At 42.1% G+C, this 144,179-nt stretch overlaps 2 protein-coding genes and 1 pseudogene across 5 annotated transcripts in view; 1 reads left to right on the plus strand and 2 right to left on the minus strand.

Moving 5' to 3' along the window:
- The window catches only part of Osbpl10 (oxysterol binding protein like 10), a 224,393-nt gene extending 194,461 nt beyond the window's left edge, over nt 1–29,932 (plus strand). For 2 of the 3 annotated variants that reach the window (XM_036193290.1, XM_036193292.1), the window contains 6 exons: nt 3,246–3,395; nt 14,924–15,404; nt 21,371–21,557; nt 24,048–24,230; nt 26,617–26,770; nt 28,826–29,932. In XM_036193290.1, the coding sequence (XP_036049183.1) occupies nt 3,246–3,395; nt 14,924–15,404; nt 21,371–21,557; nt 24,048–24,230; nt 26,617–26,770; nt 28,826–28,870 (1,200 nt within the window). In that variant the 3' untranslated portion in view covers nt 28,871–29,932. The remainder of the gene's footprint in view (nt 1–3,245; nt 3,396–14,923; nt 15,405–21,370; nt 21,558–24,047; nt 24,231–26,616; nt 26,771–28,825) is intronic. The other variant, XM_036193291.1, reaches the window with a different exon arrangement.
- Nucleotides 29,933–39,030: 9,098 nt separating this feature from the next.
- Stt3b (STT3 oligosaccharyltransferase complex catalytic subunit B) lies at nt 39,031–114,663 on the minus strand. 2 transcript variants are annotated; one of them, XM_036192883.1, is made up of 16 exons: nt 113,933–114,663; nt 83,291–83,399; nt 79,678–79,965; nt 64,997–65,062; nt 62,985–63,084; nt 55,460–55,558; nt 54,475–54,621; nt 53,127–53,175; nt 51,787–51,941; nt 50,770–50,981; nt 49,029–49,216; nt 48,122–48,293; nt 47,201–47,374; nt 44,537–44,650; nt 42,113–42,325; nt 39,031–40,656 (listed from the first exon to the last, which is right to left on the minus strand). In XM_036192883.1, exons 1-16 carry the CDS (start codon nt 114,238–114,240, stop codon nt 40,576–40,578), a joined length of 2,475 nt encoding a protein of 824 aa, XP_036048776.1. In that variant the 5' UTR covers nt 114,241–114,663; the 3' UTR covers nt 39,031–40,575. The 2 variants fall into 2 exon arrangements, with proteins under 2 accessions (XP_036048776.1, XP_036048777.1); XM_036192884.1 differs by lacking the exon at nt 42,113–42,325 and having other exon boundaries at nt 39,034–40,656; nt 113,933–114,607.
- A 21,768-nt stretch (nt 114,664–136,431) lies between these two features.
- On the minus strand, nt 136,432–136,961 carry LOC118586659 (annotated as a pseudogene).
- Nucleotides 136,962–144,179: the final 7,218 nt, after the last annotated feature.

The raw sequence follows: 144,179 nt of genomic DNA on the forward strand, positions 1-144,179 counted from the left end.
GGAGGAAGGGTTTGAGCCTTTGATCTCCATGCATAGCCTGGATCTTCAAAGACTCCTTTCCCAGTGGTGCCTGTGAACTCCAAGTCCTTCATGGACACAGACAGATGATGTTCACAGGAGCTCAGTGCTCCCCTGTGTCTCCTTCATCATATGGGGGACTGAGTTCCAGCATGGGTAGAACCAACATGCCCTTTAAGACAGTCACTATCCACATTAATGAATGAAACCAGGTATAGGTGTGCGTGTGCATGTGTGTGTGTGTGTGTGTGTGTGTGTGTGTGTGTGTGTGTATGTGTGTGTGAGACAGAGTCTCTGTAGCTCAGGACAGTTTTAAACTCATAGCAATCCTCCTGTCGCAGCCTCCCAAGTATTGGAATTACAGGTGTGAGCTGTCACACCCTTCTGTTTAATTGAAAACTGGTCATGTACTTGCTGGTGGATAGATCTGTTTCTAAGCCATTCTGTTATTACCATGATGCCTCCTGGTAATGCTGCTGGTCTTTTTATTAAAGGCAAGTTCTGAGAAGCTTTGAGTGACAGCAAACAGAGGTGGCTCCTTGTTTGAGGTCAGGGCAAGTTTGTTAAGCCTCTCTGCCAGTGAGAGGATGTCAGCATGCCCCCCCCCCCCCCCGCCCCGAGTTCTGGCTCGTCCATTATCCTGCCCATTGCTGGGGAGTGGATTGAGTAGCTTCCAGCCCCACCAGGGGACTGCTATGTGGAGTTGACGAGATATTTATGTTTGCATTAATAATGCTCAGGGGGTTGGTCTCAGAGGACCTTGCAGAAGACCTTCTGGCTACTACTGGAAGTTGGGACAATCTGGGTTTGAATTTGGGGTAGATAAGAGCACAGGGCTGGGGATGGTGTGGCATCAATGACTCCCAGTCTGAGCTGTGATGTGTTTCGTTCATAGTCTGTTTTCTGAGTGTCTGGTGTCAGATGGTTCATGAACTTCACAGCCATCTTTATCCACTCCCAATTCCATAAATTTTAGTTCCTTTTCCCCAAAAGCAAGATACCCAGCGGGTCCCTTCCCCTTCTCCAGCCGCCCTGGGGACTTCGCACAAGTCAGTGCCCAGCAGAGGGAGTGTATAGCCAGTCCCCTTGACCCTGCGAGAGATACATGTCCTGGGTGACTTCCGCAGTGTCAGGTTGGAATTGCAAGCTCACAGTGAACAGAGCACCCATGGACACTGGCCTGGAACCCAGAAGAAAGAGAATGAAAACTCAGAGGTGATGGAAAGGGGTGCACTGTGAACCAATGTCAGCCTTCACTGTTCAGAGTCTACCTGCCAGAGCCTGGGTAGGAAGCCACCACATCAAACAGAGAGTAGGTGTTAGCTAGGCAAAGCTGGAGGAAATGGAATGCAGCCTTGCTCCCCAGTTGCAGGCTAGGTTCCCACCCTCCTCTCCCAACTTCCCTTTGTAAGTTCCCAGTATCTCCACTCCTGCTGCCCCCTCTTCCTGCTGCTCCCTCTGAGCATTCTTTGCTCGCATGGGATGAGTGAAGGATCCTCACTTACTTCTGAATGTTCTAGTAAAGCAACTTGCCAGAGTTGTCCTGTAACATCCATGATGAGAAGGTTGGAGAAAAAGTACATGACGGGACTTGGGCCCCAGGGGCTTTCCTGAAGCCTCCCCCTTGATTAGAGGAGGTGAAGGATCCTTTGGAGGCTATCAGTAGCAGATAATATTTAAAATTTGAAAATGGCTAGCCCAGCCTGGAAGAGGTTCCCTCTGGAGGGGGTGCTGGGGGAAGGTGGAGGTGGTGGTGGAGGGTTTGGGGGTGGGTGGAGGGGAACAGCCAGCACATACATGTGTGTTCGCCTGGATAGACGCAGCCCTTTAATCACTGATACACTGTGTGTATTAGGAGTGTATTTAGATGCAAGACACTTCCAATAAGATTAATGAACCATTGGCTTTTGCAAGGATATGAAAAAAATCTGTGTCTTTTTATGTTTAATACCTCTGAATCCTTACATCTCTCTATGAGCCTACCATATATACTGTTGTTCATGGTTGGACACAAATCTAGAATGTTTGCTTATAGTATTTAAGGAGGGTCCACAAAAATGTGGGCTGGTGAAACAGGTTGGCAGAAACCCAGGGACAGCACCTAGCAATGTTCTTGATTGTTACACACTAGAAATACTGTGCTCATCAACTTCCCCTTGTACAGTGTGTCTATTATCTTGTCCATTTTCTGTGTCATGTGAGATGTACTGAATTGGCAAATCAGCATCAAGGAGAATGGGATCAGAAGCCTGTGCCCCCTGGGCCCCCACCCCCACTCCCCATGCCCCGCATTACTGTGAAGTTTCAGAATGTTTCCTGAATTTTCATTTTTTGTCTCTTTATGCCAGTTGTAACAATTCTTTAACTTGATAGAGTGATCCTTTTTGATTTGAGTGGAAAACATTTAATTTGAGGGGGACTGAACTTTTAGTGCTAAGTGCTAAAAAATTTACGTTATACGTAAAATATACAGGGTGTGTAAGTTCAGAGGCTGTGTTTGTAGTAGCAAGATTGGGCTGGGGGTCATATGTGTGTACTGTGTGTTGGTAGAGCTGTCCAGCCTTTTGATACTGTGATAGGATGTTGTCATCTTACAAAGTTCACTCTGCAGGCCTGCAATTAAGTTATCAAACTGAGTAAATACAAAAATATTTTAAAAAATCAAGGGCCAATGAGAGGGCTCAGTGGGTAAAGGCACTTGCCTTCCAAGCCTGACCACATGAGTTCTATTCCCGTATCCTGCATGGTGGAAGGGAAAAAACTGACTCCTGAAAATTGTCTTCTGATGTCCACACTGGTACTGTGGAGTGTGCATGCACATGTACACACACACACATACACACAAATTTTTAATCACAAAAATACACTTAAAGTAATCACAATATATATAGCTATGCTTTCTGCAGGGCGGACATGCCTGATGGTTTATTAAAAAGCATTCATACTTATTGTTTGTCTATTTTTTAAACCAGGGACAGTCCTCCCATCCAGGAAGCCTAAGCCCAGATATGGGGCGTGTGATAAGGGAGGTGCAAGTGACCGTAGCATAAGACCTGACCCTCGATAGGCTCAGCCTCCGCCCGTGGCAGGATTGCTCTGTGGGGACATGGCCTGGGAGCACCCTGGCTTTGTGTGGTCACCGTTAAGTCTGTGGGTTAAACATCCAATCAGAGGGTGTTCCTGAAGTCTAAGGGACCGGCTGATGATCGTCAATGGTTTTATTTCAGCCAAACTCGGGCCCTGAACTGGTTTTGTCTGAAGAGGAACAAAGCGACAATGAAGACAAGGAAGAGACAGAGCTGGGCGCCCTGGAGGATCAGCGCAGCGTAATCCTTCACCTCATCTCACAACTGAAACTGGGCATGGACTTAACCAAGGTGGGCTGACGCTGCTGTGGTGCGTCCGTCTGTCTGTCTTCAGGCCTTGCTTTCTCTCATGGTGGCTAGGTGGGGAAGCCAGAATTGGGAAGGGCTAGCACTGGCTAACACTGTGGATAGTTTATGAATAACTGGGAAAGACCCACAGAAACCTCATACCTCACCCCCCCACACACACACCCTTCACATACAAACATGCACAGATACCACAACACACTTACCTAAGCACCTCACATACAAAGACACAAACATACACAGATACCACACACAGACATCTCACATACCATCTACACACACAGAGAAACATACATAGACACTTCACACACATACACAGATACCACACATATATCTGACATACATTAAAACACACAGATACTTCTCATACCATACACAGGTATATATGAATATATGTACTCACCACACACAGAGAGATACTTTATACCACTCCATATTCCCTTATAAGAGGGGGAGGGGATAGAGAGAGAGAGAGAGGGAGGGAGGGAGGGAGGGAGGGAGGGAGGGAGAGAGAAATGCGGGGGATTTCCTGTAGCCTGAACTGATTCAAACTTCTGTTCTTGCCAAGGCTGGCCTATGAACTCCTGACCGTCCTGCCTTCTCCACCTTGTAAGAGCTGGGATTATACATGAATGCTACCACTTCTGGCCTTTATTCTTTCTTTTTCTTTCCCTCTCTCCCTTGTGTCTACCTTTCCTTGTTTCTTGAGGTAGAACTTTGATGTCTATTATCCAGGCTGGCCTCAAATCCCAGACTCAAGCCATGCTCCTGTCTTGGCTTCCAAAGCACTGACGCTGTAGGTGTATACCACCACATCCAGCCAGGAAGATCGTTCTTTTGGGTGACTTTTCATTCAGACTAGAAAGCCTCCTTTTGGCTCTCTGGAGCTACCGTGTGCTTACTCCTTGCTCTCCAGGAACTAGGGATGAATGATAGCTTCATGGCAGTGTCCTAGAGAAGGTTAGCCTGCAGAGATCATTGTGACACCACAGCCATGGAGAGAAAACCCAGAAGGAATGGAGCCAGGAGCAAGGCCACTGTATCTGCACAGCCTTCAGGCCTTCTGAAGGCTGCCATTAGCTTTCACAGCAAGTCTGTAAGGGGTGAGTGGCCTTGCTGGTGACTGCAAACCCAGAGGTGGGTGGAGAGGGTCATGGCCCTCCAGGCACACAGAGTTCTTCCTGAGTGAATCTAGGGAGCCCAGTGTCCCAACCACTTGTGTCTTGTAGAGCGGCAGATAGCTCACCCCTCACCTCGGCAGTGGCCTCATTCTGGAGGCAGCAGGAAGGCAGCCCTGCAAGTGAACTGAACATTGCCTGGAGTCCTGGGGCATTGAAAAGTGACGGAGAGCTTACAGTTTGGTCTATGTGGGTTCCCTTGGTCATGGTGTCTCTCTGGAAAGGTCGTAAGATGGGAGGTGGCAGGCAGAGGGCTTAGCCCAGTGCTGGACACCAAACAATTGTGTTGCCATTCTTATCTTTATAAAATGCCACAGTGTGATGCTGGGCTCTGTGGTACTGGCTAAAGAACAATGAACTGAGAGATGGGACAGCCTACATGGGGTAGGGCGGCACTGAAGACCAGCCAGGGTACTGTGGATGTTCCCATGGAGGCCAGAGCAGCTCCCCAGAGAGGACGGCCTACAGAACATTTCTAGCATTGCTTGTGTACGGTGAAATCTTCACCAGTGAGTTCACCAAGACTGGGCTGGAGCCAAGAGTGGACAAGGAAGTTTGTAGGTCCAAGGAGTCTCTGAAGAGGAAGGTGACAGAGCATGTGACCCATCACTCAGAGATGACAGGGAAAAGACTGTAGCCAAAGTTTCTCTGGTCTTGCCTTGCCCACCAGTCTAGACAAATCTCTCCCACCCATTGTCCTGCAGACATTTATAAAATAATCACTCAGAGGCTTATATTAATTACAAATTGTATGGCCTATGGCTTCAGCTTCTTGCTAGCTAGTCCTTTCATCTTAAATTAATCCATTCCTATTAATCTATATGTTGCCACGTGGCTGTGGCAGTACCTGTCTGCTGGCATCTTGTTGTTCCTTTGGCAGTGACTGCATCTCTCCCTACCCATCCTTCTTCTCTCTGTATCTCTGCTTGAATTTACTGCCTGTCTGTAAGCTTTCTTGCCATAGGCCAAAACAGCTTTATTTATTATCCGATAGGAGCCACACATACTTACAGCATATAGAAAGACATCCCACAGCACTTCCCCTTTTCTGTCTAATCGAAAAGGAAGGTTTTAACTTTAATATAGTAAAATTATACATAACAAAACAGTTATCAAGCAAGAATTACAGTTACAATATCTAGTCTATTTGTATTTGGCAAAATTAAAATATCCTGTCATTTATCCTATTTTGTGAGTCTAAAGTTTTATATCTAATTTATCTTTTATCATGACTAAGGAACAAGAATAATTATCACTATCAACTCCATCAAAGATCCCAGAAGGATATAATATTACCTGAGTAAACAGGAAGTGCATGGCAAGTAACTTCCATAAATCTAGAAGTGACAGAGACATCTGGCTGCCTGGACCATCATCCAAAGTTCCTCTATAATGTTGGGGCATCCATCTTCAGCCTATAGGTCTAGAGTCTCAGGCATAGCAGGAAATTTTAAGGACTGTTCTGCCCATTGTGGCAAAGTTCATCAGTCACATCTCCCCATGTCCTATAGAATATCAGGCAGTTTCTCCCGTGAAACAGGAAGCTGAAGGACCATCTTACCTTGCAAAGATCAGTGGTCACCTTCCTATGCATCCTGCATGTCCAGTTTATACAGCATCCTGTCAAGCAGTCAAGGCAAGGGTACTTTTTTGCCCAGTAGCTAGCTAACTTTTGCTACAAAGAAAGCAAACTCCATAATGAGTTTCTTTGATGCTCATCATCCTCTTTGAAGTAACTGGTGCTGCCAGGAGCAGACTTGTGTCACTGTCCAGAAAAGTCTAAGTTCTTAAAACATTTTAAATGCCATATTCTGCAGGTCTTTGAAGTGTTTGAAGATTACCTGCCTGATTGAAATATACTTTTGTATACCTAAAAAAACTTAATTAACATGACTATAAGTTTGGTTATCATAGATGACTATTAATCTATATTTTTAAATTATATTTTATAATTTTAAATGAATTGCATAAACATAATACCTTAAACAATATTAGAAATATACGTACAGTATAACAAAATTAACCTTAAATTTGTATCAATAAACAAAAATCTATAGCAATGTAAAATACTTCAAACAAGTTGTTGCTCTTTAAAAGTAGATTCAGTAATCTACCCTTTTATCCTATCATATCTATATCCTACATTTCTGTATCATATCCCCCCTTCTTCTTTTAGAATGTGATTGACTATGACCAATAACAATTTGTAACCAACTCCTAAACAAAGACAAACATTTATAATCCATTTTTTGCGGGGAGGGGAATGTGGGCATACTCCTCTAGGTTACTTCCCGCTGATTGAGGGCAGTGTTAATCTTATGGGGATCCTGAGAAAATTAAGAATTTTAGTTAAATCTTGGCTGTAGTAGTCTGTGAGGCTGAATCATTTCATCAGTTGCTTTTAAGCTATTTTGGACGTTGGATCATCTGGACCATGGCTGTCATCAGAGACCTTTCAGGGGGTCTTAGTTGATTAAACCGTATTAGCCTGGAAGAAATCCATGGGTTCTCATCTTCTGTGGAAACAAAAGCAGAACCTCTTTTCCAAAGCAACATATCCTTAGACATAAATTTTGAAGACAAGATAACTTAAAATAACTTAACTTGGTTGCCCCTACAATCAAACATCTCTCTGTACTTAAAAATCTCCAAAATAGGGCTGAAGAGATGGCTCAGTGGTTAAGAGCCCTGGCTGTTCTTATAGAGGTCCTAAGTTCAATTCCCAGCAACCACATGGTGGCTCACAACCATCTGTAATGAAATTTGGTGCCCTCTTCTGGCATGCAGGCAGAACACTGTATACATAACAAATAAGTCTTAAAAAAAAATCTCTGGGTTGGGGATTTAGCTCAGTGGTAGAGCACTTGCCTAGTAAGCACAAGGGCCCTGGGTTTGATCCTCAGCTCAAAAAAAAAAAAAAAAAAAAAAAAAATCTCCAAAACAATATAATAATATGCAGTATCCAGATTCTTTGTGTAATTTCCATCCTTACGTGGCTTAACTTTCTTTTGTTTTTTTTTTTGGGGGGGTGAGGCTGAGGATTGAACTCAGGGCCTTGCGCTTGCTAGGCATGCACTCTACCACTGAGCTAAATCCCCAACCCTTGGCTTAACTATCATATTATTCTTACTATCTCTTTAAAGACTTTATTTTTAAAAACTATCTATAAAACTGTCTTTATATAGCTATCTATATTCCTTTTCCTCTCTCTTCCAAGCCTACGTATATTTTTACACACATTGTAAACCATTTAGAAGTTTTTTCCATCTGAATCTGTCCTATTGTGTATCTGTAATCATCTTTCGACTGGGGCTCCAAGAAGACAGATAAGCTTCCTTTTTTAATACTTTGGGGTTTTATTTATTGAGGCTGGTCTCATGTAGCACAGGCTGCCCTTGAACTTGCCGCATAGCTGAGGATGACCTTTGCCTCCAAGGCCTGAGATTATAGGTGTGTGACACCACATCTGGCTCCCATTTTGTTTTTGTTGTTTTGTTTTGTTTTGTTTTTGTAATAGGATCTTGTGTGTCCCAGCCTGGCCTTGGACTCACTGTATAGCCAAGATTAACTCTGGATTTCTGATACTCCCATTTCTACGTCCTGAGTGTGGGGATTACAGGTGTATGTTAACACTCTTGGTTCATGCAGTTTATGGGGATGGAGCCTAGGTCTTTATGTATGCTAGGCAAACACTCTACCATTGAACTACCTCCCCCGCTCAGAAAGTTGCCTTGAAATGTTTTCATGGGGTTCAGTATAAGTGTATCTGATGCCCTGGATGATTGTGCTACTCTCAACAAGGCCCACACTAAGCATCCCAAATCCCTCATTTCTCTCTTCTTTTGTAGCACATGGCTGATCCCTGTCTCTCTGCTGAGTGAGTAAGGCCTACTCAGTTCCTCCCCTAATTTCAGCCTTCTTGCTGAATGTATCTACTAGAAAATGCTTGGCTTTTTAACTAGCTTCCTATCCTTGGTGATTACAAGGATAGGACTCTGAGATGGTGCTCGAGTTAATCCCGAGGGCATGTAGGTGGCCTGGTCCCCGAGTGCAATCTAAAATCACAGTGTTTCCAAACTGTGGGTCCCGGCCTACCAGTGGGTTGTAAAACCAACTTAGTGGGTCAGACAGTCAGTCATTTCTAAGACTTGAACTATGACAGAAAATATCAGGGTATGGTAAGAGTCTTTGATGTCAGTTCTATTGTGCTGGGTCACAGTGCAAAATGTTCTCATTGTAAACCACACTTTCAAAACGGCTTGCAAACCTCAGGGCTGGAGTCATGGATGGTAGAACAGACTGAGAAATTGAAATTGCTCAGATCAAATATGGAAGGACAAAGACGCCTGACAGGAGCTGTCTGATGGCCAGTTGGCCATCCAGGAGACTCGGTGCAGGGCTGTGGTCAGCAGCTGTGAAGCTTGCGTTATTGCTTTATTAGCTCATGACTGCATTTCCAGAGGCCTAGCCTAATCCCGAAACAGCAAACATCGCCTTTACCGTTGGTTACCTGGAAGGAGAATCAAAAATTGATTTCAAACTCTTTCCATCCAACAAAATATTGTGATGAATGTCTTTTGTAATAGTCTGGGCACTGTAAGATGGGTGAAGGAATTTCCTTAAGGACATTCAACCAGCTATGTCAGGTAAGTAAAGAAACAGAGAGTGGTTGGGGAGATGACATGTGTGTGTGTGTGTGTGTGTGTGTGTGTGTGTGTGTGTGTGTGTGTGCTGTGGAGGCAGAAGTGGATCATCCCAGGGTTGCTAGCCAAGCAGCCTAGCTTTCTTGGTCAAATCTAGTGAGAGATCCTGTCTCAGAAAATAAAGTGGACAGTGCTGGAGGAATGATGCCCAAAGTTGTTGCCTGGCTTCCACATGCACACATGTGCACATCACTCATATACATATGTGCATCTGCACACACAAACATACACATACAAAAATAAATGAGGAGGGGGAGGGTTGAGGAGGGAAAAGTACTTAGCCTTTATTTTATAAAGTTCCCTGGTCCCTGGAATCCCAGAGGATTGGCGGTGGCGCCGGGCCCCTTGGCTTGTTGGGCTTGCACTAGGTGTTTTCTCCAGTCTGAACACAGAACATCATGCAGATGGCTCCCGAGGTTGTTAATGGGTCTTTGAGGAAAAAATGCAATGCCCATCTGCAGCATCTTTCACAGGAGTCTGGCGTGCTCCCTGGTGGGGGAGGGGAACGACATGCTGTTCCCTGCTGTCTCTTTCTGCTGTCCTCTGCCTTCCTGGCTGTGTGATCACTTATTTCAGATTTCTAAGGGCCGAAACTGAAGAGGAGCTACTCACTTCTAAACTGGTACAACCCTCGATGTAATGAATTGTCCTCCGAATCTCTAGTGCAGGCCCCCTTTTATTTATTTATTTTTAACTTCTCCCAAAGTAGTTCATTGTCTTAATTATGTTAATGGGAGGAAAGGCAGTCCTTATTGATGGCTCAATAAATCTGCAGCCACTGATGCCAGACCACTTGGATGCCATGAGTCTAAACAGCGGGGCCATCACTCAATCTCTGTCGGAGGCAGACAGCCCAATTAGTACTCAGCACTTCTTGGCTCCATATCTCTGGTGTCCACTCCCCAGGAAGCAGTTGATCAACTGACTTATTTATAAATGCACCCTGAGAAGGAGGAGGAGCCCCCTCCCCACAGGAAGCTGTTCGAGAGACAGAAATGAGAGCTGGCCAGAGATCTGTTGGAGTAAAAAGGTTGAGTCTTGGCTGGAAAGTTCTGGTATAGGCTTTAAGCCCTGGTGGTCGTCGTCATCTCAAATCCCATGGTACCCCAGCAGAAGATGAGAGAGGAGACAGATATTTTAGCTCAAGCCTTTGCTATTCCAGCCCCCAGCTCTGCCAAAGCCATGGTGGCAGCATTTGAAAGTGCAGGATGCAGACCCCTACTAGACATTGATCACAGCAAGTATGAGATAGGGTGTGCAAAAATGGCCACCTTCTCTGTGCCATCCCAGTTCTTAGGGAAGCCTTTTCGTCTTTAAATCTGGGCATTCTTTGAGCTACAGCAGTGGTTCTCAACCTGTGTGTCTTGACTTCCTGGTGAATGACCCTTTCACAGGGGTCACCTAAGAAAACACAGATATTTATATTATGATTCATAACAATATCAAAATTACAGTTATGCAAGTAGCAATGAGAATAATTTTATGGTTGGGGTCAGCACAACATGAGGAACTGTATAAAGAGTCACAGCATTAGGAAGGTTGAGAACCGTTGCTCAACAGTGAAGTTGTAAATACAGTGTAGTGGACTCCTATCTGGTCATCCCCTCATTGGCCCACTGTGAATGCCTACTTCTTTCCTCTGCCAACTTTGCTCCCCTCCTGCTTCCTCCTGTTTCCTTTAGGGTGATTGTAGTCAGACCTTTTTGTCAGGCTGGCCCCCCAATAATAACACGGAGACTTATTATTATTTATAAAAGCACTCTAGGAAAAAAAAAACAAAAAACAAAAAAAAAGCTCAGCCGGTAGCTTAGGCTGGTTTCTAACTAGTTTTTATAACTTAACTCATATCTTTTAATCTGTACTCCCATGCTGGCGACTTCACCTTTCTTCTTCCCAGCATCCTCTGTGTCTGGCTGTCCCACCTATACCTCCTGCCTAGCTAATGGCTATTTAGCTTTTTATTAAACCAATCAGAAAGTACTTTGGCAAAGACACATCTTCACAGTATAAAAAAAGATTATTCTACAACACACGATCATCTGTCTTTTTCCTCTTCGTGTGTGTGTGTGTGTGTGTGTGTGTGTGTGTGTGTGTGTGTGTGTTGGCTGTCTGATGAGTCATTCTGGAGTACATTGCAGGCCACCAAGAGGGTTTCCATGCATCTTTCTAACCAGTTTCTCCTAAGAGCAAAGGTATTTCTCCTGCACTCCACTCCTCTCCTTGTCTTTCTCTCCTGTTCCCCTCCCCCCACTCAGGAAGCTGAGAGAGATGAATGCTGGTCCTTAGCGTGGATTCTCTTCCATCTAGGTTCTGAGCCCGTGGGGTGGTGCTATTTGACATGCAGGGTGAACCTTCCCTTTCTGTTCAGTGTCTTTGGAAACTCCCTCAAAGACATATAGCTAGAGGCGTGTATCCTGAATGTTTCTTATCAATTCAAATTAACCATTCCAGAGCCTCCAGTGACTCCGGGGGTGGAAGAAAGGATGGGAGTGTTGGGGACATTTGCTTGGTGGTCTTACTTGCTTGTTCAGTAGGAGAGTGGCACAGACAGAGCTCAGCAGAGATCACCTGAGTCCACAGACAGCTAGTGGGAAAGGTGCCGTCCCAAGGCTGTGTATGTAGAGTGCACACCTGGCCCAGAGAGATCCCCGGACACCTGGATTCTCAGTTTAGTTGAATTATGGCTGAAAGAAAATGAGGAATCTGCCTTGATTCACACAGTTGTCATTTGATTACTATTTTCTTCTTCCTGCATTTGATTGAGGAAAGCAGAAAGTTACAAAAATGTAAATCAGCTCTTTATCGTCTAGAGACAAGTTAACATTCTGAGGCTTTGAATGGATTTACTTGGATTGTGTTCTGTGCTTCATTTTATATCTTGCTGCTTCTCTTTACATGCCTTTTAATGACAGATAAATAATATTAAGAGCTGTCTGCTAAAGTGTGCCTCCCAGTGGGGTTGGCTTTCTCTGATTTCCTCTGAAACCACGATGCTTTGAAGACACATCTGCCTGCTTTCTCTCTTCTGGACATCTTTTCTTTTGTATCCAAAGCACTTGCAGTGAGCTTTTTCGAAAGCCAGCATGCTGGGCTGGGTGGACAGCTCATCCAGAGTTCAGTTTCCAGCACCCGAGTGGCTCACTGCTGCTTAAAATGCCTGCTAAGGGATCTGAGACACCCTCTGCTGGCTTCCATAGATACCTGCACTAAATGTGCACTTATGCACACACACAATTAAACAGAACACCAAAAACAATTTCTTTAAAGGGAAGCCTGGCATGGAGTCATAGTTACAGATCTGTAAGCTCGGGTGATATTCAAGATCAGTTATTGTATAACCCGATGGCCTGCCAGCTTTGAAACCCCCATGAATCCATTTGGAAAGGAACAAAACAAGGCTGCAGTGACAGAGAGAGAGAGAGAGAGAGAGAGAGAGAGAGAGAGGGAAAAGAGAGAGAAGAGAGGAGAGGGGGGGGGAGGGGAGGGGAAAGGAGAGAGAGGAGAGAGAGGGGAGAGAGGGGAGAGAGGGGAGGGGAGAGGAGAGAGAGGAGAGAGAGGGGAGAGGAGACAGACAGACACAGAGACAGAGACAGAGGTCGATGGTAGGGTGGGGATGAGGAACGACTCCAAGCTGTTGTCTGTAACAACCTAAGGAGAGGCTCTTTATTCTCTTAGGGGACCTCAAATCAGATGAAGCCAGATTTGTGACTTCCTCACAGAAAGGAATTTCGGGATGAGCCACCACAGCGTAGATTTGAAGTTTATTAAAAGAGATTTTAATATAGATTTTAAGCTCCAGGACTAAAGGAAAGAGATGCTCTTGGGGGGAGATTAAAACATGACCAAGATCGTGGGTGTGGGCTTTTCAAAGAAGGGTCACGCCATTTCCTTTGTAAAAGTCACATAGATAGGACTTTTCGATTAAAAAAAAATTGCTATGCTTATTTATTTTGCTAATCGAGGAAGCATGTGTGCTGATAATGCATAAAATGGAGGAACAACTTTGGGGAGTTGGCTTTCACCTCCTTCCATGTGGGTCCCAGGGACTGAACTCAGGTCAACAAGCTTGGCTACAAATACCTTAACCCGCTGAGCCGTCTAACCAGCTCAACTTTGGTGCTTTTTAATTTTTTTGAAGTTATTTTCAAAGGGTTGCAGGGAATTTAATGAGTGTGGGTGTGGGTTCCAGAGAGTTGAGGCAGACTTGGCAGGATTACAAAGTTCAAGTGGAGAGCTCAGGGATACAGGGAATTATGATGGCTTCACTCTGGATAAAGTTAATAATCGTGTTCATGAGAGTCCCAGAAAATATTTGGGAGAGGAGTGAATATGCTTGGTCTGTTGGGGCCTTTAGCCTGGCTTCCTGCCTCTGTGCTGACAGCCTGCTCAGCAGCATAGCCTGTGGGGACTGTGCTCCTGAGTCTTAATTCCCACCCTCCAAGAGGCTTCAACCAGACTCTGTGGTGAGGGGCTGCTTTTCTGCCATGTCTCCATAATTTTACCTGCTCTCTCTCCTGCCTCGAGGTAATCAAGGGTGGAGAAAGCACTGCCTTGTAGCTGGTGCCTGATGAGGGGGCCCTGATGCCTGATGGGTGGCCCTGATGCCCGATGGGAAGGCTCCAATGCCTGATGAGCGGGGGCCCTGATGCCCAATGGGTGGGCTCCGATGCCTAATGAGTGGATTACTTTGCAGGGACCCTAGGGCCATGGGAGGTACCAGGCTCAGGAGACCTCTGTTTGTTTTAGGTACCTGGCTAGCAGGTTGTAGGAATCTGGGGTTTCCTTTGTCCGTCCTACTCAGGTCTCTCCTTCAGTCACAGGGTGCCCTGTGGAGCAGTTCCACAGATGGACTGAGGATGGTCCTCTTCCACTTGCTAGCAAATGGGCCCCATTCTAATATTGTGTCCACTTAGACACTCTTGCTAGCAAATGGGCCCCATTCTAATATTGTGTCCACTTAGACACTCTTGGTGGTGAGACCCTGTCTGCCTGGCCTCCTGGACCAACAGGACACGGAGGCCCTTTCTGTGGAGGCACAGAGAGTGTCCTGTAGCTGATGTGGGAAGGAGGGATAAGAAGAGCCTTTCTGGGCTCAAAAGATGGCTTTAGCAGTCGAGGTCCTTGAGCCAAGCTTGGCGATGTGAGTTAAACACGTGGTGGAAGGAATCAAGTCCAGCAAGTTGCCCTCTGGCTACCACGGGTGTCCCCCAACAGTAATAGATACAGTGTAATAATAAAATAATAGATACAATGTAATAATTTAAAAAAGCCTTGCTAGGCTGTTCTCCTTTCAGTGACGGGGATGGAACGGGGACATGTGTTAGCAGAGACTCAAGGAGTCTACAAAGGTGTGTTAGAAGAGCCCTCGCAGAGAAAGAGAGAAAGGAGAGAGAGTTTGAGTGAGCATGTGCTCTTGTATTAACTCAGATGAGCAAAGAAGAAAACCACTCAGAACAGTCCTGTGCACAGAGCCGGCCGACCACTGTCACTCCTACCCGCTTTGAGTTGTCACTGAGGCACCTGTCAAGGCCTCACTCCCAGCTTGGGTCTCTGGGGCTTACTCTGCAGTGGCTGCAGCCCCTCCTCAGACCAGGCACTCACGAGCCCTGTTGCTTTTGTGCCCTTGATGCAGGTGGTGCTCCCCACGTTCATTCTGGAAAAGCGGTCCTTGCTGGAGATGTACGCAGACTTTATGGCGCACCCCGACTTGCTGCTGGCCATCACTGCCGGGGCGACGCCAGAGGAGAGAGTCATTAGCTTTGTGGAGTATTATCTTACAGCCTTCCATGAGGGTCGCAAAGGCACCCTAGCCAAGAAGCCCTACAACCCCATTATCGGCGAGACCTTCCACTGCTCCTGGGAAGTCCCTAAGGACAGAGTCAAAGCAAAGCGGACTTCTTCCCATTCTCCCATCAGTTGTCATGAGCATCCGATGGCCGACGACCCTAGTAAAAGCTATAAACTCAGGTTTGTGGCTGAGCAGGTGTCCCATCATCCACCAGTCTCTTGCTTCTACTGTGAGTGCAAGGAGAAGAGACTGTGTGTCAACACTCACGTATGGACCAAAAGCAAGTTCATGGGCATGTCTGTGGGGGTCTCCATGATAGGTGAAGGTAAGCCATCATCATGAATTGGAGTCTTACCCAGTGCTCTTTGCATTTGAGACAAGCAATGGATGCTTTTGTGCATACGTTTATTTATAAATGGTGGTGGGAGGGTGGAGAGGGGTGGATGTCGGGCCGGCTTGGCTGATTTCTCAGTGGCACTAGCTGATGAAAGAAGGGTGGGTCACAGCTTCTGGCTCACCTGTATTGTTGCACACACTGCACTTGCACACTGCCTTCCAGAAGGTCCTTTTAGGTGGTCTGTGGATGGCCCTAAGTATGTGACCACACATGAGTGTGTGGCCCTAAATGTATTCGCCTTCCCTAGTGTTCCGGCTCCCAGACCGTGAGGATAACGGTTGCCTACTGAAAGCTGCTCAGAGAAACCCCTCAAGGCAAGTCCTTGGCTCTGCGCTGGGGATGGTGCAGTGAGTTCAAGGCTGGTTATTCACTGGTGGATGGACAGCACTTTCTCATCTTAGGGAAGAGCCGTGAACGGTTTGTTCACTGTGGGAAGAAACCCAACAAGGCCCGTTAAGTTGTGGTGTCTCATTAGTGCTTATTTTAACTCCTTTCGAGTCACAGATCCATCTGAGACTCTCCAGTTCTCATCCTCAAAAACAAGCAAAACTAAACAAAAAACCCACATAGGCCTTCAGCATGGTTTATTACTATTCAGCTTTTTAAATTTTTATAATTACATGTAATGAATTGTGTGTAATGCACATATGAAGCTCAGATGACAGACTGTCAGGAATTAGTTCTATCTACCACGTGGATCCTGGGGATTGAACTCAGGTCATCAGCCATGAGTCTTTAGGGGACCATTAAGGTCTAAACCACAACAGTCTAGTTGTGTTTTGAAGTGAGGAGGGCTGAGAGGGTGTGCCTGTGGGTGTGAGAGCAAGGGTCACTGAGGTAGATTTTCTTTTCGCTTTAAAACTTGGGAGGAGGGGTGTGTTTTCTGAGAGAGGATTTTCCTTTGTAGTATTGACTGGCCTGGTCCTCACTGTACGGCTGGCCTTGAATTTTCTGCAGTACTCAGGCCTCAGCATCTTAAGTGCTAGGATTATAAGCTTTAGCCACCACATCTGGTTCTTTCCCGAGGTGGTGGTTAAAGAACAAAAATGTGTGTGTGCGCATGTATGCATATATGCATGGCACGTGAGCATAAGGAAGTCAGAGAACCGTGTGCAGGAGTCAGCTCTCCAATCACGTAGGACCCATGAGTTGAACTCATTGTCCTGTGGTCACCAGGCACCTTTGTCTGCCCGAGCCACCTTGCTGGCCCTCGTTGAAGGTTTTGCTATGAGCAACTAGAAGGGTGTATAGCTGAGTGGAGAGAGTATGGAGGAAGAATGTAGCTCACCATTGGTTGAGTATGGTGCTCCTGTGGAGAGCTGTGCACTCTTCCAGGGGAATCCCTGGCCAAGGTAAACTTATGTCATTTAAAGTCCTCAAGGCCAAGAAGCTTTCATTATGAACCCTGGTCCCTGTTGTCCTCCCACAGGAAGAGGTATGGAGGCTTTAGCAGATCCAGAGAAGCTCCCCAGAAGGGTGTCTGTCTTAGGGTTTCTGTTGCTGCTACAGAACACCATGACCAAAAGAATGAGTTAGGGAGGAAGGGTTTATTTGGCTTACACATCAGAATCACCAAAGGAAGTCAGGACAGGAACTCAAACAGGACAGGACCCCCGGAGGCAGATGCAGGCGTAGAAGTCATGGAGGGAGCTGCTTACTGGCTTGCTTTGCCCATCTTACAGAACTCAGGACCAACAGCCCGGGGATGGCACCACCCGCCATGGCTGGGCCCTCCCCCATTGATCACTAAAGGAGAAAAATGCCTTATGGCTGGATCTCATGGAGGCATTTCCTCAGCTGAAGCTCCTTCCTCTGATGACTCTAGCTTGTGTCAAGTTGACTCACAAAACCAGCCAGGACAGTATCCATGGGAGGAGTAGGCAGCTGCAGCAGGCCAAGGTGGGCAACTCTATGAAGATAAGATATGACCGCTGGTGTCTGGGCCTGGAGGTCACTGGTGACCTGGATGGCCTTTGTCTGTGGTGCTGAGTGTAGACCTAAGGGAACTACTTCCAGCAGGATCTGGGGAGAGAGAAGAACAGCGGGTGCTATTTGTGGGCTGTGTTAGGTAGCAGCTTGTGTGAGCTCCCATGCTGGGGACTTCTTGAGTTTACAACACACTTCCAGAAAGTTCCCAGGCTCACAGATTCAGGACGTTGTGAAGGGGAGACTGAGCAAAGAAAGAATGATGCCTGGCCCAGGTACCTTCCATGGGCCTGGCCAAGGCTGCTGAGAAGATGTGCGGTTAGGCCTGTCCTCTGTCCTCTGCCATCAGTTGGGATCCTTTTCCTGAGCCTTCTCCTCAGAGGCAGGCCACAGTGTCACCCGGGCAGCACTGCTGGATCAAAGCCATAAGGCAGTCCCCACAGCTGTATGGCTGAGTGGAAAGTTCAGAGCCAGGCTCGGTAAGGCCCCGAGGAAGGTCTGAGTTTGCAGAGCTGTGTCCTTGGGTCTCTAGTTAGAACCAGGAGCAATTCCATCTACCTCCACTGGAAAACAAAAATTGGGACCAGCAAGAAGACTCAGTAGGTAGAGGCACTCACTCGGCTGAAAACCTGAGTTTAACTCCAGGACACATGGTGGGAGAAGCTCCTCCCACAATTTTCTTCTGGCTATCACACATCCACATGATAGATAGATAAATTAGGAAAAAATTAGTGTTGGGTTATTTTATTTGATTTTATTACTTATTCTAAATTCCCCACAGAATAAGTTCTTTAGCTGTTTTTGTTGTTGTTTTATTTTTAAAACAGGTTCTTTTCAAAGTCCTGTAATTCATTATTTAACCCAGGCTGGCCTTGCACTTGCAGTGATCCTCCTGCCTCTGCCTCCCAAGTTCTGGGACTAGAGGCCTGCACCATGATGCCCAGCATTATCAGCTCTTTGTAGATGAAATGCAGGTGTTTTCTAGAGAAGTCTCTGCCCCAGGTTGCTGCTCATTTCATGCAGACAGTGTTGCAGGCTTGTTTACCTCCTCATTGATAATGGTCTCTAGAAAGGCTGTCTTCTCCGTTCATCCATCCATTCATCTGACAGGTGACACTCTGGCCACCTGGAAGGGGGCTACTGTCTTCATTTCCTTCACTGTTGCTGTAGTAAAATACAAAAGCAACCATGGGAGAAAGTTTGTCACCAGTTCCAGGTGACAGTCCATCATGGCAGGAAAGTCACTGCAGGAGCTGGAGAGAACTGGTCACAGTGTGTCCCCATCGGAAGAGAGCAGTGAGACACACTGGTGCTCACCTCCCTTTCCACTTTTCGTTCAGCCCAGGGCTGCAACGGTGGCATGACCCTGTTCATATTCCGGATGGCCCTGCCCACTTCAGTTAACCCAATTGAACCCCCTCACAGGTGCACCCACAGGCCAGCCTGTCTAGACAACTCCTCCCCGAGACTCCCTTCTGAGTGATTCTACATGGGGCCGACAATGAAAACTGACCCTCAAAACCAGCGAGTAGCCATTAAACCTGCAGTGTGTACGGAGGCCTGGGAGTGACTGGAAGCTCCTTCCAGAGTCCCAGGGCCTCTTCCCTGCCAGAACTCCTCTCTGGGGATGTGGCTGGAGCTTGAGGAATCAAGGAACTTAGGACCAAGACTGACAGGACCATCCTGGTGGCTTTTTCCCCTTTTTCCTTGAGACAGGGTCAGGTTTCCCTGTGTCACCCAGGTAGCCCTGGTGTTCTCTGTCCTCAGCCTCTGGATGACAGGTGTGCTCCACCACACCTGTGATGTCTCTTTTCGACCTGCCAGCTCTTGTTTTTTGTCTTCTCAAGCTTCCCAGTTTGTGAAAGTCTTCCACAAAAGTAGGTTTTGAGACTTGTTCAGGCTAGATCCTTCTGCAAGGCCCTTGGTATCAAGAAGCCACAATAATGTGAGTGTCATGTCTAATTCCCCTAGTAAGTGTGTGCATGGGATGATGGAGCATCAGGCCATGGGTGGCAGGGGTGGGGTATCTCTCTGAGGTACAGAAGGTCAAGGTCATAGTAAGAACACGGGAGCCTGAGTTTCTTTCAGGACAGTAGTTAGTAGAGTCCAGTGCTGTAATGAGCTGGAGAAGGTGGTGTGAGGAAGCCAGTCTGTTCTGACCGTGTATGTTTTGGGTAGGATGGAGGAAGGCTGATTTACTATCTGAATTAAGTGTCCTCAATTGTATTCCTGGCCAGAGGGGGGATTAAGTACAGTAGCAGACCTCCTGTCATGCCCACGAGGCTGTGAACTCACAGAGCCGTCCTCAGCCCTCACTTGTTTCCATTTCCATGCAGGCGCTGTGAGTGAGCCTCACTCCAAGCTTGGTGGTCTAGACTGGTATGGCCCCATGGGTTCACAGAAGTGGACTCTTGGTCCATGGGCAGGAGCTCAGACCTTCATGGATTTAGCTGAGAGCCTATAGTGTATTGTGTGTACTGTAGCTCCAGGAACTGCGGGGTACGTGAATGAGAGCTGACATCACACTCTCTTCACCGTACTCCAGACCTGTGTCCCATCTACCCCGCTCCCTGCCCCCATGCACACGTTCATTCTTTCTTCTCCCTCCCTACTCCCCATCCTCGACTTCTCTCCCCTCTAGAGCTTTGTTTCAGGAGAGAAACCAGGATTGGCAGTGTCCCTTAGCATCAGTTGTCCCCTGTGTACATTGAAACCATGACCCTCACTATCTGGTGGGATGCTGTGAGGCCTTGGAGGGCACCCTACAAAGTTCTCAGGAGACTGGTGACCAGTGAGCACTCAGGGTTGTCATAGGGACTGTTGGCTGCAGTCCTCACTCTTGCTGGTTGGGGAAGCAGGTGCCTTGGGAGGGAGCATCATAAGCCACTTCTGGTCATGTATATCTAGTTAACGAATACAGAGTGGTCATCTGTGTAGGTTCATGGTACCCTTGATTATGGGTGCCCTTGACTCAATGCTGAAGGGGAACAGGGAGATATATGCAGGGCCAGGTGCTTGTTCATGAAGTTTTCCTGGTCCTGCCTGGCTCATGGTCAGGACAAATCTCTCTCACCCACCAGTCCCTGCAGCCACTCAGACCCAACCAAGTAAACACACAGACTTATATTGCTTACAAACTGTATGGCCATGGCAGGCTTCTTGCTATCTAGTTCTTCTATCTTAAATTAACCCATTTCTATTAATCTATAAGTTGCCACATGGCTCGTGGCTTACCAGTATCTTACAGGTTGGTAGTCATGGCGGTGGCTGGCAGTGTCTCCTGACTCAGCCTTCCTGTTCCCAGAATTCTCTTCTCTCCTTGTCCTGCCTATACTTCCTGCCTGGCTACTGGCCAATCAGCATTTTATTCATACAGAGCGATGTCCACAGCACTCCTCACTCCAGCAGCCCTGGAGCAAGACTGGAGCCTTTCCCTTCCTTGGTGCTCTGCTCAGCCTCCACACCTCTGCACACCACCTCTCCCCTCACACAGGCCCTTTCCTTGGTCTTGGGAATTGCGTATGTGGGTCTGTGCACCTGTTTTGTCTTATACCTAGCTCAAATGCCCCTTCCTTGAGGCACCTTCCTTTTTCTAGGTTAATTTGTCCTGATAGGGGCCTCTTTGGCACTGGCCACCTCTCCCCTACTGCCTTGATCCCAGGCATGATGGTGTCTTTGCTGTGATGAATGTCCACTCAGATGACAAAGAGCAGGTCTACTTTGCTTGTGGTGTTTTCCAGAGCTCTGCATGGTGCAGAGAGTGGAACACAGGACAATGAACAGAGAGCTCTCTTGAGGTAGGAGGCATGGCATTTGTTGCAGGATGAACACAGGGCAATGAACAGAGGGCTCTTGAGGTAGGAGGCATGGCATTTGTTGCAGGACCCTCTTGTGTCTCCCCCTGGGGTGTTCCCATCCTTCATGCTCTCTGCCTGTTCTTGCTGCTTGACTCTCCCTCTCTCCTGGAGGTGTACTTCGGCTCCTGGACCATGGGGAAGAATATGTCTTCACGCTGCCCAGTGCCTACGCCCGCTCTATCCTCACTGTCCCATGGGTGGAGCTTGGAGGGAAGGTCAACATCAATTGTGCCAAGACCGGGTACTCTGCCACCGTGACATTCCATACGAAGCCCTTCTACGGTGGAAAGGTCCACAGGTAGGAAGTGGCCAGGACTCTGGCTGTCTATCTTTTTGTGCCTGAGTCCCCTCATCCTTTTAAAAGAAATCAGATATGGTGGACATGCCTGTTATCTCAGCATTTGGAAGGCAAAAGCAGGAGAATCAGAAGTTCAAGGTCATCCTTGGGTATTTAGTGAGGCTTGCTTGAGATACATGAGATCTTGTCACTTAAAAGACATAGATTGAGTTCTAGCCAAGTATAATGCCTCTTACCTAGAAGCCCAGTCCTCTGGAGGCAGAGCAAAGAAAATCTCAAGTTCTGGTTCAGCTACACAGCAAACTCCAGGCTAGCTTGGATAACATAGTGAGGCCCTGTCTACAAAAGCGAAGGGGCTGGGAACACACCTCACTGGTAGAATGTTTGTCTGACATGCACGAAGACTTGGGTTCAATCCCCCAGCACTCTCTACCCTAAAAAAGATGGCATTTCAGTAGATGAGTCGACCATCAGGATAGTGAACAGTTCTTGTTTGAAAGGCACCTTTCCCCCGACTTCATAGGGTAGGCTTTGCCCCCCTCCTCCCCTGAGTCATCATCTATGGGCAATCTATGGTAGTGCAGGAGACACCTAGAGGAAACTGGCCTTTTAGCCCCTCACTTTATAGTGGGTGCTCTACAAGCACAAGCATTGTGGTGGTCCCCATTTCTCAGCTCCTGGAGTCCTGGACAGCCAAGCCACAGACTCTGTCTCTCCTCAGAAGCTGGGAAACCAGGTCTTGAACTAGAGGTCACCATTGGAAGAAGGACAGACGTGTTCTAACGCCCTGTCTGGAGGAAACCTGCCATCGTGCAGATCTCAGTCCCCAAGCTGCTGTTTGTTGGACTTTGCTGTAATTAGCTTGGGGACACACGCAGACACCCTCAGCGGTATGCTGGAGCTGACGTTGTCTGGGGGAGTTTCCTGCCAGCATTCGGTTCTCAGGCTGTCAGTTGAAAGACAATAGAACCAGCATCCAAAGCAAAAGTTTCCCACCGGGCCCACTGTATACTTTGCACCAGTAGGCTTGTCCACTAGGAACCTGAATGATTCCTAGGCCAAGAGAGGTGGCTTCCATGCCTGCACTTGAAAACTGGAAACTTGGTCTGGAGATAGCTCAGAGGCTAAGAATACTTAATGTTCTCGCAGAGAACCAGAGTCCAGTTCCCACAATGGATGGCTCACAATGACCTATAGCTCCATCTTCAAGCAATCTGATGCCTCTGACCTCCACAGACATCCATACCCAGCATGTACACACTTCTCCCCACTACATATAGTTAAAATAAATAAATAAAGATAGGAAAAGTAAAAATAGGAAAAGCAAACTGGAAACAGCACAAGCTGGACCATTGGGTCCTGAGGACTTGGCTCCAGGGGCATTTCCTCCCACTCAGACACAGAGCCCTGGGTTCTCCAGGTCAGGCAGAGGACTGGTAGTCTCCATGGGCCATTTATTATTATTATTGTGTGTATGCAAACACATGTGGGGGCGGCGGGGGTGGGGGAAGAGTGGCATGGTGTTCATGTGGAGGTCAGAGGACAGCTTTGTGGACTTGGTTTTTACCTTCCACCTTTCCATGGGTTCTGGGGACCTAATTCAGGTTGCTAGGCTGGCATGGCTAGCACCTGTACCTGGTGAACCACCTCACAGTTCTCCACCGGGGTCTTCTAAAGAGAGTTTGAAGGTGGTCATTCAGCTTACTCCTCTACAGGTAGTGCCATGAGCTGGCAGGTGGGGCCATGAAACCAGGTTTGGCTTGGCCTTCATCAGGAAGGTGTGGGTGCTGGGCAGCTGTATGGACTCTGAGGAGTGTGAGCAGCCCAGGCTTCATCCCCACACAGAACTGACCTTATAGTGATGGAATTGTTTGCTTTAGCTTTATTTTATTTTTGAGACGTTACGATAGAGCCTAGACTGGCCTTAAATGTGTAGTCCTCCTGGCCCTGACCCAAATGCTGAGATTTACAGACATGCACTGTGATGCTTGGCATAGAACCAAAGGTCTTATTTAAGGACGTGAAATTTCCTCCTCCTCCTCCTGTGGTCAAACTGTAGCACTCGGAGATGCTATTTGGGGAGGAGAGTATATTTTCATTTTCCTGTTGGCTCATCCTTATGACAGACAGTGTTGCATATAACTGCTTTGAGAGTCGGTCAGGGCAGAGAAGTGGGTTCTGACCACTGCTACTGATTTCGAGTTTGTGGCTTGCCCTTTTCTCTCTCTTCCTTTTTTTTTTTTTTTTTTTTTTTTTTTTTGAGGTCTATCCATCTAGCCCTGGCTGGTCTCAGTTTCCTAATTTCTAGGGGTTACAGGCATGGGCCAACACACCCACACACCTTTTTTGGTTCTCATCAAGAATACTACACCTTTTTTTAAAGGCCCAGTCTTTGAGCCAAGTTGCAAAACAATCCCTTCTCTCTAAGCCTCCTAAAAGTCTCTGAACCAGAGTTCCCTTTTGCTTCATCTGACTCATTCATGATTTCAGGGTCACAGCCGAAGTGAAACACAACCCAACCAACACTATCGTCTGCAAAGCGCATGGGGAATGGAACGGAACCTTGGAGTTCACCTACAGCAACGGGGAGACCAAAGTCATTGACACGACTGCCCTGCCTGTGTACCCTAAGAAGCTCAGACCTCTGGAGAAGCAGGGGCCCATGGAGTCCAGGTATGCCTGCCCAGCTCAGCTGCCCCGGCCCTGACTGAGGGGCCCATGGGAAACTTCAGCAGCACAGCTAATGGCAAAGGACCAGAAGCTGCTTTCTTTAGTTGTCTGAATTTCCCCTGCTGGGTCCATGGGGACAGACCCATGTAGCTGTCAGTTGGGTGGTTCTGCAGTTAGAGAGTGGACTGTCCTGAAAAAGCTTGTCAACCCAACTGCCATATTATTGGCCGATTGTAAATTAATCACAGAGTTGCTGGTAATTGAAAGAACTATGCAGGGAAGCAGTGAGAGTTTCTTTTTTTCTCTTTGACAGACTAGCAATGTTATTTTTAAAATATTGAGTGCTGGCACATGTAGTGATCCCTCTCCACACGTCCCGTGCTCTTGGTAAAAGCACATACAGTTAGGGACCACTAGATTTCAATACGTGAGCTCACTTGAGTCTTGCATTCTATTTCTAGGGAATCTATCCATTGACATGGAAAATTATTAAATACACTAACGATTCAAACACAAATTTATTTTTATTTTGAGAAAACAATTCAAGAAATAGAAACCACCTACTTGCCTAGCATTTGGAAAATGATTAAGTAAATTATGAAATATCCACTTTTAATTAGTATATCCACTATGTAGTATATTATGTGGTCACTGAAAATGACAAGTATACAGCTCTTTTGATATTTCAATTTATTAGCCAATGAGGCCTATGGGTCCAACTGATCCCTGGCAAATTTACAAAAAACAAAGTTTTTGTTTTTCCCCTATATTTATGTTTTTTGTATATGGGCATGTATGTGCTGCCGGACACGTGGAGATCAGAGAATATCTCTCCTTCCACTTGTGAGCTCTTAGCATCCAACTTAGGTTGTCAGGCTTGGTGCAAGTACCCTTACCCAGAGCCATCTTGCTGCCTCTCCCCAGGTGATTTTTTGAATAAAGTTTTATTGAAAACCAATCATGCTCATTCATAGCAGTACATAGTTGACAGGCTGTTTATGACTGCCCTCCTGCTACAACAGCTGAGTTTAGTTGCAACCAAGACCCATTAGATTTACTATCTGGTCCTTCATGGACAATGTTTGTCAAGGCCTTCTTTAAATCTAAGTCTGCTCTTTAGCGTGGGGCTAAGAGGAAATTGTATATGCCATGGAAGGCTTTGCTGGCACTAGAAGAGGACAGAGAGAGCTACATGGAAGACATGCTTACTGAGTGGAAGCAAAGCAGGGCACCTTTGCCAGACTGTAGGAGTAGTACCCTCTTCCTGGGTACTGGTTTGAAAACCAGTGATCCTCATTCATGGCAGTGAATAGCAAACACAGCTTTTCTGTGCTGCCGTGGAGTCATGACCTCATGTTTCCCACCCCAGACTGTTGGGCAGGGGCAGCAGGAAGAGAAAGAGTTGTGGTAAGGAGGCAGCCCACCACCAGGCCTCTGAGGGGCATCCCCAGGAGGTTCAGCTGCTCCTTGCCAGACTTTGCCTTGCCTGCCTCTGGGTACTTGGAACCCTGCAAAGAGGAGGAAAGGAACCCTAGAGGGCTGCTTGCTGCCTTTCCTTCTCTGTATGATTTTAAACAGTGTTGGGCATGGTGGCACACGCCTGCCTACAACCTAACACTCAGGAAGCTGAGGCAGGACACCAAGCTTAGAAAGCAGCCTGGGCTTAACCAAGACCATATAAGCGGACTCTAGGGAAATTGTCTACTTGAGATATGGAGTAGTTGCTCTAAGCACCTGTCTCCACCATCCCTGCTAGGTCCCAAGGGACACTCAGCATAACTTGTCTCAGCTCTACTGTGGTGCCAGCTGTTTCCATTGGCAGACTACCCCAGTAGTGGCCTGAAGATACTGTCTGCCCATCTGTGCCCTAAAGACCAGTATTCGTCTGGGCAAAGGTCCTGTCTTAGATCAGAGGCAGGCCTGGACATGCCACTCTGGCCACACCCTGTACTACTCTGGCAACCCCTTGGGGGCACCTCTTCCCACTCCTTCCCCTAGCTTGCCATTCAGGGTTTTTCTTAGTCAGGTTCCCTGTTCCTCACACTCATCTGACATTAGTTTTCTTTACAAAATGCAGTTGCTAGTTCTATAGCCACTTGTGTCATTGGGTCTTGAGGATTAAGTGAGTGTCTCTAAAATGTTTAGAGGGTGCCGCCAGGTAAGGGCTGTGCATGCCTGCTCTTTCCAGAGACTCAGAACATGAGGACAGGTAATGTGGAGGCAGCAGATGTGTGACCAAGGAGCCCGGGCTCCACCCCTGGCTCTTGTGTTTCAGGACACCTTGACTGGATTCTTGCAGACAGCTGCCTGGATGCCCTTCCCTGCCTGGTCACTGTCGTGCCAGCAGCTGGCTCAACCTGAGGCTTTCCTTTACTACTTGTCCTTCTAGGAACCTCTGGCAGGAAGTCACCCACTACCTGAGGCTTGGTGACATCGACGCAGCCACAGAGCAGAAGCGGCGCCTGGAGGAGAAGCAGAGGATGGAGGAGAGGAAACGGGAGACCCTTCGCACACCATGGCGGCCCAAGTACTTCATTCCGGAGGTAACCGTCCTGCTGCCAGGCTCTGGCCCTGAGTAAGGGCACCTTGGCTTTTATTGCTGCCACTGTTGGATGGAGCAGGGACAGTGTGGCTCTGGCTCGGGTTGTGGGCAGGAATTTGGGTATCCCAATAAGGTCTTGGGACCTTGTGCCATCCTGAGGAAAGAAGTCGTCAGCTGACACTTCCCTGCAGTGTTCCTTCCTTCAGAAACCCTTCTGGCCAGCCAGGCCAAGGAGGGGACTGCCGATCTGCACTACCACTATTCCCTCTCCTCACCTGGCTGGCCTTTAAGCCTCCCCATTTGAGTACTGCCACAGAGCATGGCCTTCTCTGGGTCACATGGAGGGGACATACTGAGCAGAGCTCAATTGAGCCTCCACCCCACAGGGAAGCACGCAACATGCTGTGCGTGCATTTGAGATCAACCTTACTTTAGTTTTGTCTCCTGTGGCTGTGATAAAATTCCATGACAAAAGCAACTCAGAGGAGAAAGTTATTTAGCTCACAGTTCCAGGCTGTCACTGTGGGCAAGTAGAGGTGGCAGGCACTTGAGGTGGCTAGTCACATCTGCAGTCAAAGTTGGGGAGTATGCATTTACACATGCATAGCTCACTTTGTCTACTCTTAACAGTTTAGGATCTCATGGTCTTTCCGTGCATTTAACATAACCAAGATGATTCTGCACAGACAGGGCCACAAGCCTACCTAATAGACAATCCCTCGTTGGTTGATTCTAGATTGTATCAAAGTGTCATGGGGTTGTTTAGTAGGAGTCTGGGGATATACCTCAGTTTGTAGGCAGCTTCCCTTCCACCACTGGATGTGGAGGTGCAGGCGGGAGCACCAGAGGCCCGAGGTCATACTCGGGTGTGTAGCGAGCCTGGTGGCTTGGAGAAGCAGGCTAGTGAGTAGTGGGAAGACACAAGAGTCTATCTTCCATCCAGATAACAGACTCTTTTTTTTTTTTGAGCTGAGGATCAAACCCAGGGCCTTGCGCTTGCTAGGCAAGCACTCTACCACTGAGCTAAATCCCCAACCTGGACTGATTCTTTGTGAGGAGCCAGGACAGAGTTTTTATGAAGATTATAGTATTTGTATGATGCTAAGGGCTTATACAAATTTAAATTCCAAGAGCCAATCAGAACAGATCAACGGGTCAGGTGCTGCTAATCTCTAACTCCTGCTATGAGGATGGATATGGTGTCTGGTTGTTGACTGTGGGGTGAGCTGGAGCAGCCTTGTGGCCTAGGTGGGGCAGGGGTGACCCTATGGATAGGAACAGCAGTCAGTAGCTGAGACTGTCTGGCAGCCTGCATTTCAGGGCTGGAACTTCAGACTTGATGGTACTTGGGAGATTGCCTTGAAGGGTCTCCTGTGTGGGGGCCTCATTCAGGTGATAGAAATCCTTGAAGCCTTCCTTGAGGTGAGTCCTGTCTTTGAGCTAGCTTGCCTGAAAGTGGAAATTCCTTCTTGAAGTTCTGTCCCTGGGGCTTGAGAAAAGCCAACAACATGTCTGTTAACAAGAGGGCTGGGGACGCATCACCCCGACACCAGGACAGTTAGCGTCCATCTTGTTTCTCTTCTGGTTTGTTGCCCGCTGACAGATGCCATCGTTTTGAGTCTTGTCCTCACCTGGTGGCTGACTGCACTGTGACAAACACCTGCCCAAAGCCTCATTGGGTGGGTGGGTTTTTAACGTTACCTTTCCTCTCTGCTGCTGACTCATCCTGTCTGCCTCTCTTCTGGTCCCACTGCCTTCGAAGTCTTTTTTGCCAAGTCATCTAGAGAAAAAGGGGTCTTGACAGCTTCTTCTATTTTGGTTGTTCCATGGGACTTCTTTTAAAAGCAAATGCATAGTCTTAGCTGGGCAAGGAGAAATGCACTCTCAGATGAGCTCAGAAAGTGTCAGGGTTAAGGAAGATAGGCTTGTGAGTTGCTGGGCTCAGGTCTTAGCCAGTCTGTGTGGTCTCCGTGTCAGGCTGGCTGGGTGGGAGGTGTCCTTGTTTCTCAGTCTGCTGCTGAGGTCCTCATGTCATACCCCCCTCCTTCTTTTGCAGGGTGATGGCTGGGTGTACTTCAACCCCCTCTGGAAGACACACTGATGGGCGAGGTGCAGTGCTACCCTCCATAGGCCTGACTGTAGGAATTAAAGTGGTACAGTATCAAGACTCTGTTGGCCTCTGCTGACCCTCTTGTTAGCATTCATGTCAGAGGGGTTATATACTGTGAAACATGCACCCCAAATTCTGTCTGAGGATTGATTCAAGAGCCAGCTGAGGCCCGAGTGCACACAACGCACCGGCCAAGGCTGAATTGGGCCATCTTGAGCTCCTCTGTATTCACGAGAATTGATGTTTTCTATTTTTCACTTTGCCAAGGTAGTTTTGCACTTATGAAGGTATTTTCCACTCACCTAATTCCTGTTACAATGCAGGTTGATGTGGCATGGCCAGTTGAAGCCCCTGTCTGAAAAAGGGGCTCATTCCTGGCAGAAGGGGGGTCGCCACCCTTTGTTGATGATTGTTATGATCCAAGTCCACACCCAGGAAAGAACAAGTGGACCTTCCTGTTGGCAGGGGACAGGAAGCCACTGGTGGCTGATGTGGAAGCCTTCTAGAAGTGAGTGGCTCTGGAGGAATCAGAGCCAGGGCCCCCTGGTAGTTTTAGCCCATCCTCCTGACACTTCTCATGCCCAAAGCATGAACCTCTATGTTCTGCACAGCAGAAAACAAATCACAGTCATGACAAAGGGCTCTGGAAGTTCAATACACGCATGCACACACTTCATGGACCACCACTGCCTCTTATCTAGTTGGGGAAAAAAAAGAAAGTCTGTGTATTTTTTTCCCTTAATTTTGACCCAAAATGCAAGAAAGCCACTGTAACTAGGGCACCCGAGTCCCCTCAGTCCCAAATGAGTATCAGTCTCTAGCCTCTGCACAGGTCAAACACAGAACCAACAAAACTGAGAAAAGGAAAGTCCAATTTGATTTCTGTTGAGTGCTTAATTTATTTTGTACCATGCCACTCCAATAATATTTATAAAATCCAGTAGCATGAATGCTTCTCTGCAGTAATACTAATTTTGTGCCTTTTGTCCGCTTTCTTAAGACCAACTGTTGACACTTTGTAGATATTAGACAAATATATTTCCATTAAATACTCTTGTGTCTGGTGTGTGTGTTATTTTTAGGGATCCAAAGTTCTGATTGGTGGTTCTGAGTAATCTCAATTTTTCTTGTTTAGATACTGCTAGTAACAACAGTAGCTACATTAAAATGTGTATTATGTGTGTGCATCTAAGTGGAGTGCTTGTAGAGGTCAGAAGAAGGTGGTGGATCCCTTGGAGCCAGAGTTACAAGTGATTGTGAGCAAGTGGCTAGACATGGGTGCTGGCAATTGAATACCACCAGTTTTTGCAAGAACAGAATGTTCTCTTAACCACTGAGCCGTGTCTTCAGTCCCCAACACTGTTTTAAATGCACTGAAAAAGGCCCAGGTCAGCATCACTTAGGGGGTGCTATCAGTTATCAGATCTATGAAAGTAAATGATTATGCACCCCATGTTTAGGGTCAACTAGAGCAACATACTTGAGACTCCATCTCTAAACAATAGCCCTGGGAAGAACTGTATGCCTAGATGGAAAGAACAAATTCTTAGAAACATACCCTACTAGGAATGAATCATAAACTAAGAAATTAGAATAGATCTATAAATAGTAAGTTGCTTTGATCAGCCACTTAAAATCTCCCAACCAAAAAATGCCAGGACCAGATGGCCTCTAAGATGAATCTTACCAAACATTTAGAGTTACACCAGCCATTCTGGATTGGTCTGATTTGCCAGATGATGCCCAACACCAAAGCAAGAACAGATTAAAAACAAACAAACAAACAAAAAAACCCAAAAACGAGCATCCTGTATAAATATTGGCTCAAAATTTCTTAAATACTGGTGCAGCAAATTCCCCAGCCTATTTAAAAGGGTTGCACGTGACATCGATGAGGTTCATTCTTAGATGGCAAGGGTGGTCAAATGCATGATGTATGAAAATTATCAGTGCACATGCCACACATTAATAAAGAGGCAAACCACACAGTCATCTGAACCCATGCAGAAAAAGTATTTGACAATATTCAGTACCCTTTCATGATAAAACAAGTCAATACATTAAGTTTATATCCAAAGACCCCACACACAGTACAAAGGTGAGAAGTAAAAAGCTCTCTGCCAAGGCCAAGAACGAGGTAGGAATCGGCTGCTTTGCCACTGCCATCAACACATTGGTAGAAGGTCTAGGCATTGCAATTAGGCATGAACAAGATATGATCAGCCAAAAGGACATTCTCTTTTGGTACATGCCATGATCTTATCTACAAAATCCAAGACTACACCAAAAAATTAAATTCTACAAAAGTAGGCCATGCTTTCTTGCTTTGAACACCTCATTTTTCCCTGTGAAGTGGACTTTTGAAAATAGATACCCATCCTAATATGTTCTGCACCAATTCTGAATGGTGGCTCCACACCAGGGCAAAGCTCCACTAAATGAGCAGGGTGAAGATGGGTCTAACCCCTGCTATTAGCCCAGGCCCACTTGCAGCCTGGCAGGTCCTGCCTGGGACTGGAGAGATGGCTCAGTGACTAAGAGCACTTACTGCTCCTGAGAGGACCCAAGTTCAGTTCCGAACAGCAGCAGGTGGTGGTGGTGGTGGTGGTGGTGGTGGTGGTGGTGGTGGTGGTGGTGGTGGTGGTGGGGCTCACAACTGCTAGAAGCTCCAGCTCCAGGGCATCTGGTACCCTCTGCCCTCTGTGAGAAAGGCATCCCCCCACCCCAGTTAAATCTTAAATTTCCTAGAATCTTGCTCCAGGTTCTCAGGCAGTATGAAGTCTATTATCCTCCCCTTAATTCCACACTTTTCAGACATGGACCTGGCGAACCCCTGGCAGCCTCATAAGCACCTTCTACAGCTCACCCAACCTTACCTGAAAGAATACCCGGCAAATGGAGCTCAGTTCCCCAGGCAGCCCCAAACAGGTTAGCATAGCCATGCTCTGCTCTGCTGCCTCCTAGGTTGAGGAATGTGACTAGGCTGCTCCACACTGGAGGCAGGACAAAGGTGAGTAAAACCAGACACCATTTCCCATCGCCTGAATACAGCTTCTTGGACTGGCACTTGCTGCTCCCTGTAGACCCTTGTTTTTGGCCAGAACTCCCAGTGTCCAGATTTGAGAAGTGAGGAAGGCTGGGGGTTGTTCTGCCATCAGAATGCATGATTGTAGATGCGACTAGTCCAGCAGAGAATGTTGTCCTGACTTCCGAAGATCCCCATGCATGCCAAGTCTCGACTCCTTCCAATTCTTCTACACTGATCATCATTGCCCCCTGGGCAAGTGTTCCTTTTACTGTGTGAATGCTACAAGAACATGAAACAAAATATTTTGTTTACCTAACTCAGGCCATAAGCATGCACTGCATATTCTTGTTCGGTTACTTAGCTCAAATTATGTTTTGAATTTTTGATAGTTTTCCTGTATATAAACATTTTTTTTTCTTTATATGAGCCAGACTATCATTTTCTCTTTCATGTGCATGTATGTGTGTGTACATGTACACGTGGAAGCCCCAGGTTGATGCTAGGAATCTTCAAGCACTCATCAACCTTTTGTTTGGGGGCAGGCTTTCTCAATCAAACCCAGAACTTCTGAAGGCAAAGCTGCTGGAGTCACAGGTGATGACCACACCTATGTGGCATCTGCATGGATTCTAGGGATCTGAACCCTGGTTCTCTTGCTTTTACAGCAAGTCCTTGAACTGCTGAGCCATCTTCTTGGCCCGATCTTGTCTGTCTTTGACAACCTAGAACAAGTGGTCTAACTTGTGGTGGTATTGTGTTCCCTGAAATATTGTGCATACTAATAAACTTATCTGGGGTCAGAGAACAGAAAAGCTACAATATTAAACATAGAGGTTAGGCAGTGGTAGCACGTTCCTTTAATCCTAGCATTCCAGAGGCAGAGATCTACCTGGATCACAGTGTGTTCAAGGATATAGCCAAACATGGTGACTCATGCCTTTCATCCCAGGGAGTGATGGCAGAAAGGTATATAAGGCGTGAAGACCAGAAACTAGAAGCTTTTGGCTGGTTAAGCTTTTAGGCTTTTAAGCAGCAGTTTAGCTGAGATCCATTCTGGATGAGGACTGAGAGGCTTCCAGTCTGAGGAAACAGGATCAGCTGAGGAATTGGCAAGGTCAGGCAGCTGTGGCTTGTTCTGTTTCTCTGATCATTCACCATTCACCCCAATACCCGGCTCCAGGTTTGTTTTTATTAGTAAGACTCTTTAAGATTCCTGTTACACTAACTAGGGTATGTGTACCTTCAAATCACACTAATGCCCAGCAGGGTCCATCTCCGTCAGAGTGAGTCCATCGTTGAATGTTCTCCAACACTTGGTGAGCCTGGCGGGTAATACCGTTGGTCCCATTTACTTGCCGTTTTGATTTCTTCCATCAAGGCCTCATTAAGACTTCCCATGTGTCTTCCTAATAGTTCTTAGTGTATTCTGGGCTCAAGCTCCTCTGTCAGATACGGGGCAGAGGATGATTACCTTGTTTTACCAAGATGCCAGGATACTCCTGTGGGCCACTGGACAGAGGCAGAATTTGCACTGGCCGATGTAAGGACTTTAGAAGAATGTCAGGATGGTTTTTTAAGGACACACACCCTGATCGGTAGAATAGAGAAACATCACTTTTTAAGTCAGTTTCAGGCACTGGGCCAATTAAATGGAGGAAACAGATTGGTGAATAAATACTGGTACTGAATTGATGAAGCGAGACTAATTGAATCCCGCATAATCAACACAATACAGCACACATCCAGGAGGCAGGAGCTGGCGGGTTTGCCCCCAGCAAGGCTTCCCTCCTCAGGTGACCACTGGGGCTGACCGGTGTTCATCTTCTGCAGTGTTTATTACTGTGCTTTTCTCTGTAGGGCTAGAAAGCCATTTTATAAAGCCTTTCCCTCAGCGGTTGGTTACCAGACCATGCTCATGTTTGCCAACAGAGGATCATAAGGCCACTCGTGGTGGTTTTTAACAGTGAGCACAGCTTTCAACTGGCCTCCACGTGACCTTCAGTTTGGTCCCCATCCTTCACCAAAGCCATCTCAGCAGAGCAGACGCCTGATATTCCAAATCTAAGAGCCTCCAGGCCCCAAATGTGTCCCACTTTCCAGTGAAAGATTGAGATTGTGACAGTGTTGAGGGACACAAAATTAGCTTTGGTAGGCCCACCGAACTAAGGTAGAAAGGAGAGGATTAGGAGACACAATTTAAAAATATGCTCACTGCTAAAAAGAATTTCTATGGGTCAGGGGTAATCCAGTCGTATCAGCACTGATGAGATTGTCAGTGGGTAAAGGTGCTTGCTGCCAAGCCCGATGGCCTGAGTCTGATTCTTTGCACAGACAGGCAGAGAACTAACTCAAGTTATCCTATAACCTGTATGTCAAAGTCCCAGTCTTTTTGGGGGGCAGGGGGTGTTGAGACGGGTTTCCCTTTGTAGCCTTGGCTGTCCTGGAACTTGCTCTGTAGACCAGGGTGGTCTCAAACTAAGAGATCCACCTGCCTCCTGAGTGTTGGGATTAAAGAAGTACACCACCTCCACATGGCTTAAAGTCCGAGTCTTTAAAAAATTCAAATATTTAAAAAGCTCCAAGTCTCTTAACTGTGGTTTCCTATAAAATAAAAAGTTAAATACTTATTTCAAGAGGGATAAACTACAGCAGTAATAACTGGAACAAAGCAAAACCCAAATCCAACTGTATTAAGAGCTCAGAGCCTGACATTTGGGACTTACTCATCATCTCCTGGGTTCCAAAGGGCTTGGGCAGCCCCAGCTCTCTGGTTCTGCTGTCAGCAGCACATGCAGGTTGCCTTGTAGGCTCAGGCTGCTTCACCTGACACTAGCTACTGTTCATGATGGTCAACCCAAGGGCCTGGCACCTCCAGTCTGCTGGAGTCCTCATTACAAGTGAGGACGCACCTCCAGTGATCTGGCTTCTCTTCAGGGACTCCAACCATGCTACATGGTGCTAAGCATCAGCTGCTCTCTATGACCCTTTCATGCCTTCAATGCTAGTACCACATGGGAGACTCTTACACATTACTGAGTTTGGCTACCAGCATGAGATACAGCCTTGGCCTCCTCTGGAACACAGCTTCTGTACGCTCACTCTGAGGACATACTTCCTAGAAGATTTCACCTCATTGATGCTGGTATCTTCTTAGTCAGATAATTCTTCAGGCCCAGCTGACTAGCATCCACTGTCCCAGAAAAGCAAAGGTTTCTTTAATGGCACTTGTCTCTTTTTAATCACAGCTGAGGAATTGATAGATTCTTAAATCTCATGCACAACCTTGACAGTTTCTGCTTCCCTCTTCAAATCCAGCCCACTCCGGCACCAATTTCTGTCCTAGTCTGTTCTGTTGCTGTGATAAAACACTGACAAAAAGAAAAGGCTTATTCTATATACAGGTCAGGATTTATCTTTGAAGGAAGTCAAGACAGGAATGCAAGGCAGAAAATGAAGCACAAACTACAAAGGAATGCTGTTTACTGGCTTGTTCTTTATACAATCCAGGACTACCTGCCCAGGAGTAGTACTGCCTACAGTGGACTGGGCTCTCCTACATCAATAACGACCCACAGGCATATTCATATGACAGGATGATGGAGGCATTTTCTCAGTTGAGGTTCCTCTTCCTAGGTGACTCTAGCCTGTGTCAACTGACAAAAAATATCCAGCACACCCACAAAGACATAATTAAAGATAAAAATAAATCTTAAACATTTATACCATCATGATGGCACATGTTTGTAGTCCCAGCATTCAGAAGACTGATTCAGGAAGGCCATGAGTTCAAGACATACATAGTAAGACCCTCTGTCAAGCACACACATCTCAAAACAAAAACCATTCATGATTTCATAATTTGCTGAATTTTATCAAAGATGCCTACAAGAGTTATACTCAGTAGCAAAGGAGCCCCAGCTTTCCCAGTGAGAGGAGGAACAAGACAAGGATGGTGCCATTTCCATGAAGTGCTGCACCAGATGCATGTCTGAGCTGGCTGGTGCACTTGGGCAAAACAATGAAGGACATATCCATTGAAAGTCACGATGCCGACCATACGAAACCTCTAAATAACTGCTAGAATGCTGATGACAAGGTCAAGTACAATGCCATTCTGTAAAAATGTGCATCTATAGTCTAACAAGTAGAAATTAAAATCTTATGACACAGTATTCACCAAACTTTTTTTTGAGGCAGGGTCTCATGTAGCTCAGGGTTGGCCTTGAACTCACTATGAAGCTGAAGATGAACTTAACTCCTGCATCAGTCTCCCATGAGCTGTGATTGTAAGTGTGAACCATCATGGCTAAAATACAAGCACGCACGCACACACACACACACACACGCACGCACGCACACACATAGTTTTATTTATGTGTATGGGCCTCTGTGTCTATGGTATGTCTGTGGGTACCTGTAGAGGTCAGAAGAGGGCATCAGATCCCCTGGAGCTGCAGTTACAGGCAGTTGTGACCTGCCCTGTGTGGGTGCTGGGTTTGCAAAAACAGCAATCCCTCTGAACCACCAAGCTATCTCTCTCCAGTCCCTAAAATACAAACTTTAAGTATATATGCAACCGCAACCACCACCACCACCACCACCACCACCACCACCACCACCACCACCACCACCACCACCACCACCACCACCACCACACAGGCATTCCACAATGTACTAAACAAGGGAATCCAGGGTAGATGAAAAGGCTGAAAGGTAAAGTCATCAACTTCCTAGAAAGGAACACAGAACAGCCACTGGCTTTGTGGTTTTCTGAAAAGATTCTTTTAAACAGTATTACAGCTTGACATGTACGGAGTATTTGTCTTGTGAGGTGGGGTGGGGACATGTGGCGATCAGAGGACAAATTGAAGCAATCTCTTCTCTCCCTTCCATTATGTGCATCCTGGGGACTGAACTCAGGTTTCTGGCTTCACAGCTGGTGCCTTTCTTTACCCATTGTGTCAGCTCACCAGCAGATGAAAAGAGTTTTTAAACAAGCTACAGAGAGCCATATACATACAAAAGATTGAAAGAGATTAATTTCTAATAATCTGCAATATGAACACTGAAGTCTTCATAGACAAAATACATAAACTAATGCATTTTCAAAAGACAAAACAACACAGCATAAACCAGAAAACACAACTCAGAGAAAGTACATTTCCAAATGGCCTACACCATACAGGTGAGCCAAGGAAGACAAAATAAATATAAGGAATCATCATCATCTGTTCTCACTGAGCTGAGTGTGGTGGCTAGTGATCTCAGCATTGGAGACTGAGGCAAGAGGATCACAGTGAGTTCTAGGCAAAGGAGGAAACAAAGGTAGGAGAGAGGAAAGTGAAAGGCTGGTGAAGATATGGAAGCAACAAACCACCTTGCCCTGAAAATACAATGGTAGGCGAATGGCCAGAGAAATGCACACAGTAAGCAGCAAAAGGTCTACCTTCTTGGCATTATTTGCAAATGAACATCAATAAACCAACAAAAGAATCAATGTGTATGTTTAAGCAAGCTGCAGAGCAAAGGGAATATTATATATTGATGAAAACCATCCTTCAGTTGTTCCTAACAACACAGATTGTGTTTACAAATGCTACACAAACGCAGACTGGGCAAAGTCTATACTCCATGATTCCATTCATGCAGCTCAAAGGATAGGTGGATTTAACCATGCTTGGAGAAAAATTCTGAGATGAGAAGGGCATCAATCAGTCACTGCTGTAAAAGCTAAGATGGAGAACGTGCCACTGGCAGTGGCTGGGAGGAAACAGAAGCTTCAGGAAAGCAACCTCTGCTACATTGATCGTAGCCTAAGATATAAATTCACCTACCCTTTTGTAATTCGCTGTGGCAGATACACATTTCATTTCAGTCAGTCACAGCACTGTTTAGCTTGTTTCCTCATTGTGTCTTACCACAGCAACCGCAGGCTGCTGCTCAACTATATACCCACCCACCTATTCCCCACCTCAGTGGGGTTAAGGGCAGCAAGGCTAACATCCAACAAAAACCACGGTAAGCAGCAGCCACTGCAGTCAGACGTAGAAGAATGGAAGATCAGTTGTCTAATGCTGTAGACATAGTGAACAGTTTTAAACTGTGTACTTGTGTGTGTAGGGGCCAGAGAGGATGTCAGCTGTTCCCTTCAATCACACCTCAACCTCACCTCTCTCTCTGAGCCTGGAAGTCAACAATTCAGTTAAAACAGTTGACCAGTGAGCTTGAGGGATGGGATCCCCATTTCTTCCCTGACCCTAGAACCTGAGTTACAGCGTGGGTGCTGGGATCAAACTCAGAGCCCTACGCTTGCACAACAAGCACTGTACTGCTTTACTTTACACTTCACTCACTGCTGAAGTGTGTACTTCAGCACAATTTTGGGCTAGTGTGTACTATATATGCAAGGCAAGTATTTAACCAGTGAGCAACATCACCAAGGCTCATAACATAATCTCATAACAATTTTCAAACAGGAAGCAACAGCTCCAGAGCCTGTGGAGGGACCAGAGGGTCCCTTGGCTATGGAAACACTGTAGTATAGAGGGTGCTTTCATACTGCCCAGTCTTTGGCCTCCTGGTCGTCACTCAGGCACTAAGTAGGATAACAATGTTAGTGTGAAAGCTGAATTCTGCCTTGTTTACACTATAAGCACTGCCATGTAACTGCAATCTAAAGCTTCAAGGTTACAATGCTCAACTGTCACTGTGAAACTGTGTTAGTGATAACACATGGGATAAATTTAGGTTCGGAACAATCTTATAAGCTCACCAGCTGACACTCCAGTTGTGGTAAAACCACCACCTCCTCACATCCCACCACAGCACCATGAGCTCCAAACTGTCACTGTGTGCTTTCCAGACCTGGCTGTGCAGTCTTGCAGCTCTGTGGAATGGGTACTCCTCACAGCCATACCTCCTCTTTCCTTCCCTTGCCTGACCTCAAAAAGTCATAATGAGGTATATTTATTCTGAGTAAAAAGGTGAAATTCTAAAAAGTGGTTTGAGTTTAAGTTATTTTTCCACAAACTGACTAAAACCTTCGTAAGGTGAGCGGTGGGAGATGGGATCAGAACACTCTGCAGATCCTTTCAAAAACAAGATCTGCAAAAGACAACACTTAACACAAAATTTGAATTAACTTTATTTCCCTTATGGTCAATAACTTCTTTGCATTGAATTGTAAAGCAACAAAGTAAGATAAAATCCCCCAAATGACAAGGTATCAGAAATCCAGATTTAGTTACACTTTATTTGTGAAAATGTTCAGCCTTTTTTATTGGTCTGTAAAAGAACCATCATCTGGGTCAAAAATGAATTCTATAAATCAAAGAATATTCTACACCTTGAAAAAGGAAATCAGCAGTAACATTCTCACAGAACATTGTAAATTACGGTTTCTTCATAAAAGGTACATACTATTCTGTACTTTCCCACCAAAAGCAGTGGCGTGTTGTATAAAAAGTTCTCCTGCGGCAGGAAACCTTTCTCTCTCACTTTACTAAACAACTGGATAAAGTTTTCAAGTCTGTATAAAGTTGCCTATAAGCTGGAAAATGAACATGTTCAATCTCCATTTATATTTTAGTGCATCTTTTGACAATTGTCACATTTGTAATAAAAGTAAGAAAATGCCTATATAGCACTAAAGAGTGTTTCATCAAATGCTTAAGGTATTAAAAAACATGGAGCAGTGAACAGAAATCATTGTGATGAACAAAACTGGTATAAAATGAGGAAAATCCAGGCAAAGTTACAAATCCTTTGTCATTTTGAAGAGTCACAGAAATGAACTTTGGATACCTGTCCACTTTAAGCACTCTCCCCTTATTCTTCATGAAAACACAGTGCCAACCCAGTACTAAGGTGACAAAGCCATCCCAGCCAGCAACGTTCTGTGTGTGCTTGCCATGATTTCCAAAGGATAGAAATTTAGCCCTTGAATGAACAATGCATGAAATCTGCTCTGTAAGTACCTGGTGAAAACACCTGCTAACCACAGCGTGGATACCTGAACACAAACACCTACCTAGGCCCTAACTATAGAGGCCCACCGTCAGCAGCTGCTTCCGGTGGCAGCGAGCAACAACGTGGACATTTGATGAAACATTCTTCACACTGGAGAAGCAGGAAAATAAATAGAGTTCACGGACGCAGACTCTCCTCTAACACTTCTTTCTCAGACCTGGGCTAGTTTGTTTACTGGTCAAGAAGCTCTTGTTACAACTGTCATTTGTGTCTTACATATTGCTATTCGGGTAATTCAAATAAAATGCAGGTCTTGTAAAAGGACAAAAAAATATTGACAAGTACGCATGTGCCAGGGACCAAATTGAGGGTTCTTTGGTGCAATTAGTCCAAATTCTCAGATTTGAAGGGTAATATGTACCAATAATAATAATAAAAAAAAAAAACAAAAAAAACAACAAACAAAAAAAACTTTTGCCAGATGCTCACAGCATGGCTCTGTCTTGCTTCACATTATAATCGAAAAGTTGTTCTCAATAAATCAATTTAATTTTTAAATGAGGCATTGCCAGAACATTCTGTACATTGACCTGGCCCAGCGATGATTCTGTACCCTCGGTGCTGTGAGACAGGACATGAGCTGAAGGCAAAGACTGGTTCTCTCAAGGACAGCCGCTGCGAGTCAGGCAGAGCAGTGTGTTTAAACAGTCTTCTTAGCGACTTTCTTGCCTTTCTTAAAAACTAGCTTATTTTTAATGTAGCCACGCTTCCTTTTCGTAGTCTAGAAAGAGAAGAATACAGTGTGTTAGTTCAGGTCTCCTACAGCTTACTCTGGTATGAAGACTTTTCTGAGTTTGTTGCCAGTCTTAGGACAAGACCCTTGAATGCTCAGTGTGCACCTCTGTCACGTAAGAAGGCTGAGGTGAACATAACTAGGTCTTTGGCTGTAAGAGGATCACCACAGCATCTCCAATCTCCCTCTTCAACCACTACATGCTCAGCAGTAACAATGACAGATCCTCCATTCCTCAAATCAATACATTTTTAAAAAGAAATTTCTATTTAAATATCAAACATCTAGCCAGCACGGTGGCACATACATTCCCAGCATTCAGGAGGAAGAGCCAGGAGAATCCCTAGTTTCAGACCAGCTTAGGCTACAAAGCAAGATTACTTCATAAAAGTAAATAAAACATCACTTTTAAAGTATAAGTGACATGACCTGTGCTCTGACATATTTGGTGTATATGTTAACAGTTTAAATGAACTGTTTTGGGTTATGGAAACACCTAAGCACCCTTTGGAAAATGGTAACAGAGATCAGTTTACTAATCAGAACTATGCTCCCAGCGCCTACCTGACTGGCCATCAATCCCATTCTGCACCCACTCCCTCACTGTCAGGTATCTTTAATAGGGAAGGTTAAGAGATGTACCCAACTTAAATGAGCAATAATTATCCCTAGTAAAAGTCTTCCTAGTCCACTGTTTATTAGAAAAGGATTGCAATGGTTTCCTTCTAATTCCTGCCTATGAGCTCTGTTATAATAATTACATTAAAAAATAAGCAGCTTAAGAAAGATGACTTAGCTGGGCAAATGGTGGCACACGCCTTTAAACCCAGCACTCCGGATAGTTCAGCCTGGTCTATAGAATGAGATTCAGGACAGGCACCAAAACTACAGAGAAACCTTGTCCCCAAAAGACAAAAACAAAACAAACCAAACAAACAAAAAACAAAAACAAAAAGAAAGAAAAAGAAAAAAAGTGTTTAGTTTCTGCTTCAGAAGGTCTCACTTGACTATGTATGTACAGGCAATTTACTGCAAATGAAAGCCCCATTCAGAGAGCAGAACTTGAATATAAATGTGCTTTAACCTGAAGATGAGGAATCAATAACGACAATTCCTTTAAGTTTTGACTTTCATGTAGGTTGGGCAGTAATGGCCACAAGTACTGATTAGAAGACATCCCAATAATGGGCACAGCACAGACTGAAGTAAGAATGCCTCTGGAAAAACTTACTGGGCTCACTAGTAACCGGCAGGCCACCTGGGGAAAAAAATTGTGGGTCAAGGCTGCTCAAGTCTCCCTGTGAGAAGGATTCTCATAACCCTGTATCTACCTTGTACAAGCAGCCATGTTCTTTATGAGCAGTTTTCAGCACTTCCATACCAGCCCACTGAACTACCAAGCGTGAGTTATCCTTCTAGCAAGACGACTTCACTGGGGACCCACCTTCTTTGACAAATACTTCTGTTTGGGGAAGATGTTGGTGACTCGAGGCTTGTGACCTAGTGTCTCCCTGTTGTCAGGTGCCTTCACTTTATATATCCTGACAAGCCAGTGCTCTGATGTAAAGGCTTCCTCCAAATGCTTGAATTTAATGTCCTTATTTCCAATCTCGGCATTACGGGTTCGGTCAAAACCTGGGGGTGTTCGAAAATCTAGCTGCAAAAGTTAACACCAGAACCAGATGTCAGTCAGCTTTATTGGAAAACATTCAGTACTGCAAAATAGCAACTGCTATCAAAGGGTAACGAATGACCTTCCTTAAATAAGAAACAGAATGGAAGAATGCATCGAAACAGGTCTTGATACTCAAGTAGGAAGAAATCATGAAGAAAGAAACAACAACAAAAAACCTAGACACAGCAGAATATGTTTCGCAGAGTCCTTAAAAATAGATGAGCAGTGCAAGTATGGTGTTACATGCCTTTGATCTGAGCATTTAAGAGGCCAAGGCAGGAAGATCTCTGACTCTGAAGCTAGCCAGGTCTGCTTAGTGAGCTCTAGGCCAGCTAAAGGCTACATGGTGAGAGCCTGTTTCAAAAGCTGCCCCACCAAAGGGACAGGAAGAAGGTGCTTCCTTTTGCCTTAGGGGTTCACAATGACTGTTTTATTAGGCCACCTGGTCTTCATTCAGCTCTCATGCATGGGACTGACTCAGTCTAAACACCACCATCTCTTTTAAATAAAAGAAATGCCCACAGAGACAATGCTCTGGTGTCTTGAAGGGGCAGCTCCAACAGAAGCTAAGCCAGCTGAAGATTTATGAGAAATAAAAGGACAATGGGCACCCTATTAAGAGATTTTTAAACAGACAAGAACCTAAACTTTAAGACCAAAAAAAAAAAAAGAATCCCTTTTCCAAGCAGTGTAAAACCAGTCTACAAAGCAATAGGGAAGTTCTTGCTTGTCCACATGACAGAAAAATTACACCTCCTGTGCTAACATGCGTGCTTCTTAAAGGCATGAAGACCAACAGTATTTAAATAGTTCATAAACCTTAAGAGGGAGGAAAAAAAAACCCTCCTCCATGCACAGAACTCATCATTTACACCAGAAAACCTATTTTCTAGAGTAACTATTAAGACCAGGTGCTTTTTTTCCTATCATGAGTTTGGATCCTATGCAAGTGGTCTTTAAATGAAGCAAACACAAATAAAAATTATATCTAGAATTATTGTGGGCATGATGTTTTGCTTTTAAAGTCACCTCCAGAATGATCACAGATGAATAATGAAGTAGATACTCACTTACACCCATCTACCTACCAGACAGCAGCACGGAAAGCAATGATATATAAATTCTCCTAGATCATGCTAGCCACAATTACTGTATTTTACAAATGGAAAAAATTTCACATTTTTGAGGTTCAGGCAAACCCTTTCAAGTTAGAGATAACATTATTTCCCGGTAGAAAAGTAAACAAATAATTCCTCTAATTTTTTAAGTTACCAAGCTGAGTAGAAAGTAATGTATAATTCATTTCCACTGACAGCTTGGAATGAAACTATCAACTTGGTATTACAGGCTATAAAATGGATTAGCAATAGTTAGGGAGACACTTTTCCCTCCTAGCCCCCCATGACTTCTTAGGTTGGGATGGATCCTGCAACAAAAGACAGAGTGAGAGCAGCAAAAACCAGTTTATCAATACATGTAACACAGGCTAGGAGAAACTTAATCAAGTGTCTTGGAGCAATGGCTTAGAATTAGATCCCCAGACGACGCTCAACAAAGAACAGTAAGCCAACAAAGAAGAGCAAGCCGGTGGGGAGACAAGGAGAGAAGGCTGAGGGCCTTCCTCAGAGAGGAAAAGTGACGGCAAGTGTGCCTGTGGGGAAAAGCCAAGTGTGCGTAAGGTCTGCTTGCAGACTGCTTTGGTGCTCTCTGGACTGAGGCATGTAGAGGTAGCATTATCTTCAGTAAAGGAGAATTTAATTTGTGCCTATAAGGCAGGAATGAGGCCGGATGAAGAGAGTGTATCTCTGTTTGCTGTTAATTGCTTTTACTGCAAAAGTAATTTTTAAATGTCAGAAAAACATATTTTGGTTTCCATCAAAAGCCAAGTTATCAATCTAAGCCCTCCCCCTTTATTTACCGACAAGAAAAAGTCATTGGTATAATACTATTCTCTATCACACAGACACACACAAAATCAGAAATTGAGCTAGGCATAATACCACATGCCTATAAGCCTAGTACTCAGAACACTGAGTCAAGGAGATCAGGGGTTTGAAATCTAAACAGAATGTGAAAGAAGCCTTCCCATTTCTCTCCTGTATAATTAAGACATTATGATTGCTCTCCCCCCAAAGAGCTTATAGGATCCTTCCCCATTTGAATAAAGGCTGTAGAAGAACTGATTGAACCAACCTGCATTTCTCCAAATCTGTAGTATGACATTTTATACATAAGGCAATTTAACAGAGTAGGAGATCCAGCTTTGTCTACACGGAATTCTCCCTGCTGGGTGAAGTAGTCTCCTTCCTATGGAAAAAAAACACAAGTCCAAGGTCAGCCCAACACAACACACTCAAAGCTACAGGTGCTAGCTGCAGAGGTAGCATCAACTCTTTTTAATCCCCCAGCCCCAAAATTAATCCTATCAGATTTCCAGCCACACAGTTAAAAAGAATGAGACCAACTCTGGCCTCACGCTTTAACACCAGGTAGAGCTAGCTTCTAGCAACTGCCCTCACTTACCACTCATTAGAGCTTGCCCTCAAGTTTCCCTATGAATTCCAAAATCCTCTTTTAGTTGTAGAGAAGAACATTCAGCAAACTAGAAAGGATATACAGTACTATTTTTGTAGTAATTTTTATTGGGTTAATTTATAAATTAACCTTCCTACAGGGGTAGTTTGCTATAGTTTTAAAAATGTAATTTCTGATTCTGACATACCTTTTATAGAACTGTTTAATAGATACTTATATATGATTCAAATAATGAATGCACAAAATTATTTACTATGCCAGGGACATAAATACTCATCATAGAGAAAAGTTAGCTAAGCCAGGTAAACCAACACACCTAATAGAACACTCACTATAAGGGTTTTAAAAAAAAAAGGAAGATGGCCACAGTTTAACACAGATTCCTAAGGCCTATGGAAGCAAACAGCATATATACCTTGTTTCTAGTTAGTTGCTTAAATAAGAATTACAGACACAAAATAGTATTAAGAATGAATAGGGCTTCTATTAACTGACAACACAGTGTGGTACACTGTGTTGTGTGTGCACACTGTAGAATGGTGCATCATCTCACATACTCCCTTTTCTGACAGCACTGAAGTCTATTCACTCAGCAGTTTTGCAAGTACATATGCAGATAATACCCATGGAAGGAATGTATTCTTTTCTTGTGAGGGATAAACTCTTTTCATACTTTGTATTATCTATTCACGAAGGTTAAAAATAACATATTTAAAAAGCAGAGAAATTTGTTTGTGTATGCTCAAAGTACATATTTGGAAATAATAATCATGTTACAACTTTTAATGGTGCCAAGTAATTCACAAACTAAAATCATGTTTTAAGAGAATGAAACTTCAGATTAATCTAATGTAAGGAAATAGTGTTGGTTAATTACAGTTAAGGGGGAAATGTCATAGCATTTTCACCTGAGCAGGACACCTGGGACTGTGCCTCATCTTTGTTTCTGTCTCATCTTTTGTGTCTTCCTCACCTAAGCACAATTCCAGCTACCTGTCTTGAGAAGGTGGGCGACATAAATTAAATCTAACTACAAAGCACATTTCTCTGAGGACAAATAGAGGCATAGGTATAGCCAAAAAGGGCTCTGGGGAGGAGGTGACAAATGTGTAGAAGAAGAGGCATTCCTAGAATATTAAAAACACATGTCAGGTGAGTTAAGCAAAGAAACCAGAGGCAAGTTTCACGAGCCAGAGTATCCTGGCAGTGGTACAAAGTTAGCCAAGAGACCAGCTAAGGAAGGCTAGGTTTAAAAGGCTTGTACACCAGGCAAGAGTTTGGACTTTTTACTAACGCTTTGCCAAGAGATATACCATACTAAGATAAGGCTTAAACTACATTACTATAAGTATTTTCAACACCACCACACATATCATCACCCATCTTCAGTGGCAGTAACCTAAATCTTGCCTTGGGCACCATACTAATTCTAGATCCTAGAAAAAGACCCAGTACTCAAAGCATCTATGTTGATTGGCATAAAATAACTTGCCTGGAGCACCTGGCTTACAGTTTTAATTCTGACTCATTACTGTTTGATTTCAAGGCCATTCTCCATATCTGTGGAAGGCTTTTAAAGCACTAAGTGACATGATCAATGAATGTCATATTTCATGGAAGACCAAGGCAAAGACAGTGATTTCTAGCACTATTGGTTTCTAGCAGAGGCAGGAGGATCTCTGTGAGTTCAAGGCCAGCCTGGGCTACCAAGTGAGTACCAGGAAAGGCGCAAAGCTACACAGAGAAACCCTGTCTCGAAAAACAAAAACAAACAAACAAACAAACAAAAAAGGGTAGTAGTAGAGCAGAATGGAAATGCATTCAGAAAGGAGAAGAACCAGCCAGAGACCTGACAAAGGTAGGATGGAGGTACAATCATGAGGAAGTGTTCTAAAACAAGCATTAGTAAGGCACCACCTTCCCCATGGGAACATCAGAGTGCAAAGACATGAATTTACACAGCACTATCTACTACATACCCACGGTGTCTAGTGTCTTACTTTCACATATATGGGGTTATCAATAGAATGGTGTTACATGGCCTATGAGGCTACCAAACCTAGGAAATGCATTTAGCATTTTTTAATAAATAATAGAGTAAGACAGTAGAACAGAGGAGAGGGTGATGAAAACAATGCAACCACTGGGCATGGTAATGCACGCCTTTTATCCCATCCTTAGGAGGCCAAGGCAGGACCTCTGAGTTCCAGGCCAGCCAGAGGTACAGAGTGAGCAAAGGGAAGAAAGAAAAGAATGCAAATCAGCAGATATGAGAATCACTCAGACCCTATGAGCTGTTTAACATGCCAGTGTGGTCCTTACCCGAATGTCTTTTGGATGCTCCCCTTCAGCTATCCTAACCATCCAGAGGAACTTGTTGATATCGTCACCAGAATAGCCAATAACTCCTCCAAAAATAACCAACACATAATCAACATCCAGAGACCTCATGATTTTATAGGCGGCTGTTTCATTAGAAGACATAGCTTTTCCTACCTGTAGGATAAAATAAAAATGGACAATTTTACTGTAAGATGGAATTCATTGAGTTTGATATACATGAATTTTGGGTAGGAATGCTTTTCTATGAATGTAATAAACTTAGAGGAATTCACTAACATCTTAACTATGGTACCATTTTATAGCAGAAGTGACAAAATCAGAATGTACATTTAAATAATTAAGTTCCAGGGTATTTATATTTTAGAATGAAAACAGTCAAGAAAGAGATAGCTTTCTCCCAGCCTCAGACTGAGCCTGGCCCATGATTTCCAGAGCAGACTCTTCTGAGCCAAGCAGACACCTGATAATCAGCCACAGCACTCACAAAAACTGAATCCATTTAAGACCCAGTTATCTACTCATAGACTTTAAAGTACAGAAGAGGATTATGGAGATTCACACTAGTAGTGTGAATATATAATTTGCACACCTGTATGACTCTCACATCATAAAATACTTGTTTTTATATTTGCAAACTTTTTCTTATTTACAATGTAAAAAATATACATCAAGCATTTTAAGTTCCAGATTTTGCTAGTTCTCAGTAGGCTAAATATATCAAAAGCTACTGGAAATCAGTCTGCAAATCTGAATACATAATACTACTCTTAAAACCAGAATACACAGGCAGACAAGTATTTTAACCTTTATCTTTCCTGTTTAATTACAAGTGAAGCCTGATTGTTAAGTAGTATGAACTCTTTTATTATTTAAAAACAAACAACAATGCCAAGTCCTCACCAGTGCTATGTGGCTGTTATTCCAGGTGTTGTTATCCACCAGAGTAGTCCTGTTGGCCATCCCAGCGATCTGATAGCCATAGTCCCACCAGGACATGACCCGGGCGTGTTCATCTGTATTTTGTCTTAGCCAAAAGTATGCTTCTCTAAAATCATCTAAGATATTTCTGGTGCTGAAAAGAACCACAGTATTATTTCAAATGACATCTTTAAGTGTGAAGGAGATACCTTAAAATTTTGAGATGTTTAATCAGTGAAAAATTTCATTTTAAAGATGGTAGTTAAAAGCCCTTACTTCCAAGGGGGGCCTGGGGTGTGAGAGAGTTGTGTCTATACTAGTGTTTCCAAACTAATGTGCAAACAAATCACTTGTCTAGTAAAACACCAGATTCTAATGGACTAACTCTGGGAGAAAGGCTGATTCTAAGATTGCATGTGAAGTAGAAAGGTGAGATGTGGCACTATAAAAACCAGCTGTCAACATCTAGCTGCACTGAAAAAATCAGGGCCCATTAACCCACAGCTAGCTAGGCCTGCGCCCAGGTCTCTCAGGTTGGCTTAGATTGGGCCCCATAATTTGCATTCCTAGTAAGTTTCACACTAATGATGATGTCCAGTGTCCACAAAGTATACACAACTACATATGCAGAAAGATTTTGGAAACGAGCACAAAACCCCGTTACTACCACCCATCCAAAGGTTGGGGGAAGGCCACACAAAAGATAAAGTAAACTTAGGGAGTGGGGTTGCTCTAGCATGTGGGCAGCCCTGGGTGACATATCTACTATGCCCTCAAAAGTAAAATCAAAATCAGTTTCACAAACAATATTCTTTTTTTTTTTTTTTTTTTTTGAGGCAAAACAAAAAGGATAGGTCTAAACCTTTTCACAGCCAAGTTGTTTTCTTACCCATCATGATTGTAGGAGGCGAGGACCACACTTGGACTGGAATAGGCATTGCTTGTGACCCATGTGCAATGGACAGCGAACATCATCAGAAGCATCAGCATGAGCATGGTCACAATGCTTTTGATGTTGGGGCCTAAGCCCTCTTCAGTTTTCTCTTGCTCTGTTACATGTTTTCTCACTTTACCTGCCTGGAGATGCAGAGCAGTCAGAAACCATAAATACTTGGTTTATTAACATAATCAGGAAAAGTGGGGAGAATATTAAGCTCCCAATAACTCCGTGGTAAAAAAAGATACAATCAGATACTCTACAGGTGATGAGGAGATTTGCTCTTGTTTTATTTTAATTCAAAGTAAACTTTAAAGTCAATGTGGATGCCGGGCAGTGGTTGTGCACACCTTTAATTCCAGCACTCAGGAGGCAGAGGCAGGAGGATCTCTGTGAGTTCAAGGCCAGCCTGGGCTACCAAGTGAGTTCCAGGAAAGGCGCAAAGCTACACAGAGAAACCCTGTCTCAAAAAACAAAAACAAACAAACAAAAAAAGTGGATCAGAAAATACACTCAAACCCAGGAGCTGATCTCAGAGCAAACTATCTCCATGTCAGAAGGCAGCTTTTAATTAAATGTAAAAGAATTAACCACGGGGTTCCATTCTGACAACATAAGACCAGCATGTATATACTTATACTTAATTCTAATCTTAAAAATGGCTGTACCTACCTAAAACCCAGATTAGGACATTAATAGGAAAGAAATTCAATGCATGCATGGAGAAAAGAGACTAGTCATAAACTCTAAGTTAAACGGCTGATTAAAGAAAAAAAAGAAAATAACACAATGGGGCTGGAGAGATGGCTCAGAGGTTAAGAGCACTGACTGTCCTTCTACAGGACCAGGGTTCAATTCCCAGCAACCACATGGTGGCTCACAACCATCTAATAACAAGATTTGGTGCCCTCTTCTGGTATGCAGGCAAAACATTGCATACATAATAAATAAATGAATGAATGAGTGAGTCAATGAATAAATAAATAAAAAGTATGTGCTTGATTAACACAAATCTATGAATTTTATTTTAGAGTGAGGAAGAGAATTCCAGCCAATTCTTACACTACAGCGTTCCACTGCTTATTAGTATTGATAAGTTTAGTCAATATTGAAGTAGCAAAGTCTAATCTTCGACAAGAGCTCCAATTTTAAGTCTTTCCCACACTTTTGCCAACACAGCCCTGCTCCTATTGTGACTCAGGTTAAAAGTGAATTTCACCTATTAGCAACACATAGGTGCTGACAAACAGGTGTTTCACCAAATAACACTTTTAAACACCAACATAGGCTGGGAGAGTAATTCAGAGGTAGAATGCTTGCTTAACATGTATGAGGTCCTGGATTTGACCCCCAGCACCAAAGAGGTCACACCAAATACAGACTAAGAACAAGTAAAAGTACTAGTCCACATGGTCAAATCTGACACTACTCATCACACTGTGCTCTCAAAAATGGAGAGGTATTACCATACTGTGAGTGCTTGGGTAACAACTGGCCAAAAATAAGTTAACAATCCCTTCTCTGATTCCATTCTGTTTACTTTGAGCTCAAAAGTCACTAGGACTTTCATTTGGAAGCAAGCAATGGAGAGAAACTATAGAAGTCACAGGTAGTCTGTACCCTTACTTCAGCACACTTCCATCTGGGGACTCTCTCCTGGTGCTAGAGAGATCAAGACGGCACAACCTCTCACCTTGTCATACAAGTTTCCTGGGTTTCTTTTGTCATCCTCATCACTGCTGTCCTCCACAGGTGGATTTTCCCTCTTCATGTCATCCCCTAAATAGTGCTCAAAAACACTGGAGAAGGCGATCGCAGACAGCATGCAGACGACTGGGGTCAGAGTCAGCATCAGCCGCACCATCACTCCAGCAAAGTAGACAGCACTGATCGCATACAGAGCAACTGCAACGACAGGGTCTCGCAACATGAGGGGAAATGCTCACAGCAAGCTATAATTAACTACCACAGTACGGAACAAACCTGCAAGTAGGCATCTCACAATGCAACTGTTTCTAAATTGTTAACCCTGACCAAATAGTCTTGTTAAGTTGACTAAATAAAAACTATCACCAGTTTAGAGTAATGTACTATTATTCAAATTTAATTACAGATATGGGAAATTAAATGTAATTTGTTATTTGTCAATAGCACCATACATTATAAAATTCATAGCTGACAGGTGACAATGAATTTGTATATTACATCATTAGGCACACTAAGATTATGAAACCAAAAACAGCCTAAGAAAGCCAGCATCAATATCTGGCATATACTCTAAAGCAAACACGAGTAAGAACACTGACATGACAGATGGACCCTGTCGGGTAGCACTTAATGACAATCATCCTCCCACTAGCCAGAGCTCTAGGGCAGGTGCAGACAGTCTCAGGCTAAAGGCTATGGACTTCAGAAAAGCCAATGAAGTATTTGACTCCTACATCATTTGAAGCTACTGAAAATATTCATGTGAGTAATAGATAGGATGTAAAATTTATATGCCAGGTCTACATTTAAAAAGTAGTAATTAGTACATGTATACTCTGAAAATTCAACAAATTTTTCTTGGCCAAGCATCTCTGTGAAACAGGAGAAAAATGTTCTTGAACATAACATATATAAGTAAACAAAAGCAAAACATTAAAGTGAAGTAATCTCAAAATGGAAAATAATTGTTCTGAATCAAAGAGTTTATTAAAAAAAATCTTACCAAATACTCTTTCATCGTTGATATTTTTGATGCAGAACCATAGGCCTGCTGGGAAGGTACATACAAGAATATGTAGATCAAAGAAGAATGACACCCAAGTCGTAGGCTGATGCTCAGACACTGATGCAATAATTGGAATGTGTATTTTTGCATACCTGATATTAAAAAAGTTCATTATTATTTACAATTATAGGATAAAACAGGAGTTTCTTTTAGATGAAGAAATTTTCTTTGAACACTGACATTGCTCTTTCTCCCAACTTTCCTTATTTAAACTTGTATTCTAACTGATGTAGCTATAGTAGAAATCTGCCCCCTTAAAGGGGAGCTGCCTAGGTAGGGCTCATCAAACTGTTGGCTCTGGTTTCTAATCCTTGCTCAGGTAGGTGTCTGCAGTCCAGCTCCATTGCCTACACCTACATCAATGAGTTTCTCCACCTCTTATTGATGACAGAAACACTTTACCCACGAACTCCTGTGTTCCAATGCCTTTGTAGACAAGGGGCTTGCATGGGTGTGAGAACAAAAGCCATTGTGCAAATACTCTGAGATTCCAAAGTGGTCAAAATTACTTTAAAATGTAAGTATAACTAACACACATCAACTTTGGAATTTAGCTTAATCAGAGCAATCTTCTATAACTGGTTCCTTCCAGTCCTCAGGATCTACAAGCTTAAAAACAGCATCCTCCTTAGCCATCACTACAGTTTATGCTGTGATTACCTTTGCACAATAGCCCCTAGGTGTCCTATCGGAAGGACAACTGATCAATAAATGGTGGTAACATTTTATTGGATCATGTAGCAAGCAACCGCAAAACCACTGATGTCCTCTCAGTACTAGGTCATCATTTAAAGACATCATTTAAAGACAACTCTTTCACTGCAAGAGTTGATCTAATTCAAAACCCAAGTCTGAAAAATTAGTTCTTTTATATAGTACTCTTCAAAAATGTACCAGATATCCTTCGATTTTTCTTAAGCAGAAGCTTAAATTAACTGATTGCACAAAAGTCCCTTCATATCTGTGTCATATAAATCTGTAACACAATACCTTATCCTTAACAAAACTCAAGATGTAGAGTTTATATTTATTAGTTTTTAAAAGTCCCCATATTTAAAATACACACAAATGCTTCTGTGCTGGCAAAACCAATAAGGAGTTAGCCATAGCAGAGCAGGAATACAAAACTTATGCCTTAAAACTACAGCGTATTCACTTCAAATAACTCAGCCTGGGCATTTATTGTTGCTTAAGAAGTGACTGAAATGCTCACAATATCACAATATAGGAACACAGGAAGAAAGGTTAGGAGACCAAATTAGTATATTTGAACTTACCCAGTATCCCACAATGAATAAAACCTGCCACTCCATGGTGCAATGTAACCTTGAAGGAAAAAACACAGAGGAAATTACTCACCTTTTTATTATTTTGTAAATTCTCTCTGGAGTGGTTGTGATTAGTCTCCTTGCTACACAGTCCCTCCTGCCCACAGCATGCCTCAAACTTCCAGCAACCCTCCTACCTCAACCCTTCAAATGCTGGGAATACAGCTTTCGTTTGTAAATTAAGAAAAAAAAATATTTTTTTGGCAGGGGAGAGGGAGACTGGAGAGATGGTTCAGTGGTTAAGAGTACTGGATTTCCAGAGGATTTGGGTTTGATTCCCAGCACTCACACAGCAGCTCAAAACTGTATGTAAGTCTAGTTCTAGGGGACCTGACATCCTATTCTAGTGTCTGTGAGTACTAAACATGTGCACAGTACAGAGACATACACGCAGGCAAAACACACACACACAAAAATAAAATAACAATTACTGGTGTCTTTTGGGTGCATGCCATAATAGCAACAACAATTATTATTGTTGTTGTTGTTGTTACTAGTGTGTATTGGGTGCATTCCAGTGCTTATGTGGAAGTCAGAAGACAATTTTGTGGTATTGATTTCCTCTCCCACCTGGACTTTGGGTTCTAGGAACCATATTCAGGTCACCAGGCTTGCACAGCACATACCTTTACCAGCTAAGACACTGCACCAACCCAATTTTGTCATTTTCAGAGCTTTGTTACTTTTAACTATGGATAATTTAAACCAATGTTCAAATAGTGTTGGTTTTATTTTACAGGCACCAATACATTTTCAAACATCTAGCTAGGTCTTCGACTCCAGTCACACCTCCTTCATTTTATGCAGGGCCTGTACATTATCTGGGCAGATGGAATACCCCCAGGGAAAACTGAAACTGTTGTTTAGGACTTGTGAGCTTAGGGTAGAGAGTAAGTTACATCCAAAGTATGCTGAAATGATATGGCCAACAGTCTCCAAGGTAAGAGGGAGAGAGTGCACACAAGAGAAGGTAAACACACATAGCTTATCGCAGATGATCAGTCTTCAATAGTTTTGGCTCTTTAACCAGCAAGAGAAGGATGCTTGTGGATTTATCAGAGCCTGAAAAGCAGTAAAATTAAGATAAACTTGTTTTTCCTAAAGTAAGGAATGGTGGCTCATGCTTTTTTAAAGTTGCGATTTGTGACATGCTATTCAGGTTTAGAACTTCTGATAATTGACATTGTCCAGTATTTGGTACTCGGATAAGCACAGTATGTGAGAAAAACTTGTGAAAGACTGTTCTTGAACAATAACTGAGAGCCACAACTTGCATCTTACAGACGATGGAACCTACCTGTATATGTCAGATAGATGACACTAAGGAACACAGCACCTGCGGCTAGTGAGACACCCAAAAAGAAAAGGGTCTGGAACTCCTGCTTTGTCAACCGGTCTCTCAGATACTGCAAAAAAGCGTAAGCTTGCAGCAATGCAAAGACACCTAGTTAAAGAGAAGGTTCAGTGAATATCAATACAGCATTTTCCCAATGCCATTTCAACACTCTCGTTCACAAAAGCTTAAAAAATCCCATAGCCTTCACACCAGAGACTAAGTTGTTTCACCTGATGGTTAACCTACCAATTAATGCATCTGAAAAAAATCCTATTGTACATTTTCCCCAAAGTGATCAGAATGTACCAGACAAGTAGAGGAGTCAACTGTGCACACTGACAGTATCACGCATCACCAATGATTTAAAACATAAAACATATAGTTATTTCTGTGCTGATGTGCTGGCTAGTTTTTTGTCAACTTGACAGAAGCTAGAGTTGTCTGAGAAGGGGGAAGCACCAGGGAAAATGACTCCATCAGAATGGCCCATGGGGTACTGTCTTGATTAATGCCTGATGTGGGAGGGCTCGGCTCACTGTGGGCAGGTTCACCCCTGAGAAGGTGGTCCTAGGTTGTATAGGAAAGCAGGCTGAACAAGCCATGGGGAGCACACCAGTAAGCAGCACCCCTCCACGCCCTCTGCTACAGTTTCTGCCTTGAGTTTTTGCCTGATTTCACTTTGTGATGGACTGTGAGTGGGCCACTTAAGCCAAATGAATCCTTTTCTCCCCAAGTAGGTTTTGATGGGTGTTTATCACAGCAATATGAAGCAAATGAGAACAGCTAACATTATTGAAGTCTCTTAGAAATCATGATATAAAGAAGCTGAAAAATTCATTTTAATATCAACATAGAAGAAAAATGATTTCAAGGTCACACACATTTTAAGTAGACAAAACACTTTACAATGTCTTTTCACCTTAACTTCAAAAACTCTTATCCATACCTGCAGCTGCCATGTGCTCGCTTGTTCTGATTGGTTGGAATCCCACAAAAGGTATCTGCATGGATAATATTAAACCCACAATGTAGAAAGTGCTATATGCTATAAAAACAAAACAGGAAACAAGGGTAATGTACTATTACCATTAAGTATTCAACACAAATTTATTTATAAATCTTATTTTTAGAAAAGTTTTAACACAACTTAAGACTAGAATCCTGAAGTGACTGATTTGATGTGTGATTGTTAGCCACGTTATAAATCATAAATATTCTATCCATTTTTAAAAGTATTATGTGTCCTTTGTAGACCTCCTTAAATTTCAGAGACTTCCTTTCTAGCAAATGGAATCAAGTTTTTAAAAACTCACCATTAGTAATCATTGATAGGAGCCAAGAAACTATACAACTGCATGTGCACTAAGTAACTATCATTGCTGTGGTTACTAATCCAAAAGTTCAGAGTTTCACAAACACCTAAAACTATCATTAACTTACCTGAGTACCTGCTAGTCTCAAAAGTGTTGAGTATTTTATGTCTTCCAGACAGTCTCCTAATGCTCTTTGTATAGGAGTTAAGAGTTTAAAAAGGATGTACAACTGGCTTTCTGCGTGGCAGAAAATAACCCAGTCACAGAAGTCAAAGTCTAACAAAGAGGCTGTTTGCTCTCCACAGTGGCCTCCTCAGCTTAGGTTGATTCTAATGCACAGAACTGCTGAAGATGGATGATACTCTGTGTCAGACTGGTTTTCCACTTATATGACCACAGGTCAAGATTAGGCAATCTGGCTAAAAAGTATCTGGAATCATTAAAAGTAAAATTTCACCAGAGTTGTAAAAGGCCTATGAAAAAATTAGTCTATTCATAAATTGTATTTATATAACTTTTGTAAGTGTACTTATGTTCAGTTTTGGGCAAATAAACTACTATGAAAAGGGAAGTCTAGGGTGCAGTGGACAGAAGCTGTTACTTCATTACCTTTGCCTGCTGTGCTCATAGTATAGAGCATACACTTCATTTCTCCAGGCCCAATGTACTCTTATTTATTTACTTTTAAAAGAAGCCCATTTATAGAAAGTAAATTGAGAGCTATTAGTTTAAATGTTACAACTACTTCCCAAGCTGTCTGGTAAGTGATGACTACTGTGTTGGGAAGATAAGTTCATAAATTCTAATAGAAAGAGTCAGAACCTGTAAGTAACATTTCTAAAGACTTAAAGGCTAATGAAGGTCACAGCTCCGCCATCCAACCAAAGTGAACTTTGAAGACACACTCACACTGCAGTGGTATTGCCCTTTGTGAGATATCAAGTAAAATCCAAGCTATGACAATTTTGAATCTGCTTATGTGGTCAAGGGGCCTTTAAGTAAGTTTCTTTTAATAATTAATCTGTGTTGAAGCCCTGACACAGAGTCAGAAGCAGAATGAGGGAGGAAAAAAGGCAACAAGGTTCACAATGCTACCACGTGACCTCCAAGTATGTAAAATCAAATACTTCAGGTGACCTGTAACATCCTTCCCCACATTAGAGCCCCAGATACACTACGATCACTATGCATTCTATAGAGTGGAGCTGAGAAATCAAACCCCAAACATGAACACACACACAGACACCACCAGCAAAGTTTGTAGGAGTGATGAGCTTTCATCAATGAAGCCTGCACATACTAAAAGTGCAATCACCTCAGTTTGGGGCTCTCTTAGAAACGCAAACATGGAATTCAGCAAGGCTGACAGGATTTGGACTAAATATAATAGACAATACAAGCTGAATTAAAAAATAAACAATATCTTTTTAAAAAATTGAGAAAATTAGGTAGCAAAACCACCTTACAACGAATGATTCAAGACTCCTGAAGTGTTCACAAGTTGTGGAACACCCAAACTTATGATCACCCCACGTCCTTTACCCATCTGCTTCCTGGTTCCCCTCTTTCCAGAGCATGGCAACCACAAATCAGTGTCTGTTTCTAGAGTTCTCTTTTTTTAACAATAAAAAGTGAGAGCCTCTATTTACCACATCTGCCCACCAAAGTACATTCTTCAGGTTTTATCACCAGGGGTATACTGGAACAAAGGAATGAATACACACACACACACACACACACACACACACACACACACACACACACACACACACGGTCTGTATTTGGCAATATGAGCATTTCTGCTGTTGTTTGGTAACCCAAATCAAACAACTTCTTAGGGACTGTTCACATTCATTTTCAGGAATATTAAAAAAAGGAAGACTACATTTTCATGCCAACTTCACAGACATTCATTGTCATCAGTAAGGAGAAAGAAATATCCAGTGCTGGGCATGTGGCCCAGTGGTGAAGTGCTTGTCTAGCTCTAGGTCCGATCTTCAGGGCTACAAACACCCAAAGCAACCAAGTAACAAGACCCCAGTCTCCATGGAAACAAACACATTAGAGTTCAATTTGACAGTAAGAATGCCAAGAATGAGTCTGAAGGAAGGATAACCTAGACAGCTTAAAGCAGCAGAGTGGCATTGAATTCTCATTACTTGGCTACTGTCAAACAAAGTAATAGAAACTGATGCTACAGATTTGAAAGGCTCCTGATCAGCTTCCTTCATGCACCTGTACCAGTGAAGCCAATCTGCTGGGACACTGCTGTGGTCCAGAGGACCGTTTAAAGACACTTGTACCCACGCCGGCCAGAGCCTTAATAGTTTTCCATCACTGACTCTATGAAGGGTTTACACAGGAGAAATACACATCTTACCTTACAGACCCCTTTCAGTACACAGGAAACCACTTCTACCAGATCAAGTTTGGGAATGCTGACCAAGCTATATACAGGGCCAAACATCAAAAGTTTACCTCACTTAAGATGCTGTGCTCCCTGAATTTGTAAAATAGCACACACATCTCAGTATCTTAATTGACATTTACAAATTTACACTTTAAAACAAAGTGGAAAATTAGATTCCTTGAATAGAAATAAATGAAGAAATTAGATTCTTAAGAATAAACACAACCTCCATCCATTGTAAAAATAAAAGCATGTTTTTCTCCAGACTATGTGACAGCACCTAATAGTGTGTTTTCACAAAGAACTTACATCTATGATAGTCAGGCCTATTAAGATCACTCCCATCTAGCCTCTAAGTTACAGAAGTTGGTAAAATTAGATGGTAGCCAGTACTTGTGACAGTGGTAGGGAGGGCTTATGCAAGCAGGAGCTTGAAGAGTAGTATAAATGGCGCCCTGTTGTGTTCTTACAGGCCCTTGGCAGTGCAAACCTGCAGCACCAATTCTTCCCACAACTCCGACAGGAACTCTGACCAAACACTATCCCACTTAGCAGTACAACTCTCTACCCACCTACAGCAACCTATTTCTTAACTCTTTATACTATCCCAAAGAAGTAAGCTCTAAGAAAATACACAACCCAATAATACTGTAAATCACTCATTACATCATAAAAATGCTACCACACTGCCATCCTGTGGAAGCACAGCTTCTGGCATTCATTGCTGCAGACCATGCTTCTGACATGTGAGAAAAATTTCCCCCAAACAGTTGGACTTACATGTACAGTTTCTTTTTGATTAGAGACAGAACTCTCCAGAAACCCTTCTCTTGTTTCCACTCAGACCCTTGACTCCCAAGGCACAGGGCAGGGAAGCTGTGGCTAATGTGAACTTGTACTCCCGCTCCACTGAGACCTGGAGGGCTGAGGGAGCACTTGCTGCTCTCACTTCAGCACCACACTGGCAACCTGGCAGTGCCCCCTATGCACCTTTCACACTGGAGTGCCAAGGCATGCATGTGGAGGTCACAGGACAGCCCAGAGGTCTTCACCTTCCTCCTTAAGACAGCATGTCTTGGCCGCTGCATACCCCAGTGCCTGCTTTACAGAGCTACCATGTTTGCTTCACATGGGTTCAGGTCCTCCCATGGTGCCCATCACCATTTCCTCAGCCCACTTCTCTGTTTTAAGTTACTACAACTCTTCCTTCTGCAAACTTAGAGAAGGGTCTGTGAACACACAAACTCATTAACCCACTATTAAATCCTGTCAGCCTTTCTGAGTTACTTAATCTCTTGGACAATGTTTAATAGAAATGGCTAACAAACCATCCTTCTTCTGTTGGACAAGATATACAGAAGAGAAAGACCTTGCAATCCAATCAGGTTTACTAGACTGCTAACACAATTAAGTTTGTAAGGATTTTGAAAATAAAGCCACCATGCTGCTCTGTGAGCACTTCAGTTACTGAGAGAGAGTTTGGGTCAGTACTCAGGGTAGAGAATGGTGGGAAAGCAGTAACAGCAGCAGAGGGCAGCAGGAAGACAGCTCTTCTGACTGGCAGGGAAACACCCGATCAGCTTAGCAGGCACAGACTGTGAGAGCTCTTTCTCAGGTACTGCTCACAACCACAGAGCATGTGACCGAAACAGACGTTTTACAAGCTCCAAACTTGTAATGGCAGCACGAAACGACTTATTCAAAATACTTGGAACAGAGACAATCACACTTTCAAATGAAAAATCTATCTTCTGCTATTACCTAATAGGAAGTTAAGAATAGGTATCTAGAGGAAATTCATCCAGATTTAAATTATAGTTCTGGGCTGGAGAGATGACTCAGCAGTTCAGAGTACTGGCTTTATCTTCCAAGGGACCTGGTTCAATCCCCAGCACCCAAATGGTGACTTACAACTATCTGTAACTCCAGTTCTGGGGATTTGATGTCCTCTTCTGGCCTCAGTAGGCACAAAGACATGCACATGGTAAGGACATACACGTAGACAAAAAATAAACATGCCCAAAATAAAATTAAAAATAAAAATAAGTTTAAAATTCTAGTTCTGTCTTGCAGAAGCAATTCATTAGTGCTGACAAGTGTTAATGGGCAATACCAGACTAAAAGGAGATTATAAATACCCTATGAACATTATAGAAAGAACTCACGAAATCTATACAACTTTTCTCAAGACAAGTTCTCATTATGTAGTCCTGGCTGTCCTTAACTCACAGAGATCTGCCAGCTTCTGCCTCCAGATTTCTGGGATTAAAGGCATGTGCCCACCACACCTAGCTAACTCTACGTAAAGTCACTCCTGCAGCTATGTAATAACTAAACCTAGTATGTCAAAAAGTACAACAGACGATTATCAGCAAACATAATTTACGAATGAAATAAAACACATTTAAAAGGACAAAACTACTAATTTATTCCACTAAAAATCATTTAGGATTTTCCTTTCCTTTTGTTTAGAGGTCACAATTTTAGCCTAAAGTTCACTGTGAGCAAGGCTCTGGGTAATTCTGCCCTCGGCCTCCCAAGTGCTAGATTTAAGTGAGCCAGAACACTAGCCTATCTACTGTGAGCAGGCTCTTAAACAGACTTAAGCATTCAGTTTGAGGCTCCCAGCTTCTACACTGGAAGTGCTCTGGACCAACATGACAAGTGTGGTTCTCAGGAAGACTGGGTTCATCTATGACAGCACCAAAACATTCTCCTACTTTTGTTTAGTTTGTAAATAAGAAAGACCCTTGCTCTACATGTCTTGAGCCTTAAGACAGGAAGATACTGATAGACTAGACTTTGTAAATTAAACTGTAATACTTGAGGGAAACCCCCAACAACTCCTAATGTATCCACTTAATAAAACACATTTATGGGGGCTGGAGAGATGGCTCAGAGTTTAAGAGCACTGGCTGCTCTTCCAGAGGTCCTGAGTTCAATTCCCAGCAACCATGGTGGCTCACAACCATCTGTAATGAGATCTGGTGCCCTCTTCTGGCCTGCAGTCATATATGCCATATACATAATAAATAAATAAAATCTTAAAAAAAAAAAAAAAAAAAAAAAGGCACCTGGCAGTGGTGGTGCATGCCTTTAATCCGAGCACTCGGGAGGCAGAGCCAGGCAGAACTTTGTGAGTTCGAGGCCAGCTTGGTCTACAGAGCGAGATACAGGAAAGGCACAAAGCTACACAGAGAAACCCTGTCTCGAAGAAAAAACAAAAAAACCCAAAAAACCAAAAAAACCACCAAAACAACAACAACAACAAAAGACCACATTTATGAAAAAGGCAGCCTCAGAAACTTTCAGTCCCTTCAAGCAAGGGTTACACAGTGGCTCTCCTCTGGAAAGTGCTTACTGTAACACTGAGGACCTGTAAGCAAATGAAAAGCCAAGACAAAACTCCATGGAATCCAGGTAGCTGCTGTTGGCCCGGTTCCTTCACCATGAAGGTAGAACTCAAAACAGATCATCACTGCTAAAGGGACCAATCTAGGAAGCATGAAAATCACTTTATGCTTTTATAGACACCCCAATCATGCAAATAATGGATACAGTTTATAGAATGCAAGAGCAATCTCCTATCTTGGTATATCTTTACCTGCCACAAATATAAAATGATACTTTTCTTTTTAAATCAATTTCAATATCTTGGACCAAAAGCACCAAAATTATTGGATAGTAATTAAACAATTTAAACAAATATAGTCAGAAAATAGCAGTACAAATATTAAAGTATTATCTCAAATAATCTATGGTAGTAAAAACGTACTCCTAATAATCAAAATATGAGAGTCAGAGTAAGTGGTGCAAACGTGTGTTATTTAAGATAAAATTCAAAGCTGTTATGAGAACCACTGACCACTATCCCACAGTGTGCCTGTCTCTGCCAAATACCAAAAAATTTAGGTCATTACTGTTCTTGACCTATGAGCTGTTTACTATAATATAAGCTAGTTTTAAATGAGCAAAACTTTCTTACATATTCAAGACTGGCTTTGAACTTGCAAACCTCCTACTTGTCAGTACTGGGACAACATGCATGTACCACCACACTTCTAATTAATAAGCTTTACCAATGTCTTGTTACCTATAGGACAAATCACCACAAATAGCCAACGGACTACTTCAATATTTTACATTTCTGTCTTATAAATTTCAAAAGCAACCACAAATTCTTTCTGTAGTTCAGAAATAATTATTTTAAGTCACTTTGCAAAGTCTTAGCTGATGTGTATCTCTCATTGAGAAAAAAACCAATCATACACCATGTTTAACCTTGACAATTATATCTAATTTCTCATCAACTCTAGCATGAAATTCTTTTGATAAAGTAGCACAGGTTTTATAGGAGACATCTATGCTCTTTTGCTGTTTTATCAACTAACCACATCCCTACATAGGATGTCCTACTACATAATGCTCCTACCCACCCCTCTTTCCCCAAGACCTTGGAACAGGCCAGTTCATTCATAAATACAGTGTTAGTACAGATAATCAGTACAGATAATCAGAACCAATCACACAAACTATTTCTACCTGTTATACTTCATGTGACCACCTGAGGCCTGTTTCTGACCATCCCTCCCCCACTTTCTACTTGTTTTTCTGCTTTTGAGAAGGGCCTCATGCAGTCAAGAAAGGCATGTTCAACATAAACAAGTACTGCCTTTTCATGGGTGGACAATATAGAGCAAACAAGAAGTCTGTTTAGTGAGAACGAGCACTGGAGGTAGAACACTCACCTATGTAGACTCTCTTGCTGTATCTCTGCATCAACAGCAGCACAAACACATGGAGAGGAATAAGGTTGATGATAAACACATAGCCTCCCCACGCAGAGACCTATGGGAAAAGAGAAGCTTAGACACATGGCTCCCCTCACACTTCCTAAAACAGGTATGTCTCATTTGTCATGACAACCTAAACATGAGAAAATGCAACACTGGGATTTTTAGCAATTTTCCTAGGTGGCATATATACATAACATAGTTCTTATTTTTTTACTGATAAGTCAAATAACATGATCTTATAAACCCAGTAAGCTTTATAAACTCAGGAGAATAGATCAAGATAATAAATTTGATTTCATAGGAAGGCTAAGAACATCACATAATTATGAACTGGCAGAAACTAGGCTGTCCTGAAAATGAGTTTTAGAATGTGAGAACTTCATTTAAAATATATCTTTGATTTATATGTATGCACATTTCTTAAATCAGAATAACTATGGCCACTCACATCTAAATCAATATTTTTAAAAGCTAATGTTCATTCTCAACCACTACAATGGACTGACTTTTCACATACTCAGAACAGATAAGAAGCTCTTTAGGATCAAAGCTCATCAGCATGTTCTAAATTAGTTTGAAGGCTGAAAGATTCATTGGCTATCAAGTCATCTTATGAGGACATGTGTTAGCACACAAAAATAGTTCAAAGTAACTTCTAAGGACCTACCATTAGTTCATAATATATAAACACCTGTTTACTGCTTAGTCACACAAACTCCTCTCTGCCCCCATACACACCAAAACCCCAATGTTACCCTGATCTTAAGCATCAAGCCCTAAGAGGCCCCTGGATATTCCTAACATTGAAAGTGACTTGCTTACGCACAGGGTACAACACGCACCCCAGGTATTAACCAATTTAGAAGAACCACAGAAAACTAACACACCTACTTATTATTCTATGTAATTAGTTTTAACAATCAGTTTAAATTATCGTTAATTTTCACATAAAAACTACATAGGCTATTAGGTGAAAAAGAGGCAGAAGTGTAAAAACAGTCATACTGAATGAACCCTAACCTGAGAGGTCTATTGAAAAATGATGAGGCAGCTTACGGGTTAGCACAGATTGCATGAGCAATGCTTGGGTAATGGCTGTATGGAGTTTGTGATTCTGTAAGTGCAGCGAGGAATCAATATGCCGCCACCTCATCTCTGTCCACTCACAAACAGATAAACCAAAAGCAATCTGAATGCCTGTCTCATGCTTTAAAGCGGTCTCGCTCATTCTTTGCATGATCTTTTACTCTGGGGTTTTATTTCCTTCTTTTCTGGCTTATCCACCACAGAAAATTTTCATCACTTTAAGGAATGAAAAGAGAACATTAAGTCTCCCTCTTCCTTCTGTTTTCTCAGGTAACCTTCCTTGGGAGAGTTTTTTCACCAAGTACCCTTATTTCTCTGGCCTTCCCAACTTAGTGGTGAACAGATGATGTATATTTTTATAACTCATGATTATGTGACCATTAAACAGTCAATTCTAATAAAGGAAAACTAGCTTTTAATTAAATATTTAAAACTATTTGAATGTTAACCAGAAGCTGAATTTACTTAAACATGGTTCTATGTTCTGGATTTCACAGGTAAAGTTTCTTGTTCTTTTTAATTTGTAACGTAACTGAGAAAATATTTTACTTGTCCATAAAATGAAAAACATAGGAACAATAAAAATATAAATTCAATTCTAGATGTCATTAACAAGTTAAAATCTTTTAGAAATTCAATGCTAAGAACAATTGATTTGTTTCACTTGCTTATAATAAATACCGCATCTGAGGACTGAATTATCAGCTCTCAACAAAACGCATGTCTCTCCAGCACCAGGCCATGAGGACCGTAATCCAGGTACACACTGAACAGAGTCCAACACCAACCTCAGACAGGAGTGGGAAGGAGAGGGTATGGAGAAAGGAGCTGCTCTTGCTGCCCAGAGCCCTTAGAGCAGTGCCAGGCACGGATCTTACCATGTAGAAATACGACAAGCAGCAGCACATCGTCCAAAACACAGACCCAGTTTTCACAGACTTCACCTAAAAACAATAAAAGCAAATCCCATTGTAAAATGTGTGTGAAGACAGTTAATCATCTAAAAGGTACTGAGTGAGGACTGAGGCTTGGCCACCCCAGCTGACTTGAACAAGTAATGAACAAATTACCCCCTTTTTTATTTTCTGTCATGATATGATTAACATCAACAAACTAGAGCCTTAAATAAATGTGTTTAGTGACTCTACATTTTCATATGGTTGATTTGCTTTAGATTTCTTCATCTGAATACATGATCACACACACATGTGTGTATAGATAGATAGATAGATATACAGAGAGATTCTAAACTTCCATTTTGAAAGACGTACTGTTACAATTAGAAAGCTTTAGATATGATAATAAATATTTTAAAATGTATATTGTTGAACTGTCTCCCAGAAGGCCTACTACGTAAGTAAAAATTTCAGCAGTCTGACTTAGAAAGACTTCATACAATAAATCAAAGTTCAACTAATCCTGTCTTAAAAGTAGTCATTTCCAAACGAGTTATCACCTAAAAGAACAAATAGTATCTTCAAAATAACTGACACAGACCTAAACACACGGTGCCCTAAGATGAACACCTAAGAAACATGAGGACAAATCCTATCACAAGGAACTCTCTAGTCAAAGAGTTCTATTTTATCTCTTGGTGCTGAGGGGTGTGTTCAAATGTGAGTAAATTTCTAGGAATTCTTTACTTTTAAAAACAGGTTTTTAATAATATAGTACAGTTAACTTCAAATGATGCATAGACTTTGGTACAAAGTATGAAAATGAATACAGCAAAAGGAAGCAAGGAAGGTGGGGCTGGAGGAAAGAAAACATTTCTAGTTTATAGCACTCAGTGAGAATAAGGAATAAAGTATACAAAAATTTAAAAAGCAAGACAATGTCCTTTAGCTAACCTGAGTCAATCCTTTGGAAGGGTGATTAAAAAAACAAAAACAAAAAAAACCCAACCCCCCCCCCAAAAAAAAACAAACAAAAAGAGGGAGTTATGGCAAAGTGTCCTTAAAAAAAAACTGGCACTAAAAAGACTGAAGTAACAGATACAAATGTCCTACAGAGGCAGAGCAGCAAGATGGGAAGAGAACTGAGTGCTCAGGGAGGTTTCTCTAAGAAGAGAAACTGAAATGTGCCCAGAGAATGAAGTAGGCAAGAAAGCAGAGGACTGTCCTGTAAGGCATGACAGCAGCACTATACAATGGTGCCAGTGGAGCCGAGAGACAAACAGTCACCAGGTTAGGTGTCTCACCAGAGAGCTGGAGGAGTAGGGGCTGTAGGTCCTGCCGAGGATGTAGGTGACTGTGCCACCAGGATCTGGCCTTTCAGTAACTAGGACTCCCATGTACTCCGACAGCCTTCTGCCTCCACTGGATAGCCAGCATGCCACAGGCCACCAGTTTTTATCTCTCACCTGCTTACACTCCAGAGTGATTTACTTCAAACTAGTTCTGGTCTGCCAAGACAATGAACTATCAAGGGTCCTAACCACCTTCCATGTCGTACTTTCTTGGGCACTCCCCCCATTACTACACAAGGTACACAGTTTCCTTCTACCATATTACCTGTGTATCATAGTTAATATTCTTGTTTATACAAGGTTTTTTTTTTAACTTTTGTGACTATTTATGTCTCCTCACTAAGTCCATATTATTATAATCTACGTTAAGAAAATCACAATGTATGTTATAGCCACTAAATACATTCCATAGACTTGCTTCTTTCTTTTGAGATAGGGATAAGGTCTTACATAGCCCAGGCTGGCCCTTAACTTGCTACATAGCTGAGACTTGGCCTTAAACTCCCAATCCTCCTGGTTCTACTGTCCAATTGCTGAGATTACAGGTGGGCCACCATACCCAGTTTAATTCCATGTGCTTAAATTTCCTCAGGCTATAAAGCCAAATGGAGCGGCAAAGAATAAGAAGTCAAAGTTATTTATCAGTGTTGACAAAAAACAAAAAAACAAAACAAAAAAAAAAAAACCTTGCTAGGCTATGCTGATACATAATTAAGTCCTCCTCCAACTGAGGGATAAAGATACAAGATAAGAGTTTCAGTCAAAGTACAGTTTGAGATTATATGGTACAGCCAGGTACTGAGTATCTAATGGTTCTCTGAATGCCAACAGCAGGGAAAGGCTTCTGGGGTAAACTACACCAAACCTGGGAAATGGCAGGATTTATACAAAACTTTCAGATATGATGCAAGTTATCCAATCAACAGTCCATAGTGGATCTAACAGCAGCAACCCAGATGGAGAGTTATGAAACTTAAAAGTACATGCCTGTAAAACACAATCCATAGAAGGTTAAGGCGAAAGGTGATCTTTACCATATTTAAGGTGTAAAGGGCTTAGAGAGATGGCTCAGTAGTTACTGCTCTTGTAGAGGACTGGAGTTTGTTTCCCAGCACATATGGAAGCTCACAATCACCTGTAACTTACAGCTCTAGGTGATGTGATGGACTCTTCTGGTCTCCATGGGCACATACCCACAGATACAATTAAAAAAATTTTTTTAAAGGACTTACAAGGCATAGTAATAACAGAAGTGGCTCGGCATGGGGGTAGGGAAGGTGTATGTGTTAGAAAAGATGACAGTATATCCCAGATGGTGTGACAGAGGTGAACAGCATGCATTTAGTTCTATGAAAACAAAACAAAACCAGAGTAAGAGAATCTTCCTGAAAGAGCATCAAGGTTTCAAAGAGGCATGCCTTGAGAGACTGTAGTAAGGAGGGGACATAACATCACCTCCACCATCTCAAACGGACAAGAGAGGCTCCAGTGGGTGAGGGAAGACACAGGAGGGCTATGTAGGCCACGCTCAGGAGCTGCTTTTATGCACAGGTAGTAAGGACAGGTAAGAGGAGAGTCAGAAGTCCTTCACTGGGGTTCTAGTTTAGAATGGATGTGGACGGACAGAAGTGGTGATGTTTAGGGTGAGCTACTGAAAGAGGAAACCCAGTTTCCCGGGGAGGCCCACAGATAGCCCGTATGGGGATTCGGTTTTGTAATTTGGTTTTTGACAAGCTGGTATGAAATGCTCGGTGGAAATAATGTGACAGGCTCACTATGTATAAGCACTGTCTTACCTTTAAATCACTTCGCTAGCAGACAAGTTGAAAGGACTAAGCTTGAAACAAAAACCTAAGAGGGGAGAGTAAGTTTCAAGACCAACTGGAGTCACTCTAGTGGAAAACAAAGACAATGATACAAAAGTTAAACTGCAACCAGACTGAGAAGTTTTTAAACAGTCATGAGATTACCAGTTTATCTGAATTCTCAGCTATATGCTATTAAATGTGGTTTTACATGTGCAAAGTCCTGGGTTTAATCATCAGAAATAACATTTTCTTCCAAAGCTAAATGAAATTAAAATTTTTATCAGTTAAAACTTTGACATGAGACATGTCTGGGTTAAAGGAATATGAAGTTTCAGAGATTATTCACTGAAGGCAAAGAGAAGAAAAAGACCGAAACTAAAACAATTTAAAACAACCATGTCAGGACTTGGGGTGGGGTGGGTAAGCTCAATGGTAGAGTGTTTGCCTAGCACACATGAAACCCCAGGTCCAATTACACTTACACACACACACACACACACACACACACACACACACACACACACACACACACACGTGCGCGCGCGCATAAAATAACCATTTCAGTGTACAGGGAATCAACCAAATGAACAAACTGAGAATTGAGGTCTTCGTGTCCCCAAAGCTTGCCCTTCTCTCTACTCAGCTTGGCTGGGGAAAGTGGAATGTAATCAGAAATCAGCTGGTATATTGCCCCTGGACTCACTGCAGAATCAGAGTGTTAAGCATGAAAACAGCTTTGCCAGCTAAAAGTAAACCCTGAACACATGAGGCCATCTACCACTCTGCTCAACCAAAGTTATAAGAACAGTGAGGACAAGCAGACTAGTCAGACATGAACCTGGAATGAAAATGCCATCTGAGATAAGGTCATTCTTCATCTTCACTGAGAAGACACACACCTAAACTTGGGAAAATTATCAGACGATAAGCTGCAACTTTGAAGGTATTCATCACACCACAGACTAACCAATTGTATGCAAAAGCTTAAACATACACTCCACCTTTGGCTGACATACATTTGTGTGGACAGGGGTGATCTTTAGGAGGCTAAATTAAATTACAAAGATTAGAAATAAAAATAACAGTAAATACATCCGTGTAAAACACCGGAGTTGCCAGCTTTTAGTTTAGGTTTAATAATCCAACATAACCAAAAAGAAAAAGAAAAAAAGAAGAAAAAAGAAACAAAATCCAAAGTTATACAACTAGCTACAATGCCTCACTTCCACCAAGTGTAAGGAATGCAAAGAAACAGGAAAGGATGCTCCAGGTTTGGGGAGAAAGAGAGCAGTCAGCAGAACTAGACCCGAATGAACCTAGGTGATTAGACTTGCGTCAACTATTATAAATCAGCGAAGATGCATGTTTTTTAAAAATGGAAATGTTTCACCAGGGAGCTTCAATAATGCAGTAAAATATGTACATTTCTGTACTAGTGTGAAGAAACTAGAAGTAACTAGAAATTTGAGAGCAGAAAAGCACAATAAAACTGTATGGCCCAGGCTTAAGAGCAAATCTGAGATGGCACAGGCATAAATGAACAAGAAAACTCATCAATTAAAACCATCTAAAAAAAAAAAGAAAGAAAGAAAAATTCCAGAAGAGACTAAAGAGATGGGGGAGGGCATTTTGAAATCACAACTTGCCAAATTTTATAGTGAACAATCTAGAGAGCCATGAACCCCAATAAACCACCAAGTATAATAAAAGAAAACCAAATAAATTAGAGAGGAAATTCTGAAGAGGAAAAGAAAAAAAAAAAAAAAAACCATATATGCCTACAACGCTTTTAGCTGATCTCTCATTAGGAAGAAACAAAGCATCATCCTTAAGAAAGAAACTATTAAAACATGAAGGCAGCCTGCTGGGTGTGGGGGTACAGGCCTATAATTCTAGCACTTGGGAGGCAGTGGCAGAAGAATAAGAAATTCAAGGCCAGTCTTAGTCATATAGCAAATTTAACACCAGCCTGGGCTACCTGAGACCCTGTTACAACAGAACAAAAGCCATCAATTGTGTGTGTGTGTGTTACATATATGACATGTATATGTATACACATACACGTTTATCTGGATTTTTCGACTGGTGACACACATGCACACATATTTATATAAATATGATGATAATGGCATAAGAGAAAAACAATGGCGCTTTATTGGATCCACACTGCTAAAATGTACTAGAATTATCTTAGTAATAACCTAAGGCAGATTGTACTAAGTTGAAGATGCATGGTGTAAGCTGAAAATGCAATGTATAACCACTACACACAATAAAGTTTTAAAAAATTAGAACAATTAAAATTAAAAATATACTTTAGCAGATAGAAAGCTACTATATTACAAATGCAAATCAAACCACAGAAAAGGCTGTGCTAAGTGTGAATTCACCAAACACTCTAATCAAAAAGGCAGAGTTGTCAGAACAGATTTGAGACCCAACTACAAAGTCTTTTAGAGTTGAAACATTTGAATTTAAAGCTTATCCAGGGTTAAGTCTTTTCTGAATGATAAGAAATCAATATAATTGGGGAAGGTAATTAACCCAAAGGCTGGATAAATTTTAGCCAGGCTAATCAACTAAAGAGGGAGGATACAAAATGGTAAAGGTAGAAATAAGAGACATCATTACAGACTATACAGAAATGATAAGAGACTTGGGAATAAGTTTTGACAACAAATCAGACAACTGAGATGAAATAAAAGTGGTTCAAAATAGATACATATTACCAAATCACTCATGAAGAGAAAGATCAGATCACAACAATGACATTAAAAAAAGCAATTTAAAATCTTCCAGGTCCAACTGTGAATTCAATGTTAAGTTAAAAAAAAAAAATGGCAATCTCATACAAACTTTTTTTCAGAGCATTGACGAGAAAATATTCCCTAACTCATCAGAGAAGCCTTCTGCAAACCTAATATCAAAATCAGACAAAAACAATCCAAAAAACCACTGGTCAAGATTTCTCACCAACTTAGATATAAAACGCCTAACAAATGTACATAATATAAACACAGCAATATGAACAAGGTTATACACTGTTAGCCAATTTTATCTCATGAAACAAAACTGTTTTAACATCTGAAAGTAAACGAACCCAGTGATCCCCTGTCTGGGTAATTCTGAACCTTGGGGAACATTTGGAAATTTCTGAATGTTTCCATCTACTTAAGTCAGACCAAGTGAGGGCATCCATTGTCCTTGCTTCTGATATTCAACACTGTGTTGAGATTCTAGTCAGTACAAACCAGAAAGGAAAACAGGTACACACACTGGAAAGCAAAAGGCAAAGCTGGCCTTTTTACTTGGGGGAAGGCAGATAACATGACCTTGATATGTTTAAAATCTTAGGAAATCTAAAAGCAAACAGAAGTAAAGTTAGCACATAAGTTTATCACAGGACACATGGTCAATATACAAAAATTTCCATTACATAGAACTTATTTATGACATGATACTAAAGAAGCTAGTGAGTCAACATGGTAAGTGTGGTCTGTAGGATCACTGGAATAGAAAAGACTCAGCAATAAACCCATCATTATGGTTTCTTTGGATCAGGACAAGGTCAGGATGTCCTCTCCCACCACTTCTATTGGACAGAGTACTATAAGTTCTAGTAAATCCAACAAGACAAGGAGGAAAGAAAAGGGATGCAGACTGTTAAGGAAAAAATAAAGCTGATCTTTTAAAAGATGACATGACTGTCTAACAGAGAAAATTTCAAGGAATCAAAACAGCCACTAAAACCACTAAGTGAACCAGACACGTAGCAGGATATAAGAGTAATTGACACCTAATATTTAAATACACAATAACCCTTCAATACAGTACATATGTTAATTCATAAAAATGAATTTTAAAAGAGTATGTATAGAATGTATAAGGAGAAAATCAGCAAACTTTGATGAAAGAAACCAAAAGCCGGAGAAATGGCTCAGAGGTTAAGAGCACTGCTTGTTCTTTCAGAGATCCTGAGTTCAGTTCCCAGCAACCACATGGTAGCTCACAACCACCCGTAATGAGATCTGGTGCCCTCTTCTGGCCTGCAGGGATATGTGCAGACACTGTATACATAATAAATAAAAAAATCTTAAAAAAAGATTTTAATATAGAAATATTTCATGTTTATGTTAGGAGCTCAATATAATCAAATGTTTTTGGTTAAAAAACAAATTAATCCAAAGTCTGTATAGAAAGACAAATACTCAAAAGAGCTAACATGATATTAATAAAGAGAAATAAAATCACAGGGATATTACCTGAAATGTAATACTTACAAGACAGTCAAAAGGACCACTGACATAAACAAAAGCTAGGGGTCTAGAGATGCTCAGCAGTTAGGAGTACATACTGCTCTTGCAGAGGCCCTGGCTTCAGTTCTCAGGACTCCTGGAGACTCACAACTAACTGCCAGTAACTCCAACTCCTGAGGACCTGATGCCTTCTTATGTATCTGCATTCATGTAGTGTGCACACACACACACACACACACACACACACACACACACACACTTAAAAAATTTTTAATTAAGCTATACAGTTTTTAGAATAGAAGGTAAAATTTACTTACAGCCTAGACACACAGAAAAGACACATCCCATGCAATCCTGAGCTGGTCTCTTCCATAATGTTCAGAGTCAGTGAGAACCCAAGTGAGTCCAGACAACTCAGGTATAATCAGAGCTTTTCTCCAAGAATCTTAAAAATAACTTTACTCCCAGAAATTACAAGGTCCTTTGTTACCAGAACAAGTCAACATTCATAATTTTCTTAAATAAAGTGGTATGCTTGCATGTACATCTACATATATGTATATTCATCTCTAGATCTAAGCACAGTATGTGAGTGTGCATGCACATGTGCCTATCATGAAACCCTTGGCTCCAGCTTCAGCACCACATAAAACCAGGTATAGTGGTACATGTCTATAAAATCAGCACTAGGAAGGTAGAGGCAGGAAGAGCAAAGTTCAAGGTCATCCTAGATTACACAAAGTAAGAAACATCACAGATGAGTATTTTAAAGGTAAATCCAATGTGATTGCCTAAATAACATTCAAGTACTTAGTATCCACAAGTTCATATATTGTGACCAGTAAACATCTTACTAAGCAGGTGAAAAAGAACACTATTATCACAGACAGGTCTATTAGAAACCATGGCTTTATATCTATAAGCATGGGCTATCTTGTTTAAGCTCACAGTACTAACAGACTTGTGGAAAGAGAATCTTGTATCACCGTAACAACAAGGAGCGAAAACTCCCTCAGCAATCTACAAAGTACCAAGCTTTCTTAAGTTGCCAGGCAGCTAAAGTAATGAAGCAATGAATATGCAAGTATTAGGATAGCTAAAGACCCCAGACACACAAGCAGCCTGGTTGCCATGGCAAAGATTTGGAGGGGCTCAGCCTTAGCAACATTGTTAGTCACATGGAAAATCAGAAAATACTGGACTTGAGGCAGAGGAGAAGCTCAGTGGCAGAGTGCATGCCTGGCATATACAAGACTTGGCCCTCAGCATAATAAAAAGGAGGAAGGAAAGAGAACTTTTAAATGAAAAATTAATGATGGGATGGGATATAATGAGTGATAGGATGCTTGTGAGCATGTGCAACAAACTGATCTTCAGAACTGAAGAAACAGACAAATCAACAAATCAAAATAGAGTACAGGAAATTGATGAAATCCTTGTGTATTTGTTCAAAGTGCAGAAAAAAAAACTAGACACAAACATTTACAGTACCATCATTTATAATAGCCAAAATTTAAAATAACTAAAGACTGACTAATGTGCTATGATACAATGAAATATTATTCAACTTAAAAAATACATGAAGTATCTATTTATAACACAACATAGATTAACACTGAAAAGTCTGTTAAGGGGGAAAAAAAACCTAGATTTTAAAAAAAGGTCAATATATATTATATTCTTTACATGGAGTTCACGCAAACCCAAAGGAAAAGGCAGATAGCTGTTTTATGGAAAAGAGAGGAATAAGAAGTTTATGACTCAAGATGGCTACAAAACCCAATCCAAAGTGGACCAAAAACCATAATCCAAGACCTGAAATTTTGAAAATGCTAGAGGAAAAAAGAGAAAGAACCACTAGATTTAGATATATTTTCTGAACAGGAGTCCAATATAGCTCAGGAAATAGCATCAACAATTGACAAATGGGATCAAGCTATGATTGGTTCAAGATTGTGGCTTTTGCATTGTTGAAATCTGCCATGGTAGCATGTATTCCTCTCTCTTTCCTTTCTCTCACTCTCTTGCTAGTGACTGATTACTTGTTTATTTTATACAATATGAAAATAATTCTTTTATTCAAGTTCAAAATGGGTCATAAACATCAACAATGAATTTGGCTCAGGAACTGCCACCAAAACATACAATGATGGTGTAAAAACAAAGGAGACTAGAGCCTTCCAAAAGAGCATAGAGGCTGCCACCAGAAGTTGACAATGGCCAAATGAGAGCAATGATCAAAACCACTCCTATTACAAATACCTGAGAAGTTGCCAAGAACTCCACACCAACCATTCAACAAATGTGAAGCAAAAAGAGAAAACAGCCTGTGAACTCAACTGAAAATCCAAACATGACCTACCATCTTCTTATACAACAAACCTGCTCCTTGTCAGATTGCCACATGTGATCTTCAGCTCAGCCACTGGACCAAGAGGCTCCAGAGCACTCCTCAAAGACAAACTTGCACCAGAAACAAGTTGCAATCAGGGCCTGGTGGTCTGCTGAAGGTCTGTTCCACCACAGCTTTCTGAACCCTGGCAAAACCAGTACATCTGAGAAGTGTGCTCAGGAAACTAATGAGTTACATGAAAGCCCAACACCTGCGGCTGGCATGGGCCAAAAGGGCCAGTTCTTCCCAAGACAATGCCTAACCCCACATTGCACAACAAATGCTTCAAAAGTTGAACAAACTGGGCTACACCCACCATAGTCACCTGACCTCTTTCTAACCGATGACCCCATTTCCAGCCTCTCTACAACATTTTGCAGGGAGACACTTCCAAAAATCAGCAATAGGCCAAAATGCTTCCCCGTTTTGTTGGTGAATCTCAAAGCACAGATTTTTAAACCACAGGAATTTATATAAACTTATTTTTTACTGGCAAAATGTACTGATTGTAATTTCCTGTTAATAAAGAGGTATTTAAACCTAGTTGTAATGATTTAAAATTCAAGGTGCAAAATCACAATTCCTTTTGGCACCAACCAACAGAAAGCCCTGCACAGCACAAGAAATGACCAAACAGAAGAGAAGGCCTGCAGAATGGGAGAAAAACCTCTGCAGCAACTCATCTAGCAGGGGACTGCTAATCAGGATATACAGAGTTCAAAAAAGCAAACACCAATAGGAAAAATAATCCAGTCAACAAATGAACAAATAGTCAGTTCTCAAAACAAGTACAAATGGCCAATAAAAACATGAAAAAAATGTTCAGTAGTTTTAGCCAAAGTGCAAATCAAAATTGCAATACAATTCCATCTCATCCAGTAAGAATGGTTAGAGTCCTTCTTACACATACACACCACTGGTAGAAATGCACTACAGCTTTGCAATGAAGGTCCAGGAAAAATCTAGTGGCTTCTGGACACCCTTAATTTCACTATGGAGCTACTGTAACGGAATCTGTGGTGTTGGAATAAAGAAATGTGGACAGAAGCACAAAGAGACAGGCAAGTTCAGAAGTAAAGCCATATACCACAGTGAATTTACTTTGGACAAGAATGCTACGACCATTCAATTAGAAGTTAAGAGGGTTGTTTGTCACGGGACCCTAAATACCAAAAAAAATGATTATGAATAAGAACCAAGCTAGGGAACTCCCACTTCCCAATTTCAAAATGTACCACAAAGTTCTGGTGGATCAAACAGTATTGTGCTGGCAGAAAGACACACACAGCTCTAGGTAACCCTGGCATGTGTGACCAAATGACTCTGACAAGATACCAAGATCAACCAATGAGGGAAAAATGAAATCAATATGTGAATTAATTTGGACATCTGTTTAAGCATCATTTAAAATGTAATACATGGAGCAACCTGTGGTTGATATATTATGTACCCCAATAAACTTATCTGGGGGTCAGAGAACAGAACAGCCACTATATTAAACATAGGTTTAGGCAGTTGGTAGCACATGCCTTTAATCCTAGCATTCAAGAGGCAGAGTTCCGCCTGGATCTCTGTGAGTTCAAAACCACACTGGAAACAGCCAGGCATAGTGACACACGCCTTTAATAGCAGGAAGTGATAGCAGGAAGCAGAAAGGTATATAAGGTGTGAGGCCAGGAACTAGGCCTTTTTAAGCTTTTAGCAGCAGTTCAGCTGAGATCCATTTGGATGAGGACACAGAGGCTTCCAGTTTGATGAAACAAGATCAGCTGAGGAATTGGTGAGGTGAAATTGGCTGTGGCTTGTTCTGTTTCTCTGATCTTTCAGCATTCACCTCAATACCTGGCTCCGGGTTTGTTTTTATTAGTAACATCTTTTAAGATTCATGCTACAGCAACCTCAATATAAAGCTTAGAACAACTATGAAATTCTTAAAAGATGACACAGGGCAAGAGTTCACAGCAATGTGTTTCACAATGATTTCCTGGAATTAGGAAAAGAAGTTGTTGACAAGTTGAGGTTCATGAACATTAATTTTTATATATCAAAAGATACCCATAGGGTGAAAAAGCAGTCCACAGAATGGGGGGAAGCATGTAGAAATAGTTAATCCAAATGGAATTAGTAGCAAGCATACATAGAGAACTCATAAAACTCAACAACAAAAAGCAAAAAGCCACATTTAAAAAGCAGCTAAAGACTTCAACAGGCATTCTACAAACATATCCAATTGGCTACCAGACACACAAAGAAGTACTTCCCATTCATCACTGAGAAAATGCAAACCAGAACCAGCTACACTACCTTACACCCATTAGTATCATTACTATCAACCAACCAGAAAAATCAAGCCAGGCATGGTGGTACATGCATGGAACCCCATCTACCTTTGAGGCTGCAGCAGAAATATTGGGGATTTGAGGCTAGTCTTGGCATATAGTGAGAAACAGCCATAAAATAACAAGTGCTGGTGAACATACAGAATCATTGGTAAATCTGTGCACCATTGGTAGAAATTTGAAATGCCAGTTATGGAAAATGGTGTAGAGGTTCCATAAAAGCACTAAAAATATAGATGTTAGACAAGCTGTATACTACAGGATTTTACCTATTCAATTAGCCAAAGTCAATGAGACAAGTAGAATGGCTGCATTTTACAAGATGTGGGTGGACGATGTAGATGGTCACAAAACATTACAAGTATATATAACATTAATAAACTATGGCACTGGGTAAATGTTAGTCTGCGTATTTTACCATAATAAAAAAGCTGGAGGAAAAAAAATTAAGTAGTATATGTGTAACAATTATGCTAAACACAAAAAGGAAGACACTAATGTCCTATGTAGTAAGACTGCATTTATGTGAAATGTCCAGGTTAGGTAAGTCCATAAAAGATAAAACCATTGAGACAGTGAGACGTCTCGGAGTATAATAATGCTTGCCTCGAAAGCTGGATGACCTCAGGAGTTTGATCTTTAGAACCCACGTAAAGGTGGAAGGCAAGAACCAACTTCACAAAATTGTCCTCTGACCTCCATGTTTGCCACAGCATACATGAACCTCTCTGACTGCATCATACACAAGCAGCAATAAATAAAACTTTAAATGCAGATGCTTGGTTACCCCAGAACACAGAGAAGGAGGAAGTGAGAGGTACACGGCTGAGGTACAAGCACAATTTTTAGACTGAAGACATTTTCTATAAATAGTGGTGATAGTTGTATAACAATAAGTTAAAAAGGATTAACTGTATTCTTCAAAATAACACAAATGAATTTTATCACAATTTGGAAACATTTTTAAATGCTAAAAGGTAGTTGCGATTTCAGTTAGGACACTACTTCAATAGTTCAGACTCAGGTGTTAAAAAGGAGAAAATACTGTATGGAAGCCAGACGCAGCACACAACTATGGGAGGCTGAGTCTGAGGACAGTCTCAGAACATACCAAGGCCTTGTTACAAAAAAACTACAGCAACAAAAAGGGCTAGAAAACTATTTAGAGAAGCAATGCTAGTTTTTTTTAATGTCCAACTGTAAATGAATTATTTCTAAGAGAGTTATTCCTAAGTGAGCTTTGTTCCTTCATATTTATCTGTTGTACAAATTTCCCACAATAGAGTGTTTTTGTTTTATAGCAAATATGAGATATAATAACAGAATGTAGATGACTAAGAGTTACCAACCTATCTATTCAGACTTTCAAATTCAAATCAATGCCATTATTTACTTCACACAATTTTATTAAAAAAAAAAAAAAAGAATTTAACCAACATAGGTTGAATCTTCTTTAATATTGTTTCCTCAATGTCAACCACACACCCTCAGAAAAAAAATGTGTTATGAAGTTGATGCACGGATTCCTCATTGCTGTACTTTTGCTACAAACAGCATAAAGAGTATGTAATTTGCATTTTTAAAATTTTACATCCATGATTTATCACATCATGACTATTCTACTGTAATTCATTTTCCCACAGGCATTATATTAATACGATCTATCCACACTCACATACATTGTTTTTAGTATTAAACTAACATAATTAGAAGGCTTTAAATAGACTGTAAAATCTGAAGTTTGGGGCAGTGTTTGTTTTTTCTTTCCAGCTGCATGCAGTAAACACAGGGTTTGTAAAGACATTTCTGATGATGACAGCAGAACTGTTAGTGTTCTACTGCCAGCACCATACTCACTCACATGGGTGCTCTGCTCTCTAAACTCAAGGTCAAGAGACTGTCTCTACAGATCACACGGCAGCGTTCTTCTTAGAATTCCAGGTCAAAGCAAAAATACCTACAAGCCAGGGAGACTTTTTGTTTTGTTTTCTGTTTTCTCAAGACAGGGTTTCTTTGGCCTTGAACTCACAGAGATCCGCCTGACTCTTCCTCCCAAGTTCTGGGATTAAAGGTGCGCACCACCACTGCCTGACCTGCCAGTTAACTTTTTTAAGAGAATTTAAAATTACTTTTAAAGAGAAGTGATGCTGTCATTCATCTACCGACCTAAAAATATAGTTAAATGTATATATAAAAAGTACTTACACATAAAAGATGTGTACAGCTGACAGGGTGCTTCTGTTAGCTTCTTTTTTTTCCTACCACCGCCCCCCGCCCCTGCTTTTTTTTTTTTTTTAAGCTATGACTTACTAAGTAGATACAATAGGATTATTGTAAAAATTAAAATTTATAGACATATTAATCCAGTTATATCTACAGGAAAAATTCCTGGTATACTTTTAAATGTTACCTATTGTTAAATTTATTATGAGTAGTAACAGATCTGTGTGCAACCTAAGGACTTTGGGCAGAAGGTTACCAGCATTAATGATAGCCAAACATTAAGAGGTACTTACCCATAAGTAGTAAGTGAACTGAAGCGCAAAAATTGCAATGCCTTCATTATCAAAGGATCCTGCCACTGACCGAGATATGTACCCTGGTACAATAGCAATAAAACAAGCAGCTAAAAGTCCTGCTCCTTGGTTCCAAAGTTCTCTAGTTAGCAGGAATGTAGATATAGATGTAAGGCCGCTAAAAGTTGGTGCAAGGAATACACACACATCTCTTATGTGCACTGTTATGTTCAATGTATTTAAAATCCAATGAATAAGGCCAGCTGTTATCATCAACCCTGGGTAAACCTAGAGGGGGGAAAAGAAATAAATTTAGTTACATATAAAACAAAGTACCCAAAAAGAACAATACACATTTTTTATTAGTATACACTATTTGTAGTTAAGATGGAGAGAAGAGCTTTCTTTCATGTGATATAAAATAAGATCTTTTTGGAATAGATACAAAGAAGAAATTCATATACAGAATATACACTGAAATAAAGGAGAAGAGACTATAAAACAAGAGTAATTAAAATAAAAAAATATGTAATGAAGTTTATTCCAATAATTATCTCCCTCACTTCGCAGCACTGTCTTAGTCATGTATTTTTCAGGCCTGGGATTTTAACACTCTAGTCGTGTTCTTACTACGTATACATAAAAAGGAGAAATGACAATTATAAGTAAGTCTCCTCTACTTTTAAATCCAAGATTCAGAAAGTAAACACTTCTACCAAAAAGAACCAGTTATTTGGGAACAAAAAGAATGCTAAAAGGCTTAGTTCTATGTTCAAATTCTTAGTGATGAAAAAGAAGATTAATAAACTGACACCCGCCTTTATACCAAAGGGCAGCACAAGAAGATTTGGTATTGGGGGATAGACAATTTGTATTATTCCTCAGTGACTAATATGTGTGCTTTTATATGCATTCACAACCAAATCCTCAAAGGCTCTCCTTCTCCCCGAGATCGACACCACAAAGGTTATGTCACACATTCATTCCCAGACTGTCCTACTGAAGTCTTCATATCCCTAGTCTTTAGCTCACCCCCTTGCTTTTTCTCCCTAGCATTTATTATCATTGAACACACTATTTATAAATCTTATTTTCAACTGCTCACCCTCATAAGAATATAAGCTCCAGAAGAAGAAGAGTTTGTCAGTATCAAGAACAATACAGGCAGAGTGGACATTCAGTGTCTAGTGAATGCAGAGTAACAGGATTGAGGGGAGAAAAACAGTACAGTAAGTTCTTACACTTCTCAAAAAATTCTCTTCCATTTCATATTAATACTAGGTCTTACTATATGATTTTGTCAAGCAGTACACAAAGAAAATAGACATGAATTTGAAAATACTTCTCAATGTAAATCAACATATCCATATAATATGGCAGATGGACCTAACATAAGAAAACAGTCAAAATACAAAGTAGTATTGAATAAAAGGTCCAAAACCAAAGACTCCCAACAACAAAGACATATTCAGACTTGGAGCTGAAGAGATGGCTCATTGATTAAGAGTACTTGCTGCTCTTGCAGAGAGGGCCCAGATTCAGTTCCCAGCACCTACATGGCAGCTCCTAGAGTTTCTGACTCATCTTGTGACCTCTGCAGGCCCCAGGCACGCATGTGGTGCACATACACAGATGCATGTATACATAAATTTAAGATAGACTACATATGTGTGTTCGTGTGCATGCGTATGTGTATAGATACACACACACACACACACACACACACACACACACACACACACACACATTCAAACTTAAGGAAAAAAGGATACTCCCAGATGTAAAAAAAACAAGGGAGTTCAAATTTAAGTATGTAGTCATATCACTACAGTCCACAAGAGAAAGCAAAAAAAGCCCAAGAAACCAGGTGTAGTGGGGCCTTAGGGTCAGTGGTCGAGCAGTTTTAACTTGACACGGGAGCCAGAGAGAAAGCCTAATTCCTAGCAAAGTCAGATCCTGTTTATGAAACTAAACTGGATAAATTCTTCTCATTCATCAGGGAAAGGAACTCTGCCTTCCTTACCAAGTAGGAACAAAGTCCTACAGAGATAAGATTGTTCCAATACGACAGTACTATCAGGATGTAAGAAGCCTCAAGATGGGGCTGTGCAAATGGCTCAGATAGTAATACTTGTAAAGCACAGGGACCTGGCTCCATCCCCAAGCCCCATGTTAAAAGCCTGCAGTGTTGGACATTCTTGTGGACTCAGCACAGAGATGGGGAATTGTATGGTGGGCAGAAGCAGGCATATTCCTAGAGTTTGCTGGTCAGTCAACCTAGCCCAATTATGGAGCTCCAGGCCAGTGAAAGACTGCTTAAACAAATAAGAACAGACCCAAGGAACACCTGTGGCTGACTTCTGACCTCCACATGTACTTGTGCCATCCCTTACCCCTTTCTAAACACAGAAGGAACATGGCCTAAATTACAATATATTTTAGGTTATAATCAAGTCTCAAAAAAAAATAAAGGTTTGGAAGTTACATAGTATTTGCTAACTACAATCTATTTCAAAAATTTTTAAAGAGTATTAAAAAATCCTCTTTTAAAAGTTATAAATGAACTTCTATGAAGGTATAGTGGTCCATACCTATAATTCCATCATTTAGGAGGCTGAGGCAGAAGGATTAATTACAGTTCAATGCAAGGGCTACAAAGTGAACATAAAAGAAAATAAAATCCCACAAGTAGAAGGAAATTCTAATAGAAATTAAAATGAAAGGATGACGAAAACACTACACCCAAACTCAGGAAATGCTGCTAACAGCATACTGGCAACTGTGAATGTGACAGCTGTAAACACGGCCATGAGGGGGAAAAGGCTGAAATTACTGGAGAAAGCATGGGGAGTTGGGAAAGGAGTATAAAAATAAATTCAAGGATATAGAAGAAAGGAAATGAATTTGAATTAAGGCTATAAGAGAGCCAAAGTTTATTTGGGGTGATACTCTGTGATACTGATAAGCTTCTAGCAAAGGCAATCAAGAAGACCATACAAACTTCCTCAGGCGCCACCACATCTTCCCCTTCTTCAGTTCTCCTTATACACTGAATCCTAAGAACCTTATGTCAGCATTCTGGATCCAGAGAACTCTACACCAATTATAATCAAGGTTCAATTATCTAGATTAATTCAGAAGCTTGAGACCTGAAAAGTTAAATTATTTTGATAATTCTAAATTTATTTCCTTCCCCCAAAAAGCTTTATTTTAAACTCAGTTGCTCGAGAACAAAGCAAAAAATACAACCTGGATTGAGGTGCTTTGTGACAGACTGTTTTGTTTTTCAGTTTTTTTAGACAGGGCTTCTCTGTGCAACTCTGGCTGGCCTGGAACTCACAGAGATCCATCTGTCTTAGAGTGCTGGGATTAGAGGTGTGGGTCACCACTGCCTGGCCAGACAGCAGATTCTTAATCCAGTCTTACACTTGTCAGAGGCCAGTGTGAAATATCCCACAAATACACTGCCAAGAAGAGAGCTAAGAAATGCCGACTAACTAGCCACAGGGCTGTACTTGTGGACTACACGCAGCTGTCAAAGACCCTCACCCCAGCAGCACTCAATGGTTTGTCAACAGTTACAGTTAACGTAAAGAACAGCTAAGATACTTACAGTGCCACCTACTATTCTTCCTAGTGGATACCATGCTCTTTCATCAAACCAATTTAAAAATTCATAGAACCCATGAGATGCAAGGTGATGTGTTGATCTATAGTTAAACCTGGAGAAAAGAAAAAAAGAAATGTTATAAAACTGGTTAACACAATACCTTTCTTTTTATTTGATATATAGGTACCATATATGTATATATATATATATAATTGCAATATTTCTTAAACTCAAATAAAAAAAATCTAAAAATTTCAAGCCAATGCTTATACTCTAATATAATTAATTATACCACCAGCACTCTCTTAAATCCTTTATTAACATGTGACCATTGGTGGGGTCCAAGGCAGAGGGCTCAAATTTAATCAGGAAAACAAAAGGAACACACAGAATTTATCATCATAAAAGTAGTAAGAACCATTAACAAGATGGCACTACCAAACTGAAGAGGAAGCACATACCATGTAGTATCCAAAAGCTTACAGAGAAACAGTAAAATGGTATCTTAAGAACTAAGAGAGCAGACCATGTTAGCGCAGTGAAAACATGCATGGTAGTATAGCTCAGTTTAGAGTGCTAGATGAGTACTTTCAAAGCCCTAAGCCAGCCCTATCACATACACACCAGGAAACATAGTATGGTTTTAAAAAGAAATTATAATTAATATCTCTGAAAAAGACAAATGAGAAGAAACAAAAAGAAGGAAAAGCAAAGTCCAAAATGTAAGCAGAAGAAAAATGTAAAGCGCAGAGGGCAATTTCAGGGCCACTCCACATTTAGCACAGAGCAGCTGTGGAGTGTAGGAAAGACCAGCATCAGTGGTCAGGCAACACTGGAGACGACGGCAGTACATCACCAGCAGTGCATCCATCAGTCAAGATTCCTTCCCCATCACTGCCAAGAGGCAAGTAGGCAGCAGAGGCATGTGACTGCTAGGATGACATGCGGACACAAAAGTCCAATAGTGCTGGACTCACAGAAGTGCACTGGAAAGTCAGTTGGGGTACACCCCCAAATCAAACATTTAGAGAGCAAGCACCTTGAGAGTAAGCAAGTAAACAACAAAAGCAAACAAGAGCTCTATCTACAGAGGCTGTGGATTCCCATCTCCAGAGGAGCCTGGCTCACCCTGACATGCCGTGTGGCTTTGGTGAGGAAGCTGCTCATGGCTTTCTGTGCTGTCGCTTCCTCACCGCTCCTCCATCGTGAGGTGAAGAGCAAACTATACAGCACCTGTGATTACTACCACCATGACTAACACACATGGTAAAAGACCCATTTCCAAGTTTTAAGGAAAACTATAATTATCCAGCTAAATCATAGATAGGTTATTTTAACAGGGGAAAGTGAAGGGCAAATTACAAGGTAAAACAGTTATGAAAAATAGAGAAAGCAAGAGACACCCAAGTTCTTACACTCATCATAAAGACCACTAAATGCTACAATAATTGGAGGGCAGAAAAGGCTCCAAACATAAAACTCAAAATGCTACTGATAAAGTATAATTCACTCAATCAGAGAAGCAAAATGATACTCTATAAAGAAACAACAAAATCGGATACACTTTTCAGTTTGACTACTTGATGCTGTATCACAATGAAGTAGTAATATTTAAAAATTTTCTGAGAAGGGGATTTTTAAGATAAAACAAAGTCAAAATGCTCCTTGGTGCAACACAGGAATCCCCACACCACAGAATTATCTTCAAAACTAAGCCCCAGGTGCCTAAATTACTGGTATACACAGAAACCTGACTAGAGATACAAGCAAAGTGCTGGGTCTTAGTTTAGTCTCAACATTTAATGCTGGCAGGAGGCAACTCTCTGAGAAAGTATCTCGTGTTCAAGTTCATTACATCTGTCTATATTTGAATAAATCCCGAGCACTCTTGTCAATTTTATAAATCAACTCTCATTCTGTAGCTTCTCTTTCCACTCTGCCAGTGGTATTTTAAATTACATGTATTTGCCAGAAGTAGGCATAGGCTTGCCAAGGTCAAACGGTGGCTTGCAGGCATCTTTCCTCTCCTCCCACTATATGCAGCCCAGGGAGTGAAACCAGGTTATTACGACAAGCAAGTGTCCTTATCCTGTGAGCAATCTTCTTAGCAAGCCAATGGTATTTTTAAATACTTCGTTTCTTTTTACTTGTGTGTATGTGAGTTTATGTGCATCGTGTACATGAAGGTGCCCATGGAGGCCAGAGGGTGTTAGATTCCCAGGGGCTGGAGTCGTGAGCCACCTGATGTGGTGCTGAGAACTGAACTCCATTATCTCTGCTGGGCTACCTCTCCAGTCTCCTCTCCATGGTACTTTTTAAAAAACAAATTATTGACAAAAACCTAAAATTACACCTCCTTCCCACACTGGACCAGACCTTTTGTTTTTGAAAAAAAAAAAAAAAAAAAAAAAAAAAAAGGTACAAGGGCAAGAAAAAGAAAAGGGGAGGTAGAAAAATAATGCTCTGCTCAATGATCATAAAAATACTGATTTTCTTCTTCATGATTAACAGTTTCAGTTTATTCATTAATTAGATCCTTAGTAAATCTGGAACTGATCACCATTACAGTCTTGAATTAAATTTTGGTATATGAAGGAATGGTTTTTACTAGTAGTTTTTGACTTGTCTCTTTGAATTTCTAAATTATTTTTTCTTTTTTGTTTGATACAGGGTCTTACTATGTACCTCTGACTGGCCTGATACTCCCAGGATATATTCAATTCAAGACTATGGCTGATATCCCTTTATCTAAGTCTTCCTGAATGTTGCTCCCCAAATCTTATAATTTCTCCTTACAAGTCTTAAATACCTTTGCTTAGATTTAATCTCATTTCTAACGTTATCTTTTTATCTAAAAAAAATAACTCTACCTAAAAATCTCACATATGCTTATTAACACTAGATTCTACTACATGTTAAACATGAAAAATAATTAATACCCTGGTATTAAAAATGAAGAGGTATCTCAAAGATTCGCAGTTTTCAGAACACTATCTAAAAGAGCTCATAAACTCCCATCTTATTCTATCCCTTCAGTATCCTTGTAACTGCCAATCTTTTCAATCACAAAAAAAATTTACAAGTGAATACCAGGTTTTATTCAAATTTAAATATTTAACAAAAACTTACACCATTAAGTTCCAAAATGAAATAAAGTACTGGTTTCCAATTTAAGAAACATTTTTGATAAAATATTATTTCAAATTTAAATGTATATGTGTTTGGATTTACACAGATTACAGCAAACAGTAATAAGTTTATTTTTGCATAAGTTCTTCTTGCTGTTAAACAGTATTCATCAATTAAGAAACCAAAGTTTCTTTGGGGACTAAGAAAATACTGGCTCCTGGTCAAAGGACTACATACTAAATGTCTGCTTCCCTCATGGTTACATTAAACAGGAAGCGCCACAATCTAAATTTATAACTTACTACAAATCTGTCGCAGACTGGGTTGTTACTGCTAAGTATAGTCTGGTTATTTTCTTTCATGCAAATTCTCAGTTGCAGCACTACAATCCAAAGCAAACGTAAGAGGCATTTAGATTGACTGTACGGCCATTCTTCCCCTACTACAATAAATTACAATAGAACGCACTTATCACGGTCTTTTGAGCAATTTTTAGCATGGCCTTTCTCAGCACTCACCTGCCACCATCACACATTGTCTTCTCCCTTCTTCAAGCAGTCACTCAGCTGAGATTCCTAATTGTACTCAAAGCTTCACTGATGCGTCTGCCTCCTTACACCCTCGACCATTTGAATTTGTGCTTTCAAAACATCATGTTGAACTACAGGTTCATCTCATTGTGTAATTTTTTTGGGGGGGGGGCGGGGTAAGGGGGAAGTGACTTTTGTAGCCTGGAAGGACTTTCACAGCTCTTGGCACTTCGTTCATGAGAGCCAAGCAATGTTTGCAGTTTACTCTTCTAGGCAGCCTAGCTTTATCAACAGTGACTTAAGTTTCTGTGCCTTATCCTAAAATTAATCTGCTTGGGAAGGAATTCAGAGTCTCAAGCATGCCAGGCAAATGGTCTACCACTATGATCCCACCCATTGTTTTAACATTATATAGTATATGTAAAGTATGAGTGAGAAAAGCTGGAAAATGATTTTCACCTAATTTAAAGCTAACACGGTAAGTCAGAGCAGGTTTTAGTCCCCAAGCGTGCTATGAATAGTTCTGAAAGGAAAACTAAGTTTCCCAAGTGCCAGCTCTGTCCTTTGTTCTAAAACACATTCTCCTCCAAAAAAGCATCCAAACTTATGTATGCAATCAACTATTGTGAGCTTCTTGAGGAGAGATGTGAGAAGTACTATTTTTTCATAACACTTATTAAAATGATTGTCAAGGGCCTGTAAATAGTTCTACTCTACTCACCTTTGGGGGTAGAGAGAGTGTCTCACTATGGAGCTCTGGCTAGTCTAAAACTTAGTATGCAGACCAGGCTGGCCTCGAACTCAGAGATCTGCCTGCCTTAGCTTCCCAGGTACTAGGATTAAAGGAGTGTGCTACCACACCTGGTTCTACTCACTTCTATCACATTCTCAGATCCAAGATCAGCACATTTTTAGAGGTACAAGGTAGACACTGTAGCAATTTGGAAACTGGCCTTTATAAAAGCACATTATGAAAAATAATTTTAAAATGACACTCCGTAGGAAGCAATAAAAAAAAATGGGGGAGGACCCCAATCACTTTGCAGTGAGAGAGCACACTAATACAGGATGAGAAATAAACATTGTCTCACATCTTAAACATTGAGTGCACAAATCTTTTACACCCAAGACACCAGCACAAGTCTAATTCAGCCTTTGCAAATCAAACCTAAGGCACACAGTTGAAACAATTAGGTCCAGAGAAGAAAAATAACAGAGCAGGGGAGGGCACTGGGACCAATGTTGGTGATGGGAAAAAAAAGAAAAGAAAAGAAAAGAAAAGAAAAGAAACAGAGAAAGGGCCAGGAGAGATGGCTTGTGGGTGTAATCCCAGTACTCAGGAAATGAGGAAGGAGTAGTCCCAGGCCAGCCTGGGCTGGCTATACAAGGAGACCCTGTCTCAAAGAAAGCCCCAAAACTAAAGAAACAGTACAAAAAGGAATGGAGTGGGTGGAAGGCTACTAAGCCCTGCTGTATGTCAACATAGTCCCTTTACTACCAGGTCCCTTGAATCCTCCTCTCCCAGATTCTAAATTGCTTTAAATTGAGAAATTAGGTTAACTATAGTTTATATTAAAAAAATCAGAAACCAGGCTCCTGCAGAGACAAGATTCTTAGGAAGTCTTGTCTAATAAGACATTAGAATAACACATACCTCTATACAGGGCTACTCCATGCTTCACTTCTACAAAGTAATCATCATTTATTTGTACAATTCCTCAAGTAACTGGTATGTACAAAACTTCTGAGAGGTACTAAGAATAAAGACTGAAAAAGAAAACTATGCTTTTCTGGAATTTAAGTACAATAAACACAAGCAGATCATTATAGATGGGAAAAGTACCAAAAATAGAAGTAAAATTAGAAGAGAGACAGACTGCTTTATTAAGTAGGGATAAAATCCTATCTCACACTATCTGTAAGACGGTCAACGATGAAGCAGTCATCTATTCATAGATAGGGAGAAGAAACTAGGAAGCAAATGCAAAGCCAGAAAGGTGGGTGTCTGTCTCAGTTTGCTTTCTATTGCTGTGACAAAACATTTGGCCAAAGCACTTGAAGAAAAGGCTTATTTCAGATTGTATGTCCCAATCATAGTTTATCATGAAGAGAAGTCAGAGCAGGAACCTGGAGTCAGGAATTGAAGTAGAGGCCACAAAAGAACACTGCTTACTGGCTTGATCCTGATGGCTTGCTCAGCTTTTTTTTTTTTTTTTTTTTTAACAATCCAGAACCACCTGCCCAGAGCGGGATGGCCCACAATGGGCTGGTTCCTCTCATATCAATGATTATCAAGGGAGTACTCCACAGAGTTGCCCACAGGCTAATGTGATGGAGGCATTTTCTTAACTGAAGATCCTTCTCCTCATGTGCTTGTGGTCACAGTGCCTGAGAGGGAAAGTGGTTATGAGAGATGTTTGGAGACTTTTTAAACTTCTTGTAACTTGTGTTAAACACTCTGTTTTTTCATTTATTCATTGGGCACATGTTCACAAACACAAACAGAACCTTTGAATGAGATGAATGGATTAAGACAAATGTCTATCACTCGACCAAAGTCATACAGCTATGCAGTGGCTGAGATGGCCACTCTGGCCCCAGCACCTACATTCTTCAACTTGATGGCAGGATGATGATGAGCAGCAGCAGCAAGGTGATTGATCAGTGGCTGCAGAGCTTCACTGGCATCACCTTCTGGGCAGTTTACCTTGAAGGAGATTTGGAACTGCCCCTCTGTGACTATGTTCCTGACAAGAGTGGTGTTTTCTATTTAATCTGCAGTTCCCTGTTTATGTTTGGGTTCTTATATTAATCTCATTTAATGAAAAGGTTCAAAATTGAACAGTGTTTGAAAAAACACTGGTTAAACATGTTTAAATATGTGTAAACAGAAACCACTGATAAAGTTCTCTTCAATGTTTTAAGATGTTGTGCTGTAGAAATGGCTCAGCAGTTAACAGCACTTGTTGATAATAACCGAGAATCCGGTTCAGTTTCTAGCACTCACATGGCAGCTCACACCCATCTGTCACTTTGGTTCTAGGAGATACAGCACACTCTTCTGGTCTCTGTGGCATCAGGCATGCATATGTTACAAATACATACATACATAGCCGGGGTGGGGGGGTGTGGGGGTGGGAACACACTTACTCACATAAAATGAATCTTTAAAAAAAGTTTTAAGATGCAACTTGGAACCAAGAATGGTAGCCCACATCTTTTTTTTGTTTGTTTGTTTTTCAAGACAGGGTTTCTCTGTAGCTTTGGGGCCTGTCCTGGACTAGCTCTGTAGACCAGGCTGGTCTCGAACTCACAGAGATCCATCTGCCTCTGCCTCCTGAGTGCTGGGATTACAGGTGTGTGCCACCACCGCCCGGCAAGGTAGCCCACATCTTTGATCCCAGCATTCAGGAGGCAGAAGCAGGGGGATCTCTGTGAGTTGGAACCCTGAAGTATAAAAGGTTTGTTTAAAAGGTTTAAGTTACTTTGGAAACAAAAACACAGAAATTCAGCAAATGGCTGTGTTGCTTCAGATTTAAACTCTTTAGTAGAGTTACAACAGTCCTTAAAGCCACCATCTCCTAAGGGCCACATGCAGTCTATAAATGCTTTCTTCAAAGCGAGTGCTACTCTCACAAAGGAAAACCAGAGCAGCGTGTCTCCATCTCTACCTTACTTGGGCCTTTCTCGAACTACATAACTTAATAAGTTCAACTTCTGTCAGTCTTGACGGAACTTTTCTCAGTAAGCTGATGTCTAATCTGTGCTGTACACTTTACTTTTTGTCTTACAAAGGGATGTGTAAACATGAGCATAACAGCAATCCTCCCTTTCTGCCAACAAGGGTCAACCTCTCCTCCCATCACAGACAAGTGTGTTCCCCAGTACTGAGAACTACTTTGGGAGATCAGCTACTAATACAAATGTCTGCTACCACTCCAGCACAGCAACGGCATTAGTGCTGAGTGTAGCAGAAGGAAAGAACAGGAAACCATTCTCACACAGGAAAATTGCTCTCTGTGCTTACATCTCAACAGAGTATAAAATGATTAATAGGAATTCCTTTTTGATTAAAAAAAAAAAAGGCTGTTTTGCCTTTGTCTTAGGGTTCTATTGCTTTGAAGAGACACCCTGAAAACATCTAATTGGGGTTGGCTTATGGTTTCAGAGCTTTAGTTCATTATTGACATGGTAGCATGCAGACAGACATGGTGCTGGAGGAGGAGCTGAGAGTTCTACATCTTGATTCACAGGCTGCAAAAGAAGACACTGGGTATTGGGACATATTATGGGACCTCACAGCCCACCTCCACAGAGACACACTTCCTCCAAGGCCACATCTCCTAATAATGGTCACTCCCTACAGGCCAAGCATTCAAACATATCAGTCTACGGGGGTCATTTCTATTCAAACCAGTGCAGCCTTCATAGTACACAATATACACAATCAAAAACTTGGTAGAAATTAGAACACCAGGTCAAAAGGAAGGTGGAAAAAAGGCAAGGGGTTTGGTAGGAAGTAAGAAAGGCAGCCAGCAGCCATTACGAGAATGGAAGAAATGGAAGGCAGACAGGTAAGTTGAAAGTTTAAGTCTGTTGTTTCTCCTGTGAGTTACAGCAACATCTTCCATGATATATAAACATGAATTCTGATATGAATGAATTATAAAGTTTAACAACTCATTCTCAATCTTCCTTTTTTGCTTTGTCCTTTACTAAATTTAAAAACCACATTTGACTTATGTCAAATTTCTCTGTCAATCTTTACACCTTATTACTGATAAGAGAGAAACTTACCATATACCCACATTTTGGAAGTGAGAGAAATAACATCCATGTGAACACTTGTTTTGTCTTTCTCAAAAAATCATTTTCTCTGGAAAAAAAATTAAACTAATTTGTCACTCCTTTGGCTTTAACTCTTAGATTACACAAACAGCATCCTGGATGGAGTGTGGCCCCACCCTAGGGGGCCACTCACCTTCTCCATTACGTATTTCACTTCTCAGCTCTCCCCTGGCTAGTATTACTCTAGTATCCTGGAAGAGAAAAACAACTTCCCACACAGCAGCAAAGGCTATAGAATGAAAATTCAAAGAACCCTATCCTTAAACAAAACATACTGTCATTATGGAAGAGAGATTTTTTTTTTCATTTCAGAGCCCTATTCCTTCTTAAAGAACCCTGCTTAGACATGACTAGCCCTATTAGAAAATCTATGATCAATCAAAGAAATGTTATCTATTTCTAATACACCTACAATAAATATTTATGCATACACACAAAAAAGTGGAGAGCCAAAAAAGACAGAAGGTGAAAGGACATGCCAACGCCAACAGGTTCAGAAGTTTCCACCCCACATAGAACAAGCATGTTCTGACTCTAATAAAAACCAGGTTTCCTCTTTGTTCTTATACTGCATCAGGGATGGTTTGGAATAGAGAAGCAGAGAGGGCAGTCAGCGGAGCCCAGGAATTATGATACAATTCTGCAACCAAAAAGGTCAGAAATAGAGTAAAAACAGAAATGAAGCCAAGACACAACAAATACATCAAACACACTGACAGTGTTCAGCACAGGCAAGCGCTCAATATGGAATAATCTCTTGCCAACCTTATGGCTAGCTATGCTTCTCACAAGTTGGCCAGACTGGCAGCTGGCAGCATAAGCATCACAGAAAACAGAGACAAGGGCAGGGTTCCTAACCTATTGGCCTCAAACAATGATGAATGTGGACCCCCACACTAGAAGTTTACATAAAAGGGTTGTACAATTTCAAAACTGGTTTTGAAATACCCTCAATGCAAGTCACAAAAGGTGGCATCAAGTAAAAGTTAAAAAAAAAAAAAAATTAGACTCAGACTCAGCAAGCAGCACTGGTCTACATCACAGTTTCAGAAACTGTGTCTCTATGACAGGGCAGTTTGGAGTGATCCAACTGAGCTTATTTTCCTCATTTCTGTCCTAGATTTTATGTCGTTTAATAATTAGGTATTTCCATTAGGGAAGACAAAGACAGTTGCAGTTAGGCAAAGCATTCCACGACCACACAGCTGCTTTTCAGATCACTCTTGTTTACTAGCTCTTGCATCAAAACTAAAGAGAAACCAAACAGAAACCTACACAGCAATCTAGCTTCTCACAAAACACTGAGGTAGCAAGAATTCAGAAGAAAATGGTTTCATGTGCTTAAAGGAAATAAACCCCTATGTATTCAGAGAGGTCTGATGTTTTTAGGTGTTTACAAATACAGCCTTCACACTATCTCAAAACCATATCCAGAGCCGGCTAACTCTAGCATAGGCATGTCTTGTGAATTCTGGCACAGAAAAATGCTAGATTCTACATAAAGAAACACTAGACACAAAATTATTTCTCTTGAAAGTGTGAGCATAAAATAGGTCACTAACTTTAAGAAACTATAGTTCAAGTAACTTTTACCTCAAAACATGCCCACACAGTGGTAATGGAGACCTGAGGCAGACTTGCTCTCTGGCCCTGTAGGACTGACATCTGACCATTAACAGTATGACCAACAATCAAAGAACACAACACCTAATGCTAAAGATACCTGAATTACATATGTTATTTTTTTCATTTAAAATCCAAAGTCAGGACTGGGGAGATAGCTCAGTTGGTGCCTATAACTTCATAAATGAGATGGAGAGGTACAGGGATATCCCAGATCTGTGGCTGGCCAACCACTGAGCTTCAGTTCAGTGAGACTTTGTCTCAAAATAAATAAGTAAATATATACATAAAGCAACAGAGCAGTCAAGGAAAAAAAAATGCCTGAATGAGCAAGCATACCCACCTTCACTAACAAGTACAAACAACACAATACACATAAAAAACAAACAAACAAAATACTGAAGTACAATTTCCTATATTAAAACACAGATCTTCATGTTTTACTCAACAAGCTGATAGTACACGCATTATTACCATCCTTAGCAATTATCACCACACCACCAGCCCAGAAAGTTGCTACATTTTTAGGCATCTCCCTTTCCAAAGAGTTTGATGTCTTTCACCACATATATTCATCTGTTCATTCTCTGGATAGTTCATAACATGTTTGTGAGATTCACTCATGTGGCAGTAATGTGTTCCTTTTTACTGCTAAGCTATATTCCCTCTATTGTCTACAATTCACAGTTATTGATGGGATGTTCACAGGTGAGAACAGTGATAGATAGATTAAGCATTCTCATACAGGCCAGAGTTGTTAAGATCATGTGTTTCATGTCTCTGGGTAAATGCTTTGTAATTTCACTCCTAGGCTATAAACATGTATTTAGAAAACATTAAGGGTTTCCCACAGGAGATATCACTGGTCCTCCCACCAGCAATGTGCAAGAGTCCCAGTGCCTTCCTGCCAGGCTCTGTCTGTTCCTAGCTTACCTTATGTACCACTCTGGCACTGGCACTGTCTGCCTCCCTCACAAAGCCTACTAACTACCCACAGGACTCACAGAAGGCCTCTACAATTCGCATTTATATTAAATCTGGGCTAATTACCGAGAAGGCAAACAGAAATGTTCTAGGAGGAGGAAAGAGCATGTATAAGGGCTAAAAAAAATGTACATAGCACTTTCATAATGCTAATAAAAAGCAAAGCTAGAGCAAGTCTGTGAGAGGAGAACATGAATTCAATCTATGCTCTCATTACAGCACACTTCACTGTCTTCCCCACTAGACTAGAACCATGCCTGATTTCACAAGATTGTACCAGGAGGGGCTCACGAACTATTTCTTGAATATATGTTAGGCAGTAGCAGATGGGAAGCAAGGGCTATGAAGGGCATTTGTGTTAGTTCTCTACCTCTGTGTAACAAGTCACACACGCTTAGTGGTTTCCAACAGCATTCACTTGTTACTTCAAACTTTCATAGATCACAATCCCAGCTGAATTCAGCATAGTGTCTGAACGCAGCTGAGTTCTGCTTCGAATGCAAGCAGCTCCAGTCAAGATGTAGGCAGGGCTCGGTTCTCCTTTGGACGCTCCACTGGGAAATAACCCTTTCCAAGTTCACTTAGGCTACTAATTTGAGGGTCCAAGTGACTTAACTCTTGACTGAAACATCACAAAAATCATCTGTACTTGTCAATCTGGCTGTTTATTTATGTATAACACTAGAAAGGAGTCTCTGGTGAAAGCCTGCTCAGAAGACCAAGTAAGCCTTACAGTAAGCTTAACAGAATCAAGAAATAGAGAAGTCAGATTCAATAATCGTGAATACAGAATGCAAGGCAGGTCAGAACACTGTCAGCTGAGAGACACTCAGCAGGTAAAGGCAACTGTCACAATAAGCCTGGTTCCATCTCCAGAATGTTACATCCATTCATAAAACAAATGTGAAAGGATAACAGATTCTACAAAGTTGTCTCATGACCTCGACACATGCACTGTGGCATCATAAACACACGACCAGCACTGCCATAACAGTAATAACTTTTTTAATGAACACCAATGATTACCTCAAAGACAAAAGGTGTTCTTTTTCCTTTACCTTGTTACTAACTCTACTCAAGATATACAAGTTTTGGTTGGGGATTGAGCTTAGTGGTAGAGCGCTTGCCTAGCAAGCACAAGGCCCTGGATTCAGTCCTCAGTCTGGGGGCAGGGGCGGGGGAGGGGGATATATACACACACACAAGTTTTACAGCTGTTCTTATAGTGTTAGGTAGGTCCTCTAGTTCAGAGACTTCTAATATTCACCCAAAGTCGGTATTAATGAAGCAAGAGAACAGCACCAACTAATCATACACTAACACTGGCATTTCCGTCTGCCTTTTATTATCCCTGCCACCTAGTGGCAGGATCAAAAACCCAAGGAAGCCAGACTTCACGGATAGTTTCATTAAGTACACAGAGGGTAGAAAGCCTGCTTTATTTCACTATGGCTACGAAAGCAATTTTAAACCCACTTGCATCAGCTGACATCTTAAGGGCACTAAGTAACTATATTAGTCAAGTTTATCACTTAAGATATGGAAATGCAAAGAAAAGTATGCCAAGGCTAGAATGTTATAGATATCCACAGCAGTGCTTAAGTTCAGCAGAGGACCACATGAAAAAGAACTTCAAGTCAACTCTGAAGGAAAAGACCTACAGAGAGACCCAACAGTCACTGCTGTACCACCACGTACCCAGAGTGCACAGGCAGCTGCAGCCTGACCCTGAGATGATGATCCCTGACTCCACTCACTGATAGGTGGGCCACTTTGATACAAGACCTTCTATAGAAAGAGCATGTATTTATTGAGTGAGGAGACCTTTAAAGCACCCGTTTCTCTACTGGTGAGCACAACAAGAGAAAGCAAAGGGCTGTGTAAAGACTGCAACTATCTTGCAAAAGATCAGGCAACATACAACAAAACTTCACAACACACATTAAGCACAAATAAGGGCCTTATTTCAGTCCCATCTGATAATATCTGCTTTAATTCTCTGCTGCCAATTTCCATCAGTAGCCCCTGAAGTAGACAATCTCTCTGGACTATTAAGGACATGTGGTCTGTTCTGTTTTGGGAGAAGCTCTTCCTCTGAGGCCAGCCTGGCCTTGAACTTGGGATACTCCCAACTCAGCCTCCAAAGTGTTGAGATTACATACATGTGCATCCTACCACACCTGGCTACAATGGACATTTAAAAAACCTAACAGGAGGCTGGCAAGATAGCTCAGTGGGTGGAAACCACGTGGTTTAAAACTGACTCTGGTAAGTTGTCCTCCAACCTGTGTGCCGTGGCATGTAAGCACTTCCCATCCCCACAAAAAATAAATCTTTTTTTAAAAAAACTAACTGATGAAAAATTACCAAGAACTAAAGATTAAATATCCAAATAAGAGGTTGATATGCTATAGGAACTAAAAAATTAGTACATATAAAATGAATTATTTGATTCAATGACCAAATGAGCTATGCTCAGCTAAGTCTAATAAAGACTAAATATAAAACTTAAGAGGAAAGCATACAATAATTAAATATACATACTAAATAATATATTTGTTACAAACATATTCATATTATAGAAATCTAATACTACCTTAGACACATAATCCTACATAAATAGGATTTCCAATTAATTAGCTATATGTATATATATATATATATGTGCATTTGCATACATAGAAAATATACATAAACCAGGAAATAAATTCATCTACTATAGAACTAAGATATATAGCAAGCATGACCTAAAGTAGTAATGTCCCATGATCTACAATTTGCTAAGATGAAAGTGGTTTGGTCAACTAAAACTCAAAAGCCAAATGATCATCATTTTGCAAGAAATACTCTTGTGAGGGTGGAAAGTAACGAGGGATAAACCAAAAGTGTTGCTCAGAGAAGGCAGTGAGTGTACACAGGCCTTCTTAGACATTTTGGTTCTCCAGACCTAAGGAGGCATACTCACAAGCGGACATCCTTAAATACCTCTGTGTTTTAATACTCAACCTGGACACTAAGACAAAGGCCCACTTACTGAATTTTGTTTTACAAATGGCCCTCAACATGTTGGAATTTGATTTTTTTTTTTTTTTTTTTTTTGGCCAAATTACTTGACACCAGTAATTTGTCAAGAAACTGGGTCAACAGACTCACTGTATTTAGTTTTCTAAGAGTAATTAATGCTTTATGACCCTAAAGTCAAAGAACAAAAATGAACAAAAGCCTCTATATTCAATGGTGGGAGTCACTGGTGGATAGCATTCCAGGTCAGAATCTTTTGTTTGTGACTTGAGGTCTCATTAAGTGCTCAGCCTTTGAGACTCTTGAGAACCACAATTACACGCATTTGTCACAACAGGCACTTAAACCAAAACCCCAAGAAGCCACTACAAAGTGCAAAACCTTCCAGCCCAGAAGTAGTGGTACATGCCTTTAATCCCATCTGGCAGAGGCAGGCAAATTTCTTGAGTTTGAGGCCAGCCTGGTCTACAGAGCAAGTTCCAGGTCAGCCAGGGCTACACAGAGAAACCCTGTTTCGAACCTCTGATCCCCCAAAAATAGAAAAGAACAAAAAGAATACAAAATCTTCCAATGAGAACTTCTACTTCTGCCTTTGGATATTTATTACTTATTTATCAAGACAAAGTCTCACTACTTAGCCTTGACTGGCCTGGAACTTAACTATGCAAATCAAGCTGGCCTTGAACTCACAAATCTGCCTACTTATTGCTAGGATTAAAATTTAAATAGGTGTGTGTGCTGTGTTTGGGTATTAAATTCAAGAAATGTGAGGTGGCATGTTTGCACTAGGCCTACTGGGGTGCCATCAATGGGAAGAACTGAAATAACTGGAAACTACACAAACAAACCTTGAGAGAAATGTCTACAAATGTATTTACAGCTTTTCCTTTTCAGGCACAAAAAAAGCAGTTTCATTTTCCTCAGAGCTTTGCATTCTGGACTTCAGTCCTGCTCCGTGGCATTCTCACTTTTGAAGTAACTCAGTCGTGCTTGGTACCTGTCTACAGTGATCTAAGAATACAGGGCAAACATCTGAATACTCACTCAATTTCTAAAGTTTATGTAATTTTGAAAGTATTTTGGCAGCAACACTTAAGAGCCTTAATTTCCACGATAAAGTATCAAAGCAGAGGTAGGCAAGAGAATCTCAAGTGTCAACCAAACCCTCTATCCTCTGAGAACTCAACACACCCTCACAAAGAGCACTGACAGCAATTAGCCTGGCCATGGAAAACAAGTATGCAAGTTCATGCAGACAGTGACTGATCCAAATGAATAACTCAGAAGGAAAACACCAAGAAACGAGGCAGGTTAGCAGCACTGGAGAACACTTGGGGCTCAATGTACTGGTTCTAGAGCCATCATTTCCCCAGCATTACCTGTCCTCAGTTTACTAACAAAATGTCACAGTGATTAATCAGGTTTTCTTTTTTTTTTTTTTTTAAGATTTATTTTATTTTTTAAGATTGTATTTATTTATTAGGTATACAGCATGTATAACTGCAGGCCAGAAGAGGGCACCAGGTCTCACTACAGATGGTTGTGAGCCACCATGTGGTTGCTGGGAATTGAACTCAGGACCTCTGGAAGAGCAGCCAGTGCTCTTAACCTCTGAGCCACCTCTCCAGCCCTTAATCAGGTTTTTTAAGCCTTGACCTCTTTTGGGAAAGGATATAATAGGTTGATGGACACCCAACCATATAACTTTGCAAATACCATTCTTTAAAACAAAATGTCATCTTTGGAAACTATCTGACTTCAAGACTACATTCTTTTAACATACACTAACTACAGCACATCTGTAAAGTAGGGGAAATAAAATATGGATACCATAGGATTGTAGTAAGTCACATGCTGAAATAAAACATCTGCAACATCCTCAATTTAGTGTAGAGTGTATACATATATGTAAATAAATGTATATATGAAGCCTCTTATTAAATCATTAAGAAAAGACAATTTTAAAAACTGGTTAGGGCCAAGCATGTTGGTGTATGCCTGTTAATCCAATACTCGGGAAACTGGAGCAGGAGAAAGCAGCCTGGATTATATAGTAAGACCCTGTCTCAAATATAAGACAACATCCAAAATGGCCCAAGATATTCACTGGAGATTAAAATAATAAACATATTAAGGAAGAATTTCTAAACATCGTCCTAAATAATTCTGCACCTATATATGAATGGCCTCTTTTTACACTGAGATAGGCCTATGTCATCTCAACAGTAAAATATTCTGGAACAGATACAGTCTACTCCAAGTCTAACCTTTAGCCAGAATGATTGTCCCATCGTGGGATTCCTTCTTGGAGCCCAGGAGCCACTTGATAAGGCAGCCAAAGTAACAACATGGAAGAGCTAAAGCCCTGACTAAGGAAGTAAAAGTTCCAGTATGTCACCAATGCCCAGGCATCTGAAGCATTCTAGCCCCAGCTGGCTACAGTATATGAAGACAGCTACAGTCTTTTCAACATGCAGGCTGATGCAAGTGGAGAAACTTAGACCCACAGAATGGTGGGTGAGTGCTGGCTGCTGTGTCACCAAGTTCTGAGATGGTATCTTGATAAGTAAATAGCGGAAATATAATGTCAGTCCAGGTACACAGCTATCAAACATACACATGCATATATTGAAGTTTTATCATTAGCAATATTCGTAATAAAAAAAAAGTAGAACCCTGAAATTCATTACCCAGTAAATGCAAAAATCCAAGTCAAAATAAATGGGTAAGTAAGATTATTGTCTGATGTGTCAGCACACACTTTATATCCCAGTCCTTGCAAAGGCAGGCAGGTCTCTGTGAGTTAAAGGCCAGCCTGATCTACATAGCCAGTTCCAGGACAGCCAGGGCTAGATAGAGCCCCTGACTCACAGATACAAGTGGGGTTTTATGTTTTGTTTTCAAAGGCAGTGATGGAAATGGGGTCTGAGAGATAGTTCAGCAGTTAACAACACATACTGCTTTTGCAAAAACCAAGGTTTAGTTTGTAGCACCCACATCAAGTGGCTCACAACTGGTGTAACTTCAGCTCTTTACTCTCTTCTAGACTTTGTGGACAGGTGCACATATGGCTGCCAAACACATACATGTATAATCAAAAGTAAAATCTCTATCTAAAAAGTCAAAATGGTTTCCTAGCCTCAACAGGAAAAATAAAAGGACAGGTAAATATGAAGATGGCCACGTCCTCGTTCTGTAGCTGCTGGGTAGATTCCCAAAGTCATCAGTAAGTTTCACAATTATACAGAGTATACACATTCCATTTATGTGCATGTTACATTTTAAATACACCTCCATTTATAAGTAATGTTGTGTGTTGTGATTCAAGCCCAACAGGTCTAACTAACATCACTTAAATGACATAAATGCTTTTTTAAAAATCCAAAGTGATTTTATTTAAAGGAAAACCTTTTGTATAAAAGCTGTTTATATTAGACACTTAAAGTTCAGTAAATTACTTTAACAATCAAAATAATCTTAAATGGTGAGAAAAATGTCTCCCTTTTAATGAAGTGACTGACTCAATTAAGCAACCATAAATAAATAACTGGTTTTTTAATATTAGTTGCTCAAGCTCATTTTTCTACTTTGAACATATGACTGGCCTTTATTTAACTGTGTTAAGATTAGATTTTATTTATCTCACATGGTTTCATTATCACATTCCTCCTTCAAATGCCAGAAAGCTGTGTAGCATGTTAAAATAAAAATCTCCCTTAGTTAAAGTCTAGAGTAAAACTGATGTGGGAATCAAGTTACACTTCCATGGGACAATTGTATTAAGTTTTAAAAAGTCAGTGAACATACAGTGTTGGTTAACATTGAACAAATTCCACCCACTTACAACAGGATTCTTTTTACTGCTGTCGTTGTCATCCTTTTGCTGTGCTGGGGATGAAACTTGGGGCTTTGCACAAGTATTAATAGACTGTCTTTTTAAAGTATATTGATGGATAAAGAATTTTTTTTTTTTGAGGCAGACAGTACTGTTAAAAAAAAATCATGTGAAATCATTCCAGGTTTTCAGTTCAAGGACTCACAGGAATACCTCCATTATGATGTGGAATTCAGCCGTGTACTTAAATAACAGACCAATCATTTCTATTAGGGTTTGATTAATAATTTAAAAATGGATAGAGGTGTCATATTTTGGTTTAACACTTATACACTAATATCTACTATACAGTGACCCACCTAATAATTAGGCACAGACAAAGCTATTTCTACTGCAAAGACACGTTAGTGAAGATGGCAATATATTTCATTCTAGTGAGTATTTTTTATTTAGTATCCTTTAATCTCTAAGGTAAAGTTTAGAATGAGATCAGAACTCTGATGCCTCCTAAAGTATTGCTGGATCTATCCACCATTTACCTTCATCACTGAGTTCAAGAAAGAGCTATGAACAGATAATTAATCCAATGCTACCTAAACTCATTGTTGGCATGAATTTAGTATGTAGTAACTAATATGGCACACAACAATTTCAGCTCTTACTATTCCTCAAACTCAAATTAGCCTGAAAACTAATTTTTATCAATGGCCTCTTTTCCATTCATCATCTCAAAAATTAACAACGCAACTTTTATACTTCAGGTGGTTTGTAGACTTTAACTAGTTTTTCTTGTCTGATTCAATGTTCCTGAATTAATGAGTTAAAGCATGAAAAGGAACTGTTTGAGAGTTACTTGTACTTGTAAAAACCACTCATACAACTAAAATTATACTCTCCCTCAAAGTTCTTTTTTCATTTTATGTATTTTATGTATGAGTGCTCTGTCTGCATGTATGTGTACATGCCGGAAGAGGGTGTCATTTCTCATTTTAAATGGCTGTAAGCCACCATGTGGTTGCTGAGAATTGAACTCAGGACTTCTGCAAAAGAAGCCAATGCTCTTAACCACTGAGCCATCTCTCCAGCCCCCTCAAAGTTCTTAATGCATCCAGTCAGCCATTCACCCTTATTGCTGGTGGCTGGCAGTGCTGATCAAAACCATCTCTTCTCCAGCAGTTCTCCTCTTAAGACTAAAATACCAGCGAAAGCGTGATTACAATGTTCACTGCCAGTGACTTTACTGCCACTACAGTCAAACCCAAGATTTACCCAAGAAACTTATTATATGACCATTATCACCAAAACAAGAGGTATAGTTTAAGACAAAGTTGATTTTTAAAAAGTATAGTTAAAGACAAAATATTTAATATTCACCGAGTATTCACCATACCCCAATTCTGTGTAAAATATTGCAGGGAAAATACAAATGATGTTCTTGAATGAAAGGATACTTTTTTCTGTGTTCTATAAACAACATTAAATCATAGGGGGCAAATGAGCATAGAAATCCAAATAACAATACCTTACCAATTCAGACATACACACACACAAAACAACAACAACAAAAACCTCACAAAAAAACCTAGTCTCCTTGAGTATTTTTACTTTACAGATGTAAAACTCTTCAAAAAATGGCTTTAGCCTGTTTAGTCAACTGCACAGTCCTCAGTAAAGGTTAATGAAAGTTTGTTTTATAATGTTATTAATAGAGCCTATACCGATTAACTTCTTACATGGGGCAGATAAGAGATTATCAGATTATTTTCTGGAAAGGAGTATGTCTGGCATGTTTCCTAATAGTTAAGACATTTCAGGAGAGGATCTCCACTTGGGAATTCATACAAGAGGACAACTATCAGGAGGCGCATTAAAAGGGACTTCTATCATTACACTAGACCATTACTCAAATGGAATCTAATTCAAGGCATTTGCATCATTCCATGCCATGTTCAGAATGGAGTTTGAGATGATAAGACATGTTAAACATCTTCCTTAGGATATTTGGCTTAAGTTTTAAAGTTTGGGTTATAGAATTCAGTGTTTTAAAGTTTGGGTTATAGAATTCAAATACTGACTGGCTCAATTGAGAGTTTTAAGAATGGCAATTCCAGATTTAAATTTTTCTTCAGCAGTAAATTAAGTTTGATGACAGCCCATTATTTGTTCACAAAAGAAATAAACGTTATCCACTCAAGTTGCATGGGTTTTACACTAACACACAGCAGAAAACACCACCAAATCTGATCAAAATCATTCTACCCACAAAAGGGAAATGCATGTGAGTTTTCTCACTTGTTTTACTTAAGAAGTGCTTTCTAGCTAGGCAGTGGTGGCGCACACCTTTAGTCCCAGCACTCAGGAGGCAGAGGCAGACAGATCTCTGTGAGTTCGAGGCCAGCCTGGGCTACAGAGCAAGTTGCAGGACAGGCTCAAAAGCTACACATGAAACCCTTTCTCAAAAAAAAAAAAAAAAAACCAAACCAAACCAAAAAAAAAAAAAAAAAAAAAAAAAAAAAGTGCTTTCTAATTATAAAAGGAAGCCTTAGCACCTAGAGTCACTTTCCTGATATCATAAAGCATTTGCTAACAGACAACCAATTCTCATATAATACAGTTCAGGTTCCTACATGAAGGCCAATGACCTTTTATCATTCTTTAAATTAACTTTATCCTTGAAGATGGTTTTTGAGAAACTCTTCCTAATATGCCTCTTCTCAATCTTCCTGAAGATAAGACACAGCCAGTAAACAATCAAGGAAATAAACTGAAAAGGATAATAAGTAACCACTGAACACCAGCCCAACCTTCCTAATGCTGGAGACATCCTTTAATACAGTTCCTCATGTTGTGGTGACACCCCAAGCATAAAATTATTTCCTTCCTACTTCATAAACTGTAGTTCTGCTACTGTTAAGAATCATAATGTAAATATCTGTGTTCTCCAACGGTCTTCTTAGGTGACCCTGTGAAAGGGTCATTTGGCCCACAGGTTGAGAACTGCTACACTAGAAGAAAGCTACCTGGGAAACACTAAGACCTCAGAGAAACCATTCAAGATTCTCTACGTACACAAACAAAACACACATACACAACCCAAAACTAGCAAACCCCCCCCAAAAAAAACAAAGAACAACAACAACAAAACCCAACACACAAAACAGTACATTCTTAGGACTTTCCTAAATTCTTTCAGCTCAGATACCAACACCCTGTCTTTCCAGAATCAGCGTCCGGGATTAAGGCGCTGGCTTAATGGGTAAATGGTGAGCACTGGTGTTTGGGATCTCCAGCACCCACACAAATGCTAGGTGGGTGTGATGGCCCCTTTGTAGTCCTACTTTGCTGGGAAGTGAAGGCAAGGAGGGATCCCTAAGCAGGCTGGCTAACTGAACTAACTCATCAGCAAACTCTAGGTTCAAGTGAGAGATCCTGGATCAATATATAAGGCAGTGAGTGATCCAAGGAAAACATATGGCATCAACCTGCTCACACACAGGTAATCATGCATGCACATGTATGTGCACACACATAACTTACTGCTAGGCATGATCCCAGCACTTGAGAGGGTTTAAGGGAAGGAAGTGACAGTGCAGAAGCAGGAGGGTGAATTCATGCAGCCTGGGCTACCTTACAAGTTCTAGGCCAGCCTGAAATGAATAGTGAAATCCTGTCTGAAATCACAAAAGAATTATCAACCATCTATTCACTTAAGTTAATTTTAATATATTTACATCCTTTAAAATGAGCAATAGCTGACAAATCAAGTTCTCATTTATTTGTTCAGGATAAAATTTCACTATGTTGGCCAGGCTGGTCTGAACAGCAGAAGCCCAAATGTTGTAGAACATTATTTTAAGGTGTTACTTTTGTTTATGTCCAATTTGTTTAACTCTTGAAAGCTGTGTTACTGTGCCTGTCTAAAACACCTGATTGTCTAATAAAGAACTGACCAATAGCAAGGCAGGAGTAAAGATAGGCGGGCCTGACAGGCAGAGAAAATATATAGAGGAAGAAATCAAAGAAGGACCAAGAGATGGAGAGGAGGACTCCAGGGGCCAGCCACCCAGCTAGCTATACAGCAAGCCATGGAGTAAGAGTAACTTTACAAAAGTAAGAGAATGGGAAAAGCCCAGAGGCAAAAGGTAGACGGGATAATTTAAGTTAAGGAAAGCTGACTAGAAATAAGCCAAGCTAAAGCCAGGCATTCATAATTAAGAATAAACCTCCATGAATGATTTATTTGGGAGATAGGTGGCAGGCCCCACAAAGAGACAGAGTAAGAAAACAACACTCAAGAAAGTTCACAACCCCAGTTTCACAAAGTAGCTAGGACTGCAGGCATACACAGTCCAATACCACTGTAGCTCCTCCCCCAAAGCCCAGTTCTTGAACAGTTTTTTTTTTTTAATTGGAAAGAGAATGAAGCAGTATTCCCACGCCCTGCTTCCTGTATCCTCTGAGTCTTCTGAGAGATTCAATCTTTCAAGGGTATCTAGAAAAAATGATGACTCCATCTAAAGAGTTAGCTTTAAGATCATTTGTTATATAAGGCTGCAGAGATGGCTCAGTAGTTAAGAGCTCTGGCTACTCTAGTTCGAAGGACCTATGGTTCAATTCTCAACATCTATATGGCAGTGCAAAACTATTTGTAACTTCTGGGATTTGTGGGCACCAGGCACGCACATGATACACAGACACATATACAGATAAAACATATACATAGAAAATAATAAATTTAAAAATTTTTTAAAAGATCATTTGTTATTTCAAGTAAAAAAGAAATTTTTCCCTGTCTTTGTTTTTCAAGACAGGGTTTCTCCGTGTAGTTTTGGAGCCTTTCCTGGAGCTCACTCTGTAGACCGGGCTGGCCTTGAACTCACAGAGATTCGCCTGGCTCTGCCTCCCAAGTGCTGGGTGGGATTAAAGGCTTGTGGCATTGCCACTCGGCCTTCCTGGTCTTTTTTACAGGTACTTCCTGTTATAAAATGAAAGGCAAAAATCTTGGTTGCTAGTCAAGCTACTACTGGATCTTATTTATTGCTCACGTTTGAATCTTTTAACCAAGAGATGAGCAAAAGAGCAGGACATAAAAGCAACAATTCCACTTTACTAAAATACATAAACTAAACTGTTATTTAGCAATATAGAAAGCTCATCACCTATGACAAAACATAAAGGACCTAAGTATTTAGTTAACTTAGAATGTGGTTAGACAGCTCAATGGTTAAGAACACTTCCAGAGGTACTGAGTTCAATTCCCAGCAACCACACAGTGGCTCACACCCACCATTTATAATGGGATCAGATTCCTTCTGGTGTGCATGAAGACAGAGCACTCATACATAAAATACGTGAATAAATAACTTACAATGTAGGAGAGACAGACTGGGGAAGTAAACAGTGTCAGAGGTGATGACAATGATCATGGTCTGAGTAATGGTCAGATGGGTCCTCATTTCTTCTTTTTAAAAAATCTTTTTATTTATTTTTTTTATTTCATGTGCATTGGTGTTTTGCCTTTATTATGTCTGTGTGAGTGTGTTGGATCCCTTGGAACTGGAGTTACAGACAGTTGTGAACTGCCATGTGGGTGCTGGGAACTGAACCCCGGTCCTCTGGAAGAGAAGCCAGTGCTCTTAACCACAGAGCCATCTCTCCAGCCCCTAGATTTCTTCTTAAGACTGAAACCCCTTTTCACCTATAAAAAAGCCTTTGCAAATTGATTTTTTGCTCTTTTTCATATAAGGACTTAAGATTTACTTTCAGAGAATATCTCAAAAGACTACAAGAGTGCTGCTTTCTTTTTGATAATTCTGCATTCACTGTTTTTTGCTGTAGATTGCACATAGTGCAATAATTTATTTTCATAAATAAATTTCTGGGCACAATCCTTTTCTTCAATGAGATTCAATTTGGCCTCATTCTTTTCTTCAGACAAATGTGACCAGCAACAAAAATAATGTAAGGCATGCATAACGAGTGGTATGATTTACCACTCATTTCAATTTCTGTAATGTTGCTGACAATAGTTCACCTTCAGCATTAGTACACAGATGTGTACATGCACACACTATAAATTGCAACATTAGCTACTGAGGAGAGAGCAAGAACTGCCAATATTTTGAGTTAAAAAACAATTATTTGAAGTCTTTTGTAAGTTGAAAGATTGCTACCTATCGTTTTTTTAAAAAAACATATGGGGAGAAAAAGCTGTGTACTTGAGAAGGGTTAATAAGCTTATAAAGCTTAGAAAAGAAACTCATCAACTTGCTTATCAACTAATACTTTAGAATTTTACTAATACAAATAAAATTTCTTTGACTACTCTATTCAAGAACATTTCTCTTTTGATAAGGATGAACACAAAAGTAAAGAAGAATAATTTTATAACTTAAATTTATGGCAGTGAAAGGCAATCCAATTCATGCAATTCATCAATTTTACATCACCAACTCCAAATTAAACTTTACACATTAGTCCTGTTTCCACATCTATCTGCGCTTGAACTATTATTTTCAACACCCTCAATTTGAGTGGTAATATACAAAAAAAGTCCTCCCATATTCTGAACTTTCAAAAGAACCTCAACATGAAAAGGCCTCAACTACCTCTAGGTAGTTTATGCACACTCCTCAGGTCCTTTGTCTTAGAAACAAGATAGGTGACATCTATGTACCTATAGATTACTGAGTCTATTCCAAAAGCACAGTTGTCCACTCAAAATTCCCATGCTGGAAAGGGCTTAATGCTTCCAAGCTCAACACTATGAATTTTACAAACAAACCTCAGTGGAAATATTCAACTTGATTCCATCATCTTTTCTTTTCTCAACCAGCTACTTTTTAAAAAAGGCCCATTTCTAAAAATTCACTAATAATCTTCAACAAAAAACAAACAAAACTTAAAACAACTCTTTTTTTTCCCTACATTAAAACAATCAAAATAACTATCATCCAATTAGCAAGCTTACTTTGCTAGAGAGGGCTCTGACCAAGCATTTTTTTGATGGGCCAATGTATTAAGACTTAGAACAGATGACTAAGAAACATATGAAGTCAGGTGGTGGTGGCAAACCCCTTTAATCCCAGCATTCAGGAGGCAGAGGCAGGAGTTTGAGGCCAGCCTGGTCTACAGAGTGAGTTTCAGGACAGCCAGGGATACTTGAAAAACCGTCTCTCAGGAAAAAAAGAAAGAAACAAACAAACTAAAGACATTTTCTTACAAATCTGCCTTAGAGGAGGGGTACAGTAAAAACAGACTTTGAAATCACAGAGATCTAGAAACCACTGAGCTAAAATATAGTTTGTCTAAAGATTTTATCCCATTTCCTCAATTCAAAGGTAACTAACTATCAGACTGAGAGACACTGTTAAACTTAGGCATGCATTACCACTTGAAACATGTTAATTTTTCCTATAACATTAAGTACCACAAAGGAAAGGTTACAGATGATATGGTTAACTTCATTAGTGAAGACGCAATAATTCACAGATTTGCTTGTCTTCAAGTGGTACAAATTTGGATAAATGGACATTTATTAATTTATATTGAAGGTCTATTCCAGAATGTTCAGATGAAAGCATTTTTCCAAACACACAAACTATAAAACGTGGTTAGATCTTTTGGTCAGCCTACAAACGCCAGTTAACAAATTTGCTCAAAACACAGGAGCTTCTGGGACAAGTGTTCTATTTCTCCCAACATTTACTCTACTAGACATGGAGCTCTTTTCTTTTCTCCATGTACTGCCATTTCTATCTATTCCTAAGTCCTAGGAAGGTATTCGTGGCCAGAAGTAGGTAAAGTGAGAAGCAGGGTGTGGCAGGACACACTTGTAATCCCACCTGCCAGCCTGGGCTTCATAGTCCTTGCCAGAAGAAGGAAAGGGAGGAAGAAAAACAGATTAAGGTGAGGAGAGAACCATACTCAGAAAGAGCAAAAGGTTTAAAAATGAGAAGTATCATCAATCAGGATCAGCAGGGTGATCCAAATCTGGCCCCCTTAATGTTGATGTATATGTTTTCAGGCTCTGTATTATTGGGATGAGACATGGCAGTGACAACAGGCTAAACAATAAGACAATTCAAGAAGTTAGAAGTTCTACATAAGTAAAGTCTAATAAAACCAACAATTACTTCATACTTTCTCTCGAGACAGCAGATTCAGCAAAGCTAAGTCATTAACAGACATGGCTAATACACCAGCTTACAGTGTACTCAGGTAAAATTACTGACCAAACCTGAAAGGGATGGAATCAGATCCCAAGCGAAGATACAGAAACAGTTATTTGTACATGCTGAGCTCAGGTTTTACAGAAAACCAATGCGGTACGGAAAGAAAGTTCTCCTTTATCAAGGAGTAGAGGAACCAGGGTAGCATCTGTATCACAGGAACAATGCACCAGCAGTCTCTCTAGATTCTAGAGTCCAGAAGAAGGGTGTAAGCACAGCCACAGACATTGAAAAGTGAAGTAAAATATATTAATTGGAGAACATAAGTAGTAGTGATATGTTCACTCTAAAATTCAACTTTCCTGTATGTTGAAAATTTACAGGGCAATCACTTAGAAGGCAGATCTACTGAAATTTGAAGGCTTTTAACTCAAAGCAGCTGCAGTATTGTGGAGCCCTATGACTTCGTTTTAGAGCTAAAATAAAATGAGACTTGGTCACTCAAGTAACATCAGCCTTATAGAAAGTTACTTCTGAGACCACAGGTATACTGGTGAATATTAAGATAGTACAATGAAGAATATTTTAATGTTTTTTTCTATACACTCAGCACTTTAACAGCATGAAGACAGGAGGTTAGGCAGAGACAGGCCATCAAGTTACTTCCACATCCATAGGTTCAGAACCAGAAAAGGGAAATTTTAGTTTCTAATGCTTGGTGGACAACTAATTAGTTGTCTTCATGCCAACCACTCATGCCATTGAGAGGCATGCGGTCCTACCCAGTTTGGTCCTAAAGAAAAGAAAATTCTCAAGGAAAAGCTCCAAGGGCTTTGGAGACAGGTTCTAACTGCTTTGGCACTATCATACGCTTCCTGAATTTCACGACTACCATCAGAGGGCTACAGTGACTGCAAGTAGGGGCAGGTCCAAAGCCACCATCAAAACCAGCCACTCAAGCACTTCCCATTACTCCTGCTTCTAACTCAGAATGATCCCAGAAGCTCCCAGCTAGAGTGTTGATTACAATGAAATCAGTGGTGGTGTGATCCCGTTTGGACGCAGTGGGACTGCTGCTGCTAAGGACCCCATAGTCAGGGGGGGCTCTAAGACCTGGGAAGTTGTGTGTTTTAAAACTCTTCAGAAATGAGGTCAACAGTTTTTCTTTTCTTTTGGTTTTGTCATTTGTAAAGAAAAACATGGGAGACCTCAAAAGACAGGAAGCAGTCCCCAACACTCATAAACAGCTTACTTTCCAAGGCTTGTCACTTCTTTGAAAATGTGCCTGCGCTAATTAACCTATTTATACCATAGTTTCTAAGGAAAAAGCATTCCCTGTCCTCTAAAACTTTGTCCTAACAAAACAGAAGAAGGTACGTGCATAGACAAGATCTACTATGAGAGAATGGTACAAGCGTGCCCAGTTTCCACTGCCTTTTTGATAACTGCAGCTAAAACCTAAAGCTCTAAATTCTAAATTCTTAAATTTCTCCAGAGGGAAGTCCCTCCAAAGCTGTGAAGTTAGGAGCAAGGAAGGGATTCTCCTTATAGGGTGCTTATCGCTAATGGAGAAAGCCACCACCACAACCTGTCAGAAGCTAACAGCAAAGGGTCTGGCTCATGTTAAAATGCAAGTTATTCATCATCACAGTGAAACTATGCAAGGACTAATATTTTAGAGAAAAAGATAAAAGTCAGATGCTGTTAAGCTAGTTGGTCAGCCAAAGTTTGGCACCTACAGAACAGTCTCAACTGTTTCCTGGAATTTCACCAACTCAACTGAGAAGGGAGGAAATAACCGGCACGAAAAGGTGAGATTGTAACCCAAAATGCTGCTAAATTCTCAACATAAAAGGCACTTAATTAAAAAACCTCACATACTACCTCTTATAGCAGTTGGTAAGCTTTCTAACTTGGGTAACAAACTTAAAAAACAAGTACAACCTGGTGACAAGTCTCTTTAGGCAGCTACCCCAAGTCTCACACAATTCAAGAGCTACTATAAAACCTATAGAAGCAGCTCATAATCAAACAATCTTTCATGGAAAGGATGCAGAAATGGAAGGGCAGGGGGCTGAAGGAGGCAGGCCACAAAGAACATTTACCATCACCAAAGGTTCCCCTCATTGCTGCATGGTAATCTGAGCCACTTACAGGGTAGTATGTGACACTAGGGTTATTACTAGCTTTGGAGAAAAACTGTTTTTAAAGTCAAAAGTAATGACAGGCAACAGGCAATCTACACAAGCTCCCTTGTAAACATTTTTCAAGAATGATTATGGGATGGAGGAATGAATGGCATGCCTAACGTTAACAGCTATGCAAAGAAAAACTACAGTGAACACAGTAATCTTTTTGTTGGAACTTGACTTCTCTCATTAGGTCACATGAATCAGATGTTTCATGAGATCCGTACAGACAAGTCTCCATGCAGGGAGGGGAGGTGCAGGGACAATTCCTTTATTACCCCATCTACTTGCTAATTAAACATCGCGAGCATGAACATTTCATTAAGAATAAACATTAACACTACCATAGGTAGATGAAATAGCTAAGTTTAGTAGCCCTTAGCTGTGGACACTTGCTGATCAGTATATGTGAATTAAAATTCAGATTCAGATGAAAGACACAAATATCTAAAATGTGTTTCCATACATAGAATAGAAACAAATAGATTTTCATGAGAATAAAGTTATGTTCTCAAATTATTCTTTGAAACTGAAGATACTTTTTCTTATTTTTTAATAGCATATCTGTTCATAAAGCAATCTAAACCTTCTCATTATATTATGCAGTTTTACTAGAGACTGACTTATAACCCCCCCCTTCCAAATAGGAGTGAAAATGACAAAAAAAAAGTATCACCTCATCATTTATCATTTAGTTTAGTTTTGCATTTGTCTACAATCATTAACTTCAGCTTCTAAGTAACCCTTAAGGAATTAACAGCCTTCCATTTCTAAGAATGTTACTTTTTGGAAATATTTATAAAATTACTCTGCAATTTTTTTTTTTTTTTTTTTTATACACAAAACGTTTGGTCGGTGAGCCACCTTGTACTATATCTGAAAAGACACAACTTTCTCTTTTCATATTGTTCAGTAAATTCTAGTAGCTTTCATTTCTGGTCTCAATTTCATTTCTAACCTAATTGCTTGAGTGTTTCAAAAGAATACTCTATCCAGTTAGTAATACTTCACAAATAGTCTTAGGTTTATATGTAATCTGCACCAATATGTGATTCCAAATAACATAGTGGTCTTTTTAAAGGCAAAACTAACGTTAGAAAAAGAAAATCGAAACCTCTAAAATGGGACGAAAACATCTCACAGAAGGCGGTCACCGTAAATGTTTCTCTAAACAGAATTTTCCTTGAGTAGGCCCCTCTGGTGTTCAATAGATGCTGCAGCATAAGTATTTTTCTTAAAGCAAAACTTAAAGCTGATAATTAACATATAAGTCCCCCACCAAAACTCATTTACAACCTATTTATTTGCTCTTAAGAAGATTCTCTGTGCATTTCAAATGGTAAGACAAATACCCTCCGTTTAATTAGATCTAATTACAAGTAAGATTAATTCAAGGTTGATAGGGCAGCCAGTCGAATAAACTGAAGAGGCACACTCTCTCGCTCAGGTGGAAAAACACAACTCAGACTGGGCCAACGGGGAGAAAGTTAAAGCAACCTTCCCGTCTAGGTAACTCTGTTCGGAGTAGGTAATTCCTCCCTAAACCCTTCAGGTCAGGGCTATGCAGTGTGAGCACTTCGGCGTGAGCACTTCGGCATGACCATCGAGAGCTCCCAGCACCTTGGTACCGTTCGTTCTCCTCGTCTCCACAGACCTTCCTGCAGAGACCAATAAAGGAACTCGCAACGCTGTCGGCTACTGTGCTAACACCGAGGGTGAGAGTTCGGCTTACAGAAGAACGATCTCGCTCGAAAAAGCAACCCAATACAACTGTGGAAACTGTGGCGTGCTGAGTGCACTTAAGGGCCCTAGGGGGGAAAAGAGACTCGGAAATACCTGGTGCGGGAAGAACACGAGCCGCCAGCACTGCGTTCGCTTTCGGGGGAGCAGCTTTCCCCCTAACCTCTAACATTCCCCTCTCCAAGAGACAGAAAATACAAGTAGAAAGCGTGAAACTGCGAGGCTGGGCGGACGAGGGATTCCAGTCACCCCCAGCGGCCGGAAGGCAATCCCGGGGCTGCCGGGATGGCAGGGAGGAGAGAAAGAAAAGAAAATGCAACAAGGAGCAAAGCTGCGGCGGAGAGGGCGTGGGGACGGGGCCCCGGGAGGCAGCCGAGGCGCGGCGGCGAAGAGAAGCCGCGCGGGGCCGGCCCACGCCGGCGGCCGGGGATCCAGGCTCCGCGCCCGGGCAAACTTCGCCAAGCGGGCAGGGGGCGCGCCCGGGCCGGCCCGCGTGCGAGCGGGTGGAATCCGAGGGGCTCCGGACAAGCCCGGGAACCGCGGGCTGCCTGCGGGGGAAGGGCGGGCACACTCACCACGGGTCGAACTCGTGGATGATGCTCTCGAAGCGGATGACGGCGAAGAGGCGCGAGCTGAAGCCGGCCAGCCAGGCCAGGAAGAGGATGGTGAAGGAGAGCAACGACTGCCACCCGGCCGGCTGCGACAAGCCCCCGGACAGCCCCGCGGGGGGCCCCGGCTTCGGCGCCGCCGCCGCCCTGGACGCGCTCTGGGCTCCCGGCCCGTGGTGCCCGTGGCGGCTGTTCCCCAGAGCCATGAGGCCGCTCCACGGGGACGAGTTGAGGGACGACTTGTGCTTGCTCTCCGGGGCCGAGGGCTCCGCCATGTTGTGCCCCGGCGGCGGGTCTCGCTCGTCCTCCGCGGCCGCCGCCGCCGCCGCCTGGAGCGAGGGGTGCTGGGCGGAGACCCAGAGGAGGAGGAGGAGGAGGAGGGCGACGACGACGACAACGAGGAGGAGGAGGCGGAGGCGGAGGGAGAGCTGGGCGCGCTCCCGCCCTCAGCACAGCGAGGCCGGGACACTGGGGGTAGAGGAGGCGGCGGCGGCGGCGGCGGCGATCCCGAGTCTCCGCCTCGGCAGCGGCTGCGACCGCCGCGCTCTCAACCCAGAAGGCCCCTGCGCCCCACTAGCCATCCGTGTCCCCCGTGCGTCTGAGGCGGCGGCGGCGAGAGCCGACGGGACGAGGGCGCCAGAGGAGCGGCGGCTCGGAGCGGCAATGACATTCCCCCTCACGCCCGCCCCGCCGTGAGGAGCACAAAGGGGGAGGAGCCCCCTGGAGTCCAGGCGGAGCTCAAGCAACCTTTAACTCCGCCCCCTCGCCCAACAGGAACTGGCCCCTCCGCCTGTCACAGAGCGACAGGTCCGTTAAGGGGAGGGGCCGGGATGGCGGCATGCGCCAATAGGAGCGCGAGCGGGGCCCGTGGGCGGGGCTTCGGGGGAAGGGCCCGCCCCCCGCCCCCCGCCCCCCTTCGCGGCCTCGCGCCGATTCGCCGCTGGCCGCGGCTACGATTTCATTGTCAGTTGAAAGACGCGGTTTGGCGCGCCGGCCTGTTCGGGGGCCTGAGGAAAGGTGCCAAGAGGTTCGGCTTGCTTCCCCGCGTGGATCCCGACCCGAGGAGCAGGAGAAGGTCCCGCGTCCCAGCCGGCTGAAGCGACGCAGAGAGCACCACCCGACCGGGCGCTGGGCGGCCGTGACTTTTAACCCGCTCAGCGCGGAGCGCCGCCACGTGACTGGGCGCGCAGGCGCGGTGCGCGGCTCGGGGCGCGTGGGTCCAGCCGCCGAGCAGAACGTGCCTAGGTGGCCCGGCCCTTGTTCCTGTTGGGCTGCGCTGAAATCTTGGAGAGGGCAAATTCGTCCGAGTTGCAGCGTGATGTAGCGAGGCGGACAAAAATTTTTTTTTTCCTGTTTGTGTTCCAATTACCAAGAAATTCTTTGCAGCTAAATCTTTTGACTACAGGAATTCATTTTTACACCTGTCCACGTTCCATCTTAACTTTTCCCCCCAGATTAACTTCTGGACTATGTTAACTGTTGCCCAATTCTCACTTTTAACAAACTAACCGACCAAAGACGCCTATATACGAACTTTTCCTTGTCTGGGCGGTTTGCTTATACCTTCTCCTTCCTCCGCAACTAATCCCCTCCACCCCCAAAAGCACAAAGGCCAGAGCTGGGTCTAGCCCCCACAGCAGCTTCAGAGGCTGTTAAAAAAAAAAAGAAGAAAAGAAAAAGAAAGGGCCAGTTAATATTTGATGGGTGTTGCATGTACATTCACAACTGTCCATCCCGTTAGGTAACATTGGAATTTTTAAAATGTGTGTAAATATTTTCCTAAGTCCTGTAAAATCGAAAAATACACATTGCATTTCGTTGCTCATTGTCAGAGGTTAGGTAAATGAACAAGAGTACCTAATTTGAGGTTGCTCTTTGAAACTAATAGGTCCAGCCACTCCAAAGCTAAGGGACTAAATTTGCTGGTTTCCTTACAAAAATACATACTTTCATTAGTGAAAGAATGAGAAACTTTCCAGAAATAGACTTCCTCACCACCAGTTTCATACCGAACATTTATTAAACATCTAAATTTATGGTAGAATATTAACCAACCCCCTTTTAACAAAGAAAGGTGACATGCCCTTTCCTGGAGCCAGAAAAGTGCACGTTAAAATGGCAGCATTTATTTTTTGCCCATGTTGCATGAACCAATCTTCTATCAACCTAAAATAACAGAATTTGTCTCATGACTTTTATTTTAGGCTGCCTGAGTGGCTCTGTCTTATTGCAGATGTTCCTGTTGGGTTTGACAGTTATCTTCTGCTTCCTCTTGGCTGTTTAATGGCTGGAGGCCTGGGCTGAAAGTGAGTAAAAATAATTGTAATAAATTATAAAATACAAGTCACCTGTGTGGGACTACCCTTTCTAACTCTTAAAGTCAATCTCAATCCTCGTGTGTGAGAGTGGACATGTGTGTCCTGTGGCATATGTATGGAGGTCACATAACATGCTTGGTTATTGGTCCTCCCAGTACACCAGGTTAGCTGGCCTTTGAACTTCCAGGAATTCTCCAGTCTCCATCTCCTATCTTACCACAGGAGCACTAGGATTATAGGTACCTGCTATCATATCCAGCCTTTTATGGGTTCTGGGAATTTAAACTCAGGTCCTCATACTTGTGTGGTTAGTTAATGTAAAACAAGCTTATCTGAGAACACTATGGATCATTGTTTAGGAACATAAGGAAATGCAGGGTCATGATGTGGCAAAGATGAATGAAGTCCTGTAAAAGCATGAGGACCCACTGGGCTGTAGCCGGAAGCCTGGGAGACATGGGTCCTGTCCTCACACTCCACATCACTCAGCCTCAGGAAGTGGTATCAGCCAACCATTGTGTTAAGCATGTAGTGCAAAATCATGGTAAACACTGGTGGAGCGGTGCAGGGGGTTGACCGACACGGGGAACTATAACCCAAGGATGCAGCACTGGGGATAAGGAGGAATGGATAGAGGAAGGAAGGAAAGAGATCTACCCAGAGAAGCAAAGGCCCTGTGGTGCTGGGAGAATAAAAGGAACCCAGCGAAAGCCCGCATAGCTGCTGCACAGATGGTAGAACAGGCCGGGGAAGGGCACGCTCAGAGGAAGATTTTGCGTTGTTTTAGCTTGAGAGTATTAGGAGACCATAAGGGTTTGAAGTTGCATGTATGTAGAGTGTGTTTAGATGAGTAAGTTGATCAAGTGTGTGCTTTAAGACTCCTGGGTCTGTGATGTGGAAGGGGCTTTGAGAGGGGCCCAGTAAGAGAGCACATTAGTAGATCTTATGAGAGGCCACAGGTTTCTTACTCCCAGGCCTTAGAAGCAGTCGGATATTGCATGCTCTGGATTTACAGCCTGTCAATGTAGAAAAATGGCTTCCAGCCTGTTCAGGAAGTTTGTTTGTGTGAGCCACTGTATACATGAACTTCCTGGTCCTTAGATGCCTGTCATGGCCTTGCTAAGCTGAAAAGTGAGCCTTTGTTTTGGCAGCTGAATTTCACCAGTTTCCTTAGCAAGTTTAGTGGTTGGATTGGACATCATCACCTCTACAGCATAGGAGAGAGCATAGACTATGCTTTTTTCCAGAAGTCTGTCATCAGGGGACCAAGTCATACCAAAAAAAAGAGCATCAGAGGCTGGAGAGATGACTCAGCAGTTAAGAGTACTTCCTGCTCTTGCAGAGGACCCAGGTTCAGTTCCTAGCACCTTCATAGGAGTTCACAACTGTCTGCAACTCCAGTTCCAGGGGAATCTGACCCCTCTTCTGACCTATATGGGTGCTGCAGGCATAAGGTGCGTACATATACCAGGCACCCACATATACACATAAAGTAAATACTAAAAGAAAAGATCATATAACTAATCCACAGGCATGGCTGCAAACAAAATATTGTCTATAATATGTCTTGGGAACAACAAACGTCTAAGGTAGCGCTCCACCCTTCCTGGAGACATAAAACCAGTATGATAAACACTTCTGTCCTGGAGAGAGCACACCAGAGGGTGGGCAGGCAATTGCTAATAGCAGATACTGGGTGACTCTCGTATTGTCCTGTCCGCCAGGATGGCTGTCTGGTAGTCTCCAATCCCCAGAGAGGAGAGTGAAGCAAAGTGGGAAAAGCTGAGCCATGGGTTCGCACAGGTTAAATCTCCTGCCAACATACCATGGTGTAAAATGGTTCTGAAGAGAGCATCAGGTACCATCCTAACTCGATTCTCCTCAGGTCCGTTCACCGCCATACCTCGGTGTTTATGTGTCCCTTCCTAGTAAGGTGCTGTTCAGAGAGAGAATAAACGCATGCGAGGAACTTGAAGCAGTACCAGGTGCAAAGGGAGCAGTCACTCTGTGCGGTTATTAGTAGAGTCAGCAGGACCTCTGCCTTATGCAGGCAGAGGATGAGGCAGCTCAACCTCCTAAAGGTCAGGAAAAGAACCCTCCTGACCCAAGCCCATCTGAATATGGCTCAGTTTCTTCAGCCTGGAGATCACTTGTATCAAATAAAACCTGCATTTCCCCCAACACCCCTGCACACACATACACAAGAAACACCACATGACAGGGAACTGTTGTCTCTGGCCAGCAACGCCCAGGCCCTGAGGCAAGCCAACTAGTGTGAGCCTGAGAGCAGATACTGGGGCCTCATCACCTGAGTGCAGTGCAGAGAGACAGAGACACAGGTTTTCCACAGCTGCACACAGATTCCTAAGCTCAAGAGCTATAAAATAACAATCATATTCCTAAGCTTCTAAGACTTGGGGTTACTTCTTACACAGTTGTGGCTAAAAGATGAGTGAGACTAAAGAGTGGTGAGCTCCCCAGAATGAGGAAGCCAACCAGGAAACCTCATAACCAGCAAGAATGAAACACCTTCCATCCCTACTGTGTCAGTTAAAGAATATCCCAAGGGGCACTTGTTCCACAGACCCATTGGCAAGCACATCCACATGCTTTACTATCCCCTTGTATGCTCAAACAACCTGGTTCTGAAAGTAGGTAGGCCATAGATTTAATGATGATTCTTCAAAAGAAAACATGCTAGTGGTTATTAGGTGTATAAGAAAGAAGTTCAGGGTCACTATCAGTCAGAGAAATGCAAATCAGAGCCCTATACTACCTCCCCCCAGTAAGTACGACTGTTAGGAAAAACCAAAAAACAAGAAGAAGGGATCGAGGAGATGTGGAGCAAAGGAGGGAACCCCTGGACAGTATTGGTGCTATGAAATTAGTTCAGTCATCACGGCAGTTCCTCAGAAACCTAGAACCTAAACCATCATGTGATCCAGCACACAGCCCTGGGCCTCTAGCCAGAGGAAATGAAGTCAGTATATTGAAGAGACAGGGGCACTCCTGTGTTCACTGTCAGTGATTCATGATGCCCGAAGAGAAACAGTGCAAGTGTCTGTGATAGTGACAGTTGTCAGCTTGACGGGGTCTGGAGTCACCAGGGGACAAGGCTTCAGGAACCCTGTAAGGAATACACAGATTAAGGCTAGCTGTTGACAGTGTCCATGATCAGATTAACTGATGTGGCAAGACCTGTCTTAACTGTGGGTAGGAACATTCCCCGCTTGGGGATCCTGGACTGTATCAAATGGAGGAAGTGAGCAGGGCAATAGCCTTCGTTGCTCTCTTTGCTTCTTGACTGAGGATGCAGTGTGCTCTGCTGCTTTAAGCTCCCGCTGTCTTGATATCCCCACCATGTTGGACTGTACCCTCTGTGAGCTAAGAGAAATCCTTCCTTGAGTTGCTGTTGTCAGGGTGTTTTGTCACAGCAACTGAAAAGAAGCTAAAAGTGTCCATTAACTCATGGATATACACATAAGCATACACACCCCAGAGTATTATCTGCCACAAAAGAATGGAATTCTATCATTCACAAAACAGAACTGATGGTGAGGATGTTAAGGGAAACAAGCCAGGCACAGAAAGATAAGTACTACACCATAAGTTGTGTGTGGAACTTAATTAAAAAATACTTTTAAAGATTTATTTTATGTGTATGAGTATTTTGTTTGTGTGTATGTGCATGCCTGGTGCCCAAGCAGGTCAGAAGAGGGTATCAGGTCCCCTGGAACTGGGTTATAAATGGTTGTGAGCACCATGTGGGTGCTGGCAACTATCAGGTACCTCAGCAAGAGAAGGCTGTGCTCTTAACTGTGGAGCCACCTCTCCAGCCCCACTGTGTGAAATTTCACAAAGCTGCTGCAGCTGTAGGTGTGGTGGTATTGTGTTCCCCAAAAAATTGTGCACCCTAATAAATTTATCTGGGGTAGAGAACAGGACGGCCACAATATTAAACACGAGGATAGGCAGTGGTAGCACACGCCTTTTATCCTAGCATTCCAGACACAGAAATACCTCTGGATCTCTGAGTTCAAGGCCATATTGGAAACAGCCAGGCGTGGTGACCCATGCCTTTAATCCCAGAAATCCAGCCTTTAATCCCAGGGAGTGACACAGAAAATAGAAAGATATATAAAGCTCGAGGACCAGAAACTAGAAGCATTTGGCTGGTTTAGCATTTGGCTGGTTAAGCTTTTAGGCTTTGGGGCAGCTGTTCAGCTGAGACGTATTTGGATGAGGACTCAGAAGTTTCCAGTCTGAGGAAACAAGACCAGCTGAGGAACTGGTGAGGTGAGGAAGCTGTGGCTTGTTCTGTATCTCCGATCTTCCAGCATTCACCCCAATAACTGGCCTCAGGTTTGTTTTTTATTAATAAGACCTATTAAGATTCCTGCTACAGGTAGGAGTGGCTCAGCAGTTAAGAGCTCACATTGACTGCTCTTGCAGAGGACTCTAGTTAGTTCTAGGCACCTATTTCAGGGGCCTCGCAACCACCTGTAACTTTGGCTCCAGGAGATCCAATGCCTCTGGCCTCTGCTGGCACCTGTATTCGTGTACACATACCCACACATACATTTAAAGTAATGAAAATAGAATTTTATAAAACACTAATTTGGAGCATTAACAGTCAACCTTATGATTCATAGAGTTGCCAGAGGCTAAGGAGTGTGGCAGATGGGAGGAAAGGAGAGGTTGATTGGTGGATGTCAAGTTAGATAAGTACAAGACGCTCTGGTGTGCTGCTGCACAGTGTGACTATGACACCAGCTCTGTGTTGCATAGTTCAAAAAGCGAGGCACCAAACCAAATGCTTTCCCTATAAGAAATGGTACATGAAGGGGTGGGGATTTAGCTCAGTGGTAGAGCGCTTGCCTAGCAAGCACAAGGCCCTTAGTTCGGTCCTCAGCTCCGGGGAGGAAAAAAAAAGGACGTCGGGTGGTGGTGGCGGGCAATCAGGAGGCAGAGGCAGGCAGATCTTTGTGAGTTCGAGGCCAGCCTGGTCTACAGAGCGAGATCCAGGAAAGACAAAGCTACACAGAGAAACCCTGTCTCGAAAAACCAAAAAAAAAAAAAAAAAAAAAAAAAAGAAAAAGAAAAAGAAAGAAAGAAAAAGAAATGGTACATGGAGATATAGATATGCTTATCCTTATTTAATGTTACATAATGTATACATATACTAAAAAAAAAATCACCCCACATCCCATTATATGCAGTTTTTATGTATTAGTGAAAATAAATTGATGCTGAGCAAGTCCATACGGAATGCCTTGGAATGTCCTACAGTAGGGATTTAATTCAGGATTGCTCAAATATGGACAGTGGACCTCAGTACCCAGGACCCCCTTTCCTCATAGTGCTAGCTAACACATTGTCAGCTATCTCCTCACCAGAAGGTATTTGGGGAAACATTGTATGAGATGGAAGCTGGCACTTCAGCCTCGGCCCTCAGATATGAAAGGGCCATACATACCCAAGAGTTGATTGAATTCAGGGTCAAGAGATTTGAGGGAAGTCACCAAAGCTTCCTGTATGCACTTGTAAACTAAACAGAGCTGTGTTAATGTAAGTTCTACATGGCTCTGCAAGTCTGTGAGACCATTTCCATGCAGCTTTAAAACAAGAATCTAGAATTCAGAATGGGGACCTCACCTGTCCCTTTATTGTCTGGTCCCACAGAGTATTAGGCAGTTTCCACCTTTGTGCCAAAAATGCCCAAGGGGATTGACTTAGAAGAGGAAGGCTATCTCTTGGATCATGTTTCCCTGGTCTTAGTCTATGATCAACTGGCTCTGTTGCTTTTAGGCTATGGCAAAACATCAAAGTAGAAGGGTATGGCAAAAGAAAGCTTCCCTCATAGCAGCCAGGAAGCAGGGGTGGGTGGAGGAGAGGAAGGAGACAAGACACACCCTTCAAAGATAAATCCAGTAACCTACTTCCTCCAACTAGGCCCCACCTTCCAATCGTCCCCTCAGTACAAACTCATTAAGACGTTAGCACTGCTATGATGCAGTCACTTGTCAATAGTGCAACCAGCTGGAGACCAGACCTTCAATACAGGATTCTGGGGGCCGCTTCCTATCCAAAGGCACTAGCCCTGGGCTCGGCACCTAGTCATTGATATTCATTAAATGATCATGTTTCTAGTCTGTGTGACACATACAAAATCAATAAAGTGACTAGGTAATGGGAGGAGTCAACAAGAAGGAGGTTTATTTTGGGGGAAACTTAACAGCCAGTAAAGGGGTCCTTTACAGGATCCAGGAGAGGTGAGGTGCAGTCCAGCGTGGTTCTCTGGAGAACTCTGACTTGGTCTGCAATCCAGCATCCAGGATCACAAGGACCCAAGAGGGCCAGCTTATATTGATCTCTGGTCTTAAGGGCTTCTGTCTCGGCCACGCCCCAGGGGCAGGTCATAGGTAGGCGTGGCAGTTGCCAGCTACCTCACTGGGGCAGTGCTTCAAGGTCAAAGCTGGAACAGCTACCTACTACAACTAGGTAAAGTCAATCCTCTTCCTCAAGTTGATATATGGCGGTTCCCATGAGGGGACATTTCTAAAACTTTAATGGGAAACTCTGGCTGGGAAAGAGTGGAAGGTGATACCCATACCACAAAGGCACTATGTAAGCACTGCAGGGGATATGAAAATGAATAATACTCTCTAATTTATAATCTAATAGAACTGGGGTGGGCAGCTTTTTCTGTGAAGACCCACAGAGTAAGTGCCGTTACCCCACAGGGTACTGTTACCTTGTGCTTCGAACCAGCTCCATCATCCTAACAGGAAAACATCCACAGAGAGCAAGCAAGGGAATGGGCCTTCCCAATCAGCACAACCACTCACCACTCGTGTGGGCCAGTTTGCTGAGCCTTGTGGCAGAAGAACAGAGTGACTGCTGTGATCCAGTCTTTGAAAACCCATTATGAAGGGAAAGATGTCTTGAGGAAGAGTGAGAGCTTATGTGTAAGACCTCACCCCAGACATTTTCATGAAGCAATTGTTTAACCTTAGAGAACAGAGGCAAGTGGTATCTGCAGAGTGGAGGGCTGCGGCCGAAGCTACCTGAGAATCACTTGCGAATAAGACCGTGATGAGTTCAGCATTAGCACTGCCCTAGTTTCCTTTCTCTTGCTGTAGTAAGAGATCCAGACAACAAGCAGCTGAAGGGAGAGAAGGGTTATTTTGGCATACAACTCCCAGTTACAGTCTATTACCGTAGAGAAGCCACAGAGGCAGGCAGGAGTGCCGAGCCTCCAGTCACATCACACCCTCGGTCAGGAACAGAGAGAGATGTATTGCATGCTCAGTGCTCAGCTAATACCATCCAGGGCCCCAAATAAGAGAACGGTGCTGCCTCCTGCCAGGTTTGTTCTTCCCACATCAATTACAACAATCAAGATCCTAAAGGCCAACAATCCCTCGAGGAGGTGCTCTTGCCAGTGATCCCAGGTGGTGCCGGATTGGCAAACTAGCCACCACAAGCATACTTTATACCTTCTTCGCTGCTATCGAAGCAAAGCACCATTCAGTTTGAGACTCCAGGACCTAAAGGCCAACCAGTTTTGTGTTTTCTTCTGGAAGTTCACACTTCTGTGTCCATTATCTCGTGGCTTCCAAAGAAGGAAGACTTATTAGGCAAGCATTTGGCTAAATGTAACAGGGAGCCTGGAGGTTAGTAGCTCAAGCCACAGCCCCGTAAATGGTGGGTTGTGACATGGGGTTTTGTAACTAAATATGGGGCCTCTGAAAAATGTGGCAACTGTAGAAGCTTCCTGAGCATGCAACAACATATAATTAATTCAAAATGAAACCCATAATGAATCTGAGATGTTTCTGGCTGCAATTGCCAAAGTTGAGTCATATGAATTTACTACAGCGTTGGTTCTGAACACACAAATTTGTACCCTTCACTGTGAAGCCTGTTATGACACACAAGGCCAATGATCACTCTCTATAGCACCTTGGCTCAGATTCAGCATGGTTGCATGTAAGGATTTACCATGTTTTTCTGTATACACAATTTATGTTTTCTGTTCTTATAAGAACATAACAGTTTATTTTGGAAAACAAAAAGCCTTTCATACTATGGTCATTCTTCGTAGGATGAAGTTAGTCTTTGGTCTTTTGGATTTTATTAGAATGTTTGATTGCAGTTTGGTTTGCTGAGTTGAGTTTCACTTATAAAAAAATCATTCTGGTCTGAGATTAGGATATAATTTCCAGTAATTTAAGAAATGACTCTAAACATACTTCTTCCATCTAGGTATGCAAAGTGACATTGTCAGTAATGATGATTCTAAAATCAAAATATTAATCATCACTCAAAAATATTGAAGATGGTCTACATCCTGCCATATCATATGTAGTAATGGAGTACTTTCTTCTCACTAGTATGTAAACTTGCTTTAATCTTTTTTTAAAATTTTTTTGTTTTTGTTTTTTGTTTTGAGACAGGGTTTCTCTGTGAGGCTTTGTGCCTTTTATGGAACTCACTCTGTGGACCAGCTGGCCTCAAACTCACAGAGATCCGCCTGGTTCTGCCTCCCAAGTGCTGGGATTAAAGGCGTGCACCACCACTGCCTGGCAAATCTTTTTTTTTTTTTTTTTTTTTTTTTTTTAAGACTTATATTTTCTTTTATATTCACAAGTGTTTTGCTTGCCTGTTAAGTCTACCATGTGGATGCAGTGCCTGTGGAAGCCAGAAGAGGACATTAAATTCTCTGGAACTAAAGTTACAGGTGACTATGAGCCACTGATTGCTTGCTGGGAACAGAACCTAGGCCCTCTGCAAGAGCAGCATGTACTTTTAACAGTTGGACCATCCCTCCACTCCTTTTTTTTTTTTAATATTTAAAAAAGTTTATGTATGTATGTGTGTGTATGCATGAGAAGCCAGAAGAAGGCACTTGCATCCCCAGGAGTCAGAGCTGTTGTGAGATGCCCAAAGCAGGTACTGGGAACAGAACTTGGATCTTCTGCAAAAGTAGTGTGTTATTTACCACTGAATTATAGCTCCAGTCCCTGCTTTAATCTTTAACACGTGGTAAAAGCATATATATTTGTTTTAGAATACATTTTTATGATTTATTATCAGCAAATGTTTGAGTTGTATACTTATTTTATAAACATATTGAATTAGTTACTTTTTCATTGCTGTGACAAAATGCCAGGCGAACAACTTAAGAAAAGCAGGCAGTGTTTGGATTCTAGAACCATCAATACTGACAATGCCACTTTGCATACATATATGTTCACAGTTTAAGGTCCAATCCAGCACGGTAGGGAAAGTGTGGCGGCCAGAGCATGAGGCATCCGGTCACATGGCATCCACAGCCAGGAAGCAGAGACCAAAGGATACTACAGTGCACCCACACTCAGTGGGCAGAGCCCGATGGGTTGATGGGTGCCACTGCCCAGTTCACTTTCTCCTCTTTATTCAGTCTGGGTCTCACCTACAGAATGGTGAGCCGGGCGGTGGTGGCCTTTAATCCCAGCACTCGGGAGGCAGAGCCAGGTGGATTTCTATGAGTTCGAGGCCAGCCTGGGCTACCAAGTGAGTTCCAGGAAAAGGCGCAAAGCTACACAGGGAAACCCTGTCTTGAAAAACAAAAACAAAACAAAACAAAAACAAACAACAACAACAAAAAACCCAGAATGGTGCCACCATCCACATTTAAGGTGTGCCCTCCTGCACCTCTATAACCCAGTCTATAAACTCCCTCACAGACATGCCCAGAGGTATGTCTCTTACCTGATGCTGCTAGATCCTGACAAGTTGACCCTCAATAGAAACACACACACACACACACACACACACACACACACACACACACACACCATTACTCAAAAATATTTTAGGACAAAAGAGGTGTGAGTAGAAAAAGGCCTAAGAACTCTTTTCTCTCCCATGACATGAGCCTGTGTGGCTGCTGGTGCTGTTGTGGTTGCTCAGTGATGCCCTGGAGGCTTTGTACCTTTGCTGTGTGTGCTGAACTGCACGTCCTCAACTCATGTGCAGCACCTCCCCCTGTCTCCTTTGCCCTGTGGAGGAGAAGCTGAGACCTTCTCCTGGGTCCCTATCTCTGGTTCTACATCCCAGTTTGTCAGTGCAAGAAGTCCTAGAGAACAGAGGAGACAGGATGTGTCAGAGCCCAGGGAAAGTGCACCTGATTAAGATTCACAGAGTCCCCCTTTTTGTGCCTTTGGCCTCCTGGCTGCTGTACCTGCTTACTCCCTTCTCCTCTCTCTGTTCCCCTTCCCCTCTACCCACATGGCCCAGCTCAGTCTTGTCACATTCACTCTAGACTCTCCCAAATGTCTCTGTCCCTGCCTCTCCCTTTTATCTACAATAAACTTTCTCTACCACCATAAAAAAAAAAAAAATGCATAGGTCTGGACTTAATCAGGACTGGTGGGAGAACCAGCTTAGGAGTTTGTGGGAGCTTCTGGAGATTGTTGACAATTGAGCAATTTCCAGAGAAGACTTGAGCACCACCTCCTTCAGCGCTTAGGGCTGCAGTGTCAGACTCTTTCCCTGACCCTGAACTCCAGCCGGCAATTTCCCTAATCTTTGTTCCCTGTGGTCTTCTGACATTCATGTAAGTAATCATTCCTGTATTAAAGCCTTTATTTCTGAAACACCCAGAATAGCTCTGTTTTCCCAAGTGAACAAAGTAATACACACTTAACTCCCTAATGCATTAGCATTGTAAGAGAGCTGCTGTGGCCGAAGACAGATGTGAAATTAGCATGTGAGGCAAAAGATTAGCAGCGGGGTAGGGGTGGGACTGTCACATATGTCCCCCTTTTGGCTCTTTTTTTTTTTTTTTTTTTGGAAACATATTTTCCAAAATTATCTTAGCAGACTTTTTCTTAAGTCTCACAGGCACTACCATTTCCCACAAGTGTGCTGACTGCGTCGCTCCAGGCTAGAGCTGTTTCTCCAGGCATGCCTAGCCTTGCTGACAGCGGCAGCTGCGTTTCTGTAGCTCTGATTGGCCCAACTCAGATCACGTTCCAACTCTTGACCTTAGACCTCTGCCAAGATGAGAAATACTCACTGGCTTGAGCCACTCTGGATCCTGATTTGATTCTCTAGTTGTGAGAACCCTGAAGCTTTCTTGTATATACAATTTGAGGAATGTATATTTTAAGGTATGTCTGTACAACTTTCCTTATTCATTTATGACTTGATCAGACTTGGTATGAGCCCAGAGCAGAGGTTGGCCAAGTACTTCTAGAAAATGCCAGGTGGTGAGTGTTTAGCCTTGTTGGCTCTATGGTTCACCCGCTCCACTTTGGTCCACGGCAGCTGAGACAGCCGCAGACGGCACATAAGTGAACGGTTGACTGTCCTTGACTGTGTTCCATGAAGCCCGACCTGCTGCTAGTGGCTGAATAGGAGCTGTCCCCGGTAGGCTGGCACGAAGTGGCTGTACACCAAGCCTGAGCTATAGCATTGGGGACCTTAGAGTGATGTAAACATGGGAAATGAGCCTTTTCAGACCTTTTTTTTTTTGGTATTGCCTTTCTTGTCATTTATGTTTTTACTTAATTCTATGCAAGAAGAAATATGTCCATGGTAAAGGCTCTGCCTCCCACATTGGAAGCTGACTCCCCAGCCCTCCTTGTCCTCATCCTGAGAGATGATTGCTCTAGTTGTTTTTCCTTTTATATTTTTCAATGTTCTTCTTGTATGGGTGAACATATTCTTGTTCAATTCTTTCTCCATTCTCTAAACATTTCAGTCCATCTTGATTTCTTCCCCCCAAACATTTATTCTCAAGAGCTTTCCACATTGACTTTTTCATCTCTTTTTATGGTTCTGTAGTATTTGTGCTGGCTAGCTTTACATCATTTTGACACAGGCTAAAGTCATTTGAGAGATGGGAACCTCAATTGAGAAAATGCCCCCCATAAGATCCAGCTGTAAGGCATTTTCTTAATTAGTGACTGATGGGGGAGTGCCCAGCCCATTTTCAGTGGTGCCATCCCTGGGCTGGTGGTCCTGGATTCTATAAGAAAGAAGACTGAGCAAGCCATGAGGAGCAAGCCAGTGAACAGCACTCCTCCATGGCTTCTGCATCAGCTGCTGCCTCCAGGTTCCTGCCCTGACTTCCTTCCATGATGGACTAAGCTATGGAAGTATAATCCAAATAAGCCCTTTCCTCCCTAATTTGCTTTTCAATGGTAGTTTAACACAGCAATAACAACCCAGACAGAGACAGTATTCTAGAGGATATACTGTAGTTAATCAAATAACTCACTCTTTGGTGAATGTTGGCTATTTCCAGTTCTGCTCAATCACAAACAAGGGTATATTTAATGAGCATCAGCAGAAATAATTTTTACCATGAGTAAAATTTGGTACAAGTACGTCCATCTGTAATTTCTGCAGATAAATTCTCCTCCATATGAGATTGTAATTATTGAATTTCCAGAATGTGTGAGAAGCCCACTTGCCAGGGTTCACTCAGAGTGTGCTAACAAACTGTTGACTCTCTGCCAACACATGACATGGAAACTAGTAGTTTTAATTTGCATTTCCTCTCCGAGTGAGGCTGAGGGTACTTATTTAACATTTAAGGCAATCTTTACACACTCTCAATGAGGCAGAATTACCATCACTGATTGTATATTCTTTAGCATAATTATTGGAATAGTATGTGCCAATGTTATGGAAACTGTTAATGTGGATAGTTTTATTTGCTAGTTGCTCAGCAAATGAGGTCATCTATATTAAATTCATTCAAATATGTTCTTTTTTAAAAAAATGTAACTCTTCTAATGTTCAATTCAGCATATCCTTTAGATTATCTATTCTAGATCATGTATTTCATGAAATTACCTCTGAAGTCATGAAGGGATTTTCTTTATGGTACATTTAAGAAGTTAGATATTTTCTGAGGATAAAGTAACTGTCGGCAACATCCCTTCTGGTAGAAGCATGGCTGTTTTGTTTATTCTAATAGGATTTGTGCCTTCCTGATGTCCAGCTAAACTGTGTTCCTTTTGCTGAGAGTTTTATGAGAGAATCCGTTCCAAAAGTCTGCTTCCTCTTTTGAATCTCCCTCTTCCCTGACTCCCTTCTCTCCCTGTGTTCATGTGGGCATGTGCATACTGTAGTGTGTGTGTGGCGGTCAGGGGATAATCTCAGACTTTGGTTCTCGTTTATCTTCATTTATGCAGATTTCTTCTTGTTTGCCATGGGGTATGCCAGTCAGATTAGTTGGCTCACAAGCTTCTGGGGATTCCTCTGTCTCCCCTTCCGTTCTCCCTGCAAGTGTGCTGGTGTTACAGATGCACACTACTGCATCCAGCTTTATGTGAGGTCCTCAGATTTATGCAACGAGTACTTTACCAGCAGAGCCATCTCCCCACACTGTACATTTTTCTCCAAGCGTTTCAACTGGTAGTTAAAGTGCTCAGGACACAGCATGATCACTGAGCTCTTTCTTTGTTTTTGCTTTGCAAACCACTCCAAGCAATCCTAAAGTGAGTAACTGCATTCAGTTTATAACAAAACTGATTAAGTTATGTTCTTCTGTGGTGGACCATGAAATAAGCCAGAGTGATGTTCTGAGCAGAAGTTTATAAAATGTGAAATTTACAGAGTATGAAGATGGCACCCCACAGGTCTCAGGAAACAAGGAGTCTCTCTGGCTTAATGAGAACATTTAATAGATTCAAAGCCACAGCATCACACATTAAAAATCAAAACAAAAAACTTCCTGCCCTTCCTACTTCCTATTATAGGTTGTTATCACAAATGTTTAATTTTAAATTTAGGCACAATAAATATTATACTGAAGAAATGTATTTCATTTAATAATTACACAGAACAAATTCATTTACTAAGGAATTAGAAGGGATTTTGTTGGTTATTAAATTAGCGACACAATGAAGAATGGGAAGTCACATTAACTAGAAGTTATAAAATAGAAAACCACATTATAATTTTGATAATAAAAACAAAATTAAAAGGAGCTGAAGGGACTTATTAATTATAAAAAGTCTGAACCATCCCAAGCACTGTAAACGCACTTATGATTGGGGTGTTACGTGGGACTCTTGTCAAATAACAGAGTTCTGTTTGAGTTGCTAGGGAGTGGAATTATGGAAAAGATGCATGGAGGAGTGAGAGGCACACAGAGCTGTCTCTGCAGCTGCACAGCCAGCCCTGGGAGATGCGGCAGGATCTGTCTGTCCTGTGTATGCTTCCTGCACCATGGATCCAATGTCGGCTCTGCTTCTTGCTTTGGTTCCTGCTGTGGCTACTTCTCCTGCTTTCTCCCAACCTGTTTCTCCTAAGCTCTTTAAAAATTATTATTATTATTATTATTATTTTAATATTTTTAGGGGAGAGCACATGTGTAGCATGGCACATGTGGAGGTCTGAGAACAACTTTCAGGTTCTTTCTTTTCCACGGGATCCAGATAGAACTCAGGTAGTTAGGCTCACAAGGCAAGCACTTTTCCCTACCCTGCCATCTCCGTGGCCTTCTCCTGGTTCCTTTGCTGATGTATCTTCACAGTTTCCATCACGTTGTGGCTTCTGTTTACTGAAAACCCCTCTCCAACATCTGTTTGCTTCTCATGACATTTTTAAGCATCTGTCTTACATCAGTTTCTTTAGATAAAAATCCTTGAATTTGAAGGAATTTTTTTAGGTGATTTGTGAAGAAAATGTCCTCAGGAAAAAATAATCAGAAAGAAAATGCAAAGATCTGAGTAAGTATCCAAGCCATGATGTAGCTGCATCTCAGACATGCAGAACTCTTTAACTCAGTCTTTCCAAATGCATGGAGTCGACACAGGAGCTGGGACATTCCCACTCATACCCTGTCAGTCACTGGTTAAGGCACTGGGTATGCACTAGCTTCTACAGCCTTCTAGTACTCTGCCTGCTGGAAGGGAAGGGTCTAGGCAGGATAGACACAAATGGTAGAGACACCTGAAGATTTTGGATGTAGGTGATATTCTGGGTCAGCTCTCCCTTTGGAGTCAAATGTCATATAAAATAAAGCTCTCAAGAACAGGTCTGAGGAGATCACAAAGTACTTGTATTGGGATATCTTTACACTGTAAAGATGTATTGCTGTGATGGGTGTAATAAAAAAACTGAACGGTCAATAGCTAGGCAGGAGAGATAGGTGGGACTTCCAAGCAGAGAGAGAATGCTGGGAAGAAGAAAGCAGAGTCACCAGCCAGACGCAGAGGAAGCTGGACATGTAGGAAGAGAGGTAAAAGCCATGAGCCATGTGACAGCACATAAATTAATAGAAATTGTTTAAGTTGTAAGAGCTAGTCAGAAATAAGCCTAAGCTAAGGCCAACCTTTCATAGTTAAAAAGTCTCCATGTTGGGCTGGAGAGATGGCTCAGTGGTTAAGAGCACCGACTGCTCTTCCAGAGGTCCTGAGTTCAATTCCTAGCAACCACATGGTGGCTCATAACCATCTGTAATGAGATCTGGTGCCCTCTTCTGGCCTGCAGTCAAACATCCTGTATACATAATAAATAAATAAATAAATAAATAAATAAATCTTTTAAAAAAAAGTCTCCATGTCATTATTTGGAAGTTGGCATCTCCAAAAAAATCGTACTACATTTGGCACCCATGTGGGGCATGAATATCCAAACACAGGGTCTGAGAGAGCTAGTCCTGCAGTCTCTCAAGTGTGTGTGGAGATGTGGCTCCCAGCTGCTGCCTGTGGGCTGGAGCCAACCACCAGTACCCTGTGATAAGCTGAGCTGCACGACAGCTGACATAGCAGTTTAAGATCTGTCTCACATGGTCAGAGAACACAGTAGGTACTTAATGAAGCCAGGTCAAGACACACACAAAAATCTAAAAAGGTACAGTCTGTTTAAAAATGTTCTTAGATGCTTAAAAAAAATGAGTATAGACTGTCATAAAAACAGTTTGAAAATAAGTCTTTAAAGAGAAGTAAAATAATATTTTTAAATAAGGCCACATAAAGATGGGAAATACACCGGGCATCTGAATCCTGTATGGTGTTTTGTTGACTTTGAATTTTTCAAGTGCAAATGAACAGAGAATGGCAGCTGCTGAGAGACACTGGATTATGCAAGGGACTGCTGAATTAAACCAGCCTAGATACCTTAAAGATGTCTTGGCTTCAGAATGGAAGTCAAAAAGTATGCTGCTTTTGGAGGAGAGGTTATACTTTTGTTTCAATAGGAACTGAAAAGCTATGGATTCCTTCTAAGTTAATAGAGATCCATTTTTACTGGGGTGGGGGTAGGTACCTCCTGAAAAATCTTGGTTGCAGACATGAGGAAAAAAGCCAAGAAAGACTAAAAGATAGGTGATATATAAAGCTGATCCTTTGACATGGGAACAGCTCTAAGACTTGATGAGACATGATAAATCTTGTTCACTACAGAGTCCTCATGACTTACTAATACATTCCATCCTTTCATACAACATGGATAGAAATTTATATTACAATTTGGTTTCACAGTCCAAACAAACTTATAAATGCCTTTTACCTGCTCAAACATAAAACAACAACAACAAAAAATCACCTTTGACTTATGCACACTGCACATCCATATGTATATTAATGCAGATATATATGTTAGTTTTAAAATTTTGTATATTTTCAGAATAAAAAGACCAGACACCAATGAAGACAAGTAGTCCAGGTGACCCAGCCTCTCAGAATGACTGTTTCAGTTTCCTCAGATTTCTGCATCCAGAGTATCTTCAAAGCTGGTGGCTGAGATGGTTCGGACTCACTCACAGACTTCTCTCACCAGGACTTCAGACAAGCCCTGCACTCTCCCATCACACAGACTGGACAACTGACGCAGCCAGCTCCCCCAGGTCTCGACCATTACCCCAGTTTTCTCAGTCCCCTAAAAATGCCATCACCCCCGACAACAGAAAATAGTGTAGAGAACACAATGTCCACATTCTCAAGAGGTAGGGTGAGTGTTTTTGATCATTTGGTGTGTTATGGATGTTTGTCATCATTTGAGGGGGGTGGTTACAAGTTGTTATTGGTCATGGTCAGCAAAAAAGCTAAACAAAGGAGATTAGATTCAATGATCTCTCTCTGAAGGGAAAAGGGGGACTAGTATAGAATGATGGGATAAGAGGGTAGACTGTCGAGTCTACTTTCGAACAACCACTAGTCTCAAATATTTTACATTGGTGTGGATACAAACTTAAGGTTATTTTTATTATACTGTATATATGTTTTTACTCTTGTTTTAAGGTATTGTGCCTGTGTAACTCATTTTAAAATATAATGCATAATTTAGAAATACAGACTAGAAGTTAGTCATCTATGATAATTAAACTTGTAGTCATGTTAGGTATGTTTTTGGGGTCAAACAGAGATATATTTAAATAGATATATGGTCTTCAAACACTTCAAAGATTTACAGAATATGGTATTTAAAATGTAAAATAACATAAGGCTTTTCATGCTAGTGAGACACATTTGTTCCTGGCAGCACCAATTTACTTCAAAAGAGGATGATAGGCATGGAAAAATCTCCATATGGAGTTTGCTTTCAATGTGGCAAGGCTAGTTACTAGGCAAGAAACTGCCCTTGCCTCGACTGCTGACAGTATGGTGTCCAAAATGGACAAGAAGGACACAAAAGAAAACAACTGCCTAACTTTGCCACAACAAGGTAGGATAGTCCTGATTCACAAAAAAAGTCTATCAGATATCCTAGACCTGTAGGCCAAAGATGGATGCCCCAATGTTGCAGAGAAACCTTGGGTGACAGACCAAGCAGCTACATGTCTGTCATTTCTATAGTTTTGGAAATTGTTTACAATGCATTTCCTGCTTTAGTTACAGTTTGATAGAAAGTAAATAAGGTACAAAACTTTGGACTCAATAAGATAGGATAGATAATGGAGTATTTACTCTGAATTTTCCAAATACTAATAGACTGGACATTGTGAATGTATTTCTTACTTGCTAATTGTTCTTATTGTATATAGTTTTACTGTGTTAGTGTTAAAACCTGCCCTTTTTATTTAGACAAAAGGGGGAAATGTTGTGGGATATCTGTATACGTGAAGATGTATTGCTGTGATTGGTGTAATAAAAAGCTGAATGGCCAATAGCTAGACAGGAGAGATATGTGGGACTTCTAGGTAGAGAGAGAATGCTGGGAAAAAGAAGGCAGAGTCACCAGCTGGACACAAAGGAAGCAGAACATGTTGGAGGAAGGTAAAAGCCATTAGCCACATGACAACACACAGATGAATAGAAATGGGTTAATTTAAGTTATAAGAGCTAGTTAGAAACAAGGCTAATCTAAGGCTGAGCTTTCATAACTAATAAAAAGTTCCCATGTCATTGTTTGAGAGCTGGTGGTTGATGAAAAAGCTTACTACAGTTCTTCTGTGTAAGATGCTTTCAATTGGCTGGCCAGGGCTCTCGTGTTCTACCCAGACAAAACAAAACAAAACAAAACAAAACTTGGATATGCAAGTAGATATTCAAGTGCTGCATTTGGCAGATTCTATGCCACTATCTGCTGCTTTGTGAGCAGCAGCAGCAGCAGCAGGAGGAGGAGGAGGAGGAGGAGGAGGAGGAGGAGCTGGAGGATCAGGAACAAGAGGATGAGGAGCTGGAGGAGGAGGGGTTGCAGGAAGTGGAGCAAGAGGAGCTGGATGAGCTAGAAGAGGAGGAGCAGGAGGAGGAGGAGCTGGAAGAGGAAGAGCAAGAAGAGGAGGAGCAGGAGGAGGAAGAGGGGCAGGAGGAGGAGGCAGGTTCTGCAGCAGGTGGTACACTTCAGTATTCCAGTTCTCAGGAAGGCCTCAGGCATTGAAACTCTCAGCTTGCAGGTGTTATATAGAACTCAGGGCTCCTTAGCATTGACAAGAGCTGGTATTTCAGATCCCAACAGGCTTGCTATCAAGATTCCTCATTCTAGAGCCACGGCTTGTATGTTTGTATCTGAGACGCTTTTCCCCAAAGGATGATAGCAACCTGGGATTTCTGGCTCCTTGCAGCCTTTGGTTCCTCCTCAGCCTTCACTCTATTTGTCTTCTCTATTTCCACCCTTGTCTCTACCCGACTGTTCTCTCAAACTGTTCGGCTGACTTTTCTTTAGCTTCTAGGCAGCCAACGGCCTCACCACTTCTATAGCCTGGCCAGCTGACCCACTCAGCTCAGCCCGTTCATTTCGGCAGCCTTCAGGCCCTTGTCTGTCTTGCTGTGTGGCAGCTTGGCCTGCTGGCTCTACCACTCTTGCTGTGTAGTCTCCCTGCTGCCTCTGCTGCCTCTTTCTCCATGTCACCTGCTTAGCTCACACTATTGAAAGTGGTCATGAAGCTGCCACTTGAGAGAAGCCTTCTGCTGGGCCTGAAGCATGAGAGAGTATCTCCCAGTGAGCCTGAGCAGCCTGTATCTACAACCAGAGGAGGCTCATTTGGACCAATCACAGCACACCTCTGTAGTGGGTAGCCATCCCAGCATTGGCCTGGAAGTTCCAACCCCCATTGAGGCTTCGGGAATGGTCACGCCCACAAGGCAGGGCGGAGGAGGGAGCGGAAGACCAAGGAGGAAGCGGAAGACCAAGGATCGAGAGGAGGTCGCCCTCTTGGTTCCGGGACCCTGGACGCTGGAGGTAGACCGAGCAGAGTTCTCCAGAGAACACCGCCGGACTGCGCTATACCTTTGCTAGACCCTGCAACCTACCCCTTCATTTGTAAGTTACCCCACAAAATAAACCTCCCTTTTAACTATGTGGAGTGGCCTTAATAATTTCAGCAATACACCTCACATGCAAATTAAGATTCGTGTTTGGAACACTCACAGCCTTGACCCTTTAGTGTCAGTCCTTCTGATAGGCCACTAGGGAAGTGCCCCTCCTAGATGGAAATGATTGCAAGGAACTCAGATCCTCAAGCTTGAGCAACAAGCACTCTTACCCACTGAGACATTTCTGCAGAACCTGTTGGCTTCTTGATCTTGAATCCCTATTGTTAGCAAGCAGACTTCTGCTGTGTAAACCACTTAGCTGTCTACATCCCGCCATGGCTGAGTGAGTGTGCCGAGCACCCCCCACACCTCATGGGATTAATGCATTTAAAAAAAAGTTTTTGTGGTTTTATTTAAACACAAATAAAACACACACATGAGGCATCTACTCATTTTCTTTGTCACATGGCCTGGCATTAGGATTGGTGACCCTGATTGCCAGCTGTGCTGCTCTTTCTTTTCTTTTTCTTTCTTTCTTTTTTTTTTCCTGGAGTTGAGGACCGAACCCAGGGCCTTTTGCTTGCTAGGCAAGCGCTCTATCACTGAGCTAAATCCCCAGCCTCACAGTGCTGCTCTTTCTATGATGGCTTTTCAGTTCTTGGAGGAAACCCTGTGTGCAATCTTGGCACAATAAGCTTTACTGCCCATCAGCAGCACTTCCAGCTCCTTGATGTTGTAGACCAGAAACTTCCAGAAGCAGCTGGGCAGCATGTGCTTGGTGTTCTCATCACTCCCGTAACCAGTGTTGAACATTAGGATCTGGCCCTTGAATCTTCTCTCCACCCTCTTGTTGATACCTCTGTGTTCCTACTAGGTTCACTTAATTTTGACATCTCAGTATGACTGGTGCTTGAAGAACTTCTTAGTCCTCCTTTTGACAACCTTGGGCTTCACCAGGGGCCAGAGGGCAACCATGATGCCGCAAAAGAGATGGCAGCCACCTCATAGGTAGCACCAGGGGTGAAGGAAGGAGCTGCAGTGTGCTGATTAATGCGGTTTTTAAAAAAATGTGACTTTCTCTAATATATTCATATTTTTTTTAAATGAGAGGATTTTACAAGATTCAATGAAACTAAATCTAAGAAATTTACTGTACATATATTTCATTTAGTTAAGAAACTTAGGAACATGCAAAGGACACTCAGATTCTTATAACTAAGGCTCTTACGTGTATATAATATAAATAGTATATTTTATTCTTGTGTATATACTGTCCATGAGTTGGAAGATCATAACGATAGCATTTTTAGTGTAGAGATCTAGTTCAACCCTTAAAAATAAAGATTTTATTTTATTTTTAATTATTTGTGTGTGTGTGTGTGTGTGTGTGTGTGTGTGCGCGCGTGCATGCAGGAGGGCGGGAGGGGTATGTTGGTATGTGCACATAAGTGAAGATACACACAGTGGCCAGCAGAGGGAATCAAATTCTCTGGAGCTGCTAGCCATTGGTGCTGGGAACCAAACTGGTCCTCTGGAAGAGTGTCAAGTGCTCCCAACCACTGAACCATCTCTTTAGCTCTCCTCCCCTATTTTAAAAATAACTGAGTGGTCTGTGTTAGTTGGGGTTTGCTGTAAATGGGTAGCACTACCTTGAAGCACTACCCCTAGAGATGCAGCAGGTAACTGCTCTACCAGCCTAGGACCTTGAATTCCTTGCCCTGGGGCGTGGGCTCTCAGTGACCCTTAACATGTCCAAGTAGCAAACAGGAGCAAGGGAACGGAGGAGACATTTGAAAAAGACTCGCCTTTTCTGTTCTTAAAGTTGAGTCCAGCTGATATCAGCTGAGCTCAACAGAATTACAAACTACTCATCCCACCAAACCACATTAGGGAAAAAAAAAAAGAAAGAAAGAAAGAAACCCTTGCTGTGATAAGTTACTAAGTTTTAGCATTGGTGTTGTTTCTTATGCAGCACTATTGTATCAGTAGCTGACTGATGCATTGTTATTAGAAGGAAATGCCAGGAATCCAATTGATGAGAGAGAGGAGGGATTATATGAGCAAGAGATATTGAGACCATGATTGGAAAAAGCACAGGGACAAAGAGGCAAACTATTGGAAACACATGAACTGTGAACCAATAGCTAAGAAGCCCCCATGGAACTGGACCAGGCCTTCTGGATAAGTGAGACAGTTGATTAGCTTAAACTATTTAGGAGGCCCCCAGGCCGTAGGACAGGGACCTGTCCTTGGTGCATGAACTGGATTTCTGGAACCTAGGACCTATGCTGAGACACTTTGCTCAGCCTTGGTGCAGGGAAGAGGGGACTGGACCTGCCTCAACTGAATCTACCAGGCTGGGCTGACTCCCCAGGGAAGACCTTGCCTTGGGGGAGGTGGGAATGGGGGGGAACCTAGGGGGGGGGAGGAGGGAGGATAGGGGAATCCATGGCTGATATGTAAAATTAAATTAATTATAAAACAAAACAAAAATATTAAAAAAACACAACACTTCCTCCTTATAGAGTTGATGTATGGAGGATTTTGTCTCTGGTGGTTTGTATGATCACTGGACCCTAGAGGCTATTTTACAACAGATGATAGCTCAAGATCCTGAGGAACTGAACCCATATCCTCTCCAAGACAGCAGTGCTCTTAACCATTTCTTCAGCCCACTGCAAACAGATCTAAACCTACTGTTAGTTCAATGTTACCAATAGTTTGCTAATCTAAAAAAGCCTGTTGCTTGGCCTAACATCAGTAAGATGGGGCTCTTTCTATCATCAACTCTCTTGAGGATTGTTCCAAAGACTCATGGCAAAGAACCCGAGTGTATAATCCTATTTCAGGAGAATGGTAAATTTAAAATAATTCAATCTGTGAGAAAAATCACTCCTGCTCCCTGGTTATCACAATACAGTTAATAATGTATAGTTTCTAAAGTTCCATGCAACAAATTTATGAGCCAAAAGTGAGAATGAATTTCAATATGTTTAACACATCCTCTTTCTTTAAGATAAGAAAACACTATTAATTACAAGTTATATTATTTATTCTCCTTTGAAGAATATCTGCTTTAGCTATATGCAAGGCTTTGCTTAAACGAGAAAAAAGAAAATATATTCTGGTTGTAAACTTGGCGTTTTAGAAAGATGTTAATTATATTAGGGCTTCAGTGATTAGGCATGGAAACCCAGCTTTATTTACCTCACCATGGATTCCACTGTTAGGCAAAGGAGGATTCTAAATCCAAAAACATGGGCTTCAGAGGTAGTGAAGAATTCAGTGCAGGCTCCAGGCAGAAGCTCCTGGGAACTCTAGGAAGAGGAAGAAATCCTATCTAAATGTAGGTGATAACCGTTTTAACTCAGTTTAGTCAAAATTGGGCGTTTTGCTTTTGACCAAACTTAACTCTAACCCAAATTTCATTTAATAGTGGATTGAGCAAGAAGAGAATCTTTTCATTCACTGTAATGAAAATCTCACCGAGTTTTCGCAGCAGCTTGATCAAAGGATCAAAACACACCACCAGATGACTTCTCCATCGTAACCACACATGGTAGCATTTACCTCTTGCTGGCTCTGTTCCCAGACAATGGCTACCACGTCTGCAGCTGTTTCAACATCTCAGGTTCAGATGAGGAGGTCATCTTTTTTTTATTAAGGATTCCCATCCTCCTCATTGCATTTGATTGGCTCTAAGCAGGCAGTGCATCTAGACTTGAACCCATCCCTGTGGCCCAGGACACACACCATAATAATTCGCTTAGTTTCAGCTCCCGTTCTCTGTTTAGAACTCTAGTAGCATCCCACCTGGAGCCTGTTGCGAATGGGGAGGGGATTTGAAGTACAGTTAACATACAAGAGTATGGATGCTAGATTCTATAACAAAAGGTATTTATAAAATGCATGTACAATATATATATATATATATATATATATATATATATATATATATATATATATAGTATTGTATTTGAGATACCTTTTAGCTCTCTTAGAGTTATATATGATTTATAGGACTCTGGTAATAAGTTATACTAAGAAAATGTCCTAGGCTGAGGAAGTAGCTCAGAGGATAGACTGCTTACCTAGCATGTATAAAGCCCTTGGTTAAGTCACCAGCATAACTAGGCATGGTGAGAGCATACCTATGATGTCAGCAATGGGGAGGTGAAGGCAGGAGGATAAGAAGTTCAAGGTCATCAATGGCCACATAATGTCTTAGTTAAAGTTTCTATTGCCGTGAAGAGACATCATGACCACTGCAACTCTTACAAAGGAAAAACATTTAACTGGGGTGGCTTACATTTTCAGAGGTTTAATCCTTTATCAACATGGTGCAACATGGTGGCTTGCAGGCAGACATGATGCTGGAGGAGGAGCTGAATCCTACATCTTGACTTGCAGGCAACAGGAAGTGAACTGAGACACTGGGCATGGCTTGAGCATATATGAGACTTAAAAGCCCACCCCCCACAGTGACACACTACGTCCAACAAGGCCACATCTACTCAGTCAAAGCCACACCTCCTCCTAGGGCCACTCCCTATGAGCTTATGGGGGCCAGTTACATTCAAACTATCATACATTGCAAACTTGAAACCAGCCTGGCATACATGAGACCCTCCCTGTCTAGAAAAGGAAAAGTCCCTCACTTACTGCGATAGCTCAGCTGTCACTCAAGCCTCTCTACTTTTGTGTGGTGTCGTGCTAATTATAAGAGTTATTGTATATTGAACACCCGTATTTTCAACTGTCAACTATGCCAGGAAAATATGTACATCCATACCTTAAAAATGAAGAAGTGAACCCAGCGGGGTTGCTCACAGATAACAGTGCTTGCTGACAACCCTGATGACCTAAGATAGAACAAACTCCAAAAAGTTGTCCTCTGACCTCAATGCAGGTGCCACAGTACATATGCATCCATGCTCCCATACACAAATAAATACGTAAATATGCATAATAAAAATTATAGTAAATGCAATGATGTTCTCAGAGATCAAATGGCTTTTATATGAACACACAGAGAACCTGGTGTTCTCATAGTCTATATTAATTAAACAATATAAAAAACAAGCCTCTTTTACTAAGGCCTTAAAACAGGTATTTTTTGTTTGTTTTCTCACTGCTGACCCACATCCAAGTGGGTTCATGATGATCTGTGTGTCACAGGAACACACCACAGCTAAGGGAGGTTCTGCATTCTCAAGCCCACACCGTCTGCACCAATGGCCTCAGTCAAACTGGCAGATGAAGAGAGAGCAGCAAAGTCACACACTGGCTTTTGCTGGGCAGGTACCCAGCTGCTCTGTAAACTCCTCAGCACATCAGTGGCTTGCTCTCCTTCCATTTCCAGCCCATGACAAGACCAGTCACATGGCCCCTACTGTCACTGTGAGACCTAGAAGACTGAGGCAGTATCCCTGTCACCGAGGCCATCTCACAGCTATCAAATGTGGATTCTGTCCAATACATCCAAATTTCTACTTTCTCCTCTTTTGGGGGTGAAACGTTAATCTAATTAATCCTTATCAATAAAAAATGGGGAGCCAAATATTGGAGTAGGAACCTGAAAGATCAGAGAGGCAGGGGAGCAGCCGCCAGTTGCTTCTGACCTCTCCCATTCCTCCATCCAAAAAGGGCCAAGATCCCCTCTCAGCCCTGCCTTACCATTTCCTGTCTCCTCTGTCTACAGTCCTCCAAACCTCTATGGTCAGTAGTGGCTAGCTCCACCCTCCAAGCAAGCTTTATTTGTCAGGACACAATCAAAATATCAATCACACAATATGAGGGGAGGAGGGACAGCTACATTTTATTTCTCTTTTCAAAAACTTGTTTGTTTTTTTTCCCCCCAAGACAGGGTTTCTCTGTATTGTTTTGGTGCCTGTCCTGAATCTCACTCTGTAGCCCAGGCTGGCCTCAAACTCACAGAGATCCACCTGGCTCTGCCTCCTGAGTGTTGGGATTAAAGGCATGACCTTTATTTGGTGTATATGTGGTGTATGTGTTAGCGTGTGGTGTGGGCATACTTATCCTCAAGCCCTGTTCACATGTGCCTGGAGGTCAGAGGACAACTTGGAAGCATTGGTTGTCTCTTTCTATCATGTGGGTCCTGAGGATCAAGCACCGTTTCCTGCTGAGCTATCATACCATCCCCCGAAGCATAACTTCTTAAACTGTGGGTCACACCCCCATGCTGGGCCACATGACTGGCTATGAAGTCACAAAAGAGCTGGCAATGGTAGGTTTCTGAATACACAGTGGCCACACATTAATTCAAAACCAAATGCATAAAGAGTATGAGGTAGCTCTGGCAACAATCATCCATGGTGTGTCATATTAATACCTGCAGCCTTGCTTATCAACACAGGACATGAGCACTCAGTGCTGCACATGCTGTCATGACACTTGCTGCTTAGCCAGTCCACGTCGATCGTTCTGCAGTGTCCTGCAACAGGGGTTTAAATCACCTCAGCTCAGATTTGAGAGGCTCCCGTGCTGTGAATTACGTCACAAGACTCTCTGCCTTTACAGAAACATGATGATTTAATTATAGAAAACAAAGACTTTGAATATTTTCCCACCATTGTTCCTCAGCATACATGCACTTTATTAGTGCATCTTTGGACTATCTTGTATAAGACATGTTTCATTTTAAAAACATTGCTGGAGCTGTTCACTTGAGTTTCATTAAAAAAACGTATTAAATGAATTTTAGCTTAGAATTTTAGGACAGGGACTCCAACACTTTCTAAAGAGGCCCTACACTTACTTTGCTGTTTTATATGCATGTGTATGCAAAGTGGCATTCTCAGCATTGACAGTTACAAAATCAAAATATCGATCAAGTCTGAAAAGCATTGATCCTGCCGTGCAAGCAAGCATTCAGCCAGGATTTAATTCTTATGTAAAAATAAACCAGCACATATGTCTCTTTGGTATGCATATTTACCTTCTTTACCAAAGAATAAGATTATCTGTATACAGGAGAACTGTTTTAAAATGTATCGCTATATGATTTATTATCAGTAAATACTTGATTTTCCATGTTATGGATATCCATGTTATGGGTGGGTGGTGAAATTTTCCTCTGGCCAAGAGGGGTCACAGGTGGAAAAAGTTTCAGAAGCCTTTTTTTTTTTTTTTTTAACTGTTCCTTACCCTTTTGGCTAAGATCAAGTGAAGAAGCTCTGATTAATTAATTTATTTTTACTTTGTGTATATGGGTGATTGGCCTGCATGTAAGTCTATGTACCAAGTGCATGCCTGGTGTCTGCAGAAGCCAGACAGGTTTTCTGATTCCTCCTTTCAAAACCAGCCACTGCTCCTATCCAGTGAACCATCACTCTAGCCCCATGTTAAAGCCTCAGGAGTTTCGGCTGGAGAGATGGCTCAGTGGTTAGGTTATTGCTCTTCCAAGGTCAGTTCTCAGCTCTCACAATCACCTGTAACTCCTACTCTAGGGTATACAATGCCTCTGGCTTCCAGGGGTACAATATTCATGTGAACAGACACAGATACTTGAATATAATTAAAAATTATAAAAATAGATTCTTTAGAGCATCAGTAGCTAAGGATTTCTCTTATCTCTAGAAGCTGGGCAATGACTGAGAGACGGCTGTGGGAACCAGACTTTCTGTGTTTGTGTCTATGATCACATCATCATCATCATCACCACCACCACCACCACCACCACCACCACCACTGTCATCATCATCATGGCTGGATCAGGACTGAATGAGTTTTCTAAAAGAGTCCAAGTCCCTACCTAATACAATGAGCCCACAAATACCCAACATACTTTTTAAGATTTCATTTTTAATTTTTTATTATGTGTATGTGTATGTGCCTGTGAGTTGGATGTGCATATGAGCATAGGTGCCTGAGGAGGATAGCAGAGGGTGTCAGATCCTCCAGAGCTGGAGTTGGAGATGGTTGTGAGCCACTTGGCATGGGTGCTGGGAACAAAACTTGGTTCCTCTGTAAGAGCAATGTGTGTTCTTAACCATTGTGCCATCAGCCCCCTCAAAACTTGTTATGATTACTATAGAACCACCTAGCTATTCCCTGAGAAAATCTGTCTTCCAGCTACAAAAATGACATTTCACTTGTAAAATTTGGACAGAAGAACCCTGGGTCACAAAGGCAGGAGGGAGTAGCAGTACCAATCTCAAGCTCCTACTGGAA

This window comes from Onychomys torridus, chromosome 7, assembly GCF_903995425.1.
Source record: "Onychomys torridus chromosome 7, mOncTor1.1, whole genome shotgun sequence".
NCBI classification, from domain to species: domain Eukaryota; kingdom Metazoa; phylum Chordata; class Mammalia; order Rodentia; family Cricetidae; genus Onychomys; species Onychomys torridus.

Excerpts from the sequence above, each read along its gene's own strand:
- Stt3b (XM_036192883.1), bottom strand. The coding sequence starts at position 114,240 with ATGGCGGAGCCCTCGGCCCCGGAGAGCAAGCACAAGTCGTCCCTCAAC. Across the intron at positions 79,966-83,290 it reads GAAGAATAGTAGGTGGCACT|GTTTACCCAGGGTTGATGAT; the intron begins GTAAGTATCTTA and ends TCCCCCCTCTAG. Across the intron at positions 51,942-53,126 it reads TATTCATTGTGGGATACTGG|GTATGCAAAAATACACATTC; the intron begins GTAAGTTCAAAT and ends TTTTAATATCAG.